The 143598-nt window shown below is 40.4% G+C and overlaps 4 protein-coding genes across 4 annotated transcripts; all 4 read left to right on the top strand.

Moving 5' to 3' along the window:
- The first annotated feature begins 1969 nt into the window (after window positions 1–1969).
- On the top strand, window positions 1970–60062 carry LOC139474484 (tyrosine 3-monooxygenase-like). The gene is made up of 11 exons (XM_071257524.1): window positions 1970–2234; window positions 29302–29544; window positions 44313–44496; window positions 45663–45751; window positions 46147–46214; window positions 48752–48802; window positions 50182–50327; window positions 51095–51230; window positions 51846–51972; window positions 52981–53210; window positions 58142–60062. Exons 1-11 carry the CDS (start codon window positions 2172–2174, stop codon window positions 58317–58319), a joined length of 1515 nt encoding a protein of 504 aa, XP_071113625.1. The 5' UTR covers window positions 1970–2171; the 3' UTR covers window positions 58320–60062.
- Window positions 60063–80254: 20192 nt separating this feature from the next.
- On the top strand, window positions 80255–84235 carry LOC139474756 (uncharacterized). The gene is made up of 3 exons (XM_071257873.1): window positions 80255–80357; window positions 81543–81932; window positions 83533–84235. Exons 2-3 carry the CDS (start codon window positions 81551–81553, stop codon window positions 83607–83609), a joined length of 459 nt encoding a protein of 152 aa, XP_071113974.1. The 5' UTR covers window positions 80255–80357; window positions 81543–81550; the 3' UTR covers window positions 83610–84235.
- A 98-nt stretch (window positions 84236–84333) lies between these two features.
- Window positions 84334–93895, top strand: LOC139474757 (uncharacterized). The gene is made up of 3 exons (XM_071257874.1): window positions 84334–85671; window positions 91434–91798; window positions 93540–93895. Exons 2-3 carry the CDS (start codon window positions 91444–91446, stop codon window positions 93620–93622), a joined length of 438 nt encoding a protein of 145 aa, XP_071113975.1. The 5' UTR covers window positions 84334–85671; window positions 91434–91443; the 3' UTR covers window positions 93623–93895.
- Window positions 93896–119574: 25679 nt separating this feature from the next.
- LOC139476046 (uncharacterized) lies at window positions 119575–121479 on the top strand. Its single transcript, XM_071259284.1, has 2 exons — window positions 119575–119920; window positions 121244–121479. Exons 1-2 carry the CDS (start codon window positions 119581–119583, stop codon window positions 121330–121332), a joined length of 429 nt encoding a protein of 142 aa, XP_071115385.1. The 5' UTR covers window positions 119575–119580; the 3' UTR covers window positions 121333–121479.
- The last annotated feature ends 22119 nt before the right edge of the window (window positions 121480–143598 follow it).

A 143598-nucleotide genomic window follows, 5' to 3' on the forward strand; every position in this document is an offset into this window, starting at 1 on the left:
AGACGTCGACCCTCTCCATTTCCTTTGACATAGGTCAGAGGAAAAGGCCTCTGGACAAGGCTCCGGTCAAGTCCAAGCCTAAGGAGAAACCAAGCCCTCCCCGACCCCTTCTACACCACCCCTGGTGCAGAAAGTCAGCCCCCAGCCCCCAGTCGCATCGAAGGACCTCGCTCCCCTCGAATCCAGAGGGGAGGAGCACTTCCGCGCGCCCGAGGGCACCGGACAAGGGAGGAAAAAGAGGAAGAGGAGAGACCCCGACCCCAACGCCGACAAGTCAACGGAGAGCCAGACCACCACACAACCAGGCCCCATCCCGAATGACAGCCACACCCAGACCACCCCGGGCGAGGTGCCAGGTCCCATCCTCAGCGACAGCCTTGCCCTGACCGACTCGTTCGAATGGGATGTGGACTGCCGACTAGAATTGAACCGACTAGCCAACCTGACCCTGGAACAGCATAGGGCACACCCCGCGCCATGCGTCCAAACCCATGGGAGTAAGCTCTACCCGAGCGTTCGCCCAGCCCCACCAGCGATGGTTATGGTGCAGTACATGGGACAGGAGCGGTTCGAGTACGAGATACACAGTTTCCAGGATCTCTCCGACTCCCTGGTGGACTGCAATATCAAGACTAGCCCCATCTTCGTCGCCAACGTCGCCGCCCGGCTGACCAACTCACTCTTCCGGTGTCTCAGTCCAGAGGAGGTGAGGTGAAATGGGGTTTAACGTCGCGTCCAAGATTATTGAACTTATGTAGCGACGTGCATGTACGTGTGTGTGTTTGTGTGGCTGCTTGTACTAGTCCGGAGTGATGCCGATTAATAGTGCTAGCTCACTGAGATACCATGCTGCAGTTTAACATGAATACCCCACTCAGACACAGTATACTGACTCCGAGCCGACTAGTCCTTGTTTTAGCCCCTTCATGCCTAGCGCCAGACAGGGTAACAACAAGTGCCATCTTTTAACGTCTTTTGGTATGACGCGGATCGAACCCCGGACCTTCCGCTCTCCGGGCGGATGCTCTACCACTAGACCACGGAGGCGGTCCAGTCCGAGTGCCTAAGCCAATAGGCTCCTGGCCGGGCATCTCCAATAGACAGCAGCAGGGACCAGTCACGAAACACGCTCGCCAGCCGACGCTGTGCCTTCAACCGCGTTAACCCACCCCCTCCAACCCAAGCTTTCCATATTATTGTATGTTTTATTAATGTTAATGTTACTTGGGGTGACGTTTCTTTTGCGGTTCAGTATATATTCAATGTATGATTGTTAGTCAATTAGAAACACCGATGTACAGCTGCACATTTTGGTGCATCATATGAAACGATGCCATCTGTACGTTATCCAGGTTCAAACACTCAGACAACCAGCAATATTTGAACAGTTCCTGTTAACATCTCCTTGCAACGGCTAGTGAGTACTTGTCACACATAATATGTTATTTGCAATTCAGAGTGAGCAGAAACGCTTTTTGTGCCAATATAATTTCATTACGATATTGCCTCTCAATCACCGAACATCACCTGTAGGACGTGCATGCAGTGTAGCAGAGCCGACACCAGATCGCTACAAGTCAATGTGTCCCTAATCAATGCTTCATCTGTCCTCTGTAAAGGCATTCAGCAGATGGGATGTCACAGTAGCTACTGCATTCATGGTAAATTTGCTCTTTAGATTCCTTTAAGGGTTTTTATTGAGCACTAACAAGACAAGTACCTTGCTATTGTTACGAAACGTCTGCTTCTCCCTATCCGAGTAGGTACGGATCGACTTCTATTCAAGGTGTGCTGGGATATAGACATGAGTTTGACTTGTGAAGAGTGTGCTTCGATCTATGACGTCACGGGAGCGCCCGGGCCGCGCAGTGGTGGCGGAGACAGGAAACTACCTAATAGCATTGGGACAATACCGAGAGGGCTAGGCCTTCACGAAGGAACAAGTAAAAACGGACTGGGATTGGATTTAATACACAGTCCAATATGATTGGATAGCATTTTAATTATTAATGAAGTCAGAAATAAATCTTTGAGTAAAGGAACGTCGCTCACCGCCCACGACCGAGCGTTATAACTAAGTTTGGACAAGGGCGCAGCATTATCAGAAGGTAGCTTTGCTGGTACACAAGTGGAATAATTCTTGGAATACCTTCTTAAGACAATTCGTGATCATGTCTTCTGATACGGACACTGTGAAACGACGTCTTGCATTCCAGAAAAGTTACAGCCAGGAGGTAATTCTTGTCTTTCCCCTTTGTCGTGATATATATTAAGCCTGTCGTGTATATGACATGTGATTTCCAATGACAATGGAGTTTTTGAACTAAACCATGTAAATGTAATCACTTGATACTATCCGTTACATATATGCGTTTTTTTCTGATTATCCATACCAATTGCACAAAACGCGTCTTTCAGATTTTTAACAATTTTGTGTTAAAGAATATTGTTTATTTTGTAACTTCTTTATTAAATTACGACTTCTTCAATAGACCTCGTCAATACAGAAATTACTTTTATAAATCGAAATAGCATTATAATTGTGAAACACAAACTTGGACAAATATCGTGTTTGATATTGGATCTCACCAATCCATTACATGAAAGACCAATATAAACTTGAAGACCAATAACAAATACTAACACTCTATTTTTATTGTGGAAAGTTTCTTCAAGTTAGCGTTACTAAAACCGACATTTTGTCTCATTCATTTGAATACCCCGAAAGACCACAAACCAGACAGTTTGATGTAGTACAGTATTTATAGCTATGTATCGTGTTTTCAAATCGCCCGTGACATATAGAACCCTTCAGCCTGAGTACTCTCCTAAACGTTTACGATTCCTTGTGAATGGAACAATGTCCGCATTCTGACATATTTAATTTCCCTTGTGGAATTGGGGTGGTGGTTGGATTACGTTTGATTCACATGTTCCAGCTCAGGCAGTATGCATGGTCAGATAGTGCCTCGCGTGCGGTGGTCACAGGACTCTAACTCTATTTACGGAACGTCTGTATCCCTTGGACATGGAAATGCATTTATTGTGTGGTACGCGTGGTGTCTCTCTGTGTCAACACAGTACATCACTAGGCGCGGTATTATGGAGAAATCTGTTTTGGGACTTGCACTGACGTCCACGTAGGTTATGAAAGCAGCCTGAAGCTTTGTCATTGTATGCATTGGGTTAACACATCACTCAGGTAGGGCTGGGTGTATTTGATGGTGGAATCCACGCTACATAAGTGTGTAAGTCTTGGTCGATATGTGATGACGCGCCATGAAGATCTCTTTCAGTGGTTATGGAAATATTATCAGAACGTGAATCAATTTACAGATATATCACAAGTGGTTTAATTTCAACCAGGGTTATAATTTAAAATCATTATTAATTTTGTCTTATTTTTCATGTCTTTTGAATATTGCGATCTGACGTAGACGTTTGAATATGATATGTTATACAATGAATGTGATATATCAATCAATATGAGCTTGAATAGATATGTAAGGTTATGTTTGATATGTCATGGTATATTTTAGCTGATGCGCGTGTTTTCCTACTCCTCCTGATTTGATATACGTAAATATAAATGACACAAACCATTTCCATATTCCAGGAAAACTTGGTAAAACCAGATGCCATTGTATGATTCCGACTATATCATGAGCATGTGTTTACGAATCACTATCAAATAGTGATGATACCAGGCATTTGCGACAAGGCGAGCGTATCCTGCCCCATCGGTAGTACCCATCATAAACACATGCAAAGTCAAGTCAATTGTTCATCTGAAAATGAACACGGGAACATGTGGTACAAACACAAAAGGGATTTGCTTCGGACATAATTTTTGTCTCTGATGCGTCAAATATTTTAAATGTCACCAAATGTTTACCATAAAACGTTTTGAAAGCTTTACTTTTGCTTTGAAATATGTAACCCTGGTCAAAACATTTCGGAACAAGAGTCATATGACGTTCTTTGAAATATTCGAAGAATGAGAATGCTCGATTGCATCTCAAAAGCTGTGAAATGTAAACACCAAAGGCTGGAGCTGCTGGTATATTGCTCGACATGAAGGGAAAGTTGACTATTGGAAAGTTGAAGTCATCCCTCTTGCCAAACAGTCTCTTGGAGAGTGTTTTATCACTCTGAATCTTTATGCATGGATCTCAATATGAAACACATGAGGCGGCCTCACAGGTCTCTGTTATTTCCAGGACCGCCTCCGTGGTCTAGTGGTAGGGCATCCGCCCGGAGAGCGGAAGGTCCGGGGTTCGATCCCCGACCGCGTCATACCAAAAGACGTTAAAAGATGGTACTTGTTGTTACCCTGTCTGGCGCTCGGCATGAAGGGGCTAAAACAAGGACTGGTCGGTTCGGAGTCAGTATACTGTGTCTGAGTGGGGTATTCATGTTAAACTGCGGCAAGGTTTCTCAGTGAGCTAGCATTATAAATCGTCCGGACTAGTACAAGCAGCCACACAAACACACACACGTACATGCACGTCGCTATATAAGTGCAATAATCTTGGACGCGACGTTAAACCCCATTTCACCTCACCTGTTTATTTCCAGTCCTGGTGGGCAAATCATTGGAAGGGAATATGCTATTTAATGGTTATAGACAAATATCAGATCATCGATATACATGGAGTTTAAGTTAAACTTCTTGGCCATATTACCTTGTTTTGATAAAGCCAACATATCCACAAGAAGGGGAGCACAACTTTTCTCCATGGGGATGCATGCGTCTTGACTAAATGTCATATTCCCAATTTCATGCTGATTTTATCAATTACGACGTTCAGCATTTCACATATTGTTTCTCTCCGCGAACTTTGGACAAATTGTACCAAACCTCTGAAGATAGAAGGGCTGGGATGGGTAACTCGGGTACCTGGACCCGTGGTTAGTCATGTGATATATAGTTAATGACAAAAAATATGTAGAACTTTATGGTTACATTGCAAGTCACTCACGCTCGCATTTCTTTTATGATAATGCACCCATTCCTTCTGACTTTTCATAAGGTTGAATAAAGATATAACTTAAGTCAGCTTCAGTGTATGCATGACCAGATCGTTTAATACATCTAAATACGTTTTGCAAGTGCTGTGGTAAAACAAAATTCCCAATCGGACATTTTGTATCTCTGAGACCTACAGTGGGTACCCGGGTAGGGTCGGGTGATGGGCACCCGGGTAGTAGATTTGGACTCGTCACAGCCCTAGAAGATAGATATGTAACTGTAAAACTTTCCACCACATTTTGTAACAAAAGCCCCAAGGATCAATGAATGAAGTGTTTCCATGACTTTGCCTTGAGGAATAGCAGTGTACAATGTTGAAAAATCAAATGTTTTGACAGATTTAAACAGGGATCGTTTCTGAGATTTCAAAAATTCAAGTAAATCCTTATAGGTTGTGTGAATCCCCATTGTATTTATCCCACTTGTCTCAAATACTTTCTGCAAAAACATATATATCACAAACAAAAATGCAATTCAGACATTCGATGACAGAAAATATAATTACAGGTAACCAAGACATATTAATAGATCTGCTATCGTAACGAATCTCTAAGTGAGCATTCGTCCCGGTTCGTTCGTTAGCCTGCCAGTACTAACTAAATGTCAATGGCATTTACATAATCGACAATGACAAGTTGAGTTCCCACCGCAACGACCATTTATACAGCGACAGTAACTCATGCTAATTCAATATATAGATCTCCAACATAAACACCACTGAAGTGAATGAAGTGATTGATATAGCTTCAGTCGTCACATCCACTGAATCAAGAATTGGGAAATCAACTTATCTGATTATCGGTATTGTCACAGTAGAAGAAAAATATATATCAATACTGTATTGTTATTGTATTGCCTACAAATTATAGTGTAATAATAGTAGCAAACGTTAAACACGAATCGACGACCATGGACCACTTGCACAAAGCATTCTTAGGGCTACGGCTATCTTAAGTCTATGTAGAGTATAGGACTTACAATCATTGTAGCGCTGAGATCGCTTTGTGCAAGTGGGCACGGGTCATCTGCATATCCGTTTTCATTTTTTATGTTTCTTGTTTGACGTCACACTCAGCAATATTCCAGCTATATGACGGCGGTCTGTAAATAATCGAGTATGGACCAGACAATTCAGTGATTGACATCATGAGCATCGATCCACGCAGTTGGGATACGATGACATGCATCAACCAAGTCAGCGAGTCTGACTACCCAATCCCGTTATGGGGCCGTCACACCATGACGATCTGGTTAGCGTTCTATGACGTTTGAGGAAACGTTGGTAGTCGCCCATGGTCGCTGGGATAGCGCCAGAAGAGCGTTGTGTGAACGCTAGTGAACGTCGGTGATCGCCGGGAATCGGCGGAGAACGCTGGTTCGGAAAAAAAGTTTTGAACATGCACAAAAGTTCTCACTGAGACCAGCGTTCTTCAACGTTTAATTTTAAACGCTGAAGAACGTTGAAGAACGTTCGTGGAACGTTTTACTAACGTTCGCCGAGCGTTGCACGCGTTCGGCTATCGTTAGTCAGTCGTTACTCTAGCGTTACTTGGTTGTTACTAATCGTTTGCTTTGCATTGAACGACTCACTGGCGACCTGTCAACGACCGCTGAACGGTCCCCTAGCGCACCGTAAAAATAACACGCCAGCAAGACGCTATTCTGTCGTTATTCACACGTTAGTCACACGCTCAACACGCTCGTCTAACGTTGACAAATCGTTCGTCGCGCGCCAGTGGCACGTTAGCACACGCTAATGGTTTTCAGGGGTATCTTACTTGGTCGCTGTTACATGCTTCTCGTGCGTTAGACACACGCTAGTCATGCGTTAGGCACACGTTAATCACACGCCAGATGTGTCATCCTCATTCTAGAAAGCTCAAAAATTGAACGATTGAAATGTTCAGAGAATGTTGACCAGAACGTCATGGTGTGACGGCCTCTTTAGTCACCGTTTACGACAAGCATAGTCGCCTTTTACCGCAAGCATGGGTTGCTGAACCGGACCTATTCTAACCCGGATCTCCACGGGTCCAAATGCATATCCAGACATGTGAGTTTGGCTCCATATATATACATATTTGTGTTGATGTCTAATTTCAAATGGCACAGTCATTTCCCATTAAGCGAGAGGTTGGAAAGAGAATATGAACTCTTGTATATCAATCCCTTAGCCAGTCTGTAGATTTATTTGTCCCAACCTGTAGCATCCGATATGGAAGTCAAGGTCATTATCACTATACGGTTATATATCAACTACTAAAGTAATTATATTTAACTTGATAAAATTATGTGTAACTATCATACAATATTTTGTTAGATATTAACATAAATCGTGATACTTATCTTTTATTTGTATTACAATCATACCATCTTTTTTATAACCATACCTTATGTGTCCCAGCTTATCTAGTTATCGGTGTGTGCATATATGTTATAATAGCTGCTACCATTGAATTATGTTTAACTTAATGTAATCTTTAACATAATGAAATAGTTATATATATTAACGGAATATATTGATAATAATTACCATTTGTTGGTACCTGATGTACATTACTTTATTTACCGTTAGATATTGACATTGGAATTTCTAAAAACATGAATGACAAGGGATTAGTTACCAAGTAAAATGTCAGTGGTGACATCGAGAAATAATGAGGTGCTTATTGGCATCAAAAGGTTTTTTAGTTTAGTTCAATTTACGAGGGGCGGTCGGGTAGCCTAGTGCTTAAAGCGTTCGCTCGTCACGCCGAAGATCTGGGTTCGATTCCCGACATGGGTACAATGTGTGAAGCCCATTTTTGGTGTCCCCCGCTGTGATATTGGTGGAATATTGCTAAAAGCGGCGTAAAACCATACTCACCCACGCATTAATATACGAAACTGATTAGAAAACATCTAATAAACGTCAGTGGTGACATTGAGAAATAACGGTGTGCTTATTGGCATCAATACGTTAGCTAGTTGATTTTAATATACGAAATTGATAAGAAAAAATCTAAAGGAGAGAAATAAAATAAAAAGAGTTTACAAAAAAATATGTTCTCTTCCATTCGCTAATTTATATAAGCAAATGCCTCCTGTTAGCTTCCCTTTGAAATGGGTTATACGACTCCTACTCAAGGATGTCTGATCAGGCTTACATTCAAGGCCTCTGTGGTGCTCCCCAACCGTTGTATGGTAGACATGTGGACGCATCAGTGGCCAAATTGATTTTCGATGGGATTCTCTATTTTGGCTTGTACCATTTGTACATGTGTCTTTCAGGTGACACAATTGACTTGCCTTTGCACTTGGGTGTTACCCTTTCGCCAACACAGAACCAGTCATGTCAGTGTGCATGAGTGAGTGAGTGAGTGAGTGAGTGAGTGAGTGAGGTTTTTCTCCTTAATCCTTATTCTAGCAATATCTTGGCGGAGAACATCAGAATTGACTTCACTCATTGTATCCATGTGGGGAATCGAACCCGACTTTGACGAGCGAATGCTTTTAACCACTTGGCTACCCGACCGCCCATATCGTACTGAATATATGAAAATAAAAAATACCATATAAGATACTTATGTTAGCTTTTGACCAAAGAATGGTGATCCCTTTAAGTCCAAAACGCCACTCGTCATAAGTTGTTACCCACAGGTGTATGCATTTCAAAATTGAAATTACGAAGACTTATTGTGAGGTTACTGTTCAAGACCTCAGAACGATACGGTTCCCAATCAGATAAATTATACAAACATGTAGCTGACAATTGTGTCTGAATTTTAAGTTCACGCGTGTTCTCAAATAGGTTAGGTGAAATTGGGTTTAACGTCGCGTCCAAGTTTATTGCACTTTTATATAGCGACGTGCATGCACGCGCGTTCGTGTGTGTGTGTGTGTGTGTGTGTGTGTGCGTGTGCGTGTGTGTGTGTGTGTGTGTGTGTGTGTGTGTGTGTGTGTGTGTGTGTGTGTGTGTGTGTGAGAGAGAGAGAGAGAGAGAGACAGAGAGACACAGTACTGACTCCGAGCTCATTAGGCCCGGAGAACGGAAGGTCCCGAGGTCGATCCCTGGTAAAAGTTGGTACTTGTTGTTACCCTATCTGGCGCTCGGCATTAAAAGAACAAAAACTTTGAACATATTTAGTACGTAGATTTTTCTTAAAAGGACCTCCAAAATATTTAATACCACAAAAATCCTAGAAATCTAGTTACGAACAGTGTCTTCATGTGGATTACGATCCAATTCATTACATGTAACATTCTGAATCATGCAGACTTTTTCCTCCAAATATCTCAACATTTCAAGTTTAATAATGCGTATAGATAGAATTAACCTATCTAGTTGTGAGCGGAGTATGTTTTTTTGGCACTATTCGAGCAGTATTACCAGCACGTAGAGACACTATAGTAGCAAAGTAGAGTCCAGGGCCCACTTGCACAAAGCGATCTTAGCGCTAAGACTATTGTAAGCCTATGTTAAAGTATGGGAGTTACGATTCATCTTGGCGCTAAGGTCGCTTTGTGCAAGTGGGCCCTGGTCCTTGCCGTGACGAGCAGACACTAAATAACCACTGTCGCCATCCCACTGCCCCTACCAATAAGAGAATGCAATTATGAAAGGGGCTATCAATAATATTTATTTATGATTCGTTCTTCCTGAACCTATATTTCTACGCATTATAACTAATGGAATTTTCAGAGTAAGATTTTTTATTCACAATCCACAACACAAAGAACACACGTCACATGATTATCCTAACGACATTTCTAAGTTCACTTCATACTAAAAAAATACAGTCGGTAATAGAAAGAAATGCCCTCTTTCTTTTAAAATGGATGATACAGGATACGAGTATGAATCATCGAAATATCTTATTAACCAAAGTTTCACTACTATGCTAACTCTGTACAAGGGGACCCCACGTCAGTTCCGTATTGTCGTATTGTCGTTAGTTTAAGATTTATCTCTGCAACTCGAAGGGGTCGTGAGGGTTTCGTTAGATCTACTCATAGTTTGATGTGCATCGATAGAGGCAACGATGATGCTTACATCGGGAAATTTGAAGCAGGATTAAGAGCTTCAAATATTTAGAGAAGACTCTTCTGAAATAAAATACGACGATTGTCTTCGCACCACCAGCGCCCCCCCCCTCCCTTCCCCCCCCCCCCTTATAAGGACCCAACGACGGCTATTCTTGTGTTATCAAATGATTGTAAGACTGTATTGGGTGAGTGAGTCCTGTTGCAGGTTGACCATATCCCAATTTACAACAGAGCTCTTGCATGACAGCCCTGCTTCTGATTGTCTGGACCCGCGAAGATCCGGGGTGGCTAGGTCTTCAGTATTCCATGCTTGTCGTAAAAGACGACTATGTTTGTCGTAAGAGGCGACTAACGGGATCGGGTAGTCAACCTCGTTGGCTTGGTTGATGCATGTCATCGTATCCCAATTGCATGGTTCGATGATCATGATATCAATGATCACTGGATTGTCTGGTCCAGATTCGAATGTTTACAAACCTCCGTCATATAGTTGGAATATTGCTGAGTGCGGGGTTAAACAACAAACAAACAAACAAGGGTACAGTGTGTGAAGCCCATTCATTGTCTCCCTGTCGTGATATCCCTTGGAATGTTGGCAAAAGCGGCGTATTATCATTCCCACTCACCCACACACGTTTATTGATTATTGATTATAAGAATACAATGTCTCAATTTTAAACATAGCCACCACACATGGAAGTGTTATTCTACATTACTTAAATACATGAAACTGTCACAACTGACAGTTCCACACATACTAAATATATAACATAATGCTGTTCAATTACATTAATTTATCCTACTAAATGATTGTGTGGAATGTTCAATATCAATCGAAATAAAATAGACTTATGATATCTTCTGTCCCCCTATGGCTGCAGGATTTAAAACACATGTCCATGACTAACAAGTAGCCTTTTGCCTTTTAAGCCTTTCATATTTTGGATTAACTTGGTGTGACTCAATGTGTGAAACATGCCAGTTAGTGATATTTTTGAAGAGCATCATCTAATAACAGTTTCAACAAAATATCATTTCATAGTTTGGCATAAAGGTCATCTATGTTCTCTTGAGTCGTGTTTTGAAACTGTAGGATAACGAATACCGGTTTGAAAAGGATTGGAAATACCACGTAACGGTGTACATACTCTTACTCTTACTCTTACTCTTACAATTACTATTACTCTTACAATTACTATTACTAATACTATAACTATTACTCTTACTATTACTCTTACTCTTACTCTTACTCTTACTCTTACAATTACTAATACTATTACTATAACTATTACTATTACTATTACAATTATATTATTCTTACTCTTATTATTACTATTACTATTACTATTACTCTTACTATTACTATTACTTTTACCCCTACAATTACTATTACTTTTACCCCTACTATTACTATTACTCTTACTATTACTATTACTATTACTATTACTATTACATTTACCCTTACTCTTACTATTACTTTTACTATTACTATTACTATTACTATTACATTTACCCCTACTCTTACTATTACTTTTACTATTACTATTACTATTACTATTACATTTACCCCTACTCTTACTATTACTTTTACTATTACTATTACTATTACTATTAGTATTACTTTCACTCTTACTTTTACTCTTACTATTACTATTACTATTACCCATACTCTTACTATTACTCTTACTCTTACTCTTACTATTACTATTACTTTTACCCCTACTATTACTATTACTTTTACCCCTACTATTACTTTTACTTTTACCCCTACTCTTACTATTACTATTACTTTTACCCCATCTCTTACTCTTACTATTACTATTACTATTACCCATACTCTTACTATTACTATTACTATTACTTTTACTTTTACTCTTACTATTACTCTTACTATTACTATTACTATTACTGTTACTATTACAATTACTATTACTATTTCTATTACTATTACTTTTACCATTACCTTTACTATTAGGGGGTCACTTGCTTGATAAATATACTAGTACCGGTATCACGATGTCGCATTACACAATAAACATTTAAAATCACAGTCGTCACTCTCTTGAAATTCATCTTGCATCAAGTACTTTCAGAAAATGTCTAGCGAGAACCTTGAAAAATCAACCCCTATATTTGATATTCAAAATTGATAGGTTTCTTGAAAATAATATCCTAGTAATCTTGAAAACTTGCGATACATTTCATAACAAGTATTTAACGGATTCCTCACTTAATATTTGCCAATATAAATTGGTCCATATCTTACCTTGCTATTTTATACTCAGTTGAACTCAATGTTAATGTAATAATTTATATATAGTTCCTTGTTATTTATACTCAGTTGAACTCACCATTAATGTCATAATTAATATATAGTTCCTTGTTATTTATACTCAGTTGAACTCATCATTAATGTCATAATTAATATATAGTTCCTTGTTATTTATACTCAGTTGAACTCATCATTAATGTCATAATTAATATATAGTTCCTTGTTATTTATACTCAGTTGAACTCATCATTAATGTCATAATTAATATATAGTTCCTTGTGATTTATACTCAGTTGAACTCATCATTAATGTCATAATTAATATATAGTTCCTTGTTATTTATACTCAGTTGAACTCATCATTAATGTCATAATTAATATATAGTTCCTTGTGATTTATACTCAGTTGAACTCATCATTAATGTCATAATTAATATATAGTTCCTTGTTATTTATACTCAGTTGAACTCATCATTAATGTCATAATTAATATATAGTTCCTTGTTATTTATACTCAGTTGAACTCATCATTAATGTCATAATTAATATATAGTTCCTTGTGATTTATACTCAGTTGAACTCATCATTAATGTCATAATTAATATATAGTTCCTTGTTATTTATACTCAGTTGAACTCATCATTAATGTCATAATTAATATATAGTTCCTTGTTATTTATACTCAGTTGAACTCATCATTAATGTCATAATTAATATATAGTTCCTTGTGATTTATACTCAGTTGAACTCATCATTAATGTCATAATTAATATATAGTTCCTTGTTATTTATACTCAGTTGAACTCATCATTAATGTCATAATTAATATATAGTTCCTTGTTATTTATACTCAGTTGAACTCATCATTAATGTCATAATTAATATATAGTTCCTTGTGATTTATACTCAGTTGAACTCATCATTAATGTCATAATTAATATATAGTTCCTTGTTATTTATACTCAGTTGAACTCATCATTAATGTCATAATTAATATATAGTTCCTTGTTATTTATACTCAGTTGAACTCATCATTAATGTCATAATTAATATATAGTTCCTTGTTATTTATACTCAGTTGAACTCATCATTAATGTCATAATTAATATATAGTTCCTTGTTATTTATACTCAGTTGAACTCATCATTAATGTCATAATTAATATATAGTTCCTTGTTATTTATACTCAGTTGAACTCATCATTAATGTCATAATTAATATATAGTTCCTTGTTATTTATACTCAGTTGAACTCATCATTAATGTCATAATTAATATATAGTTCCTTGTTATTTATACTCAGTTGAACTCATCATTAATGTCATAATTAATATATAGTTCCTTGTTATTTATACTCAGTTGAACTCATCATTAATGTCATAATTAATATATAGTTCCTTGTTATTTATACTCAGTTGAACTCATCATTAATGTCATAATTAATATATAGTTCCTTGTTATTTATACTCAGTTGAACTCATCATTAATGTCATAATTAATATATAGTTCCTTGTTATTTATACTCAGTTGAACTCATCATTAATGTCATAATTAATATATAGTTCCTTGTGATTTATACTCAGTTGAACTCATCATTAATGTCATAATTAATATATAGTTCCTTGTTATTTATACTCAGTTGAACTCATCATTAATGTCATAATTAATATATAGTTCCTTGTGATTTATACTCAGTTGAACTCATCATTAATGTCATCATAGGTATATCGTTCCTTGTGATATATACTCAGTCGAACTCATCATTAATGTCATCATAGGTATATAGTTCCTTGTATGTATGTATGTATGTATGTATGTATGTATGTGTGTGTGTGTGTGTGTGTTTATGTATGTATGTATGTATGTATGTATGTATGTATGTATGTATGTATGTATGTATGTATGTATGTATGTATGTATGTATGTATGTATGTATGTATGTATGTATTGGATCTTACTGTAGTGTGTCAATCAAATAAGTTTGTTCCTTTCCAAATATGAATATCAGGTTTTTAAAAGGGCATATCGTTCATGTGATATATTAGTTCAATCCGTGCATTCATCTTCCGCATTGCAAATATACCAAAATGATCTGGAGTGCCTTAAAGCAAAATTATAAATTGAGTTTTTATTTTTGAATTTGTTGAAGAGTACGGACTGCAGCATAAAACGGATTTTCTAATGCTCACATACTGATGGTGCCGTTCATTATAATCCATTACTGCCATCCAATAATTGCAGTCCACCTTTACACAAGAGACCGTTTCCATGGCAATTATTTAAAAAACGATAAATCCCACTTACATGCCTACTTTAATACCAGACTTCAGGGTAGACGGTATTGTCCATTTTACCCTTCTCATGCCCATACGCGAAGTACATAACGATTGTATTACTTAAAGCACGCGATAGGAAACGTTTTCAGGCTAAGTGCCGCGTCGATACTGGCGCATGCTTCTTCAAAGGACGAAGCAAGCAATGTCTTTCTGTGCTATGTGGGCCTGGCGATTTGTTAGTATACTCAAGTGGATCCGACGCCGCCAAAACACGTGTAAAAGACTTGTTAACAAGATAGGAGGACTGTTTGTAATTGCTTGAAGGGATTGGCGATATGATGGTGACAATGGTTATCTTTAATGCATATTTATGTTTGTAAAAGACTGATGTTGACGTGTTGTAGGTTGTACGGAGGGAGGATCTTAAATAGGACTTTGTGGGATGAGTCTTGACGTGATGTCAGTGTTGTAGTTTGTGGATGTTGTTTGTTAGGCACCTAACACATTAATGGGAAATATGAAACTATCAAGAGTGTAAGTGAATATAGTTTTACGCCGCTTTTAGCAATATTCCAGCAATATCACGGCGGGGGACACCAGAAATGGGCTTCACACATTGTACCCATGTCGGGAATCGAACCCGGGTCTTCGGCGTGACGATTGAACGCTTTAACCACTAAACTACTCCAACCGCCCCAACTATCAAGAGAACTATCATCGTTGGTATAATCTTTAAGTGTCACATCCTGGAAATATTGTGTGGGTGTCCTTTAGGTTACGAGAACACGATGTTCCATATCTCTTTCTTTCTAGGACATGGGATTCAACAGTGTGGCTGCTCGTACTAGTCTTACTTACTTACTTACTTACTTTGGAGATTTAACGTGCGCTTTCCGACTGATGCGTATTTCGCACACGGGCGCGGCCAGGCCATTTAATGTGTTTCCGAAAGGGGCGAAGGTGGCCTGTGCAACCCTAAGAGGGGGCTTTAGGGGTTGCTTATATATAATTTGGGAATTTTGAGATTTGGAATAGATGCCGATGGGGTTGGGGAGGAGAACTAAGGGAGCTGGGTATGGTGGATGTTTGTTTATTTATGTGATTTTGATTTGGTAGGTTATTATGTTTTTAGATGCGTTTTATTAGTTCCGTTTTGATTAAGAATACGCCTAAGGCCTTGAAGTTTTCTAGTTTATTTTGTGGGTTTAGTATTGCTTCTAGAGTGAGAGCCTTGTTTAGATTGAGGGTACTAGTCCGGACTAGTTGGTTTACTAGTGCTAGCTCACTGAGATACCATGCCGCAGTTTAACATGACTACCCAACTCAGACACAGTATACAGACTCCGAGCTGACCACTCCTTGGGTGATTTGGTCCCTTAAATGCCAAGCTCCAGGCAGGGTAATAACAAGTACCATCTTTTAACGTATTTTGGTATGACGCGACCACGGAGGCGGGCCAGATGGTATATGAGTGGGTGGTTTTGTGATAAGGTTGGAGTGAGAGCGGGTGTACGAGATGGCTGGCAGTGGAGGTTTGAGTATGTAACTGTCAGATTGATTTGGAAAGACAACGGCAGCGATGTAAGGAGCAATAATGCCGTGTGGGCTTTGCGATAAATTTATGGAAATGGACGGTGGTATGAGGTACAGGAAACTACGTTTATAACGAACCCGCTTATAACGATTATATTTTTCAGTCCCGGCCATTTGCTGTATATATGCTGTACATATATATGCTTGTAACGAACTACGGTTATAACGAACTAAAATTATTGGTCCCTTTGAGTTCGTTAAAACCGTAGTTTACTGTATCTGTAATTAGCCCTGAGACTTTGAAATCATGGGAGTGGGGTAGGAATTTTTAATAAATGGGTGAATGTGAAGGGACGTGGACGAAGAACGATATTTTTTTCCGCTTTTGTCTGTAATTAAGATATACAGTCATTTTACTAGAATAAGGAGCGGTGTACACACATTATTTTGCAGTAACGATTACGTATTGTGCCATCTACTTTTGTGAGGATGTATTTTTATCTCCAAACACAATCAAACTCGAACCACAACCAGAGCCATAAATCAGCGCTATTTGATTCTGATTATAGTAGAACAAATACGACTAAGTAATCATTGAAGAATATCTGATCCAAAACCAAATTTCGATTGTCAATATTTGAGTTAGGGTGCGCTCTCTCGTCAACCGTAAACGATAAATCATATTCAACTCTACAGACAATGCATGAAACAATGTCAGATCAATATCTTCAATCAGACATCGGACATCAATACAGTCATGCTAATGAACTTCGAGGAAAAGAGGAAGGCTCATTGTCTGTGCTTGTATAAGCCTGACGCAAGGACGCTAAGTATAGTTTTAGTATATTTGATTTTTTACGAAATGATTTATGGAAAGTGTTTTGTCGCTTTTATTTATTCTGAAAACTGAGACATTTATTTCCGTTATCAGATAAAGGTATTCAAATTGTAATAATATGTGGATCCCTTCTAAAATTATTGTTAAAAATCATCCTGTGTCAGTGCAAGAACTGTATATATGAAACGTCTGCAAACTTATGCATAAAACATGCATTGATTTGAAAATTGATCAGGCTAGAACGTTGTTGACTTCTATGCAATTGTTTATTGATATTCCACACATTCTTACCTTTAATCAGTTTGAATAAACACCTTTAGGTCATAAGCCCCCTAGCCATTTTACAAAAGTCTTTTAACTTTGTTTTCGAACAAACAAGGATTTTTAATAACATTGATCTCAGCCAAAGCCATTTACACAATGATTCTATATATGACACAGTCGTGAACTGATGACAATCTTAACACATACTTGAAATGTACATACAGTAAACTATGGTTATAACGAACTTGAAGGGACCACTAAATTTAGTTCGCAATAACCGTAGTTCGCTATAAGCATATATACAGCAAATGGTCGGGACTAAAAATAAGTTCGTTATATCGGACAGTTCGTTATAAGCGTGTTCCTTATAAACGTAGTTTACTCTTATTATACCAACCTCATAACACATGCATGTTGACAGTTAAAGCGCACCAGTAAAAAGTTTAGATCATTATCATTACGTCTTACATGACACTTATAACATATGAAACATATGTAACATGTTGACGACAAAGTTGCAGACGAATTCACCTTGACAATAATCTAACTTAGTATAGTGAGATAAATAAGGCGAGACAGGAGACTGGTTGGTAGTGGGTTAACGAAATTGGGTTTGAGAGGGAGAGATGGTTATGAATGGCGTTGTTTTGTCATAAGCTTGAAGTAAGGTGTGCGCATTATGTAATGACAATAATTAAAGAAATATCCACAAGACGTTGGTACTATCGTAAAATAATGATAACTTATTTAGAATGTTGTTTCATAAATTTCATGTTGACAATATTGTTCAGGAATCATTTCAAGTTGACAATAATGTAACACGATCATCACATGTTGAAAATAATGACAGACATCTGTTACATGTTGACAATGCTGAAGGATGGGGCCATTGCGTGTTGACAATGCTGAAAGATGGGGCCATTGCGTGTTGACAATGCTGAAGGATGGGGCCATTGCGTGTTGACAATGATGAAAGATGGGGCCATTGCGTGTTGACAATGATGAAAGATAGGGCCATTGCGTGTTGACAATGCTGAAAGATGGGGCCATTGCGTGTTGACAATGATGAAAGATGGGGCCATTGCGTGTTGACAATGATGAAAGATAGGGCCATTGCGTATTGACAATGACGAAGGATAGGGCCATTGCGTGTTGACAATGCTGAAAGATGGGGCCATTGCGTGTTGACAATGCTGAAAGATGGGACCATTGCGTGTTGACAGTGCTGAAAGATGGGGCCATTGCGTGTTGACAGTGATGAAAGATGGAGCCATTGTGTGAAGACAATGATGAAAGATGGGGCCATTGTGTGAAGGCAATGATGAAAGATGGGGCCATTGCGTGTTGACAATGATGAAAGATGGGGCCATTGCATGTTGACAATGCTGAAGGATGGGGCCATTGCATGTTGACAATGCTGAAAGATGGGGCAATTATATGTTGACAATGATGAAAGATGAGGTCATTATATGTTGACAATGATGAAAGATGAGGTCATTACAAAAAGTCATGTTGACAATACTGAAAGGTAGGGCCATTACATGTTGACAATACTGAAAGATAGGGCCATTACATGTTGCCTATGTCGAAAGATGGGGCCATTACATCTCCCTGAACAGACAAGCTGGGCGAATTGTTTCCCAGCCATCAACAAATACTGATAGTTGCTATGATCAATCATATGAAACCGAGATAATACCACGATTAGAGCTGTTGGCAGCAGCTTGCCAACATATGAATATATCCGTCACACATCCCCAATTTGCTTTTAATTTCACTGAAATAATACGTATTTGCATTGAATACAGTCGTCACAATGTTTGTGCACTAACCCTATTTTTATTACCGAAAGTGAAATATTTATTCAGGATTTTGTAAATACAAACAATGAACGACACGTTTAAGCCATTAGTTGATTACATAAGTTGCTTCAGAGAATAATGACATTGGTTCATGGTATAACATTTGTCTCGTTATATTCGTATGTAAATATTATAGTTCCAGATGAGGTTATAGTGAGAACATCACTGCATGTACACAGATTACATTGAGCATAGGCACTACTGTATAAACGACGGGACGATTATATCAAAGTGTTCAACTCATACGGTCGACATGGCTGACGTGTTTCAGATTCCTTGTAGAGGACGTCGAGCAAGTGTAATTATAGTTTGAGCAACTGTCAATATAAAACGCTCACAGCAGATAATTTTCAGTCTCGATTATCTTCCGAAACAGATTGCATAAAAGGAAAACTAGAAGTGAAAATTATGATTGGATCACTGAAAATCATTGATGACACCAGGTGTTCGCGAAAAGGACATGCATGTTCTGCTCTACGGTAACTGCCACTCACATAATTTGCATAAAAAAGTAAGAGTTGGAAGCCAGTGGAACTGCAAGCGTACGTAAGTTAGTCATTGAAAACAAGTTGCCCGTTGACAGTGTGATTGCCGGTGTAAAGTGTAATTAAGTACGATTGCTAGTATTGACGGTAACAATGAGTGACTTTGAACAGAATAATTGATAGTTGTGAAGAAGAACATAAACTATATCAGTGTTAAGTATTACTATTAGTATTGATATTATTACGGATTATGATTCCGGGTGTAGAGTGTCAAGCACGATTATTGGTGTACAAATAATTACCAATGTAAACTTTGATTACCAATACAAGTATTATTACCATTTTAAGGCACAATAGCCGGGTTTTATCTCGATTACCGACATAAGGATAATTAACGATGTAACTAAAGCGACAGAACCCTTACCAGGATCATAAGAAATCTCAACAAAAATACATTGTACGATTCCGACTATATCATGAGCGGGTGTCTATGAATCACTATGAAGGAGTTATAACATCAGGTGTTTCTGAATTACAATCAAATAGTGATGTACCAGGTGTTCATGAATTACAATCAAATAGTGATGTACCAGGTGTTCATGAATTACTAACAAATAGTGATGTACCAGGTGTTCATGAATTACAATCAAATAGTGATGTACCAGGTGTTCATGAATTACTAACAAATAGTGATGTACCAGGTGTTCATGTATTACAATCAAATAGTGATGTACCAGGTGTTTATGAATTGCTAACAAATAGTGATGAAGGTGTTTATGAATTACTATCAAAAAGCGATGACACCAAGTGTTTATGTATCATAATCTTATAGTGATGTACCAGGTGTTTATGAATTACTATCAAATAGTGATGTACCAGGTGTTTATGTATCACAATCAAATAGTGATGACACAAGGTGTTTATGAATTACTACCAAATAGTGATGACACAAGGTGTTTATGAATTACTACCAAATAGTGATCACACAAGGTGTTTATGAATTACTACCAAATAGTGATGACACGAGGTGTTTATGAATTACTATCAAATAGTGATGACACTTGGTGTTTATGATTCACAATCTTATAGTGATGTACCAGGTGTTTATGAATTACTATGAAATAGTGATGATACCAGGCGTTTATGCATCACTATAAACTAGTGTTGATACCAGGTGGTACAAGCATGCATACGGTGTTAAAAATAAGTTGCCAGTTTAAAACATCAACCCCACAGAGTAATGTATGAAAACTACCATATAGTAAAACATTACATTATTTGAGAGGCCATGTAGACTGTGTGAGGTAAAATTTAACGTCACATCGGCAATATTTCAGCCATATCGTGACGAGTGGCCATGTGGAGATTTGTATGTATTATATAGAGACAATGCGGTAACTCTGTGTCTCCTGATGACGGGGATTAACCAGCTTCGTCAGTAACATTAGATGGGTCGGAAGTAAGCAGTTTCATCAATCACCTTGTGTGTATCGGAAGTATGGGCTGGTATGGGATTGAGATCAAATTAGATGCATTCCTATCAGAGGTTTAGCAATCGAATGGTCAGGCCCTGTCATTTACAAGCTGTCGTATATCAGCGACTAAACGCAAAAGAAAGTATACACCTGAAAATGGATTTAATCAAACAATTGCAAACGTTATCATAAAGTTACTAGGCTGAAAACAGTCGCCAAAAAACACTGCAATTTTATGCTCCAAAACACAACTATGATACCCGTTTCAAATACGTCACTGTCGAATGCTGGTATTTCTTGTTTGTCTCATTTTTAGCAACCATCACACGTGGGTGCATACTTTAATCCGGTAGATTATATATGTTTTTGTATAGCATAATTGATTAACGCGATTTAGAAAAGTAACTCAATCTTTACCAAAAGATACATATATTGGTATTTCTTTGTACAACACATTTTTAAGAGCTTCTAGAGAGAAACCTTAAGAAAATTATATATTTTCAGCAGACCCGATGTTCGGTCGATTTCTATCTTTGTGGTTCTAAAATGTGGTGTCGGATTATAGGCAATCTGATTGTTGGAGAACTGTAAACAAACACCAAGGTGCGTTCAGTGACGAACTGTAGACACTGAGGCTAATCGATACACAGCTAAAAATGACATCAGTGTTAATGTGGACAATCTCATTGGTAGTAATTAGATGCTATCTGAGAACTATATTTGTGTGTCCTGATATTCTGTATTGAGTGGTTAATAGTAGTGAATAACTATCGCTGATGGATTTTTAAAGATAAAGATTGATGTTGTCCATGCTTTTATTTGCGATGTTTGTGAGAATTATGGGGGTACCTTTGAAGCTGATCCGTAAGCGATTTTGGTTTTACGTTTACTCATATTTTCGCGAACACCTGGTGTCATCACTATTACGTATTCAATCCAACCCGAACTGTAGACAATCACATCAACCTTCATGTAAACAATCACATAATCTGTATATAACTGTACAACCACCCCTACTCCATGTAAACATCACATAACCTGTCTATAACTTTACAATCACATATACTCCATGTAAACATCACATAACCTGTACATAACTTTACAACCACCCCTACTCCATGTAAACATCACTTAACCTGTACATAACTTTACAACCACCCCTACTCCATGTAAACATCACATAACCTCTACATAACTTTACAACCACCCCTACTCCATGTAAACATCACATAACCTGTCTATAACTTTACAACCACCCCTACTCCACGTTAACATCACATAACCTGTCTATAACTTTACAATCACATCTACTCTATGTAAACATCACTTAACCTGTACATAACTTTACAACCACCCCTACTCCATGTAAACATCACATAACCTGTACATAACTTTACAACCACCCCTACTCCATGTAAACATCACATAACCTGTACATAACTTTACAACCATCCCTACTCCATGTTAACATCACATAACCTGTCTATAACTTTACAATCACATCTACTTTCATGTAAACATCACATAACCTGTACATAACTTTACAACCACCCCTACTCCATGTAAACATCACATAACCTGTCTATAACTTTACAACCACCCCTACTCCATGTTAACATCACATAACCTGTCTATAACTTTACAACCACCCCTACTCCATGTTAACATCACTTAACCTGTACATAACTTTACAACCACCCCTACTCCATGTAAACATCACATAACCTGTACATAACTTTACAACCACCCCTACTCCATGTAAACATCACATAACCTGTCTATAACTTTACAACCATCCCTACTCCATGTAAACATCACATAACCTGTCTATAACTTTACAATCACATCTACTCCATGTAAACATCACATAACCTGTCTATAACTTTACAATCACACCTACTCCATGTAAACATCACATAACCTGTCTATAACTTTACAACCACCCCTACTCCATGTAAACATCACATAACCTGTATATAACTTTACAATCACACCTACTCCATGTAAACATCACATAACCTGTCTATAACTTTACAACCACCCCTACTCCATGTAAACATCACATAACCTGTGTATAACTTTACAACCATCCCTACTCCATGTTAACATCACATAACCTGTACATAACTTTACAATCACATCTACTTTCATGTAAACATCACATAACCTGTACATAACTTTACAACCACCCCTACTCCATGTAAACATCACATAACCTGTCTATAACTTAACAACCATCCCTACTCCATGTTAACATCACATAACCTGTGTATAACTTTACAATCACATCTACTCCATGTAAACATCACACAACCTGTCTATAACTTTACAACCACCCCTACTCCATGTAAACATCACATAACCTGTACATAACTTTACAACCACCCCTACTCCATGTAAACATCACATAACCTGTGTATAACTTTACAATCACATCTACTCCATGTAAACATCACATAACCTGTGTATAACTTTACAATCACATCTACTCCATGTTAACATCACATAACCTGTGTATAACTTTACAATCACATCTACTCCATGTAAACATCACATAACCTGTCTATAACTTTACAACCACCCCTACTCCATGTAAACATCACATAACCTGTACATAACTTTACAACCATCCCTACTCCATGTTAACATCACATAACCTGTACATAACTTTACAATCACATCTACTTTCATGTAAACATCACATAACCTGTACATAACTTTACAACCACCCCTACTCCATGTAAACATCACACAACCTGTCTATAACTTTACAACCACCCCTACTCCATGTAAACATCACATAACCTGTACATAACTTTACAATCACACCTACTCCATGTAAACATCACATAACCTGTACATAACTTTACAATCACCCCTACTCCATGTAAACATCACACAACCTGTATATAACTTTACAACCACCCCTACTCCATGTAAACATCACATAACCTGTACATAACTTTACAACCACCCCTACTCCATGTAAACATCACATAACCTGTACATAACTTTACAACCACCCCTACTCCATGTAAACATCACATAACCTGTACATAACTTTACAACCACCCCTACTCCATGTAAACATCACATAACCTGTCTATAACTTTACAACCACCCCTACTCCATGTAAACATCACATAACCTGTACATAACTTTACAACCACCCCTACTCCATGTAAACATCACATAACCTGTACATAACTTTACAATCACCCCTACTCCATGTAAACATCACATAACCTCTACATAACTTTACAACCACCCCTACTCCATGTAAACATCACTTAACCTGTATATAACTTTACAACCACCCCTACTCCATATAAACATCACATAACCTGTACATAACTTTACAACCACCCCTACTCCATGTAAACATCACATAACCTGTCTCCAATATTACAACCACCCCTACTCCATGTAAACATCACATAACCTGTGTATAACTTTACAATCACATCTACCTTCATGTAAACATCACATAACTTGTATATAACTTTACAATCACCCCTACTTTATGTAAATATCACACAACCTGTCTATAACTTTACAATCACATCTACCTTCATGTAAACATCATAAAACCTGTCTATAACTTTACAATCACATCTACTTTCATGTAAACATCACATAACCTGTCTATAACTTTTTATCACATCTACCTTCATGTAAACATCACATAAGCTGTCAATAACTTTACAATCACATCCACCTTCATGTAAACATCACATAACCTGTCTATAACTTTATATCACATCTACCTTCATGTAAACATCACATAGCCTGTCTATAACTTTACAATCACATCTACTTCATGTAAACATCACTTAAACTGTACATAAATTTACAACCACCCCTACTCCATGTAAACATCACATAACCTGTCTATAACTTTACAACCACCCCTACTCCATGTTAACATCACATAACCTGTATATAACTTTACAATCACATCTACCTTCATGTAAACATCACATAACCTGTGTATAACTTTACAACCACCCCTACTCCATGTTAACATCACTTAACCTGTACATAACTTTACAACCACCCCTACTCCATGTAAACATCACATAACCTGTCTATAACTTTACAACCACCCCTACTCCATGTTAACATCACATAACCTGTACATAACTTTTCAACCACCCCTACTCCATGTAAACATCACATAACCTGTCTATAACTTTACAACCACCCCTACTCCATGTTAACATCACATAACCTGTCTATAACTTTACAACCACCCCTACTCCATGTTAACATCACTTAACCTGTACATAACTTTACAACCACCCCTACTCCATGTAAACATCACATAACCTGTCTATAACTTTACAACCACCCCTACTCCATGTAAACATCACATAACCTGTACATAACTTTACAACCACCCCTACTCCATGTAAACATCACATAACCTGTCTATAACTTTACAACCATCCCTACTCCATGTTAACATCACATAACCTGTACATAACTTTACAACCACCCCTACTCCATGTAAACATCACATAACCTGTGTATAACTTTACAATCACATCTACCTTCATGTAAACATCACATAACTTGTATATAACTTTACAATCACCCCTACTTTATGTAAACATCATAAAACCTGTCTATAACTTTACAATCACATCTACCTTCATGTAAACATCATAAAACCTGTCTATAACTTTACAATCACATCTACTTCATGTAAACATCACTTAACCTGTACATAAATTTACAACCACCCCTACTCCATGTAAACATCACATAACCTGTCTATAACTTTACAACCACCCCTACTCCATGTTAACATCACATAACCTGTATATAACTTTACAATCACATCTACCTTCATGTAAACATCACATAACCTGTGTATAACTTTACAACCACCCCTACTCCATGTTAACATCACTTAACCTGTACATAACTTTACAACCACCCCTACTCCATGTAAACATCACATAACCTGTCTATAACTTTACAACCACCCCTACTCCATGTTAACATCACATAACCTGTACATAACTTTTCAACCACCCCTACTCCATGTAAACATCACATAACCTGTCTATAACTTTACAACCACCCCTACTCCATGTTAACATCACATAACCTGTGTATAACTTTACAACCACCCCTACTCCATGTTAACATCACTTAACCTGTACATAACTTTACAACCACCCCTACTCCATGTAAACATCACATAACCTGTCTATAACTTTACAACCACCCCTACTCCATGTAAACATCACATAACCTGTGTATAACTTTACAACCACCCCTACTCCATGTAAACATCACATAACCTGTCTATAACTTTACAACCATCCCTACTCCATGTTAACATCACATAACCTGTACATAACTTTACAACCACCCCTACTCCATGTAAACATCACATAACCTGTGTATAACTTTACAATCACATCTACCTTCATGTAAACATCACATAACTTGTATATAACTTTACAATCACCCCTACTTTATGTAAACATCATAAAACCTGTCTATAACTTTACAATCACATCTACCTTCATGTAAACATCATAAAACCTGTCTATAACTTTACAATCACATCTACCTTCATGTAAACATCACATTAACTGACATATAAAATCAAACATAAGCACACATCAGCCATGGTCCCGAAGCGATATTTAAAATAAGTATTTGACAAGTAGAGACAATTTCTTCGTGATTTATTGTTTAGTTTCTAATGTTCAAAATCATCAATCAAGATACTCAATTTACAATATAACACTCACGGTGAGAACCCAATATAACTTATGAAGTGGTATATTAAATATGACACTATTAATATACATATGTTTTTCTAAATAGGAACATTTACACTTAGAAAACATACAAATGTGTGGATAACAACTTCTGGTTTATTGCATGACGACGTTTTGATGAAGATTCCTACATCGTTATCCAGACTGAAAAGGGTGTAAGAATCTACGTCGAAACGTCGCTGAATGCAATTAACCAACAGTTGTTATCCCAAAGTTGTTTGTTTCTTATTTACTCACCGGGGCAGTCGGGTAGCCTAGTGGTTAAAGCGTTCTCTCGTCACGCCGAAGACCCGGGTTCGATTCCCGACATGGGTACAATGTGTGAAGCCCATTTCTGGTGTCTCCCGCCGTGATGTTGCTGGAATATTGCTAAAAGCGGCGTAAAACCATATTCACTCACTCGCTTATATACTCACCAGCGTCTAGAATGCCAATCAAACAGTTACCATTTGACACACACAATTTGACATAGTGCCCTAGTATCATGATATTGCTGGACGGTTGTCTTGCCACTCAGGAACCGGCGTTTGGCGGTCTGCAGGGCGTTATCAAGCACACTACATTCGTGTCTTCCAAGGAGACAGGCGACCTCCGGCATTCAGCTGCATGACCAGGGTTTCTGTAGAGTTCCAATTTCTTCTCTGAAAATAAGTGATACCGGTGTGGCATTTTCTCTAAGCACCTGCTTCATTTCGGACAGGAAATTGTGAAGAAAGATCTTTGCATCATCAGCATGATGATTGTGGATGGAACCATGTTTAGTGACAAAGTCATCTTGTTGATGCTTGCGGTTTAACCTTGCGGATAGTGTTTGTGAGCCTATTTTTTTTACATTTGTTTGTTTGTTGTTTAACGCCACACCCAGCAATATTCCAGCTACATGACCGCGGTCTGGAAATAATCGAGTCTGGACCAGACAATCCAGTGATTGGCATCATCAGCATCGAGCCACGCAATTGGGATACGGTGACATGCATCAACCGAGTCACCGAGTCTGACCACCCGATCCCGTTAGTCGCGTCTCACTACAAGCATTGCTTGCTAAAGACCAGTTCCAATCAGGGTCTTCACGGGTCTATTCTTGCAACGATACCTGTATCCCCCAAAGACTAAGTTACACCTCTGTTCGAGATAAACCGTACGTTAACCTGAGTATTGGCTACAATGACATGAAGATGAAGACTAAGGTACATTTCTTACTTTAGTCCAAAATATCTATCAAACTATAAAGTCAGGGTTATGACAAACGGTATGTCCTTCATGAACTGTCCATGTGTCTGTCAATATTTCTACATGAGATAGAAGCATACATGTGTTAGCGGGGATGTATAGGGGTAAATGCTGAGAGAGTTAGTAAAAATGACAAATCATTATGGTTACAAATACGTATTAAAATGTGCAGATGCTGCTGTAAATTTGACGGGAATGCTGTTGGTTTACAAACGCTTTAAATGCATTTTATGATGAGGGTTATGTAGTGATGTTAACATCTCCAAAATGAAAATTCTGATATTCTGGTAGTGGGCTTACAGAGAATAGTAAGTTAAGTTTCTAATGCGGTGGTAAATTGTTCGAAACTGTTGATAGTTGTACTTACTTTTGAAATAGTTTACGTAGGAACGGGAGATTTGTGAACGGAATAAAATCGTTTCTGAAAATGCAAACAAAGTCATGTACTGTTTCCTGGAGAGAGCCCAAAATCTTCACCTGCATGAATCTGGCAATTTTTGCTCCCAACATTTGATATTATGGTTGACAAATATTGTTATATGGCTCCGAAATATGGAGTCTTGAGAATATAATATTGTAGAAAGAGTTCATCTAAAGTTTCTCAAAATTATATCTGGCTCAGGACATTCCTGGCTAGGACTTCATGGGGAAAAAGTAAATTGTCCAAAAAATGCTTGAAAAAAACTATTGTGGGTCAGACCGTTGAAAAAAGTAAATTGTCAGCCATAAAAGAAGTTCACACACAAACACAAACACAAACACACACACACACACACACACACACACAAACACACACAAACACACACACGCGCACGCACACACACAAACACACGCGCGCGCACACACGCGCACGCACACACACACACACACACACACACACACCGCCCCTCGCATCCCTCTCATCATCTATCACATAACGTTATATATCGGGAGTCTAGACTTATTCCTAACCACTGTAAACATCACATTCCCTACATATGACCCTAAAGTTATCTTTATATCTCTCAATAATCTGTACTCCATGTAAACATCACATTGACGAATCATGGCATATTACTCTACAATCGCGATCGTACCTACCCAATATCAACATCACATTGCCTGTAAATAAGTCTACAATCACCTATACACCACATTACTAAAGGATACAAGGTGATGTTTTAATCACGACCTGTAAATAGACAAATGCTTCACTATTGTTATATTTCAGCATGGAGGAGGCTGGCGACACCGGAGTCTCATAGACGATGCCAAGTTTGAAACGGCCACGAACCAGGAGTTTGAGAGGAGGGAGCGATTCCTCAGTCGGGGGGATTCCATCAGTGAGGAGGAGGTCTTCGTCCAGAATGGGGGAGCAGCGTCCCCTCCCGCCGTGGGTCACAAGATCCACGGGGTCATTGTGACGGTCAAGGAGGGAGTGGGCAACCTGACCAGAGTCCTGAGAGTCATTGAGGTAAGGAAGGACCTTTCCACCTGGTTTGCGGGAGTGAGTGAGTGAGTTGAGTTTAACGCCGCTTTTAACAGTATTCCAGTTATATTGCGGCGTGTCAGCTTAATGTGGGAGGAAATCCCGAAGGGTATGGTGCATACAAGTATGGTGCTGACAAACCTAGAAACATAATCGGGGTGAACCGGGATTGGAACACACAATCATAGGTTTCTGGCTTGCCCAAAGGACACAACTCTGCACAGCGAATCGCGGCGCCTTGGACGACGCGCTCATATTATCAACCCCTGGTTTATCTGACCCGAATCCGGTCACAGGTTGTAATTCGCCTTGATTTTATTATACTTATAGAAATGACGCATGTACACACATCTTGGATCTGCTGTTCTGAATGTGTACCTTCTTAAGATCCTTGTCATGCAGTGATCACGTACCATAAGCAGGTCATATGTTTCGACAAACACGTGATCAGCCAAAACATCACACCACCTTTTCACGACACGCCCCAAAGAAGTATTTCGAAACACATCATGTTGAAAATCGTGTTTGGATCCGATGTAGCCTTTTTTATTTTCTTGTCAAAAGTTCACTCTGATTCACAACCAATAACGACGCCAGATGATGTCCTTCTTTTCAAAGGGCACAGTTCCTTATTTCAAGCACCATTCCTGATGCCTATTGACAGTTTTTAATTGGTTATTCCACAAGTGATCGTAAATATCGCTTGGGTGACCGTCGTCTTAATTGATATGGCACTGCAAGTGAAACGAGCAAAGTATCGATCTGCGTGGGATCTGAAGAACATGCCGTAACGAAACAGCTCTCTGAACAATATGAGAGATATAGACTTGCAACTGACAAAATAATATTCTGGTATTCATAATTTAATTTGCTGCTATTTTTACTTTAATGTTAACTATTAGATAGTCTATTTCCCTCTGATTTTGGTCATGTTACAATATGACAGCGAAGGGGCAAAGAATTAACGAGACAAATTGTGTAGTTTATGAGTCATTCAGCTGTCCCTCTTTGAAGTAAGTGAGTGAGTGAGGTTTTAAGCCGCTTTTAGCAATATTCCAGCAATATCACGGCGGGGGACACCACAAATGGGCTTCACACATTGTATCCATGTCGGGAATCGAACCTGGGTCTTTGTCTTTGAAGTGAAATAGGTTGAATACCTGACATACGATTTGATTCTAGGTAAATAGTGTGAACATCATGGTCTACCTAGTGTGAATATCATGGTCTACCTAGTGTGAACATCATGGTCTACCTGGTGTGAACATCATGGTCTACATTGTGTGAACATCATGGTCTACCTAGTGTAAACATCATGGTCTACCTAGTGTAAACATCATGGTCTACCTGGTGTTAACATCATGGTCTACCTGGTGTTAACATCATGGTCTATATAGTGTGAACATCATGGTCTAAACTGTGTGAACATCATGGTCTAAACTGTGTGAACATCATGGTCTAAACTGTGTGAACATCATGGATTACCAAGTGTAAACATCATGGTCTACATTGTGTAAACATCATGGTCTACATTGTGTGAACATCATGGTCTACCTAGTGTAAACATCATGGTCTACCCAGTGTAAACATCATGGTCTACCTGGTGTTAACATCATGATCTATATAGTGTGAACATCATTGTCTACATTGTGTGAACATCATGGTCTAAACTGTGTGAACATCATGGTCTAAACTGTGTGAACATCATGGTCTAAACTGTGTGAACATCATGGATTACCTAGTGTAAACATCATGGTCTACATTGTGTGAACATCATGGTCTACATTGTGTGAACATCATTGTCTACCTAGTGTGAACATCATGGTCTACATTGTGTAAACATCATGGTCTACATTGTGTGAACATCATGGTCTACCTAGTGTGAACATCATGGTCTACCTAGTGTGAACATCATGGTCTACCTGGTGTTAAGATCATGGTCTATATAGTGTGAACATCATGGTCTATATAGTGTGAACATCATGGTCTACCTAGTGTAAACATCATGGTCTACCTAGTGTAAACATCATGGTCTACCTAGTGTAAACATCATGGTCTACCTAGTGTGAACATCATGGTCTACCTAGTGTAAACATCATGGTCTACCTAGTGTAAACATCATGGTCTACCTAGTGTAAACATCATGGTCTACCTAGTGTGAACATCATGGTCTACCTAGTGTGAACATCATGGATTACCTAGTGTAAACATCATGGTCTAGCTGGTGTTAAGATCATGGTCTATATAGTGTGAACATCATGGTCTATATAGCGTAAAATCATGGTATACCTGGTGTTAAGACCATGGTCTATATAGTGTGAACATCATGGTCTACCTAGTGTAAACATCATGGTCTACCTATTGTAAACATCATGGTCTACATTGTGTAAGATCATGGTTTATATAGTGTAGCATCATGGTCTATATAGTGTAACATCATGGTCTACCTAGTGTGAACATTATGGTCTACCTAGTGTAAAATCATGGTTTATATAGTGTAACATCATGGTCTACCTAGTGTGAACATCATGGTCTATATAGTGTAAAATCATGGTTTATATAGTGTAGCATCATGGTCTATATAGTGTAACATCATGGTCTATATAGTGTGAACATCATGGTCTATATAGTGTCGCATCATGGTCTATATAGTGTAACATCATGGTCTATATAGTGTAACATCATGGTCTGTATAGTGTGACATGTAGGTCTACCTAGTGTAAACATCATGGTCTACCTTGTGTGAACATCGTTGTATATACACGACCGATGGCGGGAGTCTGAGCTGATTAACGAAAGCATTGTGTTGAAAATGCTATTTTATACCAATCAGCAAATATTCAGAAAACCACTGGTTAACGATTTTCTGCTAAATAAACTCAAACAAACTGTTTCAAAAACGTTCTAAACACAGTTCGTGTGGCTATCTCTTCTATTGTCTCAATGTGTTATGTCAGCATATCTTGATTGTTTAACAAACAAAACCCTATAGCTAGTCATACAAGAATCATTTGCAGCCATCCCCTCGTTTTGGCATCATGTTTGTTAACGTTTGAGATAATTGTGCTGCGATATTCTTGTGTACATTTCGTACTCCAGGGACTTTCTGTGTGTTTGGTTTATGGGAGTTTTTTTTTATTTCCGGGTTTTCAGCAGATTGTGTGCTTCTCTTGTCATAACACTATCTCGTCATCCCAGTTTCTGCTCCGAAATGTCCTGTCCAATATTGATTGCATGCATACGGAATTGTCAGTGATATGTCGAGTGCATGCATACGAAAGTTGTGTATGTGGATTGCATGCATACTGTTTTAGTGCGCCATTTGCTCCAGTATTCCGATAAAGAAATTTTCATATTTGATAAAATCTCATATATAAATATGCTTACATATTTGGGGTATTTTCTGTTATTCAAATTGTTACACAGCTTGGCCCAAGTTAACAATCAGTGTCAGGGAAAGTCAACATAATGGCCAAGCCTACCATGCAGCTAGAATGGTCACTGTGTGTCAAACCGGCTCCGTGGTCTAGTGGTAGAGCGGTTGCCCGGAGAGCGGAAGGTCCGGGGTTCAATCCCCGACCGCGTCATACGAAAAGAAGTTAAAATATGGTACTTGTTGTTACCCTGTCTGGCGCTCGGCATTAAGGGGCTTAAGTATGGACTGGTCGGCTCGGAGTCAGTATACTTGTCTGAGTGGGGTATTCGTGTTGAACTGCGGCATGGTATCTCAGTGAGCTAGCACTATAAATCGGCATCAGTCCGGACTAGTACAAGCAGCCACACAAACACACACACGTACATGCACGTCGTTATATAAGTGCAATAATCTTGGACGCGACGTTAAACCCCATTTCACCTCACCTCACCTCACTATGTGTCACAGGTGTAATCCTTTAAGCAAATCAACCCCTTAAGCAATGGCCGACTTAATTAGCATAGTCGAGGACTTAATCCAATTATGCTGCTTTGTTTAAATGAATTCAAGTCTCCTTCCAATAGGATCTGTCCACGTTGTAATACTTATGTCGGTGACGAGTTTCATTCCTTGTTTGAGTGTAACATTTAGAAACTGATCGTCAGCGCTATCTTAAAAAGTACCATTATGTCAAACCTAATTATCACAAATTTCAACAACTATTTAATACTCCTAAAGTCTCAGTGTTAAGAAACCTCAGCAAATTTGTCTCTATACTTAAAAACATTTAGGGTATATTCCTATAGTTATAATCATCTATATGAATATCCTCTGTTATTAAATGATGACCTTGCATTGATGACCATGTACCACTGTGAGCGGTTAGTTATGGAATAAACCATGTCTACATCTATGTCAAAATAAATTTATAACATTAACTATGTGAGCATTAATAAATCCAGGAACAACACATGAAAAGAAGGTATATGCCAGTTCGATGTTGGCCATAAACATTAAACAATAAAGATATGATAAATACACAGTGGCATTTAGAAAGTGGTCAAATGTAGCACATGTTATATTTGGGTTAACTCTTTCTTACTAAAGTACAAATGAAAGTCCATTATTTCGGTTGAGTCCCACCCGGGTTTCGAACCCACACTGCCAGAGTGAGGCACCTGATCGCCAAAGCACAAAGTTGGCAATCTAACCCACTCAGCCACCAAGGCTTCCACAAAATGAAAGTCCGTCTACTGGTAGTCTACTAAACTGGAACATAGCTTTATAGATTACATACAAAACACAAATAAACGAAGTACAAGTACAAGTATTGCCAACGTCAGCTGAATATATGTTATATTAATGATACCATATTTTAGAATAACTAAGGTATCCACGTTACTGAATACCTTGCTTCCCTAACGAAAGGTCATACAATGGCGTTTAGCATACAACTCACGACAGGAGTGCTTTACGCAAGTCTTTTAACAAGAATCTGTGTCTGTATCTGTATGTTTTGTTTGTTGTTTAACGTCAGCAATATTCCGGCTTTTTGACGGCGGTCTGTAAATAATCTAGTCTGGACGGACAATTCAGTGATTGATATCATGAGTATCGATCCAGTATCTGTCTGTGTCATCTTTATCTACTCACTCACTCACTTACTTAAGGCCTGTGCATTCTAGACGCTGGTGAGTATATAAGTGAGTAAGTGGGTGAGTATGGTTTTACGCCGCGTTTAGCAATATTCCAGCAATATCACAGCGGGGGCACCAGAAATGGGCTTCACACATTGTACCCACGTCGGGAATCGAACCCGGGTCTTCGGCGTGACGAGCGAACGCTTTAACCACCTAGGCTACCCGACTGACCCTCTAGTGGCAAGACTTGTTAGCGTGAGACGCGCGCGATCTAAATACGAAAGTTGTTGTGTGATATGTCGATTGCATGCATACGAAAGTTGTGTGATTTGTAGATTGCATGCAAGCGAAAGTTGTTGTGTGATTTGTCGATTGCATGCATAGGAACGTTGTTGTGTGATATGTCGATTGCATGGATAGGAAAGTTGTGTGATATGTCGATTGCATGCATAGGAAAGTTGTTGTGTGAAATGTCGATTGCATGCATAGGAAAGTTGTTGTGTGATATGTCGATTCCATGCATAGGAAAGTTGTAATGTGATATGTTGATTGCATGCTTACAAGCATTGATGTATTATATATTGATTTCCCTATGTTAATGTAATATCCATTATATCGATTTCTTAATGTTAGAGTTGTAATCCGACATATCGATTTCCTTATATCAATGCTGCTAATATGTTGTCAATGTGATTTAGTAACCCCCGCGACTGTAGATCTATATGCGGGTTTATTTGTTTCAGTATAAACACGAACGAAATAACGTTGTATTAACATCGCATGAGTAGAAAAGGTGATATTTACGTCCAACTCGTTCTTTTCTTTTCTAAAGGTCTACATACATTTGGGATGTCATTAGTGCAAAGTGAACTCACTAGTTAAACAGATATACAAGCGCGAGTGCTACCTCGTACACATGACCTTTTTTGCATCCGCACATTGAGTATACTTTGTGTTTACTGAATGCCACAGTCTTTGTCAGGAAACACCCATCCATTAGAGAAACAATGAAATCAGCGGTGAATGTTTAGCTTGCTTTTAACTTGCAGTAAATGACCAGTCATACAAACATAAATACCTTGCGTGTCCACACTGGTACGAAATGGATCCCTAGCACGTGATGACCATGCTGCTAGGGTTTGTTAAGATCAAGGATGAAATAATTACTCAGTGTGAATAGTTGTTGTAGTCGCCATGAGTAATGTATGTTGCAGGGCTAGGCGTCGTTATAATTTTTGAGTGGGATTGGTGTATATAACGGATGCTTCAGGTTTTAGAAACCAACACGATAAAGAATGCAGTTCTCTTATATATCTAATGCTCATTTATTTGGAGTAAATTTTGAGTGTTTATTAATGACAGAGCATATCAAACGATATCCATTTTCATGAAATTTTATTTTATTTCTTTGCCAGCATCAAAATGACTCAAAACGTCAAATTCTATTTTTAGACTGTATATCTGAAATCCCCCCCAAAAAAGAAAGAATCTTTTAGAATTTAGAAACCTACCACCATGGATCGTTGTAATATACTAACAGTGGCATCGGGTTTCGAATGGATGGGTGAGTGAATGTTGTTTAACGCTGCAATCTGAAATATTCCTGCTTTATGAAGACGGCCTGTATATAATCAAACAAGTCACCGAGTCTGATCATCCGATCTAATCTAGTCTCCTATTTTCTGTACCGCTACATTATTTCAAAGCCAGCGGAATACAAAACACATTTTCCATGGATTGTGTGTGTTCAACACTAAATGATATTGGATTAAGTGAAATATTTCATAAAACATACATATGCTCTACAAACTGGCTAGTCTCAACGGTCGAACAGATACTTAATGATCAGTTTATACAGAAGTGGAGGGAAAGTATGGAATATTTTGAAAACTATCTGTAACTTCCTAAAGGCAACAGGGGCTGTCGGGTAGCCTAGTGGTTAAAGCGTTCGCTCGTCACGCCGAAGACCCGGGTTCGATTCCCGACAAGGATACAATGTGTGAAGCCCATTTCTGGTGTCCCCCGCCGTGATATTGCTGGGATATTGCTAAAAGCGGCGTAAAACCATACTCACTCACACTCCTAAAGGCAACTATATGCCGATTTTAAAATTTCGTGCTTCAAATCAGGACTTGCCCGATGAGACTGGCCGATGGCAGAATATACCAAGAAAAGAAAGACTTTGTCAACTCTGTGGTTCAATTTCAGTAGGAGGTGAGTCTCACTATCTTTTCAGATGCCAAGCTCTACTCCAACAAAGAATTCAGTATATTCCAAAAATATTCTACTTGTGGCCAAATATTTTTAAAATCTGTAGAACTGTTTCACCCAAAAGGTTAAAAGATATAAGAAATTTGTCCAGATATATTGTATGTCTATGTAAGTTAATTGGAATGTTAAATGTTTCTTTCAGAATAAACTGAAACTGAAACTGACTAGCAATATAGAGTTGTACTGGTAACGTTTCTAACCACGAGGTTCTCACGGTGTTTGGCGAGGGAGAATGATTACGTCGATTCTTAATTGGCCATGTTTAGAGTTAAAAGTCAAGGTCACAGAACACGTTGCCCTTAGACATCATAAAAAGTTTCTATACACTTAAATACTTGAGTAAGAAAGACTAAAAGTCGTGATGGACATGCGCAGATGGACACATCCGGTGGCACAATGCCCATAGAGGACATAATCTTTAATTCAATGCTGGTCCTGTTTCTAACGTTCAGCATTAAAAATAAGTTAGACGGGTAACCCGGGAAAGCGTGTCACACTGAGGCACCTGCTCCGGAACCCGGATGAAGGACCACGTGATCTGTATCTTAGCGCGTTACGAAAGTCTCTTTTGATGTGCAAGCTGCTCTCAGCTACATGGCTATCCACTCAGACATAATCAAATACCATTTCCGCTCAACTGGAGCTGAATGGGGACGAATTAAGCGAAGCATTTTAACAAATCTTTCTAAGATTTTGGCAGTATTAAATAATTGAGTGTCGGTCTCCGCTAGTATGATAGGTCACTCATTATAGCCCCAGTAATAGAGGCTAAATGTCACATTAAAGCCTTCGGCGCCATTCTCGCCGTACACTGACGGAACATTCAACTTGACGCAAAAGGTCTTAATTTTTGAAGGACAGAAAGGAAAGGCAAATTGATGGAATATTCGGCGTTGGGATCCTTGAATGACGGCATCCTCCTGAAACAGTTACCATTGATTCCAGAGCCTTCTTAACACACATCTTCAGCCATACATCGGCACCAGCATCCAAGACCGCTATCGATCTGGACTGGTTTATGTTTTCTGGCGTATGGTTCTTCTGTTCGCGAATTAACACGACGTCGAATTACGTAACGTGATCCAAAATATGCATTAGCGGGACATCCTGTCTTTCTCATTAACTTCCCTACATATAAAGTTTCTAGTATTACAAAGGGAAAGGGGCACCTTGCATCCCAAGCGCGGTTGACTTTACTTTCCTCTTATGAAGCTGATTTATCTCCGCATGTTATCTTAAAGGTAACGTTTATCGACTTTAGTTATGAGTTTACGCAATGGACGCTAGACAATGATGATAAAGAATATATATTTCTATATGTTTGGCGGTATTGTATTACCTGCCAATATTAAACGAATACTCGTTTAGTTTGACGTTGTAGTTGGCTTGGCGTCACCATCCACGACCATGGAAATGCCTATATCTGTTAACTAGATTTACATCTATAGATTCGTTTTTGTAGTAATGTTCTCTGGTAAATACGTTAATGTAGAATTGTAACCTTGTCCTAAGAAGTAAATATATTGGACATGTCGTACGTCCCTATCACATCTGGAGTTCTGTCTTTGAAACACTGGAACTTTTATGAACAGGTGTTTCAGTTAGATATATACTCCACTTGCCGTTTCAATGTGTGTATGTGCATATAGCTTTTGTCTAATATTTGAAATTGTTGACACACACTTACATCAGTGACCCGTGACGATCCGGGGTCGAATAGGTCTTCAACAACCCATGCTTGCCGTAAAAGGCGACTGTGCTTGTCGTAAGAGGCGACTAACGGGATCGGGTGGTCAGGCTCGCTGACTTGGTTGATACATGTCATCGTAACCCAATTGCGTGGATCGATGCTCTTGATGTCAATGACTAGATTGTCTAGTCCAGATTCGAGTACTTACAGACCGCCGTTATAATGCTGGAATATTGCTGCATGCGACATTAAACAACAAACTTACATCAGTGACCATATATATGTTCATCATTCTGGAGTTGTGGCACGTCTGTCTGAATAGGAAGAGAAGGAGGAGGTTTATTCGGTATCAAAGGCCACATAGCTTGGAGTCAAATAAATAAGACAACACTTTTGCACATGAACAGGTCGGACAAATGTTATACTACTCTCAGTAAAATATTTATGTATGGCACATTTATTCTGAAATATATAGCAATATGTTTTATGAACATTTTTCTTTGCTGCTGATAGTTGATTAAATATTATTTTTGTATGGAAACATGTAATAGTAACTAGAAATGTACACTCTTCCGTTCCCTTATTACTATTTACATAGACACACTAAAAGGAAACGGTATTCATTTTAATGTCAATTTATATCATGATTACATTTATTGCGCTTAAGTAAAATATAATTGATTTATTACAAGTAAACGGTTGAATATTCAGCTTGTGTTTCGGACATCGGAATGTATAAACTATGTCAGTGAGATCTATTTTGGACATAACCCCCGAAATATATTCCTCTATCTGAATATTACCCTTTGAAAATGTACAGCAACCATTATTGCTTAACAAAACCAATCTGAATATTGAATTCCAATCCTTGTTTGACAACGTAACACTGTGACATTACCTAGACGGTTAATCCAACTCGTAACATTCGTAGGAAAGAGAATTTTAAATAACAATGATTACATTGTTCTGTTCGGTGTTCTGTAAATTTTACGTTGAGAAGCATTGCTTAACATTAATGGATTCCAAATGGTGATATGTGATCTGTGTGTCCATCTATGACAACATCCTGCATCTCTGGTACACGCATGCAAGTATTTGCCAGTGAGGCTGAGCTAGTGAACACCAATTATTTGTTTTCCCGGCTCAGTGATTAACATAGCCCAGATAAATAGTGGGGCAGATTGTTAGTTTAGGATAGAACATAATTATATTGACCTCAAAGCAAGTGACTGGTATATTTGCTTCGAGAAACCCAACATACATGTATATATGGATCGCGTGCTTGTTTCGTGTAGTATTTCCTCTGTCACATTACATTAATCAACTTGTATTCACATTTTCCTTTTAAGCTCGCACGATGAAAAAAACCATGCACTTAGTTTCTGAAACAGCCATTAATAGATTAATAGCACGAATGTAGGCGATGTATTTGATGTGGCCGGATTGGAAACTGCAAATAAAATGAATTACATGAGGTTTTATGCTATTGTCATGTTATCTATATAACTACATACATTCTGGGATGCTCTCAACAGCCCCCAAAGTACCCAACAGATGTAATACATATATCAGGTCCCTATGTTCATTTTGTGGCCGAGATAGATAAACCTCAGGTTTAAACATTCTCATCTAACCAGACGAACATTTGAAAGTATGCACCCACGTTTGCTGGATTATTAAAATGAAACAAATATGAAATGGTTACTTGAGTAATTGATGGTGATGTATTTGAAACGAGTAATGTAATGGATCCTAAGAGTGCAGTGTTTTTAAGCCTTGTAACCTTTTGATAACGTTTGCAATTGTTTGGTCAAATCCAATTTTCAAGTACACTGTCTATACTTTTTTTTGTCCAGGTGTTTGTTGCAGCTTCCATCGCGGCCGTACCCTCAGACTTTTACAAATGTATATTGTGATGTATTTCTTAAGTCTTGGGATTTTCAACAGAGAGTAATATCTCGAAGTGCTCTGCCCATAAAGTAAAATCGTCTTAAACGAAACTTCGAGACAAGGACGTTTGGAGTAACTCTATTGCTCTCTATTTTTGAATGGGCAGAAAGCCACATAAAAATGTAAAAGAAACACTGAATTTTCCTAATTGTCTTTGGGAACCTTGTTAAGCTGAACTGAAGTCCACTCTTGTTGGGTCGTCTTTAAATAAAGAGACAAAACCCTTTCCATATCCAATGGGAATCTCTGCAAAAAGATGAGTTAATTTTACGACTCCGACTATATCAAGAGCATGTGCTTATGATCACTATCATATAGTAATGAAACCAGGTGTTCGCGAAAAGGTGAGATTATCTTACCCTTCTGTTGGCAATAGTCACAAACACATGTATTTGTTCACCTGAAAAGACACAGGAACAAATGGTACAAGTCAAAATAGGGAATTGCATCGGACAAAATTTGGGTCAAATTCAGAAATGTCCTCCACATGTCTACCTTAAAGTTTTCTGAAAGTTATTCTGAGACCTTGAATGTTGTAACCTTGATCGAACAACTTGTGAGCAAGAGTCGTATGACGCTCTTTGAAATCTTTGTAGAAATAGCATGTTCGATTGCATCTCACAAGTTAAATTTAAACACGCAAGGCTGGAGCTGCTGGAATATTGCTCAATATGAAGGGAAAGTTGACTATTGGAAAGTTGAAGTCATCCCACTTGTCATACAGTCTTCTGGAGAGTGTTTTGTCACTCTGAATCTTTATGCATAACACTAAATATGAAACAGATGAGGAATAACACAGCCCAACTTCTGGACACGTGCACTGTTGGCCACTAAGCCGCGGCCACCTACAGTGCATCTATCAATGGCATTTTAATCCACAAGCTCTGGCACTACTTATTCTGAGCACCGACGGCATGAGATTACAATTAGCAATTTAGGGATTTAACACATGTCGTCATCATTCACTTACTTGCCAGAGAACTACTTCCTGGAGTCTGAATGCCGTGGAATGGTTCTCCCCGGAGAGTAACCTTATACTTCTGTGTAGTGAACTTCAAGCAGGGCTACCTGTTAAATCAGGAAGGGCTCACGGGTTCTGCGAACAGTGCCATGATTGTGTCATCGATGTGATGTTTAAATAATGATGTAAAGGTCTTAATTATTTTAGTGACATCTCTTCTTTGCAATAATCTTTTCTGACATGCACAGCCTTGATTGTAATTTGGTGGAATCCTTCTTCATTCTGACCATGGTCATTCTGTGGTCACTCGTTGTTGTTACATAAATTGCATGTCAGTGGATACAATCTCTATCCTCCGAAACATGGAAGGCCATGCAAGGAGTCCCATTATTTGTTTAAAGGTGATTACTTTCGAAGCAAGAACATCCATACTTACATCGTACAATACCAGGGGGCTGACTTAATAAAACTGATTTTTTTAAATATTGTGTAAACCTGCAAAATACGGACAAATAAATAAACTTTTTCACGCTAACGTTTTTTTTACTTATGTCAGCTTTCAAAACGTTAACAGGTTAAATATACATTAGCCGAAACAAACTTAAGGTCCTAAACATACCTATGATACCCGAGTCAAATACATCACCATCGAATAACCATATCTTGTTTGTTTTATTTTTAGCCACCATCAAACATGGGTGTACACTTTCCTTTGCCTGACATTTTATCTCAGATGGCCAGATATATCAATTCTTTTGGATGTAAAGAAATCGTTGTTGGAGAAGTGCTTCCAGCTATATGCAGCGGTCCGTAAATGATCGAGTCTGGACTAGACAATCAAGTAATTGATATCATGAGCATCGATCCACTCAAATTATTCCGATGACATGCATCAACCACGTCAGCGAGCCTGACCACCCGATCCCGTAAGTCGCCTCTTACGAAAAGCATAGTCGCCTTATACGGCAAGCATGGGTTGCTGAAGACCAATTCTACCCCGGATCTTCACGGGCCGGCTAAAGATGAGAATTCATGAAGAATATTGCCGACTAAGGCGTTAACCAACACTTAACCACACTCTTAGACAATATTTTATTTGAATATAAAAGCAATTCCTGTCTTGCGTTTATTCATGGTTTACGACTTGCGGTGATTACACCAATTTTCCAGTCTGTGTCGGTGTGTAATAATTAACCCTCTAACTGCCAATATGATCCTGGTCTTCACTTCGGGTTACCTCGCCTCGTTACTCGCCGATACGCTTGTCCACAATCCTCCGCCAAATGGCCCAATGAAGGAATCGATGTCACCTAATGGAGTTTTATGACCATGGGAACTTATAAAGGGCATGGAGGACCCCTAATGTCAGCTAGTTGATCATTGATTTGACTCTGTCACGACACGATGTGGATCCCATCATACGGCAAGCATGGCACTGTTTGGTCATCCATTGTCGTTAAATACCATCATGGTTGTAAAATGTCAATTGCTTGCGAGTATCTGTGTACTTAGTTTCGAGCTTTTAGAGGGCAACAAAGCAGCGATGTTTTATGTAACAACACAGGGTCGTTGACAAGTTCCACTGATGCGTTTTAAGTTCTTTATGATTGCGTGGAGTATTTGTGAGAAGACGATACGCAGTCTTAAGCCATTACGGTCTCTGATTGCTTAATCCGACGTGGCCACATTGTGAATACAACACCAAAAAGGAGTGGTTTCTGGATATTCTGTTAAAGTAGGCTGTTATTCAGCTAAAGCACAAATCTTTTCTTGCAATTGATTTGTATTTAAGTATTTTTTGATATATTGTTTAAATGTCCAAACTACCCACTGATCCAATATAATAGTTACGTCGTCTCTATGACCATGCAGTGTCTTTCTGTGGAGAGGGCATTTCGTATTCGAATGTTTCTCCATGGAAGGTGTTTATGTATGCATAATATTCCCAAAATTCCAATCACAATGGGAACGTTACGGTAGCCTTGTAGTGAAAGCGTGACAATTGCTATAAGCGGAACAAGGCAGATATTTTCGGGAACAGTTGCGCCCCTTCAGCATGACAGGATCGTATGATAGAGGGTTCGAATCGCAGATTCGCCCTGAAAATAATCTATGTTTGTCATAACCTTTCACGGGTTTGAAAAGATCAATAGGAAAGCATACACTAAAAAATTGAATTAGACCAAACTATTACCAAAAAAAATCAAAACAATACTAGGCTGAAAACAGTCGCCGAAACACTGCAAGTTTCAGATCCAAAACACAACTATGACACCCGTATCAAATACATCACCATCGAATACCCAATCTATGGTTTAATGTTGAGCCACCATAGATGTAGTGGTTTATATCTAGCGTAAGAAAATTTAACCGGCCAACTAGGACTTTTTCACCAAGAAATCTGTAGCTTAGGGAAAACAAACTTGCAGTAAAAGTGTTCGAAATGCTGAAAAGTACAATGTATCACACTTCAAGTCGCAATAAATACTTTAAATTAGAGGGGCACGAGTACCCAGTCGTCTAAGGCGCCACTGATGTGCAGAGTTGGTCACGCCAGTAACTTATGATTGTGGGGTCGAATCCCGGTTCGGCCCTTTTCTGTTTCTATGCTTGTCAGCACCATGCCCGTGCTCTTGGGTTTCACAAATGTGGTAAACGTCTAAGACCTGCATCACTTCGGGCTTTCCTCCCACATCAAGCTGACAGGCCTTAATATAACCAGACTACTGTTCTAAGCGGCGTTAAACCCAACTCACTCACTCACTAAATTGGTTTCATGTTTTCTTAGACAAGGAATTTAAAAAAGCTGTTATTTTGCTGTTTCAGACAGCCAAGATTGTAATTCAACATATCGAATCCCGGAAGGCCCGGAAGAAAGGTGCGCAGTTCGAGATATTCATCCAGTGCGCAGGTTCCCTTGAGGGCGTGACAAGCGCGTGCGACTTGATGAAGCAGAGTCCATTTGTACTTGACACAGAAGTCCTGGGTGAGGCCGAGACTGAGAGTAAAGGTGAGTCAATTATGATGAACGATAAACTTTTTTTACCGGAACATACTTCCACGTCAATTATAAATTTAATATAAGTTCATCGACTGATTTTACGCAGTTAACTCTTTTGTGTCGGAACTAAATTGCAACTCATCACCTTAATGATAATACATACACAAGAACGATTTAAAACAAGAGATTTTAGGTGACAATTCAAACTTTTACAACACCGCCTTTCAAAAACTGAGTTTGTAGGATGGGAGAATATAGAACACTATACCAGTAATCGTAGACAACACTATACCAGTGACAGTGCTTTTAGTGAAGAACATCATCGCCCTCCGTCACACCTCTCTCATGTGTGAAAGCTGACACGCCCTGATAGAACTGAAATTCAACTCGAATTTAACTCACTTAACGTGTATGCTCTCGCCGCTGTTATCAATATCTCATATATTGACGATCCAGTTATCCTCCTGATACAAAGGCACTGTCAATACAAACACAATTTGAATGTATTGTATGACTGTAAATATATTGTTTGACAGATTCATAATTAGAGAACCGTGGGGAAACCGCTTTCCTGTAAAGTGCTTTTTACTCAGTGCTTTGTTACCAAATGAATTATTTGTTATGTTATATCGCTAAATGTGATCAGTGTGGCATCCAATGTCATATATAATCACGTAATGTATCTTACCTCATTAGTTTATTCAAGGTGTAGCGTTACCTGCCACGGTGTGTCTCAATCTCGTTAATTACAAATAGACCGCCTCCGTGGTCTAGTGGTAGAGCGTCCGCCCGGAGAGCGGAAGATCCGGGGTTCGATCCCCGGCCGCGTCAAATCAAAAGATGTTAAATGATGGTACTTGTTGTTAGCATGTCTGGGGCTCGGCATTAAGGCGCTAAAACAAGGAGTGCTCGGCTTGGAGTTAGTATACTGTGTCTGAGTGGGGTATTCATGTTAAACTGCGGTATGGTATGTCAGTGGGCTAGCACTATAAATCGGCATCAGTTCGGACTAGTACAAGCAGCCACACACACAAACACACGTGCATGCGGTCGCCATATAAGTTCAATAATCTTGGACGCGACGTTATACCCAATTTCACCTCACCTCACCTAATTACAAATATGGTTAATTGTCCGATGATCGGAACTATGAGAACGCTTCGGTTTACTTCCAGAGCTGTGGTTCCCGAGGAATATATCAGAGCTTGACCACTGTACCCATATCGTCACCAAGTTTGAACCGGAACTTGACCATCATCATCCGGTAAGCTCAGGTCACATCCGATCACGTGTATAGATAACGTGTTGCTTTTAATTCACTAATGGTTAAAGCGTTGGACGTGTATGTGCGGTAAAGCTGTAATTCAAATCAAAATCAAAGTCAGTATTGTAATGAGTTGTATTACAAGGATGACATCACTGGCCCAGTGGTTTATTACCGGTACTTCTACCTACAGGATCCGCTGATCGTGGTCCTAATTCAGATTCGTCCTAATTACCAACCTTGGTTTGTTAGCGTCATGTATATCTATGCTTGATGGTTTTATTAAAGTGTCAAGCCTACATGACTGACATCATATATTCTGATGATGTAAAAAGCGGCGTTTCATCTCATTCACTCACTCACTCACTCACTCACTCGACAATTCTTACTTCCAGGGGTACACAGACCTTGAGTACAGGAAAAGGCGGAAGGAGATTGCAGACATTGCTTTTACTTATCGACAGTAAGGATAGTTGTTGGATGAATGTGATTTCATGCTTGTCAATTTGTTCACACGTACACCCACAAACACCAAAATAGCTTACCTTTACGCGCACCTGACTGACTCGTTCACCTATTTCTGTCCGACTCCAACACAAAAAAGTCAACCAGTCCGTAAAATGGTCAACCGTCCACAATACAAATATCCCCTAACATATTGCACATAAAAGTTGAAACCTTATTTAAGAAGAGGGAGATGTTTATCGTACAATAAAACAGTGCAGGGAGAGTAAACCACGAGGGACGCAAGTGTGCATAAGCTGTTCTCAGTGATCATGGACTGATAAAAAAAAGAAACGCATAGTTAAGAAATAAGGATATTTATTAAGCGGAAGTAAAGTATCTTCACAGTATATGCGTGAACACAATCAAATGAAATTAGACACAGTGGTCGACAAAAGCATTGTCGTCATTGTCAGCATTAATTCACTTCAGTCATTGCACATGTGTAGCCACAAATGGGCGTCATGGTCAGTCCCTGGTCACACCACCTCATGCAGCCGCCACTGCTCGACACCTCCTTGGCACAGATTGCACAAGTCGTCGGATTTTTTCGTGGGGAATTCTTCGCCATTCCTCCTGTAAGGCGTTGGCGAGTTGTGCCAGTGTGTGGGGACGCTGGTGACGTTGACGGACGCGTAGATCAAGTTCGTCCCACAAATGTTCAATCGGGTTGAGTGGGGCCGAACGTTGTCATGTTGGAACAGCTCCCTCTGGCTGTCCAAAGTTGGGAGGAGGTGAGGACGCAGAATTTGGTCTATGTATCGGTTTGCTGTAAGATTGCCCTGGGTAACCACTAACTGTGATCTACCCGTGTAGGATATGGCTCCCCACACCATGACACGCCCTCGACCAAATCGGTCCACCTGTCGAACGGAGTTCGGTGCAAAACGTTCATGTCGACGTCGGTATACAAGTTGTCTTCCATCCCGTCGTTGAAGAAGAAAACGTGACTCATCGCTGAACCAAACGCGTCGCCAGTTCCTGAGATCCCATGCATGTACTCTGTTGCACCATCGGACACATCGTTGACGGTGTAGACGTCGCAAGACAGGTCCAACTTTTGGTCGTCTCGCTCGAATTCCCACTTCCCTCAGACGATGGTTTGGTCGGAAATTCTTCGCATACCAGACACTAGTCCTGCAGTGTCCGTTGCTGTAGCAAATCGATTCCGAAGGTGATGCAACCGGATGTACCGATCCTGAGCAGGGATGGTCACTCTTGGTCTTCCACTTCTGGGATGATCTTGAGTCGAATTAGTGCGGGTATATCGATCCCATAGTCGAGATATGGTGCTTTGGTGAACGTTGAAGTGTCTTGCAACGGCAGACTTGGACTCCCCTGCTTCCAAACTTCAGCTGCAGTTAATCTTGGCATTTTTCCATCTCCGTTCACGTCAGAAAATTGGTAATGAACTGATGAATTTTGTACGGTCTTTTATAGTCAGTGTCGTTATTCTTGTTTCCAACACTTGGCACGTGCATTGTGCTGAAAACTTTTTCTGAAAGCAATTTCCGTGCATCCTTTGATTTTTTGCTGATAAACGTTTACCAAAAAACATTTTGAGATGTGTTTGCGCGCAATGCACAACAAACATGACATGATTAACGGGAATCAAACTTAAGAATTGACTTTATGACGATTGCTGGGAAAAAAAATCTAATTGGAATTCTCAAAACACCTATGAGTCTCTTTTTCTGAAGAGTGTAGTTACAGTTATAACATGGCGGCATTGAAAATTCTCCGCCTTTAATCCGATAAATTAATGAAATATGTCAGCGGCCTCCCGTCTAGTAATAATAACAGGTCATACATATTGCGCATATTTCCACACCTCTCAGAGGCATGCTCAAAGCGATATTATTACCCCGGTCACTGCATCAGTGTGCCCTCAAGAATCATTCTAAGCTCCCTTGGGAGTATACAACCTTAGCTGCCTACTACTATTACTACTACTGCTACTGCCGCTGCTGCTACTGCTACTGCTACTGCTACTGCTACTATTACTATTGCTACTGCTACTGCTACTGCTACTGCTACTGCTACTACTACTTCTACCACCACTACCACAATTATTACTGCTACTGCTACTACCACTATTTCTACTACTACTACTACTACTACTACTACTACTACTACTACTACTACTACTTTTACTACTACTACTACAGCTGCTGCTTATGCTAAGGCTAGTGTGCATGGGTTCCAGGAACCTCATTCTTACGCTTAGGAGAGAATATCGTAAAAATTATACACCATTTACACCAAAATATGTCGTTTAAGAAGACATTTTGTTTATTTTGGCTAAGTAAGAAATCTTAATTAACTTCGGGCTGCATAAAAACGTTAATGTATGATTCGTAGCTATGTCTATTAACGATCAATTCAGATGGTAAGATCAGAGCAATACATTCCACAGCTAATATCCCACAGCCAACATTACATGAAAACACAATCATCACCAACGTATGTTGACTAACGCTTCCTCTCTCCCTCCAGCTCACAGGCGATACCCAGAGTCACCTACACCGACGACGAGGTCGCTACATGGTAAGACATTTCTCTATCTGTTTACATCGCCCTTGCCCTCGACACAACACGATGATGCGGGAAGTACTTCCTATCTGGCGATTACCTAGTCCGGCTGAGACGTGACACGGCATGTCCAACCGCAACTGTATTCCTCCAGCCAGCATCGCCAGAAGAGGTCTTTAAGCTGGACACACATTATCCTCAGACAGGCGTTAAGAGCTGGTCAACAGTCTGTTTCCGGACATATTGACCCTTTGGCGGAGTCATCATGGCACCATCTAGTCTTTGGATGGACCCAGTGATTTTGTAATGAAGAAGACCTGTCACATGGGGACACGTTTGTGTCAAATTCTATTCGGGGATGTGTCTGTGTATCTATTACTAGGCAAAATTGTTACACAATTGTTAAACACAACTTATATATGTTGGATAATAAATGGGTTGAAACTTATTATTATTATTAAATCGTACTTTGACGTTAGGTGTATCTAATTTAATAAGACAGGATAATGACTTAATACCTTTTAAGCTTTCATAGAAACGTTTAGGTACAGATTATGCCTTTCTGAAACAGGATTGGCATGATTTAAATTTCTTTTGTTATTCTTTCAACTCAACGTTTGTAAACAATTCGTTTATCCTTGATAAACGAACTAATCTTCAGGGGTAAAGAACACATACACCAATATGTGATGGCGCTTACAAATGAAACAAACAAGAAACTGATATTCGATTGTAATGTATTTGTTAACATAATTGTTTTGGACTTTCAGTGTTTAGGAGCGTGTATTCAGCCTAGTAACGTTTTGATAACGTTTGTCATGTTTTTGGTCTTCAAGTGTATACTTTCTTTTGCCCTTCAGTTTACTATCTGTACCAAAACCTCGTTTTGGAACAATTTCAAACAAGATGAAATGAATTTGAAATCCATATCGATCATGTCTTTTCACTTAAAGGTATTATTATTATTTCTACAGACTTTTATTTCATTTCATCTTGAGCTAGTTGTCTTCAATAGTAACACAATCAACTTGAATACGGGTTTAAATATCAAACCATCATACGTCAAGTTTGGAATATGTTCCTTAAGTTTAATGATAAAATATTAAGGCGTCTATATAAAGACCTTTAGTTTAAATGTGTTTTCCATTTTACAACGTCTGTATTAATTAATTGTAAGCTAAATAAAATAAACAATAGGCGAAACATGTGTCTCATACTTCATATCTTACTCTCCAGTATGGGATTGAATAAAAAGAAATAGCTGTTTTATTAACCTTATTTGTTTTATTGTATTACTTGCCACTTAGGCCTCCCTCTCATATTTTCACGACCTGAAATAAAGAAGTAAGGTCCAAAGCGATCTCCCTCGCTGACACTCTGTCTAATTATATCAGGGCCCACGTGTACCGGACGCTGAAGGAGCTGTATCCCACGCATGCGTGTAAGCAGCACAACGCCATTTTTAAAGTGCTGGAAGAGGAATGTGGCTACGGACCTGAAACAATACCGCAACTTGAGGATGTTTCCAACTTCCTGAAACGTAAGCATCTATGTCGAGTATCAATTTGTGTATTCATAACCTCGGTGGTAAATGGTTTTGGGGACAGAAGCCTTATTCCCCGCAATTTGTTGTTCACGGTTACCTCCCTTAGCAATCGTGTAGTTCGATGCTGATGATGTCAATCACTGCATCGCCTAATCCAGACCCGATTATTTATAGACCGCCGGCATATAGGTGGAATGATGCTGAGTGCGGTGTTAAACAACTGAACACAAACACACCGTGGCTGAAATAGTGATCAGAGCGGAGTTAAAGCCCCCCTAAAGGCAATCACTTACCAAACACGTGTCTTCGTTAACAGCGGGGGCACGGAGGGCCCACTTGTCTAAGGCGACGCGATTCGCTGTGCAGAATTGCGTCCCTTGGGCACGCCAGAAACCTATGATTGTGGGTTCGAATCCCGGTTCGCCCCGATTATGTTTCTAGGTTTGTCAGCACCATACCCGTGGTAAACCGAAGTGGTAAACGTCCGAGACCTGCATCACTTCGGGCTTTCCTCCCACATTAAGCTGACACGCCGCGATATAACTGGAATACTGTTAAAAGCGGCGTTAAACCCAACTCACTCACTCACTCTTCGTTAACAAGGATACTTCCTATTTAATTGAGATAATTCATATAATTTGTATCCACCATAACATAATGAATCAGGCGTTTTTGTTAGTTCTTTTAATGTCAACTATATTTTAAGATTTAGATTATGTGTACCTGTCACGCAACTGACCAGTGGTATATGTCATTTCCAGGTAAGACTGGTTTCCAGCTGCGCCCAGTCGCCGGGCTGTTGTCTGCACGTGACTTCCTAGCGTCCTTGGCCTTCAGAGTATTCCAGTGCACGCAGTACATCCGACATCCCTCCAAACCAGAGCAGTCCCCAGAACCGTGAGTTATACAGTATAAAACACACCCTCCAAACCAGAGCAGTCCCCAGAACCGTGAGTTATACAGTATAAAACACACCCTCCAAACAAGAGCAGTCCCCAGAACCGTGACTTATACAGTATAAAACACACCCTCCAAACCAGAGCAGTCCCCAGAACCATGAGTTATACAGTATAAAACACACCCTCCAAACCAGAGCAGTCCCCAGAACCGTGACTTATACAGTATAAAACACACCGTCCAAACCAGAGCAGTCCCCAGAACCGTGAGTTATACAGTATAAAACACACCCTCCAAACCAGAGCAGTCCCCAGAGCCGTGACTTATACAGTATAAAACACACCTTCCAAACAAGTTTTACAGTATATACCAACCTACAAACTAGAACATGTCATAGAACCGTGAGTTATACAGTATGAAACAATCTCTTCAAACTAGAACAGGCCACAGAACGTGAGTTACAGAGATACACCAACCTCGAAAGCACTCACTGGCTTCACCAAAGTGGAAAGACCTGTATTAGTGTGGGGCTTTCTTCCACACTGAGCTGACACACCGTGATATGCCTGAAATAATGTTTACCTCACGCACTCATGTTGAACATTCTCCTTACAGTGACTGTATTCACGAACTCCTGGGCCACGCCCCTCTGCTAGCGGACCCTCTGTTCGCCCAGTTCTCTCAGGAACTTGGCCTATTGTCTCTTGGGGCGGCTGACGAGGATATTGAAAAGTTTGCAACAGTAAGTGTGTGGTACAATGCTTATTTGCCCGCGTTAATGGTGACTGGGTAGGATTTAACGTCTTTCTCTGATATTCTACCCACAACCCTGCGGGGTAGGGTTTGGGCACCAATCAGGAATAGAACACAAATGGTATCTGTGAAGGGAATCGAATCTGGGTTTTCGGAATATTTCGATCCATTACATTAACCACGTGTCTACTACACGGCGTTTCCCCATCATCAGTTCTTTTTATCCAGGTATATCATTTCACTGATTTAACTATTTCAGCTTTTGCGGTCCACTGATTTAACTATTCCAGCTTTTTCGGTTAACTGATTTAAATATTTCAGCTTTGTCTGTTCACTGGTTTAACTATTTCAGCTATGTCTGTTCACCGCTGTAACTATTCCTGCGTTTTCGGTTCACTGCTTTAACTATTCCAGCTTTTTCGGTTCACTGATTTAAATATTCCAGATTTTTCGGTTCACTGCTTTAACTATTCCAGCTTTCTCGGTCCACTGATTTAACTATTTCAGCTATGTCTGTTCACTGGTTTAACTATTCCAGCTTTTTCGGTTCACTGGTTTAACTAACTATTCCAGGCGTATAGGTCAATATGCGAACTATTCCTGACAAATTGGTTCACTATTCCAACTGTTCCAGGTATATTGGTTAAGTGTGTAACTATTCGAGGTAATGGGGGTTAAGGGTTAAACTATTCCGGACAATCTTGTTACAATGTTTAACTATTCAAGACACATATTGGTTCACTTTTTAACTTTTTATCAGGCATATTGGATCAATTCCACAATTCCAGGCAAATCGGTTCACAATTCCAACTATTCCAGGTATATTGGTTCACTGTGTAAATATTCGAGGTAATAAGTGTTGAACTATTCCAGACAATATTGGTTCAGTGTTCTAACTATTCAAGACATATATTGGTTCACTTTTCTAACTTTATCAGGCATATTGGAACAATTCCAATATTCCAGGCAAACTGGTTCACTATTCCAACTATTCCAGGTATATTGGTTCACCGTGGAGTTCGGGCTGTGCAAGCAACAGGGTCAGATCCGAGCATGTGGAGCCGCGGTGCTTTCGGCGTATGGGGAACTGAAACACGCCCTCAGTGACGTCCCGGAACACCGACCCTTCGACCCCTTCAAGACGGCTGTGCTCAAGTACGACGACGAGGACCTCCAACCGTTGTACGTCGTGGTGGAGTCGTTCGAAGACATGATGGACAAAATGAGGTCGGTGGAATTTTAGAGCATCATTTCCATTTGAAGTGTTTCCAACACCGGCTTATTATTAGTTCAGAAATCATGAAAAGTGGTGTTTCTTTACCGACTCAAATTCGATTCCAAAATTATTTATACATAAGCTTCCAATGTGAAGAATGTTTGCAAATCGCTGGATGAAGATTTGTAGCTTCACTTGTTTGGGTGTGATTGATATAAACTTGAGGGCATCAATTGTCCTGAAATTTACGTGACACCGATAACAAACTGAAAATTACTTTCATCATGAAAGGTTTTGCATTTGTCACGTTTGTGAAATATTGCTACCTATTGGTGGGAAATAAAGACACTCGGCTCCACTAAGCTTATTCCGCTAACTGCAGCCTACTTCGGGCAGGGGGCGGTCGGGTAGCCTAGTGGTTAAAGCGTTCGCTCGTCACACCGAAGGCCTGGGCTCGATTCCCAACATGGGTACAATCTGTGATGCCCATTTCTGGTGTCCCCTGTCGTGAAAAAGCGGCGTAAAAGCATATTCACTCACTCACTCACCTTAGGCCTGTGCCAGGATACTCGGACCCCGCCTACCCAAGCTCTGTAGCAACTAGCAGAACGAATGGTGTATATCCTGCTTCAAATAATCTATATCTTTCTCGTTCTTCCAAATCAATTGCTGTTTAAAACACGTCTATTTTATGCAATTTCTATACTAAAATAGTTCACTTAACAATATCCTACCTGCGCAATGCAAAAACAATGCCATTTAGATGAAAGATCGATACTGGAGGTGAAATTAGAAAAAAGACGCATTTATAAAAGGCCGTTACCGCGCCTTCGTCACTCAACCGACTTCGAATCATGAACCAATTACGATCGATTGAATGGCTCATTTTAGGCAATCAAGGACATCAATGCCTAATGTTTTACCGTGTATTTCATGCTGTGATGCGTTTATAATTATTTGCTTTTGTTTTACGTTAATTGCAATGCCCCGAACGCAGAAATGCATTCTGACATTTGCACTTATTAATGACATCGTATCCATCCTTACGAACTAGGAAACGTAAGAAAAAAAATAAAGATATTGTCTATGATGTATACTGTAGCAACGCAGAGAAGCTTTATAAATTGCGTCGCAAGGCATGTAACAATCAGTTGTCCACAGTTCATAAAACAGCCTTGATTGAAAATACATGTTTCCGGAAAGCCATAAATCCCAAATTAGACGGCGATAAAAGCGCTGTTCAATATTCAATATTTCCTAGTACAAATACTCCACCGTCGACTTAAGATACACGCCTCTACAATGTAACGTAAGGTCTGACTGTATTCGAGTTCTGTTGACTCGATACAAGAGGGTTGGTTTGAAAAATAAAACAGGCTCCCTTATGACAACTCCTAATCGATCGTATGCCACCGAGCGACACCTCTTTCCATATGTCACAATGCTTTATTGAGCGAGTGCTAGCTCCTCCCAGGTGTTTTTAGCTTAACCGCGATGCTCCAGGAAAATCGTTATTCGCAAATTTCAAACAAAGTGTATGTTTATTCTGATGATCAACTGAACATAAAGTTTAACCTACAGGGGTCACTGTGATCAAATCATCCTAACTGCAGCTTTGGCCGCAAATATTTCTCAAGTTTTGTTCAAATTTACGTCCGATTTTCATTCGGTCGCTTTTGTTTAGAAAAGCCTCAACTCGTTATGTGGTAAGGGAAATCAATATATTCTAAAGTATTCCCAACATCACCATGAATCGAAAATGTCACAAAAAAAGATGATTCATTTTTTTTAGAAAAGAACACTTCCTGAATTAATTGATTGTCGGCGATGAAAAGTTTATGTTTGTTTGCTACGTGTCATTTTTTTGTCACGAAATGAATATCTCTGTGGACGTGTATTGATTAAATATTTATATTTGAATCGCATGCATCACAGAGCACCCTCTCTTGTGGAGGAAAAAGGGATATTAATTTAATCGAAGGTACAGTTGAAGATCAAGTAAAGGTTATGCGAAATAAAACAAATGAAGAAAACAAAGACGTTTCCTTTTTTTCGCTATATTAAGTTAGGCAGCAAATCTCACACTGCCGGGAAAAGAAAGTTTATATACACTTGACAACTAGATTTGACCAACTAATTGAAAAAGTTATGAAGACGTTACTAGGCTGAAAACTGTCGCCGAAACAAGGCAAACTTAAGGTCCAAAACTGTGATACCCGTAGGAAATAAAATTACCGTCGAATAACTTCTTGGTGGTTTCATTCAGCCACCAGTTTTGTTTGTTTGTTTGTTTATTTGTTGTTTAACGCCACACTTAGCAATTTTCCCGCTCTATGACGGCCGTCTTTAAATAATCGAGTCTGGACAAGAAAATCCGGGAATGCCATCATGAGCATCGATCCACACAAATGGGATCGATGACATGCATTAACCAAGTCAGCGAGCCTGACCACCCGATCCCGTTAGTCGCCTCTTACGACAAGCATAGTCGCCTTTTACGGTAAGCATGGGTTGCTGAAGACCTATTATAACCCGGATCTTTACGGATCAGTCACCAGCAAACATGAGTGTATGCTTTCTTTTTTCTTTTACGAATCAAAGGAGCCTGTTTTACTGACAGTGTTTAACCCAACCGTTAATCATATGACAGAGACTTGTAAATGTGTGGTCTTCAATCTGTACCGTTAGCAAGCGGCTTTGGTTTTACATAGGGATCGTATCAAAAACCTGTTTCTAAAGAAATATGAATCACTGCATAATTGCAAGCCTGCCATGAATAAAGGTCAGATTAGTGGCATGAGTGAGTGAGTATGGTTTTACGCCGCTTTTAGCAATATTCCAGCAATATCACGGCGGGGTACACCAGAAATGGGCTTCACATGTTGTACCCATGTCGGGAATCGAACCCGGGTCTTCGGCGTGACGAGCGAACGCTTTAACCACTAGGCTACCCCACCGCCCCGATTAGTGGCATGAGGTGAAACGGCTTTCTCTGGTATTCACTTAAACCACAGCGTAAGCTTCCAAAGCATAAAATGACACAGGTCGCAGATTGACCATTCGGGGGAATCCCCACGGCATTGCTATTGTAATGCCAGAGCAAGGTTCAAAATCAGGACCAATCTTGGATTCGAACACGCGACCAGCGGATCCTGGCTGCTGATGGAACCTTTCTGGATGGAAGCAGGTGGCGCCCTTGACTACTGAGACACTCTTGTCGCCGCAGCATTGCATGCACGTGCTTTTCATGAAATGTCAATAATGTTTATACAAGGGAAGACCGCGGCTGATTTTACCGTTATGCACGTGTCGCACGGTCAATTACTTGGAATCAAAAGGCAAGCACTATAAAGGGTTAATATCAAAATATTGACATGACTAACAAATCACATACCTGTACTGTGAATTCTCTGGCTGATCAATTCTACAGACAATACTGCATATGTGGGAATCAACTCGACTATTGTAAGCGAAAGATAGGGATTTTACGGCGCATCTCTTACTTTTATCATTTTGACGTTCTTCTCCTGTAACTCCTGTAATACGACCACAATTTATTTTCCTGATTCTTGAGAATGAGAAATTGTAGCTGGTGCATCCACGTTCCCTCTCTTTTTTCTTAAGGTAGGGAATGAATAAACTGGTATTTCAATAAGATTGTATTTATGTTTCGTGAGACTAAATGGTCGTTTTTCCTTGCGAGGCTCTGAAGTGATCTACCATCTTCAACAAGAATAACGATGATGATGGCAATATCATTGTTGATAATAATGATACTAATAATAGCATTTATAATCCAAAGTGGCGTTAACATAATGATAATCATTATGCACGTAGTATTTATCCATCTATCTATCTAGCGTCGTATCAGATATACAGAATTACATCAATCCATGGAATGGCACCATTTCACTTCTCCGGCACCAAAGAAATTCAAGTCTTCAAGATTAGTGAAGAAAGTTATGGCTACTGTATTCAGGGATGCAAAGGCTGTGATCCTTGTTGATTACTTATCAAGTCAAAATATGATTACCGGTGCCTACTATGCTGATTTGCTTCATCGCCTGAGAGATTCTATCAAAGAAAAAAGGCGAGGAATGCTGACTGCTGGAGTTCTACTACTTCATGACAATGCCTCTTCTCACACCTCCCGACTTGCAAAGGTTGCTGTTCGACAATGTGGGTTCAAACAGCTTCCTCACCCTCCATACTCGCCAGACCTAGCACCAAGAAATTTCTACCTGTTCCCTAAACTGAAAGAACACCTTCGTGGAAAGCGCTATGACGACAACGATGACCAAAGCTGCCATGAATGTTTTTTTTCAGGATGGCTTCAGAAAACTTCTTCCTGACTGGAATTGAAAACTTCACTATCCATATGAGAAGCGTATTGAAGAACACGGAGATTATTTTGAAAAATAAAATTAAAAACGCTTTCACAACTGTTGGTTTTGTTTCCAAGGCTTAGAACTTGTTGACCAGCACTAGTAACCCTGAAACGTCGTTACAAAGAATACAGAAGTTGTCCATAAAGATTTCCATGCCTTCATGTTTTTCCAATTGTTTCTTAACAATCCTTCAATATTAAGGAAATACAGCTCTTAGATATACACATATTAAACAAACTGAAACTGTAAATGCCTTTCCTTATATTGCTGTATGCATACAGTAAACTACGGTTATTACGAACACGCTTATAACGAACTAACGGATATAACGAACTAACTTTTTTGTCCCGACTATGTGCTGTAGTTATGCTGTATATATGCTTATAACGAATTACGGTTATAACGAACTAAAATTAGTAGTCCCGTTTTAACTGTAGTTTACTGTATATGATTAGTTATTTGTCCTCGGGTAGTACCGCGCGGTGTTATTTAACGGGTAATAAATATTGATCTGTTGACAGGCAATATTTTTATTTAAATTTGTATATTTCCAGGAATTTTGCATCTCAGATCAAACGTCCATACGAAGTGCAGTATGACCCGTACACTCAGTCGGTGCAGCTGCTCAACACCAAGGGGGTTCTGCACTCTGTGGCCAGGAACCTGAAGGGGCAGCTGGAGAACTTACAACACGCCATTGACAAAATACAGGCATTCAGTCTCGACTCGTAGATCCTAGTCCCGCCTGTTGTTAAACAACGTCATGTAACACCAAATATGTACACGTAGGTTGTATAACCTATAACCTATATAACACGAAGAGGTTATATAACATGAATAGGTTAATATTGTAGTTCATGTCCTAGAAACCCGTGAAGAAGTAGCGACAAGATGCCTATCCTCAGATATATCTGACATTACTGAAGTATCGCTCCGCCGTAGTTAGACTGCGTGAGTTTTTATACAGTAAAACCCTGTTAGTCTGGACACCGTGATTTCCGAACGATCTTTACAAGAACATTTATATACACAGTGGTATATTATCTCATACCCATTGTTCGTTAATCTGAACATGTGTTCCTCCGGACAATTTCGTTGGAATCATTACTGTCCGCATTAAAAGGGTTTCAGTGTAAAGGATTTAAATAGTTGCGTTGTTGGCCTGAGAGGTCTGGGAGTGCAGTAATGTATTTCCTTCTGCATTTGCCTGATTGTTGAAAGGCTAAGGAGTAATGTTATGTTATGTTCATGCGTGCTACCCAGACAGTATGAACCTTTCATGAACCGTTCATGAGCCTTCGTGCATTGTCCCGTGTGATATTCATTACGCCAGTCTTACTGCAGTGCTGTCATCGGTTAAACATACATGTTGTGACTGTATCTGTGTGTAATGTAAGTGCGTGTATGCTGGAACATGGTTAAATACATAGTTACAATGTACACATAAACTGTTTTTTAGAATTGGTAATATTTGCGTTTGTTTTACGGTTTCGTCCGCGTCATTTGTATTCCGGTTGCCAGGTGCTTTTTGTCCGGAATTTTGTGCATAGCAAGGGAGGGCAACTCTGAATATATTGTGGTGTGATTTCATGAACATATTTGCACCCAGACTGAGGGGAGTATAATATATAATATATAATATACTACTTTTCATTTGATGTTACTCCATTATACCCGGACAGGTTTTTTTTCAAAATGACCATAAATGTTGGAACATGTGTTTATTTCAGAATGGAGTACATGTTTATATGATTGTGTATCTAATATACCGTTTTAATATCACAAATCCTATACTTAATATTTATGCATGTAATGCAAAACAGAAATAGATGTATTCAACATAAACATGTTTTTCATACATTAAACTCTGTTTCTGTGATCAACTAATGACCCCTAACCCAAGGAAGACGCATACATGTACGTGATCTAAAATATAATATTTATTGTTGCTTTTGAAATCAGCTACGAAACAGACGGTTAAGGGAAGTAACTCCACCAAGCCCATTCGAATAAGTACACTTAAAGCGCTGAACAATTATTACTGTGAAAATGTTCAAAAACACACAGTACCTTCAGTTTGGGTTAGAACACACAGACACAGAAAGCGAACATGTGTTTCTCGAGGAAACCTGATAAAGGCACATCGTTGAATGTAATATTTAACAGTGTTTGTTTAGGTCTTCAATAGAATGGTGATGCATCTTGGGTTTAACGCCGCTTATAACAATATATCAGTAATTTCACCGTGTGTCAACTTAATGTAGGGGGAAACCCGATGTGATGCATGTCTCGGACGTTTACCACTTTGATGAAACCCACGAGCACGGGCATGGTGCTGACAAACCTTGAAACATAATCGGGGCGAACCGGGATTCGAACCACAATCATAGGTTTCTGGCTTGCCCAAGGGACGCAACTCTGCACATGGAATTGCGGCACCTAGGTCTCGGCGCCCGCGCCCCTGAAGTTCGCTGATGACTTTGAGGAACTTCCACATGTAAACTCAATTCTTCCTTGAAAAAAGACGTGATACGAGCCATTACCAGCCCTATGAGTTTTGATAAAAGTGTCTTTCTCAGACATACACATAAACGTTTTCAAAAGAGTTTTTTAGTTTAATAAGTCAGCTGATCATTATCACCACCTCTTTGGTCTGAGGTGAGATGTCAAAACCCTATTAAGGATGAGGGAACTGATTATTATTAAATAAGAATTAGTACAATTATTAATAATAATTTATAACATTGGTACAGTCACTTTCTGTCTGGACACATGTCGCAAGTAGTTCAAGTACTTAACTCTTAACTCTCTGCCCAGGAACTGAACCCAGTCAATCGACAACGACAACCACTTTTCTGGTTCCCTACCCGTGTCTCGCCCACCCATCCGTAGCCTCCACTCCGTCTGTGACACAGGAGCATAGGCGAACGCGCACAACAGGGGCAGGAACCAGTCATCGAGAACCACGAGTCCATTCGTCACCACTCGCCCCTTTCCGTAACCCGCTATTCGGCTTGTCTTGGAATAACACGAGTTGGTCACGAATGCCACGAGTCGCCACATTCGTGACCAACCCTTGTTATTCCGGGAAAAGCCGAATAGCGGCCGCGGATTACGGAAAGGGGCGAGTGGTGACGAATGGAGTCGCCACTCTGGTTTGTCATTCGTGACTAACTCGTGTTATTCCGGGGCAAGCCGAATAGCGACTCGTGCCCTTCTCATGGCCATTTTTGCGACCGGATTCCGTCTTAGCGCAAACGGGCATACCTAAAACAATTGTCAACTCGTTGTGTAATGGTTCACATATATTTCCCCATTTATTTCAGATGCAATTTAAAGCACATCGGGACATGCGGAATTAAACAATATGATTGAACACAATTAACTGTGTCTTGGGTATATTTTGAGATGCAAGACACATGTAAAATCAAAAAATATTTCTGAGGGATTCTTTAACGAAGAACTTGAAATCATACGCGCATTCTGATTGGTTTGTCGTATTTTGGCACATAACATTCATCGATAGGGGAACGAGTCTTCTTGCAGGTTACGGAAAGGGGCGAGTGGTGACGAATGTCTGGTTTGTCCCGGAATGACACGAATGTTCACGAATGCTCCTCGCCTGAAAGTGATACTACTTGTCTACTACTAATCGTAGTCTATTTTGATGAGTGTTTTCTTTTACATCCTTGTATGACATGAACAATTTATTTTCGTGACTGTTATAATGGAGTCTTGTTCAGAAGAGGAAGTTACAACTTCCTATAGTTATTTAGGAATACTGTTTCCATGTGTGTGATACAATTTGTAGCACACCATGTTATTGGTTGGGAAATCAAAACAATGTACAGCTCTGCTTGGTACTTCCCGGCATTTATTTATGGCTATTTTATGCTAAATATTTCATTGGGGTTCACAAGTCATCAATCTCATTAAAATCAGATCTTAGTTCTCGCTATCTCTAAACAAAGATCTGAGGACATCCCATTAAGGGTCACGTCAGAACGACCTTTCATCCAAACAATCAAAGCGTCGCTTACCAGTTCATGAAAGTGACAGTCGGAATGTGTTTCTGATCATGCAACCTCGAAAATGTTAACACGGGGGATTCCGAACGACAGTAACGGCCCGTACGACTGATTCCGTCAAAATTATCGTCTAACTCTCGTCTCCGAGGAGGCGTTGCACAGTACGTGGGAAGCACTGCCATACAATCTCAACCATATATTAGACATTCCGGAATGTTCGTTTGTTCAGTTTTTAAAATTTTAATCGAGAACCGTGTCAACATATCTTTCAAGCATAATCTGAAATGGAAATCGCCATGTTGAAACGAGTGCCGTAAAGCTCGAGAAAGCTGCTTTCTTATTGGCTGATGTCGACTTCTTGTTAGTCATTTCAGTGGTCGGTCAAAGTTCGCAAAAGTTCGTTCTGACGTGACCCGTAATGGGATGTCCTCAGATCGTTGTTTAGCGGCAGCTAGAACTTAGATCTGATTTTAATGAGATTGCCAAACCATTTACTGACTTGTGACTCACTTGGCTTGTGGTAAGCGGTAGTACCAGAAAGTTTGATGCGTGTCTTTTAAGATCACCAACTTTTTGCCTTGTAGCTCAAATGAAAGGATATATATCAATTTATCATTCACAGATTTTCTTTCATAGGTAACGCAATTGTTTAAAGGAAACATATCACTGTCAAAACCGTGGTTGGAACTGCGCAACAGCCCCTGAAGCCCCTGCACCCTTGATGAGTCTCATCGTCATCTCATCATCACTGATTTTCAGAAATCCATTTATATATTTTTCACAGCTTTTGGTGCCCATGAATCTGTTTCGACGGATAATCTAGACTGGCTATTCACTTGCATTGACAATTTATCTTTCCCTGCCACGAAATTCTAAACAGAACAAAGAGTGAGTGAGTAAGGTTTTACGCCGCTTTAGCAATATTCCAGCTATATCACGGCTTGGGACACCAGAAATGGGCTTCACACATTGTACCCATGTGGGGAATCGAACCCGGGTCTTCGGCGTGACGAGCGAACCACTAGGCTACCCGACCGCCCCCCAAACAGAACAAAGAACAAGATTCAACTGGCAAGCTGTGCGTAATCGCGATGGCAAATCAAATTATTTCTACGTAAAACGTGCTGCTCTAAATAAGATAAGTATATATTACAAAAAGGGAATTATATGCAATAACAGTGTGAAATAGGTTTGTTATTATCTGTGATTAAAAGAGCAGCCTCTTCTTTTACTGTGAGGGCGGTCGGGCAGCCTAGTTGTTAAAGCGTTCGCTCGTCACGCCGAAGACCCGGGTTCTATTCCCGACAAAGGTACAATGTGTGAAGGCAATTTCTGATGTCCCCCGCCGTGATATTGCTGGAATATTGCAAAAAGCGGCGTAAAATCAAACTCACTCACTCTTTTACTGTGATATCATGTTATTTGCGACGGTTTTTAAAAGAAAAGGGTCACGGGTGGCCCAGTCGTCTAAGGCGCCGCGATTCGCTATCTAGAGTTGCGTCCCTTTGGCACGCCAGAAACCTATGATTGTGGGTTCGAATCCCGGTTCAACCCAATTATGTTTCTAGGTTTGTCAGCTCAATACCCGTGCTCGTGGGTTTCACCAAAGTGGTAAACGTCTAAGACCTGCATCACTTCGGGCTTTCCTCCCACATTAAGCTGACACGCCGCGATATAACTGGAATATTGTTAAAAGCGGTGTTAAACCCAACTCATTCACTCACTCTAAACGAAAACTAATGAATAAAGGATTTAAAGATACACATATATGCCACCAATGAATGTCAGCACGTGCAGGTAGAGCAGTCCATAGATACTATTTCTCAGCCAACTGTGCCATAAACATGTGATAGATGTCAGTGTCTTGTCCTCTGAGAGTTCCGCCGTATTGCTATATTGTACATATCTTCATAGCGCCAGCATATGTGATACATTAATGCGTGTTACAAGCAATATTTATGTACCAAACTGCTACTGTGTGATTAGATTATTTTATAGACATAGTTGCGCTCCACTGTATCATATTGATTGCACGTTGAGAGTTGTAGGGGTGACATCGAGGATCGATCCAACCCGTTGCTGACATGTGATACTCTGTAGTTATAATTATAACTAAACTATTAAAAAAATATTAAGCTTGGCTGTTTCTTAGTTGTTTTTTAATGAACGATTGTTGACACGATAATAGCAGCGACACTTTCACTTATTGACAACAAATTACTGATGTTTTTTGGCGATGGGTCTTATGAGACACCGCAATTCGAGGTGCAAAGTTGCCTCCCTTGGGCGTGCAGGGATCCAGTTGTCATTGGATGGAATCAAGATCAGACTTCATTATGAGTGAGTGAGTTTGGTTTTACGCCGCTTTTAGCAATATTCCAGCAATATCACGGCGGGGGACACCACAAATGGGCTTCACACATTGTACCCATGTCGGGAATCGAACCCGGGTCTTGGGCGTGACGAGCAAACGCTTTAACCACTAGGCTACCCCACCGCCCCTGACTTCATTATGATAGCGTGAAAAACGACGTTCATCTCGTCTTACAATAAATACTAGCTTCTGATTGGTTGGTTGGGGAGCGGGCAACTATTTTCCATGTAGCCCGCTCATGTATCCTACTCAATTTCAACACATCTAGGTATCTTACATCTCTGGCGTAAGTATCGCCGAGCTAAAATGAACCGATGTTTATGCCAGTGCGTTGTGTAAATGGAAGTAATTCGGGTTGCGTTGGCTGCTGGCTGTCAAAACGGCTGAATCTATGGGTATTACTCGTTGAAACTTCGGACATATATTCCGTATCTTTGTGAATGAGGGGGCACGGGTGGCCCAGTCGTCTAAGGCGCCGCGATTCGCTGTGCAGAGTTGCGTCCCTTGGCACGCCAGAAACCTATGATTGTGGGTTCGAATCCCGGTTCGCCCGGATTATGTTTCCAGGTTTGTCAGCACCATACCCGTGCTCGTGGGTTTCACCGAAATGGTAAATGTCTAAGACCTGCATCACTTCGGGCTTTCCTCCCACATTAAGCTGACACGCCGCGATATGACTGGAATACTGTTAAAAGCGGCGTTAAACCCAACTCACTCACTCACTCACTTGTGAATGCATGTTGGTGAGATAAATTCGTTGTCAGCCGATCCTTCGGGGCATATGGTGTGATAAAGCCTGGGTGTGAGACAACGTACCCTGAAACATCAGGCTCACACACAGGGTCACACCATGTACTCAACGATCTGTTGGGGGCACGGGTGGCCCAGTCGTCTAAGGCGCCGCGATTCGCTGTGCAGAGTTGCGTCCCTTGGGCACGCCAGAAACCTATGATTGTGGGTTCGAATCCCGGTTCGACTCGATTATGTTTCTAGGTTTGTCAGCACCATACCCGTGCTCGTGGGTTTCACCGAAGTGGTAAATGTCTGAGACCTGCATCACTTCGGGCTTTCCTCCCACATTAAGCTGACACGCCGCGATATAACTGGAATATTGTTAAAAGCGGCGTTAAACCCAACTCACTCACTCACTCAACGATCTGTTGACAATATAATATGGGTTATAATATCGTTAGGAGACGGTGGCGCACAATCAGCCAGTTCCAACACACCGTCTCCACCATTAGTTGGCGCTTCCGATAACCATGGGTGGGGTAGGGTAGCCTTGTGGTTAAAGCGCTCGCTCGTCACATCGAACACCCTGGATCGAATCCCCTCATGGGTACAATGTGTGAAGCCATTTCTTGTGTCCACCGCCGTGATATTGCAAAAAGACTGACTGTTTAAAGCGGCGTTAAACCTTACTCACTCACCCCCACTCCGACAATCATTGAATACTGGATACATATTCTGCTGGGCAATCACCGCAAAAGAAGCATTTTCACATTTCAGATCACGTTTTCGTATTGCAGTTTCAAACTGGACAATCATAATCCTATTTGTTTGTTTGTTGTTTAACGCCGCACTCAGCAATATTTCAGCTATATGACGGCGGTCTGTAAAGAATCGAGTCTGGACCAGACAATCCAGTGACTCACATCATGAGCATCGATCTACGCAATTCAGCAACCAAGTCAGCGAGCCTGACTACTCGATCCCGTTAGTCGCCTCTTATGGCAAGCACAGTCACCTTTTATGGCAAGCATGGATTGCTGAATACCTATTCTACCCCGGATCTCACGGGTCCATGATCTTATTTATTTCATATCAGATCTATGATGCTATTTCTTTCACATCAGATGTATGATTCTATTTATTTCACATCAGATGTATGTGCTTTAATACAGAATACAGAAAGCGTATACATTTGATTCAGATGTATTTCCGAAAAGAAGGTTACTTTTCTTAATAATATTGCCAGCTAACGTATCCCCGATGTATTCAGTGACTAACTTCCTCGTATAAAGTGGTCATTGTTTTTACTTCCTGTTGTGATGCTCAATGGTAAATGACACAGCAGTTAAAGCGTTCCTCGTCACACCGAGTACCTGGTTCAATTACTAAATTGGTGCGTTGTTTGTGTCTCATGTCGATTTACTCAACAAGAAAGACGATGCCACTCCCGATTAATCGTCCATATTCCCGTCTGCAAGATCTCCCGCGATTCTGACAGTTTTCTGTCGTTTTCAAGTTTTTCTTGTTTCGATTATACATTTATTTCTTGCTAACGATTCTAGCTGTTGACATGTTCTGTGGCAGACGCGAGAAGACCTGGCAATAGACATCTACATACCGACTTACCTATTCTGTCAGATATAGACTCCATATACTATCTAAATGTCACCATGATATACGCCATGTTGTTTTATGGTAGTGGCGAGGTGAAATGGGGTTTAACGTCGCGTCTAAGATTATTGCACTTCTATAGCGATGTGCATGTACGTGTGTGTGTTTGTGTGGCTGCTTGGACTATTCCGGACTGATGCCGATTTATAGTGCTAGCTCACTGAGATACCATGTCGCAGTTTAACATGTATACCCCAGTCAGACACAGTATACTGACTCCGAGCCGACCAGTCCTTGTTTTAGCCCCTTAATGCCGAGCGCCAGACAGGGTAACAACAAGTACCATATTTTAACTTCTTTTGGTATGACGCGACAGGGGATCAAACCCCATCACAGTCTACAACTGTTATGGCCTCCTTAAATGGAAGATTTGAAATGGGGTGAGTGAGTGAGTTTGATTTTACGCCGCTTTTAGCAATATTCCAGCAATATCACGGCGAGGAACACCAGACATGGGCTTCACACATTGTACTATGTCGTGAATCGAACCCGGGTCTTTGGCGTGACGAGCGGATGCTTTAACCACTAGGCTACCCGACCGCCCCCAAGAAGATTTGAAATGATTATCAATAAAATAAGGGTTTTACAGACATACTGACTCTCATGATCATGTCGCTCATGGCTTTATTGTTATCAAAGTACCTCACTCCTTTTGCGCATTCTGATTATGTTTTTCGTATTTTCGCACATACCATTGGTCGATAGAGGGACGAGTCATCTGGCAGGTTCCGGAAAGCGGCAAGTGGTGACGAACGGAAACTACTATTAGTTTCCGTTAAACTTAACCCAGGTTAAGGAGCGACAATTACATGGCAGATTGATCTTTGTCCACAAGCCCGGAATCACGAGTACAGCTGGTACTTGATGCTAATGTTAGTTAGAAATACGGACACCAAACAAACATCCCGCTATACACGGAAATCGGGTTGGGCAAAGTCCACTGGTGACGCTGTGTTATAATTCCACCTATTCGTTTATCGTTCTGGTGTTTTAATTTCACGAAGGGATACGAACAAGATCTGCGATTGCATGAACATTTACTACATTTTTAAATGTTAAAGGACCCGTGAAGACCCGGGGTAGAATTGGTTGATGCATGTTATCGATCCCAATTGCATGGATCGATGCTCATGATATTAATCAATGGATTGTCTGGTCCAGACTCGATTATTTACAGACCGCCGTCATATAGCTGGAATATTGCTGAGTGCGGCGTTAAACAACAAACCAAACCAAAAAAATGTCGGCGAGCCCAACCCGTCACTGTGTTCAACACAACGTAACTCTATAGCTAAACGCCTATAGCTAGACTGCTGTATTGTTGGTCATTTTCTATTCGCCTATTCACGGTCTCCAGCAACCCACGCTTGCTGTAGAAAACGACTCTGCTTGTCGTAAGAGGCGAGTAACGGGATCGGGTGGTCAGACTCGCTGACTTGGTTGATGCATGTCATTGATCCCAACTGCGTGGATCGATGCTCATGATGTCAGTCGTTGGATTGTCTGGTCCAGACTCGATTATTTACAGACCGCCGTCATATAGCTGGAAAATTGCTGAGTGTGGCGTTAAACAACAAACACACTTAATGTTAAAGAAGATTTAATCCTGGCTGTCGTCTGATTCATTGTATAAATTCATTCTATTCAGACCCGGAAGCTACCATCTGTTACTCATGGGTCCGGTGTCATCATATACGCAGTCACCGATATCGTGACTTGTATCTCCCATTGTATACAGCAGAAATTCGGCGTATCTCCTCGAAATAAAAGCCCTCTCCAGGCGAGACCTTTAATCCCCAGCGTTATCTATAAATGTCAATTAACACCTTCTTACGTCGCCGGATGTTACGTATGTACATGTACGGTCACTGACCTTGCACCACGTTACGATATTCCCCTGTCTACAAAACTTGACAGGGAGACCAGAGAATAGACAGAAGCGGGTTTCCGCATCGGGAACATTGGCCACTCGGCCCCGGTGTGCCTTCTGTCACATTATTGTCAACCAGGACCCTTTCGACTCATGGCTGCTGTCGTCTTAAACTTGAGTTTTGTCTTCCGTCATCACCCTGAGCCACAAGTCGAGGGCGAGGTACGCCCTTGGACAATCCCTTGGGCACACCAGAAACCTATGATTGTGGGTTCGAATCCAGGTTCGCCCCGATTATGTTTATAGTTTTGTCAGAACCATACCCGTGCTCGTGGGTTTCACCGAAGTGGTAAACGTCTTAGACCTGTATACTTCGGGCTTTCCTCCCACATTAAGCTGACACGCCGCGATTTAACTGGAATCATATTAAAAGCGGCGTTAAACCCAACTCACTCACTCCTCACCCTTGGACAACAGTACCAATTTCCGGAGCGTGTCATAATTAGTATTCGTCATTCGAAACCACGTTTTTCCGTCGGAAATTCTCCTTATTCTTTAACAAATGCGTTCTTTGCGCGTGCACGGACACGCACACACACGCACGGGCACACACATGTCCATGTTTACTGGAAGCGTGTTGTCTTTAGAAATTGTGTGAAAAATAGGTTATAGAATAAAAGATTATCCCGTTGGACAGACATTGAGTACAATGGTAACAACTAGTCCGTTCCCTGTGAAGATCCGGGTAAGAACTGATCTTTTAGGCAATCCACGGTTGTCCAAAGTGACGATTGGTATTCAGCAACCCATGTTTTGTCGTTAGAGGCGACTGACGGGATCGGGTAGACAGGCTCGCTGACATGGTTGATGCATGTCATCGTATCCAAATTGTGTAGATTGATGCTCATGATATAAATCACTGGATTGTCTGACCCAGACTCGAGTTTTTTACAACCCGCCGTCATATTGCGGAATATTGCTGAGTGCGGCGTTAAACAACAAACAAACAAACAAACAAACAAACTAGAAATGCCAGGCAATTGTTTTGATTAACAGTGTATTGCATTGCTACATTGCTAACTCTGACTTTTTCAGTATTTGGACATTTATCATTTAAGTATGAAGCATCGACTCCCAAAGAATTTAGTTCACAAAGCAATTCGACAAACAACTTTGCTTCGTCCCCAGTCACGCTCCTTATGTGTAAGCACGTCTTGGTATATATTCCCCTGAGAACGTATACCTACATAATATAACAAACGCACACATGACCCATTTGTCTGCTTAAGAAGTTACTGTAATATATTTGTGAAAACCTCTCTTCGGATGTAAAACTTTAAAATATGAATGTTTACCACCACCCCTCCCCTCACTACCACCCACAAAATAATAAAATATTATTAAAAATATAATATAAAAAGAATAAAAAATTATCAAAAACATAATACTCAAAACGAAGTCCGAGAAAATTCGTGAATTTTTTTTGTTTAAGACTATTGAAACAAAATAATTACATTGCTACATGGTGCTTTTCTTGAAAAATATTCAGGCTTGTAGTTTTAATTAAAAATATATCTGGTTTGATACAATTTCCCAAAGGCGACTAACGGGATCGGGTGGTCAGGCTCGCTGACTTGGTTGATACATGTCATCTATCCCAATTGCGTGGATTGATGCTCATGCTATCAATCATTGGATTGTCTTGTCCAGACTCGATTATTTACAGACCACCGTCATATAGCTGGAATATTGCTAAGTGCGGCGTAAAACAACCAATCAACCCCCAAAATAAACTATGTTATAACTCCTGCACCATTGCCTATGAGTATGGGGAAGTAACACGATTTTGTAACATCGTACCCCACGGTGTTGGTCGTTATAGCTACCAACAACTGGTGTATATCTAGTCCAGATTATTTACCGAAGACTATAGCTCGGATATTGTTGGCTGTAGAGTAAAATAACATTCACGCAGCTCCAAACATTTCATTTTGTCGTGTCAATGAAGCAATGCCTGCGCTTTCCAACTGCCGACTAACACGTAGAAATTCTGACGCAGAGATGTCAGTTTACAGGGTCACGGATTTGATGACAAATTCGTCATTGGAAGTCATGTGACGTTGTGTCATCAAGGATACACATTGTGAGCAGCTTAGAAGTACGAAAGGCTTGCCGTAAAAAACAGACGCGCTATACAACAGCCTCAAACAAAAGCACGCTGTTGAAGGCGCATTCTCACGGCCTGGGTGCTCCTCTACAGTCGCGAGTCACCTGAAAAATCTATTTATAGACACACGCCCAAGGGACAGAGCTCAGGTTCGCACTTTCCACAGCACCTCGCTGGCAGGCAAGTTTAGTCATTTGAAAATATCTCATTCGTATGTCAGTGTGGTTTGTGTTTATGTATGTCAGCGTTGTGTTTGTCTGTATGTGTTTGTATGTACTACTTATGTATGTTCGTTACAGCTTGTCAATGTCTCATTCATGTTGTGATAGAGGTTATCAACAAGTGAATCAAACTTGGGATTATTTCACGTTGGAATATTGGTTCGACTTTCATACATCTTATGTACTTATCAAAATGGACAATATGATCAATGCCAGAATATGATTATCTTTCAAATTTTGAAAATAATGAGAGAAGTTTGATAATGACTCAAGCATCATTAAACGCAGGGGAAAACTCATCTTAGTCAACCTTGACCTTTCAACAAAGGGAGAATTTCCGGCTTCAAAATGTCGGTTACTTGAAACACAGTAAACAGTAATCCTATAAACACGTAAATAGAGGTTATCACGCGAGTGTGTTTGGGGATGGTAAATATCCTGCATTAGGAATAAACATTGTATTTAGCGAGCCTTGGCGAGCTAAATACATAGTGTTTATTCCTATTACAGGATATTTACCATCCCCAAACACACAAGCGTGATAACCTCTTTATCATATAATGTCATTCTTTAATTCTGTGCTTCAAAATCGCTTTCCCTCTCTCACAAACATTACCGAAACATTGCGAGTTTCCCTGGAATGCGCGCATTAATATATATTACGTCATAGGGTAAGTGATGTGTCAGTCGGACAGTGACAGTAGCCAATATAGTTCCAACTGAAATCCGTTGCTTATACAGTGGCGAAGCAACATATACGCAAAACAACAATGGTTTATATTTTCCTTTCGCGGCAATCCATCGGTCTGTCCGCTAGAGTAACTGCCCTTTGTCAAAGGGAAGCTACTCTAACCCTAGTCTATGAGACGTCATGGCCACGGTCAGACGTTGTTGACAGTCGGTCTGTCATAACGTTAAGAAGTGTAGTCAGATGTACACACAGCGACAAAGCGAAACAAGGTAACAATTCAAACATATTTGGTCCCAAATCCAACTATTTTAATTTGTAGAGAAGGTTTCAAGCCGCAGAGGTCTACAAGCACAGATATGGCTACTGATCCCGCTTGGCTAGGCCTCGTGCCCTCGCAAAATTGTTTCGAAATTTATATCTCCAAAGTTGCCAAAACTTATAAAATGCCTTAGCTACGTCACAGTTAAACACTGATTTTCAGTATATTAGACTGTTCTTTTGATAATGATAGCAATTATCCCTGTAGTTTATCCAGATTCCCGATGGTTAATTCTGACTCGATCGCCAGATGACGAGGGCGACGCCATGTTTGTTTATAAACAGTGAAAGTAGTCCCTACTTGACCTTTGATATTTGCATCTTTATCCGCATATGACCCCAACGGATATCGTTTTTATCCGTTGGCTTTATCCTGCCGAGAAACCTACCCATTATATGATAAATAGAGGTTATCCCCCGAGTGTGTTTGGGGATGGTAAATATCCTGCATTAGGAATAAACATTGTATTTAGCGAGCCTTGGCGAGCTAAATACATAGTGTTTATTCCTAATACAGGATATTTACCATCCCCAAACACACAAGTGTGATAACCTCTTTATCATATAATGTCATTCTTTAATTATTTGCTTCAAAATCGCTTTCCCTCTCTCACAAACATAACCGAAACATTGCGAGTTTCCCTGGAATGCGCGCATTAATAATTATTACGTCACAGGGTAAGTGATGTGTCTGTCGGACAGTGACAGTAGCCAATATAGTTCCAACTGAAATAGGTTTCTTATACAGTGGCGAAGCAACATATACGCAAAACAACAATTGTTTTTAATTGCCTTTCGCGGCAATCCATCGGTCTGTCCGCTAGAGTAACTGCCCTTTGTCAAAGGGAAGCTACTCTAACCCTATACTATGAGACGTCACGGCCACGGTCAGGTGTTGGTGACAGTCGGTCTGTCCTGTCATAACGATAAGAAGTGTAGTCAAATGTACACACAGCGACAAAACGAAACAAGGTAACAATTCAAACATATTTCCGCCAAATCCAACTATTTTAATTTGTGGAGGAGGTTTTAAGACGCAGAGGTCTACAAGCACAGATATGGCTACTGATCCCGCTTGGCTAGACCTCGAGCCCTCGCCAAATTGTTTCGAAATTTATATCTCCAAAGTTGCCAAAACTTATAAAATGCCTTAGCTACGTCACAGTTAAACACAGATTTTCAGTATATTAGACTGTTCTTTTGATAATGATAGCAATTATCCCTGTAGTTTATCCAGATTCCCGATGGTTAATTTCTGACTCGATCGCCGAATGACGAGTGCGATGCCATGTTTGTTTATAAACAGTGAAAGTAGTCCCTACTTGACCTTTGATATTTGCATCTCTATCCGCATATGACCCCAACGGATATCGTTTTTATCCGTTGGCTTTATCCTGCCGAGAAACCTACCCATTATATGATAAACAGTAATCCTATAAACACGTAAACACTTTACTAATCAGAACTTGTAGACCTCTGCGTCTTAAAACCTCCTCCACAAATTAAAATAGTTGGATTTGGCGGAAATATGTTTGAATTGTTACCTTGTTTCGTTTTGTCGCTGTGTGTACATTTGACTACACTTCTTATCGTTATGACAGGACAGACCGACTGTCACCAACACCTGACCGTGGCCGTGACGTCTCATAGTATAGGGTTAGAGTAGCTTCCCTTTGACAAAGGGCAGTTACTCTAGCGGACAGACCGATGGATTGCCGCGAAGACCGGGGTAGAAAAGGGTTTTCCGCAACTCATCATGAAAGGCGACAGTGCTTGTCGTTAGAGGCTACTAACGGGATCGGGTGGTTAGGCACGCTGACTTGGTTGATGTATGTCATCGATACCAATTGCGTGGATCGATGCTCATGATGTCAATCACTGGATTGTCTGGTCCAGACTCGATTATGTACAGACCGCCGTCATGTAGATGGAATATTGCTGATTGCGGCGTTAAACAACAAACCAACCAACCAACCGATGTGTTTGTTGTAATAAATAAAGTCACACAACAGTATTCTGACTAAAATACTTTGTTTTTAAGGCATTCGGTGGTTGGCCATGTAGGTGATACGTTCGATCTTCACATCGAAGGTCCATGTTCGAATCCCTACTTCATAAGAGTGAATCCTATTTATTGCCCTCAGTGATATGATGTTACGTTACTTAAAGTAGCGAAAAATCTAGACTTGCACAACTTGAGGAAATGAATATTAGTTTAAATATTAATTCCTAGATTATATCAATAATAAAATCAAGTTGTCCCCATAAAACTTCGGCTTATCCAGACTTACTGATAATAAGGAAAGAATTATACTATGCATTCACAGACTTATCGCTCAGTACAAAATTGGGGCAAACCTAACAGTTTCACGTCCTGGTTGCTAAAGTCAAGGAGGATATAGAAAGCAATCATCGTTTCAGTCCCAAACTTTGTTTATTTGCAAATGTATATATGACGGTACATGTTCCTCTAGGGTGAGTGAGTGAGTGAGTGAGTATGGTTTTACGCCGCTTTTAACAATATTACCGCAATATCACGGCGGGGGACCCTAGAAATGGGCTTCACACATTGTACCCATGTCGGGAATCGAACCCGGGTCTTGGGCGTGACGAGCGAACGCTTTACCCACTAGGCTACCCGACCGGCCCTTTATGTGCACTAATTACACAGACATACTGCCTTGACTACTAATCACGTCTAAACCTGACTAGCAATGACATTCACTGCAGAAGCATAGTAATTAGCAGTTTATAATTATGTCATAACGCTGCATCTATTGAACAAGTGGGCAAGCGCCAGGCTAGGTTGTAAGAAGCGACTATGATTGTCGTAAGAGGCGACTAACGGGATCGGATGGTCAGGCTCGCTGACTTGGTTGATGCAAGTCATTGTATCCCAACTGCATGCATCGATGATCATGTTGTCAATCACTGGATTGTATGGTCCAGACTCGATTATTTACAGACCGCCGTCATATAGTTGGAATATTGCTGAGTGTGGCGTTACACAACAAACAGGCAAGGAAACAAGTTATTCAACCAATGGACCAACAATGTTTACAGGTCTTTGCAGTGGTGTCACTACCCCTGTGTTCAGTACATTCACCTTGTGCACTCAAATGAACCCACACGTCCGATGGTAGCTGATCAGATGGTGGAGTGAGTGAGTATGGTTTTACGCCGCTTTTAGCAATATTCCAGCAATATCACGGCGGGGGACACCAGAAATGGGCTTCACACAATGTACCCATGTCGGGAATCGAACCCGGGTCTTCGGCGTGACGAGCGAACGCTTTAACCACCAGGCTACCCGACCGCCCCACCAGATGGTGGAAAAACAAACACGTTCATACTCCCGAAACACAAGTGTCAAAACGAGTGGTCACAGCCTGGGCAAGTGACGTAGTTCAAATGTGAGTCTGTTCACCCAGCGTGGGCACGGGTGGCCCTTGACAGTCAAAGGCACCGCGATTCGCTGTGCAGAGTTGCGTCCCTTGGGCACCTCAGAAACCTGTGATCGTGTTGCTGAGTTTGTCAGCACCATACACGTGCTCGTGGGTTTCACAAAGTGATAACCTGCATCACTTTGGGCTTTCCACACACATTATTTATAAGCTGACGCGCCGTGATATCACTTGAACACTGATTTAAAAAAGGTGTTAGACCCAAGTCACTCACTCAATAACTCACTATAACTTTGCCAGTGACCTTATTGTTCAACACAGCTATTACATAGCGAGGGGATAGCCTTGTGAAATCGTTCGCTCGTCTCTCCCACACCGGTACAATGCACAGTTTATGATTTAAACATATTTTATTCACAAGGAAAACGACTGGGAACAAGTTTTCACAAGTTAGGCAGCCCTCTCCCAAACTATTTACATGGTTAACGTTATATAATATCATAAATGTACAAAAGAGGTGAAATTGGGTTTAACGTCGCGTCCAAGATTATTGCACTTATATAGCGATGTGCATACACGCGTGTGTGTGTCTGCTTGTACTAGTCCGGACTGATGCCGATTTATAGTGCTAGCTCATTGAGATGCCATGCCGCAGTTTAAAATGAATACCCTACTCAGACACAGTATACTGACTCCGAGCCGACCAGTCCTTGTTTAAGCCCCTTAATGCCGAGCGGCAGACAGGGTAACAACAAGTACCATCTTTTAACATCTTTTGGTATGACGCAGCTGGGGATCGAACACCGGACCTTCCGCTCTCCGGGCGGACGCTCTACCACTAGACCACGAAGGCGGTCTTGTACAAAATTGATAATGCTGGAGTCGTGGGTAATTCCAGGTTAGAAGGTCTTTCCCCGGCACCCTATGCTTATCGTGCCATTCGACTTCGTGGATCGGATGGTAAAGCCCGATGGCCTTGGTTGATTGCATGTCATCTTCCCCAGAAGGGAGACATCGTTGCTCGTAATATCAATCACTTGTCCGGGATACATCTATTCGGAGGCCACCGTCATGGAGCTGGATTATTGCATTGGTCATGCGGCGTTTAACAACGCATAAACTATACTCTGAAAAAATAGAAACACAAACGTGATTTTAGAAGTAGATTTTATATATCATATAAATAATCAACAGATGGTAATCGATTGGTCAAAATTGGCACACATCATTGACATTGACCCAGGCTCCATATGGCACACATGGAACAGATTTCAAAGGTGAAGGTCATCTGTTCTCAATATCTTGTATGGCCACCATTAGAGTCCACAACTGACTGATATCATCCCATGGAAGCAATCAGATCCCGAATGCCTGCAGGTTCTGTGGATATGCTGATTTGCTCGCACTCGTTGATCCACTGCGTCCCATAAATGCTCGAGGGCCATGTTGTGTTTCCTGAAAAAGGATGTTGTCAGTCTTGCCGTGTGAGGCCGGACGTCGTCTAGTGGGAAAATGTTTTTTCCGCTTTTTTCATAATGGGAAGGACGTGTGACCGAAGGTGCAGCCTAAAACGTGATTCGCATTCTCCATCGCAAATGTGGCCATAATTTGTGACCTTGACACCATTGACGTCGCAGCCTCGAACTGGTCATCTGGCGCGAATACCTTCAGCACGTAAACGGTTACTCACTGTCACGACTGATATCCAACACAATCCTGTATTGCCGTAGTTGTAGAGGTGGCCGTGGGGGTTCCTTTACGTTGGTGACGTAGCCGTATGAATCTGTCCTGTGTCTTGTAGTGATACATGGTCGACCGGAACTTGGAAAGTCACGTGTTGTCCTGTGTGTTTAATAACGGTTCCACAATCTTGGTAAAACCTGGCTACTGCTGGAAGATGATTCTCCTGTTTGCAATCTGCCGAAAGCGTTGTCGCGTTGGGCTTCCGTCGGTCGTGGCATTTTTCTGCTGTTCACTTGCTGTAAGATTGTGATAACGTTTTTATAGCTCAACAAATGATGCTGAACGTGATGTCCTGTTGGCGTGTTTCGGCGCCAGGCTCTCACGTGGCTGTGTGTTTGCAATCCTATCACCAAACTTCTGCTGGACCTTTTTTGTTTCATACAAATCAATCCCAGTCCATGAAGAAATGACCATTTTATATTTGGTATTAATTGTGTATGGATGTCGACAACACTCTGTCAGATATATATGATTTTACTACTTTTGCTTCTTTTCTTTTTTTGGTGAGTATAGTTCTTTAAACGTGGAAGACCATACTCACTCCTGTGAAGCTCCTTTTCCCATTACTGGGCTCGATCGTAGCACCACAAGTGGCTATTACCAGTTATGTCCCTTCTAAGCCCCTCCTATGGACCAATCAGATTCAACCTCTCGTATCACTTGCGTTTGCTTCACACAAAATGGTGGTGCCCAGTCAGGACGATCTGATCGATAATCAAGATCTATATTGTGATAAAACGGGTCTTACATCGCGTATGCATAAAATCACCTTGATTAAAAACATGAAAAGATTTGGAAAATATCTGTTGACAACGAGTTGGCGGTGCACATGTTTTGCAAATCCTGCAATCGAACCGGAGTTGGATTTCGGTGCGCGATTTTGATTGGACTATGCATAGACTCGTTAGTCCAGCCAAAATGTAACTCCATAATACCAGCCTAGTTCGGCAAGGGTCGAAACTGGACTTTGTAAACTCAGTTAACTCTCTTGCCCGGGGAAAGTGGACTTAATAGTCAGTTAAATCTCTTGCAACGGGAAGATGCTGAAGCTTGAATAGTATACATGCTAGCAGTCAAACCTATACCCTGTTTCAGCTATGGCATGTTGACACGTTGAAGTAAATGTTTGCTTAACAGATTACCACGCCTCGCCTCGTATCGGTGAACAAATGCTCATTGATACATGCCAAAAAGATATAATCAGGCTATGACATCGCTAAAGAACGGTCAAAGCAATATCAGTAAGGCCCGCCTAGCGTACCCAATAGGCCAAAAATATTGTTTGTGGGCGAAACCTTGTGGGGGGGTGTTCTTACCCGGAATCCCGACGGATTAGCCATTCCTGATAAAGAGAACATCCTGGTCGTGCCGGATAAAACAGTCACACATTAACAATAAAAGATGAGAACCTATTTTTTCCACTTTTCCTCATTGCAGTGGAAACCAAACCAACTACTCGACAATCAACATTGTTTAATATACTCGATATTTTTTGTGCACTGCAGAATATCGATTTGAATGTCTGTATGTGTCATTCATGACATGTTTACTTGCGCACTCACGCGTATGGGGAGTTGCGAATGCATGTCAACATTTGCCTTAAAAAACATACACCAAAAATCATGCAAGTCAAAGTCGAAAAAATAAAATGATACTTTCTGTCGGCACACAATATCCCATATTATTATTGCGTATAATACGTATGCTGTGACATTATTGTTTTTTTCTATCAAGGTTTTGATAATGTGAGCCATTTAGGTACATACATAGGGTAACTAATGCGCTCACAGATACATTTTTTCTCGTCACAGTGATCAGGAGGGGATTCCTACGAGCAAGAAATTATATATTAATGAATGTTGACATGTTTCACATTTCCCCGTGGATGGACACACACCTGTGTTACCACACTTCCCTTTTCATACCATAGACGCCCATGTCGCTGCAGAGATTGATCACATTGATTGATTTGTGTCAGGTGAGGTAACCTCAACATAATTATCTGGTTGCGTTTTAGCGAGCGACTTGACGTATCCAGGTTCACCCTTGTATTTGTTGTTTGTTTGTTTGTTTGTTTGTTTGTTGTTTAACGCCGCACTCAGCAACATTCCAGCTATATGACGGCGGTCGGTAAATAATCGAGTCTGGACCAGGGAATCCAGTGATTGATATCATGAGCATCGATCTACGCAACTGGGATACGATGACATGCGTCAACCAGGACAGCGAGCCTGACCACCCGATCCCGTTAGTCGCATCTTACGACAGGCATAGTCGCCTCTTTCGACAGGCATAGTCGCCTCTTACGACAAGCATGGCTTGCTGAAGACCTGTTCTACCTCGGATTTTCACAGGTCTCGTATTCGCCGCAAATAAATGTGAAATGAGTCCCATATTTAAGTCTAAAAGAACACCCTGAATAACAACTGCACCACCCCTTGACTATCGGGAATTAACGTGATTGTGTGACATCGAGCCCGTTGGTCAATCGCTACCAACTAGTGATTTGTCTAGTCCAGACTATTAACTGACCGAAGAGTTATAACTGGAATATTGTTGGCTGTAGCGTATAATAACATTCACTCAATCACTATAGCAGCTCCGACCAAGAGCTGACACTTTGTTTGAAACATTTCATTTAGTCACGCCAGATCCGATGATGGTGGGTTTGAATCCCTGATTCTCTCTGACTATTATCCTTGGTTTGTTAGCACCAATCCCGTAGTCCCGTGCTTCACCAACGTGTAACACGACCAGGGCATGCGTCCTTTTGGCTTCATCAAGTTAACGGGGCGGTCGGGTAGCCTAGTGGTTAAAGCGTTCGTTCGTCACGCCGAAGACCTGGGTTCGATTCCCGACATGGGTACAATGTGTGAAGCCCGTTTCTGGTGTCCCCCGCCGAGATATTGCTGGAATATTGCTAAAAGCGGCGCAAAACCATGCTCACTCACTCACTCATCAAGCTAACAATCTGTGATATAACTGAAATATTGTTCAAACTCAACTCACTCACTCACTGTGAACAGTCACTCTACTGACTGATTCAGTGTGTCATCGAATCCCGACACCAGGAATCGATGTTCGCGCTTTCAACCACTGGTGTATTGGTTCCAGGTCTAACCATGTTCTTAAAGACGCTGTAATCAATCTTAACTGATCTGATTGTGTACCCCAAAACGGCAAACGTCCAGCTTCTATAAGGGTCGGTGGGGTAGCCTAGTGGTTCGAGTGTTGGCTCGTCACGCCGAAAACCCGAGTTAGATTCCCCACATGGGTACAGTGTGTGAAGCCCATTTCTAAGGTCCCCTGCCGTGATATGGATGGAATATTGCTAATAGCGACGTAAAAGCATAACCACCACTCACTCACAAGCTTAAAAACACAAAACCCGTTTTCGACTTCGTGCTTGGCGGTATGGCCAAAACACAACATGATTTGCGAGGACGATGTGATGCAGGGAAAAGGTGTGGTGACACAGAGATGATTATTAGTAGTGGCCTTGCTTATGCGTAGTAGAGGTGCTTATCTAGAATACTACAGTGTGCATAAAGGTGAGTGAAGAAACTGACTGTGCAGTTTGTTTAAAGACCGTTGTCAAGGTTACAAGATATCTGTGATGTAATGTTCAATTGACAAGACACACACAAAGACCTTCCTTTAATCGATAATGATGTCATGCTTGTGGACGGAATTGTATTGTTGAGTGTAACAGTGGTGCATGCATGTTTTAGAACGAATATATAACACAGATGTAAGAGATCATTGCAGCTTATTAACAAAACAACTCTACGGACATTTCCGGGGAAATATGGAAGGCTTCATTCATCGTCTGTTTGTTGACAGTAGATATTTGCATCTCAATGTGACCAAGTCGCTACATTTTTACGACATCGCCATGCAAATTCTGTTTAGAAAATGATGGTGATTATTAAGTTATTATTAAAACAATCGATGGACAGACCGTTTTTTTGTGTCTATGCTTGACGTAAAAATAATGTAATTATCCAGCGTTTTCCCAAGTCGCAAATATCTGTTGTTTACCTAAGTAATCAGAAAATACCTCGCCTTTAAGAACCTGCGTTCGGTTTTTACTCGAACTTGATCCGGAGTGTAGAATTTGTGATGGTTAATACAGGGCTGCAACAGTGTAGGTGCAATAGTAAATTTGCTCTGGGAATTATGTTTGGATTCATGATTTCTGTCTATAAACATTCTGGAAACATCTCACGATCACACACTCAGGTTTTAAAGACGTTTTCCTCCGACCGTACAGCATATCTAATTCAGGCATACCTACTATCATTTATTCTACCATGACATTAATGAATACTTGATTTTGATTGGTTGAAAAGAGGTATCCTTTCTTCTATTGATACCTCTTCTAAGCGAAGCCTTTTTACACAAAACCCATGTGTATGTGGTGAGTCGTAGCAGGGAAATATACTTTATAGTGCTTGCCGTAAAAGGCGACAATGCTTGTCGTTAGAGGCGACTAACGGGACCGGGCGGTCAGGCTCGCTGACTTGGTTGAAGCATGTCATCGTATCCCAATTGCGTGGATCGATGCTCATGATGTCAGCCACTGGATTGTCTGGCGGCGTTAAACAACAAATAAACAAAATTACAGCATATGTGCTTGCATTGACGTTCTTTTTTCCATTGTGCCCGAAACTTTATTCAGGTGGCATTTTCATTGAATACAAAATAACGTTCCATTACCTTTTGTTTCTTTTCAGACTAAACAATGGAACTTAAATGCGCATTCGCATTCCTAGCCTTTTCATGTCTGGTTGTCATTGGGTCCAGCAAAGAAACACCAACGTTTGAGGAGCTCGTGGAGCAATCAGAACGACGCTTGGTGAAGAGGGACATCCTGGATGATATCCGCAATGCCTTTAGATCAGCAGGAGACACTTTCAGCAATGTTATCGATAGCATCCAAAGCTTCAGCCAGGACGCATATGAGAAATTCATCCAGTCGCTCCCGTCTCTGGACAAAGAGGACATGCAGAAGGCCCTGGACAAGATAAGGGGGTACTATGCCACGTTGGAGGACAAGTCCTCGGCCACTGCCAAGAGGATGAAAATGACCATGGATGAACTGACCAAGGATATGGCTGCAAATGGTAGGTTGGACACTGCGTGTCGTAGCTATATTGTGCATTATGTTTTATGCTATTTGTTTGTTGCTTAACGCCTCACCCAGCAGTATTCCTGCTTTTTGACGGCGGTCTGTAAATAATCGAGTCTGGACCAGACAATCCAGTGATCGTTTTCTGGTGAGAAGGCTCCACGCCGTCGGGGTACAATGACACGCAATCAACTGAGCCTGGCCATTAGGTCTGCTCTGGCGACCTGCATAGGTTGCTGGGGACTTTTTCCCCACTCGTAATTCCCACGGAGAGCATCATCTGTTGGACATACAATATCACCTCCACTTTACTTTCCCAGCACCCCCTGGAAAAACACTTCTCCGTTTGCCCAAATATCTGATAACGCGTGGAGTTGCCTCCCCTAGCCTAACTCCTTTCCGACCTACTGTGGGTATTATGTAGTTGAATGAATGAATGAAATCGTTGAGAACTTATCATTGGATAACATTGGATTTGAAGAGATAGGCGTCGGGTTAATCACTGACCTAGTCGGGATGCCGGAATAATAATGGAAATTATAAAATCCCCATGATAAAGGTCGATAACAGTGAGGGTCGAGTGGTTTACTCAAAGTAACGAAGCTGATTGTGTCTCATAGTGCCAGATCGGTGTTGGTCGTTGTTAATGCCACGCCTGCTTTACCTGACTTAAGTTCCATTGTGTACAAGTTGCCATGATACAGAATGGATATTGACTCCGGACTATACAGAAGAAGACAGTATATTAATTACAGAGACTACTAACTATTAATACCACGCCCTTTGTTCCATGACACTGGGATTAAAGATCAATATTTGGTTTCGAGGTTTCCTAGGATGTCTTACGAGAGCTAGGGTTTATGTTCCCTTGACCTGGGGCACAGAAGCCTTTTCGTCTAAGGCGCAGCATTTCGCTCCCTTTTGTGTCCAAGGATCCTGTGATTTTGGGACCTGGTAAGAACTGGTATTCAGCAACCCATTGTTGGTTGGTTGGTTGTTTAACGCCACACTCGATGACGACGGTCTGTAAATAATCGAGTCTGGACCAGACAATCCAGTGATTGATATCATGAGCATCGATCCACACGATTGGGATCGATGACATGCATCAACCAAGTCAGCGAGCTTGACCACCCCATCCCGTTAGTCGACATTTACAACAGGCAGAGTCGCCTTTTACGGCAAGCATGGATCTAAAAACTATCGACTTCCTCTATTGCTGGTGAAAATCTTTGTTTGAAGTGAGCCAAATGGGGATACTTCGCATGTCGTCTTCGCGCGCGCTGCTTTGTCACGCTTTCATGTAAAAACATGCGTTTTAGAATATATTTTAATGGCGCTTCTTCTAATGCTACTTCTGCAAATCATCAGGCACATGTATCACAGTTTCATATCTCATACCCACCCACCCACCCCCACCCCCCCCCCCCCCCACCCCACCTTGTGGTTAACGCGTTCGAGTAGCATGTTCAAGTTCCATTTGAAACCCTCTCTTTGTTCCCCTGCCGTGATATTGAAGACGTGACGTAAACCTCACTCACTAACCTACTCATTCATTTTCCCTCACGTTTTTTGAATGTATTGTCTCATTTCAGGGTCAACCAGAGTCTACCAGAGTTCCCTGATGGCATCCATCCTGTCTACAATCCTGGCTGTCTTCTTAACCCTGTGAGAAGGACGAGTCGTCTGAGGTGCCGCAACTCATTATACAGAGTTGCGTCCCTTGGTTGCAAGGATCCGCAGGGTTGGCGTCGATTGTTTCCTGACTTGCCGTCACCGTGTCCGTGTTTAAGGTTCTCTCCAAAGTAGTACACGTCAACGACCTTCGTTACTTTGGGCGGCTCTCCACATGGGGCGGACCCTCCACTACATAAATGAAATATTAAGTCGGCGTTAAAATCATTTTTCTCAAATTCTCCCCCGCATCGACCTGTCTCCTAATGTTCTCAGTATTCGTGATCTGTTCATTCCATACAATGTGATACAAGCTTTAAGATAATCAGAGTTTTTGTAAGAAATAGATGATGCGAAAGCTACTTCATCAACATGGTGATGTAGTATGTACATTTGTAAATATACGTACTAGATATACTAGCAATAGAGTAATCACCTTAGCCCTTCCCCAAAGTGATGACAGCACTGCATCTGTGTAGTCCCCCCCCCCCCCCCCCCCCCGCCCCTTTCCGTAGTCAGTCGAGTGCTGCCCTGGTTTTGTAGAAAGAGTGCCACATTAAAGACCATTCCCGTTTTAAATAATTGTATTTTCTAACTTCTGATAATAAACAGTAAAATTTTGAATCACCTGACCTTTTTTCTTGTCTACAACACTTCTCGAGGGAAGTTGCACGTGTAGTTTTATTTTACGTGACACTCGAATGTCGATTCTGATTGGCTGAGGCCCAGTGTACAATTTTCATTAATACCGCTAACATGTAAGGTGTATTTCTTACCCCGCTCGAATTGCCGAACTGTTGGCATTACATTTGCAACATACCAACCGCAATTTTGTATCTCGAATTAATTATTTCAGTCGTTATTCTCCGGATATTTACAAATGAAATACATCTAGGGTGACACGGACCAAAGCATGCAAGCATTGTACCTACCAGGAATGTGAGGTGATATTGGGCTTAACGTCGCGTCCAAGATTATTGCACTTATATAGCGACGTGCATGCACGTGTGTGTGTGTGTGTGGCTGTCTGTACTAGTCCGGAATAATGCCGATTTATAGTGCTAGCTCACTGATATATCACGCCGCAGTTAAACATGAATACCCCACTCAGACACAGAATACTGACTCCGAGCCGACCAGTCCATGTTTTAGCCCCTTTATGCCGAGCGCCAGACAGGGTAACAACAAGTACCATCTTTTGACGTCTTTTGGTATGACGCGGCCGGGGATCGAACCCCGAACCTTCCGCTCTCCGGGCGGACGCTCTACCACTAGACCACGGAGGCGGTCCACAGGCCTTATAACGTATACGGAGGCGCGTCCACGGAGGCGGTCCCAGAAATGTAATTAGGTGGGCGGTCAGATACATTCGTTGTCCATCGGTCCCTCGGGTGACATAGGTTTATGTATCCTCTCTGTCAGTTTATGTTCCATTCGACCTCCGGACTCGGGGAACATATCAAAAGCCCTTCGGCAACTAATATGGTGACGAATTGCGACGGATCCGCGTCTATAATGGAAGGGAGGTAACTCTAAACGTGTTTTTTTCCCCGGTATCTCTCGCTTTCACTTTTTCCCCCTACCAACAGGGGAAATGAAAAACTATTTTGAAGTTGTATCTTATTCGACCTACAGAACGGAATTTGGGGCCTCAAGTCTTTAAACCTAAAATCTGGCATCACTATACGTATGGCAAGTAAGGCACTGCCACAATATGAATACAGGTCTATACATATTTTGATCATGTTATGTTACGGATCAGTAAACCAGGAAAAGTCAACATTACATTCAGTATGTGTGTACTGTTAGTCCTGGGTAAAATCAAGTCAGTCCCAACCTGAGGTTTTGCCCACCCTCAGTCACAATACCGCCCTGTCATGTTGCAACAGCCGGCGAGCCCAACCCGTCACTGTGTGAGCACAACGCAACTCTATAGCTAAACGCCTATAGCTAGACTGCTGTATTGTTGGTCATTTTCTATTCGCCTATTCACGGTCTATTCCTGTACCACGTTACTTCGGGAAGACACGTTCAACATATCGTGTCAACAAGTGTTGTTGGTAGGTGTTATCCATTTCTGTATTTAGTTAGTTCAATACGTATCTGATAATCTATTCATTAAGGTATCAACTTTCTGATTGCGTGTTTGTGTGCTGTCTCTCCATGAAATTATCATGTTTCATTTGTACCTGCCCAAGTTATCAGCTACACACTTTCTCAGCCATTACTTTTATAGTAAAAGAACTGTGTCACAGTCAGACTGCCTCTTGACGTCCTTGTGACCCAAACTCGAGTAAACTATTTTCAATTCGGTACCCATTGTTAATTTAACAACAACTTTGTGTTTCTAGATATTATACTATGACATATCTGCATAACCACAAGAGGGTTACACTCCTCCATTCGACCCGTGAAGATACGGGAGGAAATAGGTCTTCAGCAACCCATGATTTCCGTAAAAGGCCACCATGCTTGTCGCAAGAGGCGACTAACTGGATCGGGTGGTCAGGCTCGCTGACTTGGTTGATGAATGTCATCGTATCCCATTTGCGTGTACTCAGAGCAAGTTTTATTCACAATGGATACTGTATCATTGTCTTTTTGAGAACCATCGATGTAATTCTTATGTACTTATCCTGGTACAAAATTGTATACATTCTTCTGTGTGAATGGTGTGTGGATGCGATGTATATGGCCTTGTCCTTTAAATTTCATAAAACACCACAAGATCATAGTTTGAAATTATTTTGCATAAAATATTCAGGTAATGGAGGTTCATGTTTTCCCTGGGCATAGATATCCACACCGTAACAGGGGCTTGTGAATAAAAATGGATAAATAAAAGAAAATTAAAATACAATTTTGGCTATCCTTGTCAACACAGGGGAAGTAACTCCATGATGTTTTGTAAATTATATAATTGTTTATTTTAAAAGATTTAGAAGGTCAATATTTATCACAGCTATTTTGTAGCTTTGTGGGTCAAATTGCTATCGACCTTGTAATAAGCCATATTTTCTCTGATCGTTTCAGATGTAGTTTTACCGTTAGTTGAGACAATTTCTTTCTACAGTTAGGGAATGAAAAAACATCATGTAGCCTCAGGTTTTGCAACAACAATCTGATGGACATGCTTCATGTTATGACATTATATACGAAATTAAAATGTTCGGGTCGCCCTTTAAGAGTTAAATAATCAGTCTCGTATAAACAATCCATGAACACTCACTCACCAATCCGCTCGCCCGTGCTACACATTACATTCATTGGGTAGATGCTGTTGCCATGGAGATTGTTTGTTGTCTAAGGCTACATTAGCAATTTTCCAGCCACGTGACGGCGGTCTGTAAATAATATATTTACAAGTATAGTTTGTAACTCCCTGAATGTCTAGCAAGTTAAAGTGAATGTGACTTGGACACTGTTCTGTATGCGGGTATGCATGTTTATTGTGTAGGTCTTGCATTGAACACCATGTTCATAACATGTGCAGCCATGTTCCGTGACGTCATTTAAGAACTGACTTTGAGTGACTTCACTGGAGTAAGAACCTTCATAGAGTGAGGGTCAAACTGTATGAACGCCGTAGCTTGCGGGTGATAAAGGTAACCAAGGTAGCACGTTATACATTCCGATCTGATTCACAATGAAAACTCTGCAGTCAATAAAAGCCTGATAGTATTATGTGCAAAGTTTGATAAGAACTAGATTGAATGTGAGGTGAAATGGGGCTTAACGTCGCGTTCAGTATTGCATGCATGTGTGTATGCAGAGAGACGGCGTGTGATGCCGATTTCAAAGTGCTAGCCCACTAAGATACCATGCCGCAGTTCAGCATGGATAGCCCATTCCCACACAGTATACTGACTCCGGGCCGTAGTCCTTGTTTTAGCCCCTTAATGCCGAGAGTCAGACAGGGTAACAAGTACCATCTTTTAACGTCTTTTGGTCGGCCAGGGATTGAACACCCGACCTTCCGCTCTATCCACTAGACCACGGAGACGGTCGCAGATTGAATAAGGCTTTCATCCCAGAAACTCTCTCCCAGGTAACATTGTAAGGAGGCTTAATGTGTTCAAGAGGAAAAGAGCTTATTGAATAGTACATGTATTACCAATTCCTTGTTATTCTTACAACGGTGTTATGTTATGCCCTTGAAAGCCCTTAAAATGCCCTTTAGGCTACTCTGACACGTGGCATTCCTGTTTCTCCAAATCATTACATTAAAGTTTCATAAATCCGGTGATTTTGTAAGGGATTTTTCGTTGTTGTTTGGTATAAAAAGAAAGGTCAAATTCCGACAATATATTGAATATATCATCTTCCAAAACTGGAGCTATCGCTTCACAAGAGAAATTGCGTGCAGGCCATTGTCAACTATGACATCAACGATGACATCACAATCAAATGACACCACTAATATCTCTGCCACTGGAGCTGGTTAGCTGTGCATTTTACACTAAAAACTGTTTTTTACTGTTTACAAAGTGCAAAAATTGAAGAATGATTTTGGATGATAAAGAGAACCTCACCCTCGTGTCAACACTCGTCTAAAAATGTTTAAACCTCCGAGGCTTTAAAAATAACAAGCCTTGGAGTTTTCAACTTTTTTATCGACGTGTGTTATATCCCCCCCCCCCCCCCCCCCCCCCCCCCCCCCCCCCCAAAAAAAACAACAAACAAACAAAACAACAACAACAAAAACACATTGTACCCGTGTGGGAATCGAACCCGGGTCTTCGGCGGGACGAGCGAACGCTTTAACCACCGCCCCTTGTGTGAATGAAATGACACCTTTCGTCAAGGCATCATGGCCAACATTAAACTCGGATGCCTTAGCGGATGTCGCAACAGTGTGCCCTTTTCTTAGAACCTGTTACACCTAATCAACTACGATCCGGTTTAGATGTTTGTGGCCATAATAAGGTTGATTTGATATAAAGTTATCTGAATATGTAGTACACTTTTTCTTTTAAAAATATAAAAGGAAATTTAAGAATTCCAAAATGTAAAAACTTCTTTAAAGAGAGCAGTGGGAAGGACAATGCCAATAAGTAGTTTGCGATCACACGTCATGAATAGGTTTAAAAGACACTCATGAAAGTGTGTGGTTTCAGCTCTGAAAGATAACAATGTTTTTTTCACCAAATTTAATATCTCACTCTTCTAGTACGAGTGGGTGAGTTTGGTTTAACGCCGCTTTTAGCAATATTCCAGCAATATCACGGCGGAGGACACCAGAAATGGGCTTCACACATTGTACCCATGTCGGGAATCGAACCCGGGTCTTCGGCGTGACGAGCGAACGCTTTAACCACTAGGCTACCCGACCGCCCCCCTCTAGTACGAGGATATAGACATGGTCAATATTATTTGAACACGTTAAAAATCCTTGACATTAACATTAAGACAGTAACGTAGCTAGAAGCTTGTATCTAAACAAGTACTTCATATGTCGGACAGTTAAAGGTCAGGGTTAAAGGTTACGGTCATTGTGAAAAGTTTTTTGACCATTGATTAAGTATAATACTTAATTTTTTAATTTCAATTGTTTCAATCTCTACAATATCTATGCAGAAAATATTTGAAAATGTTTGCTGAAAAATCTAATGTTTAAAGTGTCTCTGTTGACATCATTGTCTGTTGACGGTAGAGTAGTGTATGGTTCAGGTGAGCTTCAGTACCGTGATATTATCGTAACGATAACTTACACTTAAAGATTTCACAGTTTTACACGATGGTGGTTCATCATATCAGCAACGTGTTATATATTCTCTTCAAAATTAGAAACGCAAAGCCAGATTTGTGCGAGGTAGGAAAATACATTTGTACCAGGATCCGTACAAGGTATTGAGACAAAATGTTGTGGAGAGAACACTTGGTGATTGTAGTCATCTCAATTACCGGTACATAGGAAAAGTCCCAGGTGAAGGTCAGCTACCATCAATAAGGCGTATGTCCCCCGTTGGAATCGATAGCGGACTGAGATCTCTTGCCCATGGAAGAGACGAGTATACGAATCTTATCCTGGGGAAGGGTTGCCCACTCGGCTTGCAACGCAAAAGTCAACTGCTACAACGTCTGGGGTTGTGGTTGTATTCGTCCCACAGATGCACTATCAGGTTGTATGAGGTCGAGCGTTGTCCTGCTGGAAAACACCGTTGCCGTTGGCTGCAATTGGGAGGACGTGTGGTAGGAGAGTTTCGTTGATATCCAGAGCCGTAAGATTGCTCTGGATATGGACCAAACCTGTCCTGCCATGATGAGAGATAGGCGCCCACATCATAACGCTACCCCCACCAAACCTGTCCACTTCCTGTACACAGTTTCCGACGTAACGTTCTCCCCTACGTCTGTAGACCCGTGCTCTTCAATCCCCTCGACAGAGGAGAAATCTTGATTCGTCGCTGAACCAGACATCTCTCCATCGCAGTTGAGGCCATACCCTGTGTTGACGACAGCAATGCAGTCGTTGTTGACGATGTTGTCGACTCAATATGACGCGTCGAACAGGGCGTCTTGCTCGTAGGCCTGCTGCTCTTAAACGGTTTCGAACGGTCTGGTCGGAGATTCTGTTAAGTCCGGATATTTGGGATGTGGTTGAGGTGGCTGTGGTCGTCCTTTCACGTTGGTGGTGCAGTCGGATGTAGCGATGTTGGGCGAGGGGGGTTACTCTTGGTCGTCCCGACCTTGGTCGATCACATGTTGACCCATGCTGTTGGAACCGACCCCATAGCCTTGTGATGGTTCTGGGTGCTACATTGAAAACCCTGGCTACAGCTGATCGGGATTCCCCTGCTTGCCAGCGGCAAATGACGTTGTTTCTTTGCACTTCTGTTAATCTTGGCATGTTGTTGAACTGTCACTGTTCGACTGACGCAGATGACTGACGCACATGCACTTTAATACCGTACATATTGCTGCTGCACGTGCAACTCCATGGACCTTTTGTTAATACACTGGGTGCGTTTTTCCGAATCGTACGTGTTTCCCGACTAATGGTTTGCATGTCCTTGTTGTGATAATTTTGATCCGGGAAATTTGTCACTGACACTATGACACATTAAACCCCTTCATTTTGCAGCTCTTGGTCAGCTAATTTTGCTTTTATGGCCAATAATATCCGTTTTGCGTTTCTTTTTTTGAAGAGTATATACACATCACGCACCATTAACGGGGTTCTTAAGGTAATTAGGTTTCGTTCTGACTTATCCAAATTATTAGGCTGCATAAGAAAATGTAGCGGTGTTTCTCAAGGACCTTTCTTTCAAAATCAAGGAGGGCAGTAGAACTTATATTTTTCATATATTGAAAACAAAAGCGATGCGCATGAGAGACACTTATATATTTCTTCCCAGCAATTCTCCAACTAGGATTTTATCCCCAAAAAATAAATTGTCCCGGAGAGTGCTTGAAAAAAAATATTTATGCTTCAGGCTGTTGAAAAATAGACGGTCTCTGCCATACGAAAAATACATTTCTGCCAGGTTCTTTTCTTTTAAAGGTATTCAGGCTCATATTTTAAATAAAACATATCTGGTCCTGCAGCTGTAGCTAAAGAAATATCAATTACAAAATCCCAGGTCCGCCAAAGAAAATGAAATGGTACGTCACTTACTGACGAAAAGCTACTCATTCAGAGTGCGGTCGGGTAGCCTGGAGGTTAAAGCGTTCGCTCGTCACGCCGACGACCCGGCTTCGATTCCCGACATAGGTACAATGTGTGAAGTCCATTTCTGGTGTCTCCCGCCGTGATATTGCTGAAATATTGCTAAAAGCGGCGTAAAATCATACTCATTCACTCAATCACTCACTCTTTCAGAAACGGAAGCATGCGTATCCAGTGTTATTTTGTTCTTCTGACCACGTTGTCGTATCTGACTGCCAGCGTTGCCGGAAGAAAGAATGAGGTAATTCGTGGTCGCTCTGATTCTAAGGTGGTCAAGCGAAGCATCATCCATGACATTCATAACTTCCTCACTTCCGCTGGAGACAGCATCAAGACATTCACGCAAGACAGGTACAAGGAGATCGCCGACAGCCTGCTCAGCATGGGACTGGACGACTTGAAGAATACCCTGAACCAGCTGAAGTCCATCTATCAGAAAATAGCTGATAAGTCTTCCGCAGAAGCTGAGCGAGTGCGGAAGCTGATTAGTGAGGTGGATGGAGATATCGCCGCTAATGGTTGGTATATTCATCACTGTGATGATTTACATTCTTGTTTGTTTGTTTGTTAACGCTGCACTCAGCAATATTCCAATTGTTTTAAAGCAGCCTGTAAATAATCGGCTCTGGCCCAGATCCCGTGAAGATCCGGGGTAGAATAGGTCTTCAGCAACCCATGCTTGGTGACTATGCTTGTCGTAAGAGGCGAGTAACGTGATCGGGTGGGCAGGCTCGCTGACTTGGCGTGGATCGATGCTCGATCACTGGATTGTCTGGTCCAGACTCGATTATTTACAGCCCGCCGTCATATAGCTGGAATATTGCTGAGTGAGGCGTTAAACAAACCTCAAACAAACAAACCTCAAAGTTGATGAAGTAGCTTCGACTACGGAAAGGAGGGGGACTACACAGATGCAGAGCTGTGATCACTTTGAGGAGGGGTCCCTGGTGATTATTCTATTGCTAGTATACCTTGTACTCGATTATTTGAGGACCGCCGTCATATAGCTGGAATAATGCTGATTGCGGCGCTAAAAACAACCAACCAACAACGGTCTGTAAATAATCGAGTCTGGACAATACAATCATGTGATTGATATCATGAGCATTGATCCACGCAATTGGGATTCAATGACATGTATGAACCAAGTCAGCGGTCCTGACCACCCGATCCCGCTAGGCGCCTCTTACGACAAGCAAAGTCGCCTTTACGGCAAGCATGGGTTGCAGAAGACCTGTTCTACCCCGGATCTTCACGGGACCACCGTCATTGATGCTAGAATATTGCCGAGTGTGGCGTTAAACACCAAACAAACAAACTCTGACCCCGGCAGTCCAGAGATCACACGGGTAACGTTGAGTTATAACATTGACATAATAATCCATTGTTGATTGCAACGTAAAACACCAATTTTCGGTATTCGCAATTTGGGAAATATGATTATCTGATATGTACAAGTTTAAACAATGACCTTTTAAAATTAGGCGATGTTTTGCAATGCAGTTCCACAATGCAAACTTTCAAAATGTACTGCAGCAGTTCATATCAAGTGATATACATGTATTGTTTATTTAAGAACACAATTTGTTTTTGTGTACTTCAACACTACGTCTTCATGTAGTCCCATAGCTTCTCATAGTCTGTCGTCAATAGATTAACTTCATGCTTGGTAAGAGCGGCGACTTAAATGAGGATCGGATGGTTACAAAATGTGACGTGTATGCGTATCATTGTACCCACGGCCCGGATTCTTGTTCGTGATATCAACCACCGTTTTGGCCCAGGCCGCTGTAATATATCTTTACTATTACTGACTGATATAAATATTACAACATTCACGCCCTTCGGTTGTGTTGGTTCCGAGTGAGATGGATTTGTTCGTTCACGTGCTGATGTTTAACCACACACTCCAGGTTAATCCAGCTACACTGTAAATGGCCTAGTAGAAATCAAATCCGTCAGACAAACCAGTGATTGATATTATGAGCACCGATCCACGCCTTCGGGGTACAATGACACGCAATCAACCACGGAACATGACCGGCCAATCCATTGTATCGCCTCTTACGACAGCAAAGGTTCGTGGGGACAAATTCAAACCGAAATGGAGTTCTGAGATTCAGTGTGCGACTTTGGAGTCATTGGAAGTCATACCCGTCAGTAGACAAAGTATTATGATTGCAACATTATTGTCGATATAGCGAAGACGAATCAGATATGTACATTGCTTATGCTCACCCGTGTTGTTTCATTCTACAGGGTCCACTTCCTGGAATAGCTCACTCATCAGCGCCGTCGTCCTTGTAGTGTTATCAGTCTACAGCGTCCACTTCCTGGAATAGTTCACTCATCAGCGCCGTCGTCCTTGTAGTGCTATCAGTCTACAGCGTCCACTTCCTGGAATAGCTCAATCATCAGCGCCGTCGTCCTTGTAGCGTTATCAGTCTACAGCGTCCACATCCTGGAATAGCTCACTCATCAGCGCCGTCGTCCTTGTAGCGTTATCAGTCTACAGCGTCCACTTCCTTGAATATCTCACTCATTAGCATCGTCGTCCTTGTAGTGTTATCAGTCTACAGCGTCCACTTCCTGGAATAGCTCACTCATTAGCACCGTTGTCCTTGTAGTGTTATCAGTCTACAGGGTCCACTTCATGGAATAGCTCAATCATTAGCACCGTCGTCCTTGTAGTGTTATCAGTCTACAGTGTCCACTTCCTGGAATAGATCACTCATTAGTAACGTCGTCCTTGCAGTGTTATCAGTCTACAGCGTCCACTTCCTGGAATAGCTCACTCATTAGCACCGTCGTCCTTGTAGTGTTATCAGTCTACAGTGTCCACTTCCTGGAATAGCTCACTCATTAGCGCCGTCGTCCTTGTAGCGTTATCAGTCCACAGCGTCCACCTCCTGGAATAGATCACTCATTAGCACCGTCGTCCTTGTAGTGTTATCAGTCTACAGTGTCCACTTCCTGGAATAGCTCACTCATTAGCACCGTCGTCCTCGTAAGCGCTATCAGTCTACAGCGCCCACGTCCTGGAATAGCTCACTCATTAGCAACGTCGTCCTTGCAGTGCTATCAGTCTACAGCGTCCACTTCCTGGAATAGCTCACTCATTAGCGCCGTCGTCTTTGTAGCGCTATCAGTCTACAGCGCCCACGTCCTGGAATAGCTCACTCATTAGCAACGTTGTCCTTGAAGTGTAATCAGTCTACAGCGTCCACTTCCTGGAATAGATCACTCATTAGCGCCGTCGTCCTTGTAGCGCTATCAGTCTACAGCGTCCACTTCCTGGAATAGCTCACTCATTAGCATCGTCGTCCTTGTCGCGTTACCAGTCTACAGCGTTCACTTCCTTGAATAGCTCACTCATTAGCACCGTCGTCCTTGTCGTGTTACCAGTCTACAGCGTTCACTTCCTGGAATAGCTCACTCATTAGCACCGTCGTCCTTGTCGCGTTAACCAGTCGACACAAACAACAAGATGAAACCCTTTGTTAATGTCAATGTACACGTATACAGAGTACAGCAACACGGTGTGTTAAGTTTCCCGATAACTTACCATCCCCACCATCAACCAGCTAGATGCATACAGGCCATGGGGTGAAAATTGACAAATCCACAGATTTGAACAGGTAAAACATGTACAGCAGGAGAAACTTGAACTTACACAGAGGCTGAAAGAATTGGCAATACCTGCAATGCTTCAGTTTCAGTTTCATGATGAACGGACAAAGACATGCAGTCAAGGGCATGATGTGCAAAAGGTGCTTGATAACCTGTGTTTGGATGTATCGTGACAGAATTTCTGCATATCATTATCAGAAAGCACAACAATATTCGCCACTGAGGATTGCAACAACTGAACGCACGTCTGGACCCTCAGCTTTAAAGACTGCGTTTGGCGATCGAAGAATTTGGCAGATAGGCATGCTTGAAACTGGGTCAACACGTCACGTTGCAAACGTCGTCAGCGCCAAAGTGTGATCAGCAGGGCAAGGAATCGACACCAGACGTTTGGTTCAGTTACCCAGAGACATACGGGTTATCGACAACGTTTTACCATACAGCAGGTCGACAGATTTTTCCTGATTGCAGCAAGACGTCATAACTTCGTGACTGCCACCACACTCAGACATAACCTGCGAACGCAAGTGGCGTGTTCGTTTCTACTCAGACAGTGCGTAATCGTCTCCGTGAGGCTTGTCTCCGGTCACGGAGGGCGTCCATTCGCATCCCCCTGACCTGACATGAGAGGCTGGCACGTTTGGAGTGTCAAATGACACATCAGGACTCGGCTCCAGTACTTTTGACTGATGAATCGAGATACTGTCCAGACTTCACAGAGAATGGCGTCGACAAAACAAATCAGGATTCCAACGTAACCGAACATAACCTCTGTGGTAGGGGTTCAAATATGATTTGGGGTAGGATCAGTAGAGCTGAAAGAACCTAAAGCCATGTCCTACAGCAGGCCACAATGACAGGTGTGCGCTACAGGGATGACATACTGTGAACTTGAGACTGTATGCTAGTGCACTCGGACCGGACTTTATCCTCATGGACAATAACGCAGGACCTCATCGTGCAAGGGTCGTTGAGCGGAAGACCTAAACCCTCAACCCTCAACCCTCAACCCTCAACCCTCAACCTTCAACCCTATCGAACACATGTGGAACTGCAGATCACCCTCTAACGACGCCCTGTCCTTCCGGCAACTCTACAGGAACTCGGCAATGCTCTTTCTGAAGAGTGGAACAATCCCACCTTGGCAACCATCCAGACACATATTGGGAGCATGAGATACCACGGACTGTGATCGCATAGCGTGGATCACACGTGCTACTGGTCTGAGAGTTGTTTTTTAGGACAATGAATTTGTTTTCGTGTTTTTGTTTACGTTTATGTTTTTGTCACCTACTCTCATTTTGACGGGTGATCCGGCTGATTATTGTTGACGTGATGGTGACGGCACAAGACAACGGACTTTTGTTCATTAATCATGTCTTCACGCAATATTGTCTTTGGCTATTTCAACAGATGCACACAGTTGACCTCTTTAAGTGGTGATTCTTAGCAAACTTTGAGTAGAATATTAACATTTTCCTTTGTAATGAACTGAGGTAGTACGAGGTGGCTAATACTTTTCTGCAATCGCAGTTCTTTGTTTATAAATATGCCCTACTCATAATAAAATACAGGATTTGTGAGGAAAAGTTGGCCTCTTTGTTATCGCAGAAGTAGGACAATAACAAACGTAATCTCGTAGCCCTTTAGTGGGGACAGGTGGCCCAGTCGTCTAAGGCGTAAAAATTCGCTGTGCAGAGTTGCGTCCCTTGGGCACGCCAGAAAACTACGATTGTGGGTTCGAATCCCGATTCACCCCGATTATGTTTCTAGGTTTATCAGCACCATACCCGTACTCGTTGGTTTCACCGAAGTGTTAAACGTCTGAGATCTGCATCACTTTGAGCTTTCTTCCCACATTAAGCTCAAACACCGTGATATAGCTGGAATAACGTTAGAACGGCGTGAAACCCAACTCACTCACTCACTCACTCACTCGTTCGTAGCCCTTTATCTCTTTGTGTTCTTAACGTATTGCTAATTATGACAAGAAGCTAGTTTGTCCTCATCGTGTACAATCTATTGTGAGGAAAGATTTTACATGACAATACTTTGATAATATTAAATTGTATTTGTTTAACTGTTCAGCAATGTAAGTTGATTATTAAATACGTAAATATTGTTCATTTCATCTCTATTGCCCTATTGCGAGCAGATGCATGCAAACTGTTTGACGTGTTTATACATTCATTGTTGCACAGAACGTATCGTGTTCGGTGAGTCGGGTAAGCTCACATAAAGTTGCTTTTCAAAGTAAAAATAAACATCACAAACAGGGGGAGAGTGATGATTTGATTAAGGATGAAAACAGGTCACAAACGTTGTGTGAGACACCTTAAATGACACCACGACATCTTAAATGGCTTTGTCTATTTGACATCATGTGGTCGTTGGGTGTGTTGACAACGCCGGTGCGTGTAAATAATAATATTGACATGCTGGTATTTGGTAACGTGCAATTTACGATACAAGTATTCACGTATGTTTTACCTCAAAAAGACAACCATAGTTGTCTGAGATTTAAAACTTGAATGGAAAAAAGTTGAAGTTATTGATGTTGCAAAAGACGATATTTACGGTACATATTGCACACCCAACGCGGACAAACAGCTGAGCCAATTTTAAATGAGGAAAATAATAAAATCCGCGTTGTTAGTGATCAAACAAAATGGACACGTGATTGCTGAAATATGCTTATACGATCCAATATGTTGGGTAGTTTAAATCGTGTTGTTTTCAGTATGAGGAAATATGCACAATGACTGCTTATATTTAAGGTTTGCTTTCATATATGGCGTAGAGACATTGAGAAGATCAAAATTGTGCAAGCCCATGTGTCCACTGGTGATAACATGGATGGACAGATTACACAAATATTGGTCACTGGATTTTTTTGTTTACAGTTCATATAATTTCAACATGAGCTATTTTCCCTAAGAGCGTTGTATTTAAGTTGACAAGAGTAAGCAATATTCCGCAGAGACTTGCTTAACAGAAATTACCTAGGTAAGGCAACAGTGAGGATTTTTTTATGTTTAGACACTGAATGACATTTAGATGTGAGGTGAAATTGCGTTTAACGTCGCTTCCAAGATTATTGCACTTATATAGCGACGTTCATGCACGTGTGTGTGTGTGGCTGCTTTTACTAGTCCGGACTGATGCCGATTTATAGTGCTAGCACACTGAGATACCTTGCCGCAGTTTAACATGAATACCCAACTCAGACACAGTATACTGACTCCGAGCCAACCAGTCCTTGTTTTAGCCCCTTGATGCCGAGCGCCAGACAGGGTAACAACAAGTACCATCTTTTAACGTCTTTTGGTATGACGCGGTCGGGGATCGAACCCCGGACCTTCCGCTCTCCGGGCGGACGCTCTACCACTAGACCACGGAGGCGGTCTATTTAATATATACTTAAAGGCCTTAGTGGTATAATAGTTACGGCCTAAAAGGTAACTAAAAGCCCGAGGGAATTTAACATTCAATATCGATGAACAATAAAAATCTAAGGGGCCGGTCCCCCATTCTGTCTTCTATGGCCCAAATAATTCTGATGTGACGTTACATGTTTCCTCACTCACTCACTCAGTGTGAACATCATCACACAACCTAAAGGGACGTAACTCCTATTGCGTTTCCTTAGATGACGTGACAGTAGGTACAGATGCACGTCACAATAATAAACTGTATATTACCAGACAATTGTGAACTTCGACAAAATACAGGACATGCTCAATGAGTGTATTTAGTTTCAGTTAGAGATGCTGCGCACTTCATGCACTGGTGTATATAAACTACCGGGCAAAAGAAAGTTTTCACTTTAAAAATAGTTGTATAAAAAGCGAAGAAGCTGGTACAGGTTTGAACCCCGCAGAAAACATTCGCCCGAATGCAACATGACCACAACCACAACGCAGATTTTCGAACGCAGCTTTCCAAATCATGCATTGTTGAAAACGTGCAAAACGTGCTTTTGAGACATTTGTGCAAATGCACGTGCGTGATTGTGGCATAAATACCGACGTTGGACAGAGCAGGCATTCAGTAAGAAAAAAACACCAAGAATATGCCCAGACTTACACAAGCGCAACGAGACAGAACGATCGGTATGGCCAATATGGGGCTACTCAACGTCAGATAGCCAGAACCTTCAACTGCTCTCAGACCACCATCAGCAAGTTGATAATCCGCTATCAACAGACAGGACAGACTCAAGACAGGCCAAGATCGGGAAGACCGAGTGTGACAACACCGGCCGAAGACCGCTACATCCGGTAGATTCACCTCCGAAGCAGATATGTGACGGCGGCAACAGCACCAGGGCATGCCATCAGCAGACGAACAGTCCTTCGCCGACTTCGTACGGCTGGTGTACGAGCCTACCGACCCTTCCGTGGAATGGCCTTGACCCGTCTACACCGTCAACGCAGATGTGACTGGGCGATAGTGAAAGTCGGTTCTGTCTGTTCAGGAACGATGGCAGAGGTCTAGTTTTTCGACGAAAGGTAGAGCGACTGGCGCCAAACTGCATTAGAGAAGTTCACCCGTTTGGAGGTGAAGGCGTTATGGTATGGGGTGGCATTTGTGGTCAGATTGCAACACGGCTGGTTATCATCCGAGGAAACCTGAATGCTCGGCGATACAGGGATGAAGTGTTGTGACCTGTTGTGGTGCCCTTTATTCAACAACAAGACAACGCAAGGCCTCACAACGCCCTAATTGTTCAAGAATACCTGAACAACGTTAACGTCAACGTATTGCCCTGGTCACCTTGTTCTCTAGACATGAACCCCATTGAACATCTATGGGATCATCTTGATTGAGACAACATGTACCCCCTCCAACCAACCGACAGGAACTTGAACAGACTCTGTTGAACTTATGGAACAGGATTCCTGTTGACGTTATCCGCCGACTGACGACGTCAATGAGGAGGCTTGTGTTGGCGTGCATGGATACCCAGGGTGGTCACGATCGCTATTGATGACGTGTTACCTGACTACTGTGTCAATAATGGACTCTTCATGCACTTTTTCAATGAACTCTGATTTGTGTAATTTTTAATTTGGACCCCTTGACTCTTTCTTTGTGTATTGCGGAGAATGCAATATCGGCATTACAATGCATTTACATTCTAATTCATGGAAAATGATTTCTATTTATAAATAAATCATCATAAATCTCACATATGCCTTTGTTTTTGATGTTTGGTCAAGTGAAGTCGGTGAAAACTTTCTTTTGCCCGGTAGTTTAGGTCCGTGACACGAACTGTGTAATCAGTCCAATATTGTCCTGCTAATTCTCGAGGAAGTTTCCTCACCAAACCTGTACATCGATTATTTCCTCATGATAATAGACGTCAATATTAACGATTTCTCTCTATACGCCGAATACGTTTTGTCCCAAGCAGTTCTTATTTGTACGTTGTTAAGAAATTGAACAAAAACAAACACAAATGGTATTATTCGGGAAAAGATAACAGACCAGAGGTCCAGATAAGCTGCTTATACGCAATACGCGTAGAAATCACGTGTGGAAATCATGCGTTTCACGCGTTTCCGTACACCATCACTCTGCAAAATTACCCGATAGATCCTTTTCTACTTGCGTGCACGCACTTTTCTTTCAGTCAGTGCTGGTATTGTACGTCATCTGATCATGCTGCTAAATAGAGATGCTCGCAGTCACTGGATTGCCGATCCTCAGTCGAATTGTAGCAATCTTGAAATTGTGATTTTGTCTCAATCATCAAGTGACTTGTAGCCTATGTTCCCGTGTTTATTTTTATTTTTAGCTGGAAAATTGACTTGTTTTTGCATGTGTTTGTAATCGAGATTTCTTATGAACAGAGAAGCGGGTTTGTCGCTTTAATTACCAATATACCTGTAGCGAAAATGTTATTAGTGATGCGAGTGATTGAGTATGGTTTTACACTGCCTTTGGTAATATTGCGACTGTATCAAGCCTCAAATATTGTACACATGTTGGGAACGAACCTGGGGCTTCGGCGAGTTGAGCGAACGCTTTAACCACTAGGCTACCCATCCGCCCCTTAGTGATTCGAACAAAGATAAACTGCGCTACTTGATGGTATGACATGATATCGATTTGCCACTTCACCACTCCATTGTAATATAACAACACGTTAACGCCTGAGAAGCAAAACAGCGGTGATAATTATATGAATAGATCACTGAAATTCCACGGTGACACCATTAATCACCTATAATCTAACCTATAATCACCCGTTTATACCTGACTATCACATGACAATACGACCTTGCTGCAACCATGGTCTAGTTGAGAGAACGTCTGCCTATACAGCGGACGATTAGTGGCTCAGGCCCCTGGTCGCATTATGACAAACGACGTTAAAGCACCTGGAGAGGACGGATTACCTCCAGAGGTTTTTAAGTGTGCGGGACCTTTTCTGATTCCCTTTTTGAAATTACTATTTAACAAAGTATTAGATCCAGGTATTTTCCCTTCTTCGTGGAACTCAGGTATGATTATCCCGTTATACAAATCTGGAAAAAAGGCTGACCCAAATAATCACAGAGGTACTTCTCTTTTAAATGTTACTGGCAAGTTCTTCACTTTTGTGTTAGAAAAAAGGTTGATGACATGGATGGAAATTAATGATTTCATATCGGAATCTCAAGCTGGTTTTCCCTCTGACTATTCTACCATAGATAATATGTACATTTTACAGTCATTGTGCTCGAAATATATATGCCAATCAAAGAGCCGTTTTCACTGTGCTTTCGTTGATTTCAAGAAAGCCTTCGATTTTGTGGATAGGCAAAAGTTACTGTATCTACTTGTAATCAAGTGTTGTCATGGGAAAATGTTTAATGTTCTGCAAAGTATGTATTCATCAGTAAAAGCATGTATAATGACTGACAAGGGTAAAACAGACTGTTTTTCAACATCCAGAGGTGCAAGACAGGGGTGTATTTTGAGTCCTGTTTTGTTAATTTTCTTTATCAATGAACTTGTTATTGAAATTCATAAAAAAATTAATTATGGTATATTTGTTGATATTATGATGCTATTGTTTGCTGATGATATTGAACTGTTTTCATTTGCAGTAAGCGGTTTACAGAAACAATTAAATGTATTACAATCGTTTTGTTTGAAATGGGGATTGGATTATCTTTAGAAATGGTGGTATAGTTGCCAAAAGAGAAAAGTGGACTGATGGAAATGCTTCGGTTGAAACCTACTATAAATATTTGGGTATCATGTTTTCTTCTGAATTAATGTGGTCAGTATATGTGTAGCATGTAAACAACTTGCTATTCAAGCTTCAAAAGCATGTATGCTTGTGTATAAATTGTTTATACAAAATAAGTATATATCATTTTCAACAGCATGCAATATTTTTTATTGTAAAATTGCATCAATATTACTATATGGTTCGGAAATATTCGGAACAAAATATTATGCTGCCATCGAAAAAGTACATACTTCAAACTTCAAACGTTTTTTTTGGTTTCGGTAAATATGCCTCAAATAAGGCAATTCTTGGCTGCAATATGTTTGTGCATAGCCAAATAAGAGTAGTTTAATACTGGATAAAGTTACTAAGAATGGAAGAATGTAGACAGCCCTCGTCAATGTTATAAATTGTTAAAGCAGTTGGATGATAAAGGTAAACAAAATTGGGTTTCTGAAGTAAGAAATCTATTATTTACATGTGATTTTTCTTTTGTGTGGATTTCACAGGATATTGAAAACATTCAATTGTTTATGGGAATATTTTATGTACCAATTGTGATGAGTTTCATGTCTTATTTAAGTGTAACAAGTATTCCAAGTCAAGATCTAAATATCCCCCCCTTCTTGAATGACTATGAATCTGAAATGCTAATGGTAAATACTATCAACTCACAAAATAAACATGTTATATTTCAGTTGCTACTTACATAAAGCATGTTTTCACTGTCAGATTCAAGAAGATGTAATTTCTGTATATGCACGTGACATCATATTATGAGTTAGTATCAATTGTACTTTAGGCCATATGGCCATAATACTGAATAAACCTGTCTGTCTGTTAAAAGTTAGTACTTGTTGTTACCCTGCCTGGCGCATGGAAGATGCCAATGTTTTGGTTACAGTTGAAAGTATTGCAAATAAGTTTTGTGAAAAGTTTGGACCTACTTCAAGGAAACTAATCGGGCGATTAATGCACACATCTTTTCCGAATTTCAAAAAGGCTTATGAATGGACAAAAAATGTCCCTGTATATAAAGGGCTAAAAGAAACAGTAATGATATTGTATTATAAAGTGACAAAATGATATGGACATAACTGATCATTTCAGTATGCATGTCACATGTAAATAAAAGTGTGTCAGTATTTTTTTACCATCTATGTATAATATACCATGTTTTCTGTCATGCACCATTAAGTTATCATTACAAATACTGTGACTTTGTCAATGATATATAACTTTATTAAATGAACCATAATGTAACTGCATTTATATGCCATTTTCACACAGGCATCGGTCAATTTCCCGAACTAAAACAGTCTTGCCAGTACCTGCCTGACCGAGAAAAACAACATTATGCCTGTTTGCTACTAATTCATAAGTGTGCTTTTGTTGATCGGTTAAACAAACCATTTTGTAGCTTGAAACACGCGAGCGACATGTGCTACTGTTTGTGTTTATCTGCTATTAATACACAGCGAAGTTCGACCAATCAGATAACTCGTAGCTATTGAAGCCCGTTCCAGTAAACTCCTTCCGCTAACGAAAAGATCGCGGTCACTCGACTCGCGAGTTTACAAGGTATTTTCTCATTAAAAACAGAAAACAAGACAGGTTCATGTACTTGGATATGTTTATTTAGGTCCTTAATGAATATCTAGCGCGAGAATATCCGATGACAAAAAGAATAAAGGTAGGAATCGTATTTTTTGCTTGATGTAAACAAACAGTCGAATATGGCGGGTGAAGCCCCTTGTCCTTTATGTAGTATAGGGGTCGTATCATTTTACATAGAGCAATATCGAACTCCTGTGGGTCCAGACTTACAGACCGCCGTTATAAAGCTGGAATATTGCGGAGTGCGGCGTTAAACAACAGACAAACAACATTACATGTCAAGTATACCTGAACACGTTTCGAATGCTGTATGCTGACATAACTGCATTCGGACATTGAATAAATAGGTTAAAGGACAACACTGATGTGTGCTTACGTAAAGGTTTTATTGGCATATATATACTGATGTGCGAAAACAAAGACTTATGGACATACATGGTTAATGAACACAATTGAAAATACATTTGCATACATACAACGCACCTGATAAAGTATTACTTTCTGGGTAAAATCCTTTACTTAAATATCATAACAGAGAATTAATACAGCTAGCAACGTTTTGGTATGTTGATCATGTCATGTGTACGTGATAGCGCCGTTATTGACAGAAAGTGATGTTAAACTACGTCTCCAAGCAGCTTCACAACCACCAGGATCACAGCGGGGAACATCAGCCAGCTGAAGGGACAGATGCAAGTAGAAGAGGCTGTTGAAAATAGATAAATATATCCAATGAGCTCATACAATACTAAATGAGGGACCCATGAGGATCCTGTGTAGAATATGTCTTCAGCAGCCCATGCTTACCATAAAAGGTGACTATGCTTGTCGTAAGAGGCGACTAACGGGATCGTTTGTCAGGCTCGCTGACTTGGTTGATGTCATTGTATTAAGTGGATCGATGCTCATGATATCAATCACTGGATTGTCTGGTCCAGACTCGATTATTTACAGCCCGCCGTCATATAGCTGGAATATTGCTGAGTGCGGCGTTAAACAACAAAAAAACATTATGAGGGCTTAACAAGATATAACACCTCTTTAATTCCTGTTCGGTAAATATTTAAATCAAGAATGAGACATGTATCATAAGAACAAAGTGAGTGAGAATCACCAGTATTCTAGCTTTTGTTATAGGCTAGTGACTAAACTCATGAGCAACGATCCACGCCACTGGGACAAGTAATGAGCTACTGCATGAGCCCATCCTCCAGATCATTCATTTTAGCTCGTGTTAACAAGCGGGGCGCCTACCTACTAACATGGTTGGTTGGTTGTTTTTTTGTTTAACGCCGTACTAATATGTGCATATTTATTGGACTGGTTTATTTCATTGAAAACACTAGCCATTATATGATAAATAGAAGTCTCGCCTACCTGCAGATTTAAGCATTTTCAGTCTTTCCTCAAGCACAACCAGCAACATCTCGGCTCTACCTTGCAACTTGTCTGTCATTTTCTTGTCTTCATCTGATTCCATCATTTGTTTCATTTTAGCAGCAGCGCTTTCAGTGTCGGATCTCCCAAACCCTAAGATGTCTTTGACCACGGGATATAATACGCCTACGGCTCCACTAATTGCGGTCAGTGCACCTATGAATCTCTTCTTCCGAATAAGCTTATTATCTGCAGACTTTCTGGTGTCATTGCTTGCAGTTGCCATCTGCAAAACAATAGACATCGCCACGCAGAAAATGATATATTTGGATTGGACCCTCATGATTACCTGAAATGGAAAACAAGACAAACTTAAATCGTGTACAATCAAGCAGATATATCCAAGTTACCCGTGTCTTTCTTCAAATAACAAATTTGACTATTTAGTTCATGCTTGGTTAATCATAATTTATTGTGAGTACATTAGGGAGGCATACATTGTTCAATGCTGTAGTCAGAAAAGGTAGGGCTTTGCCTTGTGAAGCTGGGGACATGGGTGGCTTCGGCATCTAACGCGACGCAATTTGCGTGCCTAAGGTGTGCTAGAAACCTATGATAGTGGGTTCGAATCCCTATTATGTTTCTAAAGTTGTGAGCACCATACCCGTGCTGGTGGGTTTCATCAACGTGGTAACTATTTAAGACCTCCATCACTTAGGGCTTTCTGCCCACACCCAGCTTACATATCGTGATATTTCTGAAATACTAAAAGGAAATCAAATTCACCTACTTATCTTCTAAAGCTTATGTTATCCCGGCCGTCTTTTGCAGGTTGTATTTATAAAACAAACGGCCGCTCTTATATAGGAGACGTGTGAGGAAAACGTGATTTTAGAGCAGCCAGAAATTGTTCAATTTCACTGTTCTCTGTTACATCAGTTACATTTGTAAGGTTGATGGGCGTGGAACCACGTGGGCAAGGGCTTTGTTTGGAAATGGAAATGACGCAAATACGCAGAGTGAAGGTCGCACTGGCCGAGGACATAAACAAAACCCCGTCTGAAGGAACGGCCATGGCCCTACGTTCGACATTCTAGTCGTGGAATATTGATGGCTTATATAAACATGACATGACAGGTGAATACTCTTAGGTGAAATACGTATGTGCTAATTATGACCTTGTTTGTTTTTGTGAATCTTTTGTGAAGGCAAAAAAACGATTTCTCAAACTTTCTGTCCGGTTTTCGTTCGATAAACAGTGTGAGAATTAAGACTAAACAGTTAGGACGCCACAGTGGTGGCCTAACCATTCTTAACAAGCAAAAGTGGATGGATGATACATATATTTATCATTTAACTAAAGCATTTATCCATGACATAAGCTTATGACATAAAAACATGTATGTCATACCCCAATGACATAAGTATGCAAATTAGATATGCAAATTAGATAACCGGAAGTGGGACTTTTTTCGCCGGTGCACGTGAGTAGGTGTTTACAAACAACATGGATACCTTTGATGTTGGAGACATTATTTCAATTATTCTGCTAAAGTCTGTTCAAGTATTTTGTTTAAAATAATCCGAGGAACTTTTTTTCTCAGCGAAGGAATATGCCATAAAGGAGTTGTTTATTTTGGTTTACACGGCTATGGAAAACATGTATCACTACGCACGATCTATACGACAGATTTCGACAAGTTGCTGATGTTAATGTTTAATGCAATTATTCCTTAATTGGGAAGCAAAAATGTGGAAATGATAAATAGAATTCATCACTCGTGTTTTTTTAATATGGGAAATATCAACCTCGTTCCGTTAATCGGTATTTGCCTCGCCAAAGGCTCGGCAAATACCGATTAACTAAGACTCGGTTGATATTTCCCATATTAAAAAACACTCGTGATGAATCCTCTATCAGTAGACTATATGACTATTTCGAGAATACAGTTGTGTTGTTGTTTGCTTCTTCACATTGACAGAGACTCAGTTCTGATTTTTACGTATGTCTCACCTGAAAGTTCACCAATGTATGAAAATAGTGAATACGATGATATCACTACTCTTGAACATGATATAAATATTGTCATGACTGACCATACCGACAAACACATATTTCTAGCGGGTGATCTAAATGCTAGAATGAAAGATTTTCTAGATTTTATACCAGATGACAAATAGATTTTATTGATAAGGATATTGATGACTACCCCTCGGATTACTTTGACCTACCAAGATCAAGCAGCGATAACATTGTTCATAATGAGTATGGCAAAAAGCTTGCTGAACTACGTAGAACATTTGGTATTCATGTTATGAATGGTAGACTGTTTGAAGATAAACAAGGTCAGTTTACATGTTTGACCCACAATGGAACAGGTTTTGTTGATTATATGATTGCCTCCTCCTCACTTTTCCCATATATCTCAAACTTTGGCTTTGGTACATGTGATGAATCTAACCACTTTCCATTATATTGCTCGTTTAACATCCAGTCTCCCTATGAATATTATGACAACAGGGACCAGGTAAATAATAACAACAAGTTTGGTACAGATAGACAATCCAGCTGGATTAAATATGTTTGGAATGAAAACACAAGAGATCTCTTCCTTACAAAGTTAACTTCATTATATGACACTTTGCATTACGATTTAATTGATGGCATTAGTCATGACATAGAAAGAACAGTTTTAGATCTCACTAGATTGTACCAACAAGAAGCTGAACATACTAAGAAACCTTATCAAGGATATTCTGTAGATTTCAGCAAATCACAGCCCCCATGGTGGGATGAAGAGCTAGACAAGATATAACATGACAAGTATGCAGCTCTTAGAGCGCACAGAGACCAAGGGCTGGCTTTTAGTCATTTAAGATCATGTCGAAATAAGTTCAAAACTGTGTTTAACAAGAAAGAGTTTTTGACTCCCAGAAAGAAATACTTGTGTCTGCAAGAGACATTCCAAAAGAATTCCGGAACATTCTAAAGCAGGGCAGAGCTACCAGTAATTTAAGTTAGGAAATTGGTCCCCAAGACTGGAGCGCACACTTTTCTAACTTGTTGAATGTTGATCTCGGTGAGGTTACGTGTGATTCGAGTCAAACCGAATCATGTAAACAACCCGATCCATACACAGCTTTTTTAAATCAAGATATTACTGAACAGGAAGTCTCTAGCTGTACTGATAATCTTGCAAACAATAAATCTCCAGGACCAGATGGCATCTCAACTGGGTTCTTTAAAGCATCAAAACCTTACACACTTTCTCTCTTTACGTTGACATTTAATAACATATTCCACGATGGATCTTTTCCTGAAGCATTTTTTGTCTCATCTTCAAATCTGGTGTGAGGACTGACCCCAACAGAGGCATATCACTGATAGACTTTATGTGTAAGATATTCACTTCTATTTTAAACAATCGGTTACAACATTGATGTCATCAAAATAATATTCATGAGACACAAGCAGGATTCAGATCAATTTATTCCACTGCTGATCATATATTTTCACCCCATGCAACGATCCAGAAATATGCCTGCAAAAAGAAAGGTAGATTCTACTGTTTGTTTACTGATTTTTCAAAAGCTTTTGATACTGTTAAACATGATGTTTTACTGTCAAGCCAAGGCAAATCTTCAATATTCTTTCATCAATGTATTCACATGGATTGTCTAGATACTACCACTGTAATGTTGGTACTCGTCAAGGGTGCATCTTGAGTCCCCAGAATGAGATGTTTATTATTTTCATCAATCAACTTATTAGTATGATGGAAGAATATGGTGGACAAGGTATATATATATTTATCATATAATGGGTAGGTTTCTCGGCAGGATAAAGCCAACGGATAAAAACGATATCCGTTGGGGTCATATGCGGATAGAGATGCAAATATCAAAGGTCAAGTAGGGACTACTTTCACTGTTTATAAACAAACATGGCGTCGCACTTGTCATTCGGCGATCGAGTCAGAATTAACCATCGTGAATCTGGATAAACCACAGGGATAATTGATACAATTATTAAAAAACACAGTCTTATATACTGAAAGTTAATGTCGAACTGCGACGTAACTAAGGCATTTTATAAGTTTTTGTCAACTTTGGAGATATAAATTTCGAAACAATTTTGCGAGGGCACTAGGCCTAGCCAAGCGGGATCAGAAGCCATATCTCTGCTTGTAGACCTCTGCGGCTTGAAACCTTTTCCACAAATAAAAATAGTTGGGTTTAGGCGAAATATGTATGAATTGTTACCTTGTTTCGTTTTGGCGCTGTGTGTACATCTGACTACACTTCTTAACGTTATGACAGAACAGGCCGACTGTGAACAATCTCTGGCCGTGATGTCTCATAGACTAGGGTTAGAGTAGCTTCCCTTTGACAAAGGGCAGTTACTCTAGCGGACAGACTGATGGGTTGTCGCGAAAGGCAAGTAAAAACAATTGGTGTTTTGCGTATATGTTGCTTCGCCACTGTATAAGAAACAGATTTCAGTTTGAACTATATTGGCTACTGTCACTGTCCGACTAACACATCACCTACCCTGTGACATAATAAATATTAATGCGCGCATTCCAGGAAAACTCGCAATGTTTAGGTAATGTTTGTGAGTGAGGGGAAGCGATTTTCAAGCACAGAATTGAAGAATGAAATTATATGATAAAGAGGTTATCATGCTTGTGTGTTTAGGGATGGTAAATATCCTGTATTAGGAATAAAAACTATGTATTTAGCTCGCCAAGGCTCTCTAAATACAATGTTTATTCCTAATGCAGGATATTTACCATCCCCAAACACACTCGCGTGATATATATATCTCCTGATGCAAATAATCAATTTGCTCTCATGTTTGCTGATGATGTTTCTGTAGTCGCTGATACTGCATTTTGGTTACAAAAAAAGATAAATGGTTCGGAAAATTTTGTGAATTAACTTTTATGAAAGTAAATTTGAAAAGCGGGACACTGCGACACTATGGCTAGAAGCTTCAGGTGGTGTAATTTTATAGATATTTAGGTATAGTATTTACACCCAGATTTAGTTTGGACTAAAGCACAGTCCTGCCTTGCATCACAAGCAAATAAAGCCATAATGGCAATATACAGATATGAAGAGAGTAGGGAATTTTAATTGTACTGATCTTTTCAGGGTTTTTGATGCAATGGTTACGCCAATATTGTGCTTTGGGTCAGAAATCTGGGGAACAACATATTGTAAAACTACCGAAAATGTTCAGATAAGAATGTGAAAATATTTCCTGAAAGTTGGTATAAGAACATGCAATAGTATGGTACTGGGTGGATGTGGTAGAGCTCCACTTCAGCTTACATACATGCCACGGGCAGTTAAGTACTAGTGTAGACTAATCACTCTAGATAGAAATAGGCTACCTCATCAATGTTATTTAATGTTAAAGTCTCTTGATGATGCTGGCAGAATCACATGGGCTACACATATCAAACAGATTATATTTCATTTAGGGTTTGGTTTTGTATGGATTAGCCAGGATGTTGGAAATATTAACATTTCTATCAGATTTTTTAAAATAAGACTTCTTGATAATTTTAAACAAAACTGGTATTCTACACCACACTCTTCTCATAACTGTGCTTACTATTTGTTATACAAGACACTTTTACATGTGGAAACATACTTATGTATTTCTATTCCTTTACATTTGAGAATCTGTTTCACAAGATTTAAGTGTGGCAATTTTAGACTTATGACAGAAACAGGAAGATACACTAATATACCATACCATTTAGACTATGCCCTCATTGTAGGCTAAATGGCAAAATGTATTTAGAAGACGAAATTCATGTTTTACTTGTATGTGGTGCATATACCTATATTAGAAAAAAGTATATTAGTAAATACATCAGAAATGACAGTGCAGTAAACATATTCATAAATATTATGAACACTCAAAATACACAAACAATAAATGATCTCTGTTTATGCCTATTCAATGTGCAAAAAGTACGAAATATGTTCAATACCATGCTAACAACAAGTGCTTGATCCAAGAGCTATGGCTGCACAAACTTGACTGGGATGATTTACCCCTGACCATCTTATGACATGCTTGGTAGAATGGCTTTCAGAACTTGGAGTACTTGCTTCATTCAAGTTACCAGACATCATCCACGGCTAAGTTCTCATGTTCATTAGATTGAGCTTCTTTGTGACGCATCAGAGAAGGCATTTAGTGCTGTGGTATATCTGATATCACATACCAGTAGACGGTGGTTTAAGGAATACATACTCGATGTCACCATCCGCTACAGAGGGACCAGAGATAAAATCAGCTTTTTTGTCGGAGATATCGTTCTGGTTGTTTGTGGCAACTATCCCATAGGCCAGTGGGACCTTGGAAGAATCTCTGAAATCATGCCCAAACCTGAGGGTGGAGTCAGGACAGTGAAAGTCAAGACACTGAAAGGGGAATATGTTCGTCCTTCAGCAAAGATATGTGCACTAGAAGACAACTGTTGAAGCCAACTAAGGGATTTAACTCTGTCAGTGGGGACTATGTTAGAGATAAGTACCTTTCAGCGGTAAGCCAAGTTTGTGGCGAGTGCTTTCCCTTAGCTTGCCAAAAGAAAACACGTGTTTGAAAACCCATGAAGCTAGCACGAGTAAAATCAGCAAAACTCCTATGGACACTAAACACCCTAGTGCTGAAATTTCCGGCTGAAGTAGGTATCAGAAGCAAAGAATACACAGTTTGAGAAAGGTTATGAGATAACATTCATTGTGCTAGGCTTGGAAGCGACTGCTCTTATCACCTATGAGATCACGACACATTTAGATAAAAGTTCACGTGTATAAAAATGGCAATTGGGAAAAACCGATATAAGTTGGTGGTGATTGGAAAACCCATGACTCGCGGTAAGAGCCGTATTGGTGAATATTGTGTTCGAAAGAGGGGGTACCTCAATGAGAGAAATAGATTGGGTAGAGTTAATAGTTACATTTTGACATGTCAAGAATTTAGATTTTAAGACATTAAAAAATACATTTGGAGATAAGTTCACATGTAATTATACTGTACAATGAATACTGTCAGAGAGCTGAAAGCTTGGGGGAAACTCAGGCAAGAAGTCGTGCGATGAGAGGTTGTTCCGTAATGAGAAGAGCTGAATGATTGCTTTACTGAATGAAAATCAACCAGTTGTTGAAAACAACTAACCCGTTTTTAATGTTGATCTAAACGAGTTAAGATTTGTCCCCACAGATCCTGCTGTTTGTAAATATCTAACGCTGCCAGTATTTATCTATTTTCGTTTTGTATACTTGATTTTGGTTTGGGCCCTCTTTTTTCAGCTGATCAGAAAGCAGAATGATCTACATGAATTTATTTAAATGTATCTAAAACATTAAATATAATATGAAACATGTATGTAGTTTATAATACATTTATGATTTTATGTGAAATCAAATAAGCAAATCATCTTCAATACTAGTTTTATGAAATATGTGTTTGATAAAAAATAATAATAAACAGTTTCCTTTTTCTGACACCTGTTAAGGTAGTATCACATAGGTAATAATTCACGTTATAGTACGCATTAAGTCAGAATTGAAAGTGCCTTTACCTTAGTTAATTTCTGTAATCCCCATCTTCCCGAGGCAAGGGAGTTAACTGACTCTAAAAGTTCAGTTTTCGTCCTTGCTGAACTAGGCGGGAGATATATTTTGGTCGGACTAACGAGTCAATGCATAGATCAAATCGCGTAATGAAATCGACATCCGGTTCATAAACAAAATGGCGACTGCTGGGCAGATTTCGGTCAATTGCAGGATTTATAGTGCATGTATACTGGGCGTCGACAGATTAAAATCATTTCATGTCTTTAATCAAGGTGCTCAAGTGATTTGATGCACTTTTCGAGGTAAGACCCGTTTTCTTACAATAAAAATCTTGATTATCGATCAGATCGTCTTGCCTGGGTGCCGCCATGTTGTTTATAGCTAATGCGAGTGATACGAGAGGTGGAATCTGATTGGTCAATAGGGGAAACATATAGGCAAGGGTGGAAACTGGACTTTTACAGTCAGTTAACTCCCTTGGCTCCATGAGTTGTGAGTCATGTTTATAAAATAAGCCCCATTCCATATACAGGACTTATGAGGAAAACGCGCCCTCTGCATTATGTCAGAATTAGGAAAATGATTGACGTTATCTCATATCCCTTTGTGTTCTTATCAAATTGCTGAAAATTGAATGGAGCTTTGTTTTGAGGAATGCAAACAGAGTACATAAATGTTTTAATGGTTATACATGGCATGTAATACATTTAAGATTTTAATGGTATTTGTTTAAGTGTTCAGCAAAGTAACTTAAACACTTTATTAAAATATTGTTTCGTTCCATTAAATATATCATCTAAATAAACGTTGATGTTTTATTATCAAGTTACATGTCTACGTCTGTGTTCCGTAATCATATATTTTGTCTGAACATTGTATTCTTTTGAGAACAGATGCACGTACATGTACACCAAGGCTCGGGACTTACTAACTTTAATTTCACTTGGGACAGATAGTCCGCCATTCCTCGTCACTCGTAAATTATTGTCAATATAATATACACATTCAAACACTGGATTTCAATCATTCATTCTGAGAGGACAAGTTTCGGGTTTCTCATTTTGCAGGAAAGCTCTATCATTGCTGTCTGGGCTTGATGACGAGGCATGATTGGGAAACCTTTTGGACGACTGTATGTGTAAAATTTCAGAAACGATTAAATTATATAGAAATCGTTGTGAAAATGTTCAAGTATGTTCATATGACATTACACTCAACACTGACATTAATATGTATGTTTTGGTAATACCTACCAAATTCAAATTGCGAACTCGTTGATGTTAGCGAAGTTATTGAAAGAAACTGCATGGGTTGAGTCAAATGTTTTAAGTTGGTTGTGATCTGAATTAAGGAAACGCCGTACAATAACCTTTAAACAAGAGTTATCAGAAGATGATAAATCCCCCCGGCCCCCAAAAAATTCCAAAAGCAAATCATAACATTAAAGCACCAGTTTACAAGTTGGTCATTGTGTGTATGTACTGAAGAAAACCGTAAGATTTTGGAGATATGCTCTGGAAAAACACATCCCCGTGAATTGAGTCAAAGTCAAACTTGTTGCCAAGAAAACGGAAAAAATAAAAATTCTAAAAATCCCTAAATAGCAGAAGACACCAGTTGACAACCTGGTCTTTGTGTGTGAATGTTTTTTTTATGAAAGAATACCTATTAGTTTTAGAGTTGTGATCGGGACCTAAAAAAAGTACACTCTTCAAAAAGGGAACGCACAGGTAGTATATGTAGTTCACTGAACCTGACTACACAAGAAATCCGGAATATAAATTGGATATTTGTTATTGGAAAATGTTGGTGGCCTGATATTCGAGAAACGGTGCGTCAAAACTTAGTGATTGTCGATTTGCAATGTCTTAAACGGCATTGTTTTCACACTTGTTCAAAAATACCATGGAGGAACACAATAAAGCAAAATGCACGTGCAAGTTATGGCATTCGTAACTCGTGGTAGTGGCTACAGAAAAGGCAAGCATAACGCAAAATATTGTCATTCAATTGTCAACATTTTTCGACTTCGAAAATGCCGAAACTCAGCGCTGCCGATCTAACCGTTACAGTACGAAATGATGCCGTGCACTTTATGCCAGTGACACGAACTGTGAAAACAGTCCAGTGTTTTCCTGCTCATTCTCGAGGAATTGCAAAAGTTTCCTCACCAAACCTGTACATCAATTATTTCCTCATGAAAATAGGCTTCACTATTAACGATTTCTCTCTTATACGCCGAATACGTTTTGTCCAGAGCAGTTCTTATCTGGGCGTTGTAAGGACATTGAAATAAAAACAAACACAAATAGAATTATTCGGGAAGAGATATTATTTTGTGTGTCTGCGTGTCCCCGAATATTCTGGAAAAATATTATTTTGCTTCTGACTGTTGAAACGGAAATTGCCTGCTACAAAAATTGCATTGCGGTGGGGTTGCCTTATGGTTAAAGAGTTATCTTCCCACATGGGTACAATGTGTGAAGTCCATTTCTGGTGTCCCCCGCCGTGAATATCTTAAATCAGAGTATAACGGACAGCCTGAGCTGGAGGCGCGCGTGGATATGTCGACAGTTTTTACGTAGTTAGTGTTAAAACCGAATGTTTGCGGGGATTAATAAGATTTCTGAATTTAGTTACAACAGTAACCTTACATGTAGTTGTTACATTAAGTCATTTCATTCAAATTTGTTTGGTATGATTATGTCTTATAATTATTTTAGGATGGATGGTACAGTTACCGAATAAAATATGCTGAAATATGAATTCATTATGACCATATTTAATCATCTATTTTTTTAAATTAACCCTCCTTACATTAAAGATAACTATTTAAAGAATATAGTACTTAAAGACATTGCAACAAACCGAATAATCAGGGGGGAGACTTTATACTGAGGGGGGCGCGAAATATATCCGCCCGGGGGAGATCTTATTTCAGAATAGATTCTCAGCGCTGCCGATCTAACTGTTACAGTTAGAAATGATGCCGTGCACTTTATGCATTGGTGTATAAAGGTCCGTGACACGAATTGTGAAAACAGTCCAGTGTTTTCCAGCTCATGGAATTGCAAAAGTTTCCTCACCAAACCTGTACATCAATTATTTCCTCATGAAAATAGGCTTCACTATTAACGATTTCTCTCTATACGCCGAATACGTTTTGTCCAGAGCAGTTCTTATCTGGGCGTTGTAAGGACATTGAAATAAAAACAAACACAAATAGAATTATTCGGGAAGAGATATTATTTTGTGTGTCTGCGTGTCCCCGAATATTCTGGAAAAATATTATTTTGCTTCTGACTGTTGAAACGGAAATTGCCTGCTACAAAAATTGCATTGCGGTGGGGTTGCCTTATGGTTAAAGAGTTCTCTTCCCACATGGGTACAATGTGTGAAGTCCATTTCTGGTGTCCCCCGCCGTGAATATCTTAAATCAGAGTATAACGGACAGCCTGAGCTGGAGGCGCGCGTGGATATGTCGACAGTTTATACGTAGTTAGTGTTAAAACCGAATGTTTGCGGGGATTAATAAGATTTCTGAATTTAGTTACATCAGTAACCTTACATGTAGTTGTTACATTAAGTCATTTCATTCAAATTTGTTTGGTATGATTATGTCTTATAATTATTTTAGGATGGATGGTACAGTTACCGAATAAAATATGCTGAAATATGAATTCATTATGACCATATTTAATCATCTATTTTTTTAAAGTAACCCTCCTTACATTAAAGATAACTATTTAAAGAATATAGTACTTAAAGACATTGCAACAAACCGAATAATCAGGGGGGAGACTTTATACTGAGGGGGGCGCGAAATATATCCGCCCGGGGGAGATCTTATTTCAGAATAGATTCTCAGCGCTGCCGATCTAACTGTTACAGTTAGAAATGATGCCGTGCACTTTATGCTTTGGTGTATAAAGGTCCGTGACACGAATTGTGAAAACAGTCCAGTGTTTTCCAGCTCATGGAATTGCAAAAGTTTCCTCACCAAACCTGTACATCGATTAATTCCTCATGATAATAGACTTCAATATCAACGATTTCTCTCTATACGCCGAGTACGTTTTGTCCAGAGCAGTTCTTATTTTGGCGTTGTTAAATTGACTGTTGAAACGGAAATTGCCTGCCACAAAAATGTCATTGCAAGGCGTTTCTCTTAAGAAATAAGGGGCGGCGGGGTAGCCTTAGGGTTAAAGAGTTCGCTTCCCACATGGGTACAATATGTGAAGCCCATTTCTTGTGTCCCCCGCCGTGATATTGCTGGAATATTGCCAAAAACGCCGTAAAACTAAACTCACTCATTTACTATTAAGAAATAATTCAGGCTCATACTTTGTAGCTGTAGTTGAATAAATATCTATCCTTTATACAAAATCCCCCTAATAATATAAAATTGCCAGTCCCGAATTTGGAAATCGAACCCCAGTCACTGGCATGGCAAGCAAACTCAGCAGCCAGTGGGCCACTTCGTCGGTCCCATGTCATATATAGACAAACTGTCAATATATTAGCATTACCTGAACGATCTGTCGGCTCCCCACGGAATGTCTGAGCGTTGTGAAGGCGGATGTTCAGTGAAGCTCGGCCCAACTCTTAATGAGGAAAACTCTGGTGTGTGTGGCATGAATATGAAAGTCCCTACATTATCTTCCGCTCATGCATATCTTTGAAGGTGCGCAAATGTAAATATACTGACGTTGTCAGCGACTTCACCCGATAGACCTATATTTGGTATTGTGTTGATCTCACCCTTTGCACCCCCACACCTCCCATCCCCTACCCCCGCCATGGGAACGATCAAAGACGCAATGTAAATAATACAATAGGGCATGAACACATTCACGCCGCAATTAGCAAATTATTGATAAAAAACGGCTGAAAACGTTATAGAAATATATAGAAGTAAAAATAATAAGAAATAATAATAGTAATAGAAATCTTATTAGCTATGTTGTCTTTACTTTTTGTATATCTTGGACATGCCAAAATCTACTTGAGATTAAACGAAGAAATAAAGCCGTTTCAACTATTTTGGCCTTAATTATCAATATTCCAGACATAACACGGTGGCCATAAAATAATCGATTCTGGGTCATTAAACAAATGGTTGACATCGTGAGAAAGGACCCCCACCGTCGTGATATGTATTCAAATGTATTCCCAACAACCAGGCAAATAAGTGAAACATGAAACGAGCTTCGTAAATGAAACAAACAAGAAAGGGATATTCTAGGTTGATGTATTTGATACGTGTATGAAATGCGATACAGTAAACTACGTTTATAACGAACACGCTTATAACTAACTGACGGATAAAACGAACTTAGTTTCTAGTCCCGACCATTTGTTGTAGATATGCTGTATGTATGCTTATAACGAACTACGGTTATTACGAACTAAAATTAGTGGTCCCCGCGAGTTCGTTATAACCGTAGTTTACTGTATTTCAAGCCCGGGTTGTGTCGACCTTAAGATTGAACTGTTTCGGTGACTGTTTTCAACCTAGCTTGTAATTTTTTGCCCGTCCAATTTTCAATGTACGTTTTCTGTTGCACATTGATTTACAAAATGAAATGTGATGATCTGTTTCTGTTAATCTCTTTATTCAGTTGTAGGCAAGACGCAGAGCCTTCTGTATGTACTGTAACCTTGTTGAGAAACAACACTGTCAATATGCCGTCAAGGGCGGTGGGTTAGCCTGTTGGTGAAACTTTCGCTCGTCGTATAGAAGACCCGAGTTCGAATTGGTACAAAGTGTGAATCAAATCTTGGTATTGCCTGACTATTTCTAATGGAGTAAACCTCTACCCACTCTCACTCAACAATGCCCGCATTCATTAACCCAATCTATAACCAAATCTTTGATAAAAAATATCGTGCTTCTATCTGCGTCTAAATTCCGCTAATTCCTAGGAAATTGAATGAACGCAACCATAGAGATCGTTATCGTTGAAGCCCACAACTTACATGGTCCCAGGTCCATGTTCATGGACATATATGGACATATATTTACAGTACAATGGTTACATAATTATGTGCACACACGTATGACAACAAACACGATAATACATATTGATAAAGTCCTAATTAGTCATTCGTCATGCATAACATTCCTGTGAAATATTAGTTGAACTGTTTCCGTGATATTAGTATTTAAGTAGTTGATGTTGGGTCTAATAATTCAGAAGAGTTGCTGACGTGAACTGGGTTCTGTATTGCCGCCAGGTAAGGAAACGTTTTGAACTAGATATATATGCGCAAGATCTTTAATTGTTTGGCCGTTCTGGATGACTACGTGAGGATTTTCCCTATTCTATCAATCTATGTGAAGATTTTCCCTATTCTATCAGTCTATGTGAGGATTTTCCCCATTCTATCAATCTATGTGAGGGTTTTCCCTATTCTATAAATCTATGTGAGGATTTTCCCTATTCTATCAATCTATGAGAGGATTTTCCCTATGCTATTAATCTATGTGAGGATTTTCCCTATTCTAGCAATCTATGTGAGGATTTTCGCTATTCTATCAATCTATATGAGGTCTTTCACTATTCTATCAATCTATGTGAGGTCTTTCCCTATTTTATCAATCTATGTGAGGATTTTCCCTATTCTATCAATCTATGTGAGGTTTTTCCCTATTCTATCAATCTATGTGAGGATTCAACTCGGTTCTCTGGGATGATCCAACTCTGACGTCATTAGGCAATACTACAGTAAACCTTAGGTGGTGGTCAGTTTAAGTAATGTTTGCACAACTCTACGCTGACTTAAACCAGCCATCTTAAAGGGATTTATAATTCCTGAAAACGTTTATATATTTAGTTTCAGACAACCATGAGAGGCTGCAACAGGTTCCTCATTGCATGTGTGGTCGTGACTATCATTCTACAGATGGTTACTGTCGAAGCAAAGTTGAAAAAGAAAACGTCAATTTTCGATAAAATCAAGGGCTTTTTTAAGTCAAAGAATTTGAAAAGCCCTATGGTGAAGTTTTCGGATATATTCAACTTGCCGGATGACCTATTCACGAACGTTGTGTCGATCTTCTCTGGGTCGACGGCTGCTGAATCAACAGATGCACTCCAGGAGCTTCAGGGGATGGACAAGGGTGACATGTCGGCAAACAGTCAGGAGAGATTCCAAAAGCTCCTGCGGTTATTACGGGACAAAAATGGTAGGTCTCTTTAATTAGATGTTTTTCACACTCCATGGGAATCCTGGTCAGAGTACATCCCTGATACACGTGACGATCCGGGGTAGAATAGGTCTTTAGGAACCCATGCTTGCTGTAAAAGGCGAAAATGTTTGTTGTCAGAGACGACTAACGGGATCGGGTGGTCAGGCTCGCTGACTCGGTTGATGCATGTCATCGTATCCCAATAGCGTGGATCGATGCTCATTATGTCAATCACTTGTCCAGACTCGATTATTTACAGACCGCCGTTATATTGCTGCAATATTGCTGAATGCGGAGTTAAACAACTAACAAACAAACAATCACTTGTGTCAGTTTCGGTGACATGGTTAATTGCATGTCAACGTACCCCGAGAGCATTTGATGTTGCTCATTGCATCAACCTCGGGTTTGTCAGCCTTTTCTCGATTATTTACAGGATGCCCTGATATAACTGGAATTTTACTGACATCAAACAAACAGACACCCATTTCTATGTTTAAATAATAGCGATTGCAGAGACCTAGAGAGATAGAGACATAAAACCAGAATGAGTGAGTGAGTATGGCTTTACGCCGCTTTTAGCAATATTCCAGCAATATCACGGCGGGGGACACCAGAAATGGGCTTCACACATTGTACCCATGTCGGGAATCGAACCCGTGAGGAGCGAACGCTTTAACCACTAGGCTACCCGACCGCCCCACATAAAACCAGAGTAACATGTCCTTGTGAGCCTAAACATTGCTAACAACAGAAGATTGATGGTACTTATGATGGAATATAGAATATAAAAGATGGATTAAACATCTCTGTACAAACGAAACCACTTCTTGATACAGATCAGGTAAGGTAATATCGTTTAAGTGCATGAGGAGTTCAAAAATAAAGCCACATCTCAAATTATCATTCCCTTTCAAACCTAGGTACATTTTTTGTAACGTTTGCTAATAACTTGTAAACGTGATATCTTCAAAGAAACAGAGTGAGTGAGTGACTTTGATGCGTCGTTGAACAGTATTTCAGTTACGCCACGGAGAGTCAGCTTGATATGTGGGGCAAGTCCGAAGTGTTGCAGATCTTAATGATTCACGTTTCACAATTTAGTATATAGGGTGCAACTCTTTGTGGCGCCTTTGGCTATTGTGGCACTCTGTCCCATAGATAGAAATATACAAGTACACATTTAAATACATATACAGTGTATGTAGTTGCTCTTGAAAATTTGTTAATGTAGTGGTGTCTCTCTGTGTATATGTATGCTTGGGTTGGTGAGTTATCTGGTTAGTTGTCTTGGATTAACATAGTTTTGATTTATTTCAGGGTCGCCAGCAACGTCCGTTTCAAGTTTGATGCTGTTGGTTCCAACCTCCTTTCTCGTGGTCGTCAGCTCACTTGGGAGAATACTTTAACGATGTTCCCCAAAGAGTTCTTGACATTCTAGTAATGCAATATGAAAAATTAAATCTATTCAGACATTTATCGCAACGTTTGTCGGTAACGATAACAGCTTCTCTGTTGAACTTCCTCAAGTAACCCAGCGCTCATGTTCATGTGTCGATGTTGTCTTTCATTTTTATGATCATGTTTCGGAGTCAAATACAAAATGTGGAATAATACAAAACAAATATTGATTGTTGTTTTAATGGTAGATGACACCAGAAATGTGTGCATAAATGCACACTGATTCGTTAACTGTGATAATACTATAATGCCCTTTGCATGCCTTCGTCTTTCTGTTTGTGTTTGTTTGTTTTGTTTGTTTGTTGTTTAACGCCGCACTCAGCAATATTCCAGCTATATGGCGGCGGTCTGTAAATAATCAAGTCTGGACCAAACAATCCAGTGATTGACACCGTGAGCATCGATCCACCCAACTGTGATACAATGACATGCATCAACCAGGTCAGCGATCCCCACCATCCGATCCCGTTCGTCGCCTCTTACGAAGAGCACTGTGTATTCAATGAATGATTGCGTACACTGTAAGAAACGTGTTTAGAACCATAAGTTGCTCTGTCCGGGGTACAAGTACAGAAAATGTATTCCTTATACAGTTTCGAAAAGCACTAAGTAGAACTTAAGGGATGAAACTAATCTTCAAACAGTGAAGTGTAAAACAAAAGCTTATGCAGATTCATTTATACCAGCTACAACACAACTTTGGAATAATACGCCACCAGAAAACCTAGAAGGGGCAGAGATCGTTACACAATTTAAGAACGTCCTACACGGGAGGGGAGATAAGGATTTTAATTACAGAAACAGGTATGTCAAATTATTCACAGTCATGGTTACTCTTTACAAACAGTGCTATCTGGAAATTCTAATTTGAGTAAGGAAGTTGAAATCAAATCTCATAATAAACCTACATACAGGAGTTCAGTCACATATGTTCCCATGGTAATCCTACCTACAGGGGTTCATTCACATGAGTTCCCATTGTAATCCTACATACAGAAGTTCAGTCACATGTGTTACAATGGTAGTCCAACCTAGGAGTTCAGTCACATGTGTTCACATGGTAATCCTACATACAGGAGTTCAGTCACATGAGTTCCCATGGTAATCCTACCTACAGGGGTTCAGTCACATGTGTTACAATGGTAGTCCAACCTAGGAGTTCAGTCACATGTGTTCCCATGGTAATCCTACATACAGGAGTTCAGTCACATGAGTTCCCATGGTAATTCTACATACAGGGGTTCAGTCACATGTGTTCCCATGGTAATCCTACTTACAGGGGTTCAGTCACGTGTGTTCATGGTAATCCTATATACAGGGGTTCAGTCACATGAGTTCCCATGGTAATCCTACATACAGAAGTTCAGTCATATGAGTTACAATGATAGTCCAACCTAGGAGTTCAGTCACATGTGTTCCCATGTTAATCCTACATACAGGAGTTCAGTCACATGTGTTCCCATGTTAATCCTACATACAGGGGTTCAGTCACATGTGTTCCCATGTTAATCCTATATACAGGGGTTCAGTCACATGTGTTCCCATGGTAATTCTACATACAGGAGTTCAGTCACATGTGTTCCCATGGTAATCCTACTTACAGGGGTTCAGTCACATGTGTTCCCATGGTAATTCTACATACAGGAGTTCAGTCACATGTGTTCCCATGTTAATCCTACATACAGGAGTTCAGTCACATATGTTCCTATGGTAATCCTAGATACAGGAGTTCAGTCACATGTGTTCCCATGTTAATCCTACATACAGGAGTTCAGTCACATGTGTTCCCATGGTAATTCTACATACAGGAGTTCAGTCACATGTGTTCCCATGTTAATCCTATATACAGGGGTTCAGTCACATGTGTTCCCATGGTAATTCTACATACAGGAGTTCAGTCACATGTGTTCCCATGGTAATCCTACTTACAGGGGTTCAGTCACATGTGTTCCCATGGTAATTCTACATACAGGAGTTCAGTCACATGTGTTCCCATGTTAATCCTACATACAGGAGTTCAGTCACATATGTTCCTATGGTAATCCTAGATACAGGAGTTCAGTCACATGTGTTCCCATGTTAATCCTACATACAGGAGTTCAGTCACATGTGTTCCCATGGTAATTCTACATACAGGAGTTCAGTCACATGTGTTCCCATGGTAATCCTACATACAGGAGTTCAGTCACATGTGTTCCCATGGTAATTCTACATACAGGAGTTCAGTCACATGTGTTCCCATGGTAATCCTACATACAGGAGTTCAGTCACATGTGTTCCCATGTTAATTCTACATACAGGGGTTCAGTCACATGTGTTCCCATGGTAATCCTACTTAGGAGTTCAGTGATATGTGTTCATATGGTAATCCTACCTAGGAGTTCAGTGACATGTGTTCCCATGTTAATCCTACCTAGGAGTTCAGTTACATGTGTTCCCATGGTAATCTTACCTAGGAGTTCAGTGATATGTGTTCACATGGTAATCCTACCTAGGCGTTCAGTTACATGTGTTCCCATGGTAATCCTATATACACGAGTTCACATCCACATGTGGGAGGAAAGCCTGAAGTGATGCAGGTCTCAGACGTTTACCACTTCGGTGAAACTCACGAGCACGGGTATGGTGCTGACAAGCCTAGAAACATAATTGGGGCGAACCGGGATTCGAACCCACAATAATAGGTTTCTGGCGTGCCCAAGGGACGCAACTCTGCACAGCGAATCGCGGCGCCTTAAACGACTGGGCCACCCGTGCCCCCGAGTATGAAATGAATTTGTCCTTGAGTATAGTATGTATGCAGCATGAACGAAACTCCGAGTCGAACTTGAGCACCACGCCCAACCTAGGGTATTATCCCGTCTGACACAGGCCGATATATTGATGAGTTACTATGTTTATGCTTGATGGTGTTGCGTCAAGTTCCAGTCTGAATTTAGATGTCGACGTCGTTATTAGTGCCTTGCGCCAAGAGCTTTGCCTATTGTTGATCATCGTTAACTACAAGAATGGTGTAACTTCACAGATTGACAGATAAACAACGTCATTAGAAGTTACTTGAATCAGATTTGTTGGGACTGATATACTTTCCAATGTAGACCTATAGGCAGAAGTATTTAACAATGACGAATTAGCCCCCAAAAGCAATAGCAAGAGTTCGAGATTTTACGGCGCTTCATATAGTATGTTTCGCGATAGAGTTTTCGTACAACATAAACATATACCACTGCAATATTGTCTTTTTAGAAAATCAAAGTGTTTTCTTCATTGCAATAATGTATTCAAGACATACATAAGACACGCCAGGGACTCAATATATAACAACACTGGTTAACTCGAAGTCTTCAGAATTATACTCGTGCTCGTGGGTTTCACAAAAGTGAAAAGCGTCTAAGATCTGCATAACTTGGGGATTTCCCCCCACATCAAGCTGACTTGATGTAACTTGAATACTGTTCAAAGTATCGGTCAACCAAACTCAGCCCATTTTGGGGATAAAGGACGCTCCATTCATGAAAGTTCCACTAAATGTGCGTGAGGTGAGGTGAGATGGGGTTTAACGTCGCGTTCACACCTACATGTACATAGCGACGTGTGTGTGTGTGTGTGTGTGTGTGTGTGTGTGTGTGTGTGTGTGTGTGTTTGTGTTTGTCTGTAGCTGCTAGTCTGGGCTAATGCCAGTTTGATAATGCTAGCCCACTGAGATACCATCAACATAAATACCGCACTCAGACACAGTTCACTGACTCCGAGCCGACCAGTCCTTGTTTCAACCCCTTAATGCCGAACGTCAGGCAGGGTAACAACAAATACCATATTTTTACCTCTTTTGACGAATATCAAACTCCGACCTTCCGCTCTCCGGGCGGACGCTCTACCACTAGACCACAGAAACGGTCAGCAGTTACAGTAGAATATATACGATATTATATGAGATTACATGATCCAGATGCACGATCATCGGATCCTAACCCGGGTAAGAGAGGCAACTCTGCACAGCAACAGTCTACCGATCAAGGGCGTGTATGATATGTTTCTTATTATATTATACATTTATATACCGCAGGTATCCGGGTACTAGTATCTGCTCAAATGCGGTAAGATTACCATGGGAACACATGTAACTGAACTCCTAGGTAGGATTAACATGGGAACACATGTCACTGATCCGTTCGCATTCCAGTTATCATTCTCAACTCCCTGGGGAGAATACAACCTAAGCTCACATATCGGGTACCCATTTCCCGCTGGGTGAACAGAGGCACATTTGAACTTAGTCACTTGCCAAGGGTCACACCACACGTTTTGAAGCTTGTGTTTTGGGTGTCTGTACGTATTCGTGTTTCACCATCTGGTCATCTACCATCGGACGAGTGGGTTGTTTTAAGTGCATAGGGTGCATGTACTGTACACTAGGGGTACTGAGAACACTGTAATGGCCTGTCCCACCACAACGTTTTAGAGTAACCTAAAACCTAGCGTGTAAAAGACAGTTGGTATGCTGTCATACGTCGATCATTCATCGAAAAACTATGATTTTGGCGTATCCATAGCGTATACAAAACAAGAGTTTACCGTATATGTAACGCATGTCTAACGTATTAGTAGCGTATCACTATAACTTATGACAGCGTATACAAGCGTATTGCCAGCGTCTGTCTGGCGTGTTCAACGTATGACCAGCGTGTGCCCAGTGTTTGAGTAACGTATGACTTGCGCGCTCAGCGTTAGCGTGGGGAAAGGTGCCAAACACGGGCTGTATTCATAAACATTCTTAGAATTTTCTTAAGAATACTCTTAACTCGCTAAGAAAATTCTTAGCTAAGTGTTACACTTAGGAGTGTAATCATAATGACTCTGAGCGTAACTTTTAGCTACGAGTTAAGTGAAACTCTGAGAGTAACTCAGACATTGGTCGTAACCAGGGGAATCCCTGTGCTATATTTAGAATTCCGGGCACTCTTCAGTTTTAGAGGCATGATTTTGTATCGCGTGACTGTCACGTGATGTAAACGTATGAAGAGCGTTCCTCTAATGTATGTCTAACGTATAATTCATACCTTCATACGTTCCCATACACCGAAAAGTTTGTGCATGCACAAAAATGTATTTTAAGCCTCGGCGTACTACAACGTATACTAGCATGCTTTTAACGTATACAACTTGCACCTAACTTATCCATGGCGTGTTTCAGCGTTGCCGGCGTTTTGGCAAACCTTCTCATACGTCGCCATACGTTACTGGTATACGTTGTAGTTGTAACTCCTGAAACTCGACACGGCACTTATCTCGAACTATGAATAACTCGACATCATTTCGACTGTTCACAGAATATATTCACTGTCAAACCTATACATGTAGACAATTCTAGATCATGCAAAATGTTTCGAATGTTTTCCTTGTTTGTTTGTTTGTTGTTTAACGCCGCACGCAGCAATATTCCAGCTATATGGCGGCGGTCTGTAAATAATCGAGTCTGGACCAGACAACCCATTGACATCATGAGCATCGATCCACGCAATTGGGATACGATGACATGTATCACCCAAGTCAGAGAGCCTGACCACCCGATCCCGCATAGTCGCCCTTTACAGCAAGCATGGGTTGCTGTTTCGAATGTATTTATAGTAACATATGCATGGGGGTGACAAAATAAACGATGGACAACACTGTGTGGTTAAAGGCTTTATTGATGTGTACATACGCGTGTGTGAGAACACTGAGTTGGGAACTTACATGATCATTGTACATATAAACCCCATCAATCCGGACTGAATTGAGCAACAAACGTGTGGATCAACAAATGTCCGGATTAACAAGTTTCTGAATTAACAAATGTCCGGAATGTCAAATGTTTAGATTAAATGCCTGGATTAACAAACGTCCGGATTAAACAACAAATGTGCGGATCAACATTGTCCGGATAAACATATGTCTGGATTAACAAACGTCTGACTTAAATAACAAATGTCCTGATTAACAAGTGCCTGGGTTAAACAACAGATGTTCTGATTAACAAATGTCTGTATCAACAAATGTCCAAATACCAGATAAAATAAAAAATGTCCAGATTAAAAAAATGTCTGAATTAACGAATGTCCTGATTTGCAAATGCCTGAATTAAACAACAAATGTCCGGATGAGCAAATGTCTGGAATAACGAATGTCCTGAATAGCAAATGCCAGATAAAATAACAAAAGTCAGGATTAACAAATGTCCAGTTTAAAAAAATGTCTGTATGAACAAATGTCCTGATGAGCAAATGTCTGGATTAACAAACGTCTGGATTAGGTAACAAATGTCTAGATTAGCAAGTGCTTGGATTAATCGACACATGTCCGGATTAACGAGTGTCTGGATTTGGAAATGCCAGATGAAATAACAAGTGTCCGGTGTCCGGATCAATGAATGTCTGAATTAACAAACGTCCGGTTTGACAAATGCCCCATTAACAAATGTCCGGATGAACAAATATCTGGATCAACAAAAGTCCAGTTTCATAAATGCCTGGATGAACAAATGTTCTGATGAGCAAATGCTCTGATTAACAAATGTCTGGATGAACAAATGTTCGGACTAATGGAGTTTCACTGTACACAGTGATCATATGTACATCAACAATAATAAATATTGATATTTCTTCTGAAAATCGTGATACGAGGTAACATACAGAGTGAAACGACGTGCAGTGGCGAGATACAGCGAGCAGGGTTTAAGTGGGTGTTGTCCAAGGTTGTGAAGGGTAGCGGCAGTATGGACATACGGCTATTTCAAAGTACCTGTCGGATTAACACTGTCTGGAGTAACAAATGTCCGCATTGACAAATTTCTGAATTAAATATCCGGAATGACAATTTTTTGGATTAACAAATGCATGGCGTAACAAATGCCTGGAGTGACACATACCCGGATTAACACTGTCTGGAGTAAGAAATGTCCGGATTAACAAGTTTCTGAATTAATAAATGTCCGGTAGACAAAAATTTGGATTAACAAATGTCTGGAGTAACACATACCCGGATAAACACTGTCTGAAGTAAGAAATGTCCGGATTAACAAGTTTCTGAATTAACGAATGTCAGGTAGACAAAAATTTGGATTAACAAATGTCTGGAGTAACAAATGCCCGGATTAAGAAATGGCTGGAGTAACAAATGTCCAGATTAAGAAGTTTCTGAACTAACAAATGTCCGGAATGACAAATGTTTGGATTAACAAATGCCCGGATTAACAATATCTGGAGTAACGTATGTCCGGATTAAAATGTTACGGAATTAACAAATGTCCGGAATGACAAATGTTTGGATTAACAAATACACGGATTAAGAAATGGCTGGATTAACGTTGCAGATAATGCCTCGTCAGTTGATTACTATCCCAGTAATAGTCGGAATGACGGGTTTCCAGACTAATGGGATTTCGCTATACACGGTGATGATCGTATGTTCATCAACAGTTAATTCCTAATTTCTTCTGAAAATCGTGATACAAGGTAACGTAAAGGGTGTAACGACATGCAGTGGTGACGAGATACAGCGAGCACTGTTTAACTGGGTGTTGTCCAAGCTTGGGTAGGGTAGCGGGAGTATGGACAGCCGGTGTTTTAAAGTCGGAGTAGGTTGACGACCACCACGCACGCACAGGACACCATCAACCAGCTGAAGCTGCAGGCAGTAGCAGATGAAGCTGTCAAGAATAGAAATGTTCAACGTCAAATATCATGTGATCTTATGTTCCTCCGAAACATGCTTGTTGTATAGATTTAATACTTTGAATCACCTGATGATGTTTGTCTCTTTGTTTGTTTTGTTTGTTATTAAGGCCGTACACCGCAATATTCCAGAAATATGACGGCAGTCAGTAAATAAATCGAGTCTGGACCAGACAATCCAGGAATTGACATCATTAGCGTCGATCTATGCATTTGGGATACGATGACATGTATCAATCAAGTCAAGAAACCTGACCACCGGATCCCGTTAGCCGCCTCTTACGACAAGCATGGGTTTCTGAAGATCAATTCGAGCACGGATCTTCACTGAATCACCTGATGCTTACGCCCTTTGTTTGTAATACTGTGTGTTGGATCACTATTCAGAGGTGCGGAAATAGCAATCCCGACCGGAGCGTAAGTTCCACACATGATAAATAGTGCATTTCAGTTGTCAGTAGGAAAATACCATACCTTGAAAAGAAAATTAATGATTAGGGATTTGTATAAAAATAAATATATCTCTGATATGACAAGCAAATGGTAACCCCAATCATACAAATCACCTTACAAATCAGTCAGTAGTTACTGTCTGAATTAACAAATGTCCCGACTGACAAATGCCCTGTTAACAAACGTCCGGATTAACAAGTATCTGGATTAACAAATGTCCAGTTCAAATAAAATTCTGTTTGAACAAATGTCCTGATGAGCGAATGTCCTGATTAACAAATAACTGGATTAAACAACAAATGTCCTGATTAACAAATGTCCTAATTAGCAAATGCCAGATAAAATAACAAATGTCCGTATTAACATATATCCAGTTCAAAAAAAGTCTGGATGAACAAACGTTTGGATTAAATGACAAATGACCTGATTAGCAAGGCTGTCTGGATTAAACAACACATGTCCGGATTAACAAATGTCCTGATTAGCAACTTTCAGATAAAATAACAAATGTCCTGATTAGCAAATGCTAGAGACAAAAACCATTTTTTTTATTTCATTTGGAAATCTCTTCCGACTAGGCTTTGCATCCGCAGGTTTTTTTATGTTCCCATTATTAGTAGACGCCATCTGTAAAATGATTGACATCACCTCGCAGAGACTGATGAGTATTGACTTTACTTCCATGGTTACCTACGATAAAAATAAAACACAAATTTATCAATATTCCATAATCAGATGGCATTTCAATAACTCGAACTCAACTTGCAGTTCTTCGCTTCATCGTTATCCGTCGTTTGATACTAGAGGTATGGAATATACATATCATTTATTTCCTAAGACTTCGAGTGATGGGATTAAACAAAACATGTCCTCCAAACAATAACGTCATGGTATGCATCATATGTAGACAGACAAGAAAGAGTCCCCACCTTGTGAAACGTCTGATTTACCTGCCCGTCGGTTGCAAGTGCGCATGTAAAACAAATATCCTTCTCTTATATATACAGAACGCTATCTGACAAGTAGTTACAAAACATCTCCATCTATTGTCTCGTCTTTTTATTTTCATGACTTACGCATTAATTAAATCCCGTTGGTGTTAACATTTCTAGCTATTATGACGACGTCATGATCAGTATTAGAAATTCTTTTAAAAGAACGCACTACTCCCGGTAAATACTGTACGAGAAGACGATGGAAAAAAGAGTCACACAGCAATTAGATGTTGGTACGTAGAAGACAATAGTACTGTACACACGGATAAAACTGCTACAAATATGATTGACACGTGAAGATCCGGGGTAGAATAGGTCTTCAGCAACCCATGCTTTCCGCGAAAGGCGTCTATGCTTGTCGTAAGAGGCGACTAACAGGATCGGGTGGTCAGGCTCGCTGACTTGGTTGATGCATGCCATCGTATCCCAATTGCGTGGATCGATGCTTATGATGTCAATCACTTGGATTGTCTGGTCCAGACTCGATTATTTACAGACCGCCGTCATATAGCGGGAATATTGTTGAGAGCTACGTTAAACAACAAACAAACAAAAACAAATATGATTTTAATTATATCTTTGAGACCATAGTTGCTTTAATGAGGAACGTCTATGTACCCTCTGGCGTTACTACGATGAGGGGCGGTCGGGTAGCCTAGTGGTTAAAGCGTAAGTTCGTCACGCCGAAGATCCGGGTTCGATTCTCGACATGGGTACAATGTGTGAAGCCCAGATCTGGTGTCCACCGCCGTGATATTGCTGGAATATTGCTAAAAGCGGCGTAAAACCATACTCACTCACTCACTCACTATGATGAGCTGGGAATTAAATCATAATAATGATAAAAATAAACAGTGTTATGCTCATGCTATCACATGGCTGTTTTGGGGCAGTGTGCTTGACCACTGGTCCTCCTGGCCAGAATGAGTGAGTGAGTATGGTTTGACGCCGCTTTCAGCAATATGTCAGCAATATCACGGTGGGGGACACCAGAAAGGATCCTCACACATTGTACCCATGTGGGGAATCGAACCGGGCCTTCGGCGTGACGAGCAAACGCTTTCACCACTAGGCTACGTCTGGTGTTGTTATGAGGGCCAAATGAAATAACAGTGAAGTCTGATTAAAAGCAACATAAGAAGGATGGGCGAATGTCTTTCATCCACAGGGACACACGCTGTTTATGTGCATATTATTTTCAAAATAATTCAGGTGAGTAGGTTAATAAATGAAAAAAAGAAATTTCATCTTAAAAATCTTCGATATGTAAATATTGTTAAGTAGGTTGGGGAAATCAATAGGGTGCAGATAACTTATCATTGGTACTTTTTATGTCCACCGTTTACGATTTGATCATACCTTTAGTATATTAACATATGTGTTGCCTTGAGCATACTGGTATTCAAGTATCCGTTGCAGGATCGATTATTACACCACAAAGAGGGAACCCAAAGAAAGGGCGTATGCCACAGGAAAGTAAGGATATCACGTGATATAACTTTTCTCTTGTCCCCGGCTTTGTCACTAAATAGTTGCCCCCACGAAAGAAGGAGGGTGGGGGAGGGGGTGGGATAGTAGCTCACAGCGCAGTCGTTGATGACCGTGTTGACGCCAGTTTCAATTTCAATTTCAAAATGAACCTGTTTTGTATTACATAGTCAATTTCAATGCCAAAAAACAAGATTTACTCATGGTAAAAACAATTTTAAATATCATCAAACAATCTACATTGATATGCTCAATTTATTGCCATGTGCGCGCTCCTCTAATCAAGAACTCACCAAAAGAATACATCCTTATCTCAGGAATCACACTTCATCCCGGTACATCATCACCTCACACCCCAACACGTGATCTCCATACATCACCAACTCACACCCCAACACGTTATCTCCATACATCACCACCTCACACCCCAACACGTTATCTTCATACATCACCATCTCACACCCTGACATGTTATCTACGTACATCACCACCTCACACCCCAACACGTTATCTCCATACATCACCACATGACACCCCAACACGTTATCTCCATACATCACCATCTCACACCCTGACATGTTATCTACGTACATCACCAACTCACACCCCAACACGTTATCTCCAAACATCACCACCTCACACCCTAACACGTTATCTCCATACATCACTACCTCACACCCCACAACGTTATGTCCATACATCACCACCTCACACCCCAACACGTTATCTCCATACATCACCACCTCACACCCTAACACGTTATCTCCATACATCACCACCTCACACCCCAACACGTTATGTCCATACATCACCACCTCACACCCCAACACGTTATCTCCATACATCACCACCTCACACCCCACAACGTTATCTCCATACATCACCACCTCACACCCCACAACGTTATGTCCATACATCACCACCTCACACCCCAACACGTTATCTCCATACATCACCACCTCACACCCTAACACGTTATCTCCATACATCACCACCTCACAACCTAACACGTTATCTCCATACATCACCACCTCACACCCTAACACGTTATCTCCATACATCACCACCTCACACCCCAACACGTTATCTCAATACATCACCATCTCACACCCTAACACGTTATCTCCAAACATCACCACCTCACACGCCAACACGTGATCTCCATACATCACCACCTCACACCCCAACACGTTATCTCCATACATCACCACCTCACACCCCAACACGTGATCTCCATACATCACCACCTCACACCCCAACACGTTATGTCCATACATCACCACCTCATACCCCAACACTTTATCTCCATACATCACCACCTCACACCCCAACACGTTATCTCCATACATCACCACCTCACACCCCAACACGTTATCTCCATACATCACCACCTCACAACTCCAACACCATTACCCCTCTATAGCACCATCTCACATGCCCAATGCCGTTATCCCTATTTGAAGCCATCTCACATGCCCAACACCGTCATCCCTCTGTAGCGCCTTCTCAAGAATGCCCAACACCGTTATCCCTCTATAGCACCATCTCACATGCCCAACACCGTTATCCCTCTATAGCGCCATCTCACATGCCCAACACCGTTATCCCTCTATAGCGCCATCTCATATGCCCAACACCGTTATATCTCTATAGCACCACCTTACATGCCCAACACCGTTATCCCTCTATAGCACCACCTTACATGCCCAACACCGTTATCCCTCTATAGCACCATCTCACATGCCCAACACCGTTATCTATCTATAGCACCATCTCACATGCCCAACACCGTTATCTCTCTATAGCACCACCTCACATGCCCAACGCCGTTATCTATCTATAGCACCATCTCACATGCCCAACACCGTTATCTATCTATAGCGCCACCTCACATGCCCAACACCGTTATCTATCTATAGCACCATCTCACATGCCCAACACCGTTATCTATCTATAGCACCATCTCACATGTCCAACACCGTTATCCCTCTATAACGCCACCTCACATGCCCAACACCGTTATCTCTTTATAGCACCACCTCACATGCCCAACACTGTTATCTCTCTATAGCACCACCTCACATGCCCAACACCGTTATCCCTCTATAGCACCACCTCATATGACCAAGGCCGTTGTCCCTCTATAGCACCACATCACATGCCCAACATGCCCAATCACCTCACGTTTGACGTCTCAAAAAGTACTAATTTCGTGTTCCAGCTTCATTTTCTAGGCGTTCGTAAACCGGATTTTAATCGCGTGTAATGGCACCTATCTTTTCATCAGCATGTGAAAGAGATCCGCATCAGTTTGTGAACACAAAGACAATGAGGATCTGATATCTTTAACGTGTTGTTGACGGCAGGATAAATGTGGCCGGACCTTCTTCTTACATTGTCAGGAACAGGTGTGTCTCCGTATTGTACGTTCAAACCGGATTGAAAATATACATTGTCTGTTTAACTGCGCATTACTGAAATCGTTTTTATAAACACTGTGTTGTACATACCGTGTTTAAACGAGATGTGAGTAACCATAGTAACTACAACGTTATAAAAAAGTGCAAGCTGTATGTGGTTTATGTGAAATTCCACCAATAAGAACTTATCTTATACAACAACGAGTGAGTGAGTGTGGTTTTACGCCGCTTTTACCAATATTCCAGCAATATCACAGAGGTGGCACCCAAAATTAGCATTTGAAATAATTAGAATTTGGAACAAATATTTACACTGAATGAAAACATAATGGAGATCCAAGTCTGGAAAGCCCCAGTGTATCAAGATGGCCTGTAATATTTGCGACCGGCCAAACCAGTGACTGGCAATATGAACAAACAAACACAATAAAACAAGACACCCATTGGGATGATTCGGTCTTTCCTGCTTACACGGGCAGCTTATAGTCGTCTCGTCTGAAATGATTATAATACTGTATGTGTCCCGGGATTTGAGTGATTATAATACTGTATGTGTCCCGGGATTTGAGTGATTATAATACTGTATGTGTCCCGGGATTTGAGTGATTATAATACTGTATGTGTCCCGGAATTTGAGTGATTATAATACTGTATGTGTCCCGGGATTTGAGTGATTATAATACTGTATGTGTCCCGGGATTTGAGTGATTATAATACTGTATGTGTCCCGGAATTTGAGTGATTATAATACTGTATGTGTCCCGGGATTTGAGTGATTATAATACTGTATGTGTCCTGGGATTTGAGTGATTATAATACTGTATGTGTCCCGGGATTTAAGTGATTATAATACTGTATGTGTCCCGGGATTTGAGTGATTATAATACTGTATGTGTCCTGGGATTTGAGTGATTATAATACTGCATGTGTCCCGGGATTTGAGTGATTATAATACTGTATGTGTCCCGGGATTTGAGTGATTATAATACTGTATGTGTCCCGGGATTTGAGTGATTATAATACTGTATGTGTCCCGGGATTTGAGTGATTATAATACTGTATGTGTCCCGGAATTTGAGTGATTATAATACTGTATGTGTCCCGGAATTTGAGTGATTATAATACTGTATGTGTCCCGGGATTTGAGTGATTATAATACTGTATGTGTCCCGGGATTTGAGTGATTATAATACTGTATGTGTCCCGGGATTTGAGTGATTATAATACTGTATGTGTCCCGGAATTTGAGTGATTATAATACTGTATGTGTCCCGGAATTTGAGTGATTATAATACTGTATGTGTCCCGGGATTTAAGTGATTATAATACTGTCTGTGTCCCGGGATTTGAGTGATTATAATACTGTATGTGTCCTGGGATTTGAGTGATTATAATACTGTATGTGTCCCGGGATTTGAGTGATTATAATACTGTATGTGTCCCGGGATTTGAGTGATTATAATACTGTATGTGTCCTGGGATTTGAGTGATTATAATACTGTATGTGTCCCGGGATTTGAGTGATTATAATACTGTATGTGTCCCGGGATTTAAGTGATTATAATACTGTATGTGTCCTGGGATTTGAGTGATTATAATACTGTATGTGTCCCGGGATTTGAGTGATTATAATACTGTATGTGTCCTGGGATTTGAGTGATTATAATACTGTATGTGTCCCGGGATTTAAGTGATTATAATACTGTATGTGTCCCGGGATTTGAGTGATTATAATACTGTATGTGTCCCGGGATTTGAGTGATTATAATACTGTATGTGTTCTGGGATTTGAGTGATTATAATACTGTATGTGTCCCGGAATTTGAGTGATTATAATACTGTATGTGTCCCGGGATTTGAGTGATTATAATACTGTATGTGTTCTGGGATTTGAGTGATTGTAATACTGTATGTGTCCCGGGATTTGAGTGATTATAATACTGTATGTGTCCCGGGATTTGAGTGATTATAATACTGTATGTGTTCTGGGATTTGAGTGATTATAATACTGTATGTGTCCCGGAATTTGAGTGATTATAATACTGTATGTGTCCCGGAATTTGAGTGATTATAATACTGTATGTGTCCCGGAATTTGAGTGATTATAATACTGTCTGTGTCCCGGAATTTGAGTGATTATAATACTGTCTGTGTCCCGGGATTTGAGTGATTATAATATTGTATGTGTCCCGGAATTTGAGTGATTATAATACTGTATGTGTTCTGGGATTTGAGTGAGTGTGTGAGTTAAAGCTTAACGTCACATCGGCAATATTTCAGCCATATCGTGACGATCTGCGATTTGACTGATTATGATACTGTATGTGTTCCGGGGCTTGAGTAACTATAGGATACGATAGGATAAGTTTTATTCCATACTGAAAGGCCTCAGGCCAATAGTACTATTCTGTTTTCGGGAGTGGTTACAGATCCGTTTAACCGGTCATATTCTAATTAACATAGCCTGATAAATGAACATTGATAGATTTTTTAGAGTATCTTTATCAGTTGTTGACACGATCATTATAATTTTTTGTAGAGTGGGATGTACATGACAAGGCAGATCAATATATTTTCATCTAAGGTGGTCGTATTTTGGACAAACTAACAGAACGTGAAACTCATGTTCATTCACATTTAAACCACATTGCTCACACATTATCAATTCTCTGGCTATGTTTCTATGCCTGCCTACTTCGATCCTAAGTCTATGAGAGCTGCATCTAAATTGTGCTAAACTTATTCTAAACCTTTTAAAGTTGATGTCAAACAAATAGTATTCTTGGGAAATTTTTGTCTTGAAAAGCTTTTAATAATTGCATTTTTCTGAACTTAAAACATGCTATTCCCATTTTTGTAAGTATATATCCTTAAGTTTTTTGCGTAAAGATACTACAAATGAATCTGGATTGTTTGGTACCCATTTATTATGCCAAACATAGTATTACCCATAGCCGCAATCATTTAATAACGACTTTACATCATATACCCAATTGCGGATTCAATGTTTTTCATACAATAACATCATTTTGTAACATTTTCTAGGTAATCTATCGACAGACATTTTAAGAATCTTGAACCAATACTGGAGAATTCTAATATGTTGAAATATGTAAAGTGGGACACGTCCACATTCACCATATACCATAACACTCGATGTAGATTTTTTTACGCCAAGGAATCGTTTACAAGCATACAAATGGACCAGTTCAATAGTTCTGTATTCAGTATGCCCCCAGACCCCTGCTCCATATAAAAGAATTGGACTAATTTTTTGAATCAAATATTTAAAAAAAGGTTTGATATGAAAGATCAGTGAAAGTTTTTAAACTATGTAAGATTCCCATTAGTATTTTTTGCCTGCATTGCGGCATTACTGGTGTGGTAATTCCACGATAATCTGCCTGTGAAGGTTACCCCCAGATTTTTATAAGAAGTGACAATTTGTAACGGTTGTGAGTTGAAGAACCATTTTCCCTACTTAATAGTTTATTTCCCTTTTAAAAACTAACACTTTCGTTTTCTCAGTGTTCACTTGGAGTTTAAAATTAGAACAGTACAGCTCCAGTTTATCTATCAAATTCTGTAAACCTTTTATCCTCCTAGAGAATAGAACTATATCATCAGCAAAAAAGCAACAGAAATATCTTAACAATATCTGGATGCAGCTGTATACCATCCGTACAATTATCCTTATTGAGCAGCCAGTTCATTGATGAAAAAACAGAACAGGAAGGGGTTAAGAATACAGCCTTGGCGTACACCAATGTTACATGTGAAGACATCAGAGTATATTCCCCGATTTTTAACACATGACTTTACAATTTGATAAATATTACATAATGATTTACCCATTTTATTACTCACACCATTTGAAAGAAACAATGACCACGTTATATTTCTGTTTACAGAATCAAACGCTTTTTTGAAATCTACAAAAATTGCATAACATTTTCCACCTTTTCTCTGCATGTATTTGTGAATAATCGCATTAAGTACGAAAATATTATCCGTGGTTGAGTACCCTTGTCTAAAACCTGCTTGTTCTTCCAAAATTTGATCTAATGAATCTGATCAAAAAGTTAGCCTTTTATTGATAATAGAAACAAATATTTTGCTAAAATCACTCAGAAGGGTAATTCCTCGATAATTGTTTGTGTCGGTACGTGGTCCTGATTTATGTAGTGGAACAATCACACCGATAGTCAATTCTTTGGGGAAATAAGACGTTTCTAAAATCATATTAAACAGTAATTCAAGGTATGGGAGTAGCATATTAACAGAATGTTTAAAAAACTCTGGAATTAAACCAAATATGCCGGAACTCTTGCTGTTTTTCAAATCGTAGATAGCTTTCTGAATTTCCTCTCTTGTAATTTGCGAGTCAAGAATTGTAGCAGTTATGAGGTGAGGTGAAATTGGATTTAACGTCGCGTCGAAGATCATTGCACTTATATAGCGACGTGCATGCACGTGTGTGTGTGTGTGTGTGTGTGTGTGTGTGTCTGCTTGTACTAGTCCGGACTGATGCCTATTTATAGTGCTAGCTCACTGAGATACCAAGCCGCAGTTTAACATGAATACCCCACTCAGACACAGTATACTGACTCCAAGCCGACCAGTCCTTGTTTCAGCCCCTTAATGCCGAGCGCCAGACAGGGTAACAACACGTACCATCTTTTAACGTCTTTTGGTATGACGCGGCCGGGGATCGAACCCCGGACCTTCCGCTCTCCGGGCGGACGCTCTACCACTAGACCACGGAGGCGGCTGTAGCAGTTATGTCATTGTCACGTTTCCTGATCTGATAATTCAAAGAAGGTATCATCCCTAACACCATTACCAATAAACATATTTTTGAAATAATCTTATAAACCTATTCATTTGGATCGCTATTAAGAAAGAGACTTCTTTCTATAGGCATTAAACCTCTTGTGAGGTTTTACTTTCCAGTCGGGTTAAATCTTATAAACAGGGACGTTGTAATGTCCCTGGGATTTTATATAATGTCCTGGGTATTTTATTAATGTAACTTCCGTTCAGATTGTCACATGTAATGAAATGTAAAATTCAAATGACAAATGTTTTCTTTATATTCCCGAGGATCGAACTCGCAACCTTCATATCTGTAGCCCAGTGAGTGTACCACTAGGTGTTGATAAGCCTCACTGGTTTTTAGAATGTCCTTTTCAAGATCCGTACGCCAGCAACAGATATTTTACGCGCGTTTCCTAAGGTTAATGGAAAGTGTGTTCGAAACATAAAAATGTTGATAAATGTTGTTTTAAGTTTCTTTTTTCGGTTTATAAGTATGGAAAAACACTTTCCCTCGGTTTTGGTAGACAGAGCATGCCCTGGGGGTCGGGAAAAACCGCGGGGGCTTCGTGAGCGTGTTTTCTCCAATACATATCATTTATCAATTTCAATATTATTTTTAAACTCATAACGTGGATTTAGTTTTCGGAGGGTTGTACAATATTCTTTCGACGACTTAATGTTATCTTCCAAATATTTTTTTTTTCTTTTCAAGAAATATAATCTTTTCCCTGCACGTGGTTTTGTAAAGATTTCTAATTCTTGTATATTCCCTTAACGACTGTACATCTATCAAGAAATCCCAAGACGAGTTATCACGCCCTTCAAGATAATCCAAAATGTCGTCTTCCACAAAGTCGGGCTCTGTCCCTGTTCTGGAGTTAAAATCTCCCCCCAAAATACACGAAACGTCATCGATTTGATTCAAAATATCCAGGAGCTCGTCTTGAAACATCAGTACACCATTTCTAGAAGTAGCTCATTTATCATATTAGGTTGAGTCTTCTGGGTGTATATATGCACAACAGCATAGCACATCTGTTACAGTACCAAACAGTAATTTATCTAATAGAATGTAAATACCACTTTCTTTCACCCAAGTCCGCTTAATATATTTTTTCAGCTGTTTTCTAAGCATAACTATGATACCACCAGAGAGTCCCCCTGCTTTTGCTAACTTATCACCTGGTCTCTTATAATATAAATAATCAGCCAACTTGTTCTGGAAGTCTAACTTCTGAATCCACGTCTCTGTGAGGCCTGCAATGTCAAATGAATGTAAATATGAAACAAAGTCACAGTCATCTAATTTAGATTTCAATCCAGATATATTCCAATATAAGAGTTTTATTGTAGGAGAGTCATCACTTTTTAAATCCTCTGAGTCGTGGTATGGGCCCCGGCCACACCCCTAGGTAGTGCGGTCCTGCTGGCTGCCCCTAGAGCTGGTAGCCTGACTGCGGGTATGGGGCGCGAACTCCCCTCGTTCCTAGGTGAATTGTTGATTCTGTCAGAGACCCCACCTCCCCTCATCCGAGACATTGGTTGAAGCATCCGTAACCTGTTACCAGACACAATGTTACCACCTTTATAAAAAATAATGTTTATATTGGTCTTCATCTTTATATTTCTTTAATTCTTGCCTCTGTTTTAAAGTTAAGTCACTGGAATCTCTCAAACTTAGAGACTTCATCTTATCCTCTAGTCTAGCGATCACAGGGCGTGGTCTATCCGTGTTACGTTGTCCTATTCTATGTGCCCTCTCAATGTCTCTTGGAACAAGCAGATCTATATCATTGGCCTCCTTGGCATTGTTCAACACTTCCATAGTTTTATTTGCAGATTGCATAGGATTCGCTCGGTCCCTCTGGAATACCATACAAAATTATATTATTTCTTCGACCCCCTCTCTCTAGATTCTCTAGACGTATATCAACATTGTCAAAGTTATAATATACATCTTATAGTTTTTGACAGACCGCATCCACATCAAGCCTAATGGTATCTTGTTCTCCCTTGGCCGTGCTCGCTTGATTTAATAAATCTGTGACGTCACACTGTAATGTTTGTAATTCTTATTTCACTGAACCAATTTCGGATGCCTTGATTTGTTTAATAATTGCCGATTTCATATCATCCAGATCCTTACTAAATGGGCCAGGGTTCAATTCAACATCATCTGACAGGTGATATTAGCAACAGAGACCATATACGGTCTCTGTTAACAATGATACACAAGGACAAAACAGGCGCACCCAACCTCGGTACGGAATTCGATATGTAAACAAAGACAATGTGTTACAATCAGTGGGACAAAAGTTCGCAACCCTGATACTGTGTGATGGATTTGTCGATATATCGCTTGTATACTTCATCTTATCTACGATGATCGTACCTGAGGTATATATTGAGAGAAGAAGTACTGTGCACAAGAGTAGTCGATAGGCCATGTCAGTCCCGGCTGTCCATCTCGATCATCGATTTCGTCGAATAGGGTTTGATTTTCTCAATCTGCTTGTGTCCTCGGGGCGGTACAAAACATCCGACCCTGGCTCTCCAGACATCTATAGAGACCCCCATTTTATCCCAAAGTGCTTGATTAGGTTGGCCTAGGCTCCGATCTCAATATTTTTAATTTTTTTACGAGAGACAAAGCGAGATGCAACCACTCCCCAAGGGAGCTAACTATGGACGATTTGCATAGTATGATTGAACACATATAACTGTATCTTAGGTATACCTTTAGATGCAAGACATTTGTAAAATCAAAAATTATTCGTGAGGGATTCTTTGACCGAAGAACTTGAAGTCATATGCGCATTCTGACTGGTTTGTCATATTTTCGCACATAACATTCATCGATAGGAGGACGAGTCTTCTTGCATTACGGAATGGGGCGAGTGGTGACGAATGTCTACCCCGCCGCCCTTGGTTCAACCGAAACACTGTTGGAAGCGCTGCTAAGCCTTACTGACTCATACTTCCGAATTTATCGAAAAAGTCTTTTGGAATTCAGTATATGACGATGTGACAGCATTTTATCACTTCATATTTCTGTTGAATATAAACTGGTGATAATGAAGTTATAGATCATAATGTTTTAATTCAGTTGGGTGACCTCACGCTACATGAAACTGGTGATGCTCAGGGGAAATACAACCAGACCGCATTTTAAACTGGAAATTCCCTGTAACAGCTAATACTGCAGCCAAACTTCCTAGATCAGTCATGAATCGGGGTTTTGCCTTTCCGGTTTAATCCCGTTTTGACCTTTGGTGTATTTATCACATCGCGTGGCCTGTCATGTCTTTGTCGCAGTTTCTAGAATGTGTGATTAACGTGAAGGGGAAAAGTGTTGTTCAGTCGATGTGCAGAACCTATGATCGTCGTTCGAATCCCGGTTCAACAAAACCGGGTCATGGTTTATTTGGACCATGCCCTTGATTGTGATAAAGTGGTAAACGCCTGAGATCTTCGCTTTGGGCTTTCTTGTCATATCATGCAGTCACGCCGATATGACTGGAATATTGGCGTTTAACACAATTAACTCACTCACTAAATGTGACGAAAACCGATAGATGATGGCATCCCTTCTTCATGAGATGAAAATGATACACAGCTATAAATGACTTTGTTCTGGCAAATTGGCAATCTAGGCAACTTTAAGTTAACTTATAGTCTCAATACACAGAGGACATATCTCAGTTTTATGCATAATGCAATACAACGTCTGATTGAATCCGGGGTCGCCCAGTCGTTTTGGGCGCCGCAGAGTTGTGCCAGAAACTAAGGTCTAGGCCGAGACTAATGATTGATGAATGACTAAAGTCTGAAACCTCGCTTTGAAATCCATTAATAGTGCAATTACGTTTCGCCATGTCATCACTATCATGACTGAAGCTAGGTTTGAAGGAGTGTAGCCTATTTTTCACTGAGAACATATGCAACATGGACATGTCTTTTTGCCAAGGTGTAAAGATACGACCCAATCGTCCAAGGCGCCGAAATTCGCAGTGCAGAGTTGTACCCCTTGAACGTACAAGAATCCTAAAATCCTGGGTTCGAAGCCACGATTCCCCAGGTTATGACCCTTGCTTGGATGGTTTTCGTGGGTGGTGGGTTCCGTCAAGAGGTGAAGAGGCGTCGCTTTGTGTTCCCTACAGCACATTGGGGTCAAGATGTAATGCTAACCAAAGAAGCCTTACCCCCAACTGAAATTTTGACAACACTTTTTTGTTGAATTACAATATCAGAATAAACGTTAAACAAACCTCTCTCGCTATCCTGCTCCGGTTTTATCTCAAATATATGACACTAGCAGTTACACCTGA

The sequence above is a fragment of the Haliotis cracherodii genome, unplaced genomic scaffold (genome assembly GCF_022045235.1).
Source record: "Haliotis cracherodii isolate W230 unplaced genomic scaffold, xgHalCrac1.p SCAF_3, whole genome shotgun sequence".
NCBI classification, from domain to species: domain Eukaryota; kingdom Metazoa; phylum Mollusca; class Gastropoda; order Lepetellida; family Haliotidae; genus Haliotis; species Haliotis cracherodii.

Excerpts from the sequence above, each read along its gene's own strand:
- LOC139474484 (XM_071257524.1), top strand. The coding sequence starts at position 2,172 with ATGTCTTCTGATACGGACACTGTGAAACGACGTCTTGCATTCCAGAAA. Across the intron at positions 44,497-45,662 it reads GGCCGAGACTGAGAGTAAAG|AGCTGTGGTTCCCGAGGAAT; the intron begins GTGAGTCAATTA and ends GTTTACTTCCAG. Across the intron at positions 45,752-46,146 it reads AACTTGACCATCATCATCCG|GGGTACACAGACCTTGAGTA; the intron begins GTAAGCTCAGGT and ends TCTTACTTCCAG.
- LOC139474756 (XM_071257873.1), top strand. The coding sequence starts at position 81,551 with ATGGAACTTAAATGCGCATTCGCATTCCTAGCCTTTTCATGTCTGGTT. Across the intron at positions 81,933-83,532 it reads CAAGGATATGGCTGCAAATG|GGTCAACCAGAGTCTACCAG; the intron begins GTAGGTTGGACA and ends GTCTCATTTCAG.
- LOC139474757 (XM_071257874.1), top strand. The coding sequence starts at position 91,444 with ATGCGTATCCAGTGTTATTTTGTTCTTCTGACCACGTTGTCGTATCTG. Across the intron at positions 91,799-93,539 it reads TGGAGATATCGCCGCTAATG|GGTCCACTTCCTGGAATAGC; the intron begins GTTGGTATATTC and ends TTCATTCTACAG.
- LOC139476046 (XM_071259284.1), top strand. The coding sequence starts at position 119,581 with ATGAGAGGCTGCAACAGGTTCCTCATTGCATGTGTGGTCGTGACTATC. Across the intron at positions 119,921-121,243 it reads GTTATTACGGGACAAAAATG|GGTCGCCAGCAACGTCCGTT; the intron begins GTAGGTCTCTTT and ends GATTTATTTCAG.